Source organism: Aythya marila (genome assembly GCF_965140915.1).
Source record: "Aythya marila genome assembly, chromosome: 3".
Classification (NCBI taxonomy): Eukaryota; Metazoa; Chordata; class Aves; order Anseriformes; family Anatidae; genus Aythya; species Aythya marila.
The window spans coordinates 55089878-55209272 of record NC_139044.1 but is presented as its reverse complement, the minus strand read 5'-3'; the positions used below and the strand labels follow the sequence as shown (position 1 = coordinate 55209272).

The following is a 119395-nucleotide window of genomic DNA, read 5'->3' as shown; positions in this document are numbered from 1 at the left end:
TGATGGTTCCCCACCTATAATTTACATCAGAAGAGAACTAGAATAAGGATTAGGTCCCTCCATTCTTTGCTGAGTTCTTCAAGCTGTATTGATTTGGGGAACTAAAAGACAAACAGAAGCTCAGATTTGTAAGTTCTGCAGAGATGCTCTTTCATCCATTATTTTGAATATTAGACAGTAATTTACTTACCAAGAACTAACATACCCACTCTTTAGATTTAAACAAGTAAGTCTCTGCAGTACCACGTTGGTCATCTTCCTTGTAACATATGCTGCACGTAGGTCTTTGGTTTATGAGACCCGTTTGCTTCTTGTAGGATCGTTCGTTAAAACTGCAAAACAGCTAATCTTCCATTTAGAAAACTACTTTCAGTGAATCCAGTAACCACTCTATGTAGAAACACATCCGCCTCTATCATCATTTAACATGAACAGATGAAAAACTGATAATGGATGCACTGATATACAAAAATACAATAATAGTTTGACATATATTACTTTACTGGCGAACTGATATGAACATAAAACTCCCTCTTAAAATAGAAATGTCTTTGAGAAATCACACAACTAAAGAACCTTTAAAAACATTTCATAAAACACTGTTTCATTCTACATATATTATATAAACACCTAGAAGGAAAAACTTATCTAAAAAACAACAAATCAGAATAAACAATTTTTGCCAGATAAATTAACCGGTTCCTACACATTGAAAGATTTTAGATTTTTCAGAAAAATACTTTTTTTTTTTTTGAAAATATCAACTTTAACTGTAAGTATACACTTCCAATTCAGTCTACTTTTGTAATTCAGATGAATATTACAACTATTTAATATTAGGGCACTAATCGACAAAGGAAAACAAAACAACAGAAAAATCCCTGTGCAATATTGACTAGGATTATCATTTTGAATCCATATTGTGAATGTTTTTTAATCATAGCTCAAAAAATAAAACATTTTAAAATAAAATCTGTCCAGTAGGTGATGAATGGTTACTCCGCTGACTCATTCCAGATGTATGCACAAGGTCCAAGCATGGGAGCTTCCACGACTGATGCCTGCTGAGCTGGAGGTGAGGGGAATGGCCCAAAGATCCTTTTGGAGGCAACTCTTCAGTTAACCTGCTGCTAAATCACTGCGTGCTGTCAGTCCAAGATTGCAAGTACCACACCATGTTGTTAATAGACTTAATTCCAAAATCTTCCAGCAGATGTCCTCACAAGGCAGTTGTGGCAGAGAGGTTAGAGATGTCACCATTTAAAAAACACTGAGATGAGAAGGTAAATAGACTTACAGTAAGGGCAATACACATATGTAGACAGACAAAAGTATTTAATTGATTCTGAAGTGCCAAACTTTAAAAAAAAAAAAAAGGCAGCATGTTAAAAAACATAAGGCTATCATCTTAAAAGCTAAAAAGTCACGTGAACAAATATGTAACTAGCACATCTGTTTTCAGTAGCACATCTGTTTCAGTTTTGTTAGGTAGTTCTTATATCTTAATTATAAACAAAGCAGAAGACTGAAAAAATGATGGTAAAAAGCATGATCACAAGTTGCACATAAAAAGCAGTATAAGGACACTAATCCTGTCTTTCTCCCTCTTGTCTCATGTTAAAACAGACACTAATTTTATCATGTACTCAGAGCTGATGTGCAGCTTTCTGCACTACTCCCTGGTGGCAATGACACACAAGCGTTGTCACAAAGCTCATATTCTTGGAAGCATAAAATCCCTCAGGGATTTTAAGGGAAACTTTAAAAAGGAACAATTCTGCTAGAAACAGTGATCCTTAGCATTACTATTATGAGTGGGAAGTTAGAATAGCACATTAAAAATATTTGACTTGTCCTTCTACATTGTGGGCAATGCATCCATAGGTAAGCAGCCACAGGCACTGAGATGACTCAGTCAAGTACTGGTCAACAAACTCAAAGCAGGTATTCTTTAGCCAGGCCTATCAGACCAGTATCTCCAACACTCAATCCATTACCTGCTTTAATGCAGATGTTCATGGCATCATAAATGAAAAAAATCAGGGAAAGATGAAATCAAGGTGATGAGCATCAATGACTCATCTACAATAGCATATACAGAAATAAAAAAATTATACTTGAGGCTTATTGGGAGACCAGTCAGCAGGGACATGTCAGTTACTACAGGTAAGGGGCAGGTGGAAAGAAGTTGAGACTGTCCCAGCTTCAGAAATGTGCACAGAGGGTGGCTAAAATAGCTGTGACTGATTTCTCTGCCATAGCTTCTTTGGTGGACCCATTACTGCAAATGCAATCAGAAAGCATTGCTACAATTCCACACTGAATAAGGTGAAAGCTGGCATTATCAATTATAGAAACAGATTGCCTGTGAAATCTTAGAGGGATAGGGGTTTTCACAATATCTTGTCTGATACTTCAATAGCATGCATGGCTGACTCTGTAGGCTGATTGTCCTCATTGTCAATAATGGAAATAAAACCAGATATTTAGGTTGGTGTCAGTGAATGGCCATCACTGAACAATAAAGAACTGTCACATTTCTGATCTGGACAACACTTTTACACTACAGAAGCATCAGATAAAGTTCATTCTGCAATAGGCTTGTCCTGAGGAAAGAAGAATGCAGGTCCCACATCCTGAAAAGCATAGCAAATACAGCATTAAAGCTATTAAGCTCTCCCAGCTTAACTAAGCTTCTCTTCGTTTATCATCAAAACAAATAATCTCCTTAACCTTTCCATTGTGCATTACTTAAAACAAACAAAGAAACAAACAAACAACAACAACAAACTACAGGAGAATGATCTAAAATCAATATTTGCATTTGAAATACAAGAGGACAAATACAAGTGAAGCATGATGACCAGAAGGCAGCTATGGCATATTGTTGACCATTTAAGTGTACTTCATGACACTGCCTCTGTCTTGAATCACAAGCTCCTCACCTTCAGCCACATAAGGAACATAGTGTCTGCTTGGACTTTAATTCTTACTCTACTGTTTCCCAATACAGACTTGTCATGGGTACAAATACACATCTCAAACAAAGATATAAGAGATTGTGAAGCAAAACTCATCATAACCAGCTTTTCCTCCGAAGTTTGGTTTCATTAAGTAAACATATCCCAGTAAAACCCTTTACAAGCTATGTCAACAATAATCATGATCTCCCCCTCTTTCCCCAGAAAAACTGGAAGGATAACTGTACACATGTCCAAGAAATAGAGGATGTCATTTTATTGGAGGTCCACAGGTAATTGTATCACATTAGGGAGTGGAAGAATCTTATGGTATGGCACAACACAATACCTCACTCTAAACACTTAAACAGAAGGTTAAATGATATGCAACATGATCAAATCAGTAACTCTCCATCTTCTAGGCACCACTGATAAATTTAAAATAAACTTTAATAAATTGAAAAAATAATATAGTCCATTAATTTGTTTGTTGCACTGTCTTTAAATGAAACAGCACTTTGAAAGTCACAAATAAAAAAGCAGCACTTTCTCTTAATACCAACACCACCGTAACACATACTGTAGCGTGGCATGCAAATCCATATCTGCAGTCTTTTTTTTTTTATTTTTAATTTTGTATTAACAAATGGAATGGTAATTTTCTACCTCAAATATTAGTAGCATAACATGTAAGTGCAGATCATTCTGGCCACAAGTGTGGTAAGCCTTAACAAGTGTGTATTACAAGAGCATAGAACACAGAGCATGACACTTACACCCAAGAATCTCTCTTTTGTACTGTACATGGTCTTTGCTACAGGCTGAATTCCAACTTGCTGTACCCAAACTGCAGGAAACAAGATAATTGACCATTTCTGGTTCTGCTTAAAAATAAGATACAGTCACCATCAAAGCATAGCTATTAACAACCTGGTCAAAAAAATGCCATAGCTCCAATGGAAAAAATAACTTGTCTTTTTAGTAGGCTCCATTATGTGATAAAGTTTCCACTATAGCCATGTTATGAAGTCTTACAGTGGTACTGCAGTGTCATTCCTGTTAAAGGTTTGTGTAGACACCAAGAAGTGGTGCGATGTTCATAAAAGCTGTTCAAACTGAGCTAAGCTTCACGAGACCACGTACTGAGTCTTCATGCAATGAATCCTGGCTGGCTAGACTCAGGACGTGCATTGTATGGCTGTGTGTAATAGGACTTCCACTTGGCAGCATCCCAGGGGGTGACGGAGCTTCTTCAGGAGTAAGAAACTGATGGCCTTCGTGTTCCTCTTTTAAAGGTATCATGTCTGTCAAACCTGTATCTGATGTGAGATTTGGCATGGAAGATGGTGGTGTTGGTTGCCCTAGAGTTAGAGTTGCACAAGGCCCACTGAGAGAAGTCTTTCCAGGTAAAGGTAGCTCTTCACTAGTTATGCTGGGCTCACTCTGTAGAAGAGGGGTGGCAGCAGCCTGCAAAACGAATTTAGTGCTCTGAATGCACTGGTCTTGGTCACACTGTAGAATGGAAGGGTGTCAAAATTATAAGGCAAAGAAAACAGGGTAAAAAAAAAAAAGTAGGAGAATGGATAAAAGACATGGAAAAGAATGGGATGTGAAGAGAAAAAGAGAGAGCCATTAGTATCATTCCATGGTTAGCCACCCAAAAATCTCATTGCATGCTACCCAGGAAAAAAAACCATGCATAACTAAGCTGGTGCTTTGGATTGTTATCAAAAATAAATTATAATAAACGTTTACAGTGTTCACATAAGAGATTTTGGTTACCTCCAAAATCCTTACTTTTATAAGTTCTGTAATTCGAATATTTTGCTTAGTCTTGTCCAAAGCAATCTGGAAAGCCTAGCTGAACAGTCAGCATGTAACTCACTGCGTGGGGCACCTCGAAACCTCCCCGGCTCTAGCTGAGGGAAGCAGGCAGGTGAATCACTTCTGCTCTACTCATTTTTATCCTTGAGTAGCTGGCAGTTCAAAGAGGCCCAAAGGCAAAATTCAAGCATCACTCCAGGGTCAAAAATACGAGGCATGTGTCTTGTTTTACTTGTTTTCACATGCAGGAATTAAGGTGCTACGGATGTTTTCCAGAACAAGAATTCCTTTGATGCAGATGGTTTTATACAGATATAGTGTCAACACAGCCTCTGTGATCACAATTTTTATTTTCCAATCTAATACATTATATTCTTATTCTGGAAGACGTGTAGAAATAAGACAGTACTGCATATTTATTAGTTTGATAGGAAAACAGCTTTCATAATTTTTAGGCTGTTTCTTTACTAATTTAATCTTGACAATATAAAGAGTCAAGCTACTGAACAAAAGTTTTCTGGCAAGCGCTTTCACAGTAGCAAGCCAAATTCAGCATTATATAAATCCAATTAAGCTCAGTGAGTACTACCAGGAATGCTTTTGGCTCTGCATCATTCCTAAGCACCGTTTATACAAAGTTGTCATTCATTCCTTGAGATGACAAGACAGGCGGGTGTTTCAGCTGGCTAGGTGGCTATTAGGTTTTACTATTGCCTGATTCAGTTTAAGTTCTTCTTTCTAACTGGCATGGTTTTTGAGAGCTTCCAGACAATATATATTTAATATATTTATATTTAATATATATTTAATTCACAGCCTGATCATTTGTAACATCTGCAGATTTTTAAAATGCTGTTTGATTCATTTGCCACACTACTGTTCTGCTGTGCAAGAGAAACACTACAGTGATTGAATACAACTATAAATCCAATGCAGCAAAGAAAATTTGGAAGCAAACAGTAAAAATAAGCATACCCTGAGGTAGGACATGCCTATTTACTATTATTTCAAAGATTCCATTAAAGATACTCTACTTTACAACTGATTTCTTCAATCTATATTGTATTCCTAAAAGACTTTACAAATCCAACATCTATTCGAGATACTACCAATCATCAGTAACCACTGCTACTGACACTGCAGCAATTCCCTATAGTGCCCGTTATTTAATAAGCCACTGTGATATACACTATGCAAACTCATAGAAGACTTCTGCTTTCTCTTGTATATGATGAAAACCATCACTGTGAAAGGTTCCCCTGGTATTTTCAGGTCCTCTGATTCTACAAGTTAATTCCATAGGTTAATGGTGGATGCACACACAATATATTCAGACAGTGCAAGCTGACTGCTTGGTTACAGTAGACAGGTAGTATTTTAAACACATCTGAGTGGTTTAGGACCCTGAGATCAACTATTTTCTGACAGGTAGAAGTCTGATCCTTACTCATTTATGTATTTTCCAACACTTATGCTTTCAGAAAGACAAATGCACTCTGTTACATATATTAAGTTTATACAAGTTTCAGGGAATTTTTTGCCCCCACAAAATTATGAACAGCCTCAGCCAAACAATTTAAGTAGTCCATATAACTTCATAGAATCACAGAATGGCTTGGGTTGGAAGGGACCTTAAAGACCATCGAGATCCAACCCCCCTGCCATGGGCAAAGATGCCACCCACTAGATCAGCTTGTGCAGAGCTCCATCAAACCTGGCCTTGAACACTTCCAGGGATGGGGTAAATTTCAGAGGGATTACTCAGAGGCTTAAAGCCAAAACCTTGCATAAGCACCTAAGGAAGAAAAATGTTCAGGAGTCTTTAAAGTCATGCTTTCAATTAGTAATTCACCGTGAATAACTCACTCTTGATTAATAATACTGTTATTCATCCCTGCTCATTTAAATTAAACCATACCCCTTGAACTAACCTTACTGTGCGGATTTTAAAAATCTGTTAACTGACTTTTCAAACTTCAAAAAGACAAAATCCATCTGCTCTAAAAAGCAGTAGCTAAAGTGCATGTTAAATAACAAAGGACTGCCCATAACCACTAGGGTTCCTTGAAAAAAAACCACACCAATTCTAGCAGCTGACTTAGTGCTTTAGTGAAGCTTCGGCACTGATCTTCAAAAGCAAATCATTACTTAATGTGTTCAGGCATACAAATACATAACTTTAAAATAGCTGGAGGTAATTTACTTGAATTCTTTGTATAGTCTGAATTAATTTTATTATTACTGAACTCTACTGCATTTCAACTGAATCAACATCGAAAAGATAAAGCAGCCTTATAAAGCTCCACTAAACAGAATGTTACAAAACTTTTTCAGGTACTATCTCTCTTCATTTTGTGACTTCCCTAAAGCCTCTGCTCTTATTCAGATACACAATTTCAATTTTTCTTTTTTCTTCCTATTTTTTATTTAATGAACAGTGATCATCATGAAATATCTTATATAAACAGAAAAGGCTGTAATCAGCTTTCAAAGGTGATTAGAGTTGGGGCTTATACTAGAAAAGGTAGACGCGTTAAACGAAGCTCTCAAAAACATACAATAAAAAGAGCACATACGCTACAAGCAGACTATTCTGCAGCCTAAACAGCTAACAGAAAACTAAAGGAAGAAACCAGATTTGTTTATAGGGCTGGCATGGTGGTTTTTCCTGGATTCCATATTTGGTTTTGAACTAAATGAAATCTACGAGCAGAAATTTGTCAACAAGACGATCTTGTTAACAAGAAAAAGGAAGCCAAGCTCTGAAAACTAAATAGTTAAAAATCTACTGTAAAAATTATTCCACCAGTACCTTCTTATTTCAGATCTACTGATTTTATTTTCCACTTGCAATTTTCACTGTTTCAGAGGAACAGCAGATTCCAAAGGTAAGACAAGTTTAATAAATTCTACAAGTACAGAAATTCAATTATATATATACGCATAGAAAATTTCAGCCATCTCTATTTTGCATTAAAAGGCACAAACCAAAGCAAATTAGACAGAGCCTAAAATTCTGAGTTTATTTCACAAATAAATACAAACGATTCTGCCTGAAACAATACTTTTAATTTTGTTTTTCTCAAGTCAGCTTTTTTCCTAAGCTACAAAAAACATACACATTAACAAAGCTCTTGAACATGGCAATATTTTTTTTTCACATTTCTAATGCTAAACCAGAGGTTGTTTACTTTGAATTTAAAATTAACTTTGTTAAAATTTTTCTAACACTGGTAACATTAAAGAATTTTCACAGTTCTCAAAGATAGAGAAAAAAAAGAAAAAGTTGAATTACCTCAGCATCTCTGAATAAAGTACAAACACCAAAAAGATCAGAGGAGATCTCACAGCACTGACTGGCAGTGCTGAGCAGTAACAGAAAGGATGCTGAAATAACATACTAGTTGGATACTATAGATGGGTAAAGAGTGGAGGAATGGAGCTGCATAACTGTTCACAAGGGCTGTAGGATTCCACACCCAGAATCAGGTACTGTGCAAAAAACAAGCCACAAGCCCAGCAGGCCAGTGGCTTCACTAGCAAGAAGTACAGTGCAGTAAGAGTGGAACTATGAAGAGAAACAGCTCTGATGCAAAGATGAAATCACTTCTCTTTCAGGGATTTTACTTCAGACTAGCTACAGGTTGCTTTTATGGACTGAGAGCCCATGCATGGTTAGAACACTCTGGGGGCATTCCAGGAGCACATCTTCTGCAAGTAGCCTAGTCCATGTGCTCTGATCTTGCTCTGTGTTGGGAAAAAAAATGCAGCTAATATGCATGATCAAAAGAATTGCTTCTTCGCAATTCAAAGGAAAATATTGAAGACAATTAACTGCATGTGCCTTTAGCCAGTTTTAACTATGAAATAAAATGCTTTAATGAAAAACCTCTATCAACCTTGGCTATAGTAATGCTGACTTGGTAAAGTCCCTAAATTCTGTCTGGGGCAGTAAAAAAGCATATTTGTCAAGTACAACAGTAAATATTGAAGGAAACACCTGTAAAACTCTCAGCAAAGTGGGGCTCCAATCCTTGCTGATCTCTGTATTATCATAGTAGCACACTGGGATTGTCAGCTAATGTTCCCTGCATCAGCTGGATTCTTTTTTCCAGATCGCTTCTAGAAATACTGATATGAACATTTGGGAGAGGACTTGCTGCATGTCTTACTGGTAAGAAACAGCTGCACATGTACTATAATGGCTCCTATGATTCACAGTGGTATGCGTAAGAAAGAAAACAAACTCTCTAACTAAAGAACTTGCATACAGGAAAGGGAGAAGTGGATATAAGGGAATTTGGCACACAAGCAGCTACCTAAACACTAAGAAGATAACTAGAACACAGGAGTACAAGTAAATTTCTTTGAAACAAAGAAATTAACCTGTCCTGATATAAAGGCAGTTGGAAGTAAAATCTAGCACTTAAGGCGTTAGAGAACTTCTAGAGACATCATAGTAAAAATAAACCAAACCAATTCCTCTTTAAAACAAACAAACAAACAAACAAACAAAAAACTACTCAGAATGAGATGGATTCTGTGTTTCTTCATAGCATTACTAAAGAAAAGACCCTGTGTATTAAAACCCAAGAATCAACTCAGGCTTTTAAGATAAAGCTAAGTACTAGAAAAGTCAGATTCAGGTAACAGTAGCTGATGAGTTTATGCTGAAATAAGAACCTTTCCATAATACAAAGAAAATTAAACCTTTAAATGAAAAAGGAAAGAAGGAATTCAACATAATTAGAAAACTATGATAATGGTTGAGATACTGCCTGTCATGCAAAAACAGAACAAAACAAAACAGAAACCCAGCAAACAACTCTTTAGAACAAGAGGAGAGATGCTCAGGCAATTAATCTAATGAAGAGCTTGCAATAAAAATGCTATAGGGAAATACTTTGGAAACATCAGATCTACAGATTATTAGCTCTAAGTCACCATGCTTGTCACTTAGATAAGGATATTAAGAAGGTAGCTAATTAATTTACTGGATTAATTTAAAATTATGTTGGGAAAAAGATCAAAAACACTGGAAATATACCAAGAAAAAAAAATTATATGTTGTACCAGCCTTCAAAAAAGTAAATAGAGCTTCATCTCTTAGTAGAATAAGGTAGATACTAAGAAGATACCAGGAGAAAAAGCTCTTTTTTTTTTTTTTTTTTTTTTAATGAGATCTAAAAAAAATTACAAAATGGGTCTGTGAAGCCCTGATGATAAGAAAATCCCTGACTTTTGAGATTGTGGCAGAGTTAATAGCAAGAATAGAGTAGTGTCTATATGAAATATTTGAAGTTTTAAAGGCAAAATTATCATAAAAGCTTTTAAATATAATAATAATGCCTCACAGATGGTATGCTGAATAAGAGAATTTATTGCACTGAAAACAAGTGTCTGGCAACTTTAAACGTAGACTGATATTTGTTTTGAAATTAAATGCAAAAATGATGATCTGCTAGGAGATATATTAAAATAAATGAGAACAGAATATAATACTAAGTAACCTCCAGAGACTTAAGAATTGACCAGAGGCTGGTTGGATGAGGCACAAGAATTCTAGTTAGAAAGATACCATTCAGTGGGTAAAAGACATGAGGGAAGCGATGGAAAGAGGGAAGGAAAGGAACAACAGAACACAAGTGAGAGAGCAAATGCTCATTAAAACCTTTAATATCAAAGAGCAAGAGACATTTTAGCGCACTATATGGATTTAGTATAACGGCTAGAAATTAAGAGTCAATATAGACATAAGATGTAATGCATTCTGGAATAAAATCCTAGGAGACGTGCCATAAAGGTGTACTGGAACACACTTCAGATTTCTGATAAATGACTTCCTGGACTCAGAAGTAAATTGCTAAAATAACATTATCATCTCTGGTGATGTATAAATGGCTAAACCTCTGCCCATTTAAACAGTATTTATGGACTAAGACTCTGACCTACATATGATCTTAATTTAAGGAATTTAACTTTCTTTGTCCTTTTCTGAACCCACACTAATACGAGCTGCAGTTTTTTCAGACTCAGCTCCTTCAACCAGCCAGTTCTTTGGGGCCTACCTGTCTCAGCTCCAAGAACACATTTTTCAGTTTAGGCTTCTGTCTTTATTTCCAAGAGGTATGCAACCTTCCAGAAGGGAAGATGGAATCTTATTCCGTGTATTGCATAACCTTTGTCAGCGAGGACAGCTGGTAAAAAGGAAAACTCTTCTTCCACAAAGACATTGCCTCTACCATTCTCCATCCACTACAGTCTTGGGCTTGAGCCAGTCAATGCTTTAAACTTTCAATCACCAAAGGAAATTTTGATGTTCACTTCTGAACTCCCAGCAAAAAGAATTCTAGAGAAGCTTGCAGAGGTTCTTTCTCTAAAATAAATGGGATGTTGTGTGCCTTTTTTTTCCTGTGCCTTAAAGTGTACTCCACTGTCTTTCATTCAAGAAACTCCAGCAGACTTTTTTTTTTTTTTTTTTTTTTCAGAGGAGAGCAAGTGAATGGCTGGTGTTCCTAGTACCACTGCTCCCAAACTCCTGAAGAAGAGTATAAGATGGTGTACTGGGAAGAAAGATGAGAGAGACTGGTAACATAAAGCTTGGAAAAGCAATAGAGGTCACTTTATAGGAAAAAGTTTTAAACAGAATGACGAAGTTTTACTTGATTAATTCTGTCTAAATTTAAATTGGAACAGGAAATCTGGTAACCAAGCAGAATGGATGAAAGCTAAGCTAGCAGTAAGGTGAATTAATTTTGTTTACACACCCAAAAAAGTCCCATTATGTGGATGAGATCGAGATCTTAACTGCGGATTAGGGAAATCAGTTTTGTTGTTTGCTGCTTTATGAGACAGGAAAGAGAAGAACAAAGATAGGTACAAGGTCCACTGAGAAGAGCAAAAATATCCACCTTAGAAAAAAAAGAAAAAGGGAAATGTGAAACAAGAACAAATAAAAGGCAAAGTTATGTTCCACTGCACTGCTGCCAGCAGGAAACACATTTATAATTTCTTATGCTTCAAACAATTCAGGAAAGAATGTAAGATTTTAAATAGGGAAGAGAAAACAGTGCTAGAGATATTAAGCAGGTCTTTAACAGTTTGCAACACAACAAAAGAGAAATTTTAACACTAATATGCAGCTGCTACTAGAATCTGACTGGTCTTCCATAGAGACCAGGAATAACACCCTGGGGTGAAATGGTATCACTGTCTCAAAGAGTTCCTCCATACAAGACATGGCCTGTTACATTTCTAAAACTTCTTTTGTGAGATCATTTTCAGGAATGAAAGCCACACATTTCAAAGCATCTCTAATAACTGTTAAAGAACCTAAACCTTTCTTGGCGTAAGTACCAATATAAGAATATAAGAAGTTAAAATCCCTGAAGAAATGCATTTGCGTATTTACAGGTACTACCCTCGAAAATCATAACAGCTGCCTGTTTGACGAAGTAATACCATAAAAGATTTCTCAGTTTCTAGAGACAAATTTAGACAATCTTCTATCTAACTGAAAAAAAGATTTGCTCATTAACATCTCATAATGATAGTATCTTCTTACAATGTGAGTTTAATTGCTATAATGTTAAGATAATTTAATGCTAAGAACTTACTGAGGGCTTATGATCATAAATAATTAGTCTTGACAAAGTCAGGAAGTTTGGGTAAACCCTGGAAGACCTCAGGCTATTTTTAAGTTTTGCTTTCTTTTCCTTCTTTTAACTTCCCCTTCTCTTTTCAGGGTTACTTTTTTGAGAAAAATTTGCACAAAGCATTACCTTGTTCTACACAAATGCATCTCACTGAAGATTCAGACTTAATGTGTCCCTAATACATTTTCTCATTAAGGAGACTAACTAATCTTCCATTTAATTCTCAAAATAATAAGCAGAAACAGGTTAGCAACTAGAGTAAAATTTTTATACCAGTTTATCAGCAACACTAAAACTATCTGTCTGGGAAGATGTTAGAAGGCTTTGTGGCCTCCTCCTTGTGGCAGAGGAAGGGGGTACATAACTCATGGCTTCTTGGACAAAATCTTAGAACCCATGATAACGTAAAGATATGTGGAAAACAATTCAGAAGTAGGCACATATGTAAGATTCTTGCCTTTGGAAAAAGATCTCTTTCAGTTATTCTCCTTGGCACTGGAAATCCTAGCCTCCATTATAATAGCCATTGCTACCAGCAAAACAAATCCAAAAACTAGCAGTAAAAACTATTGGCACGGTTTCAGAAATGTTTAAAAGTTTTGTTGTTACAACACAGTTGCCATGTTTTGTTCATTGGAAGTTCAGTGTTCTCCTGCTCTTTATTCAATACACTTCTCTTCCTTTTTGTTCATCTTTGCTTTTTAGAGCACGTTAGTCTACACACACCTGCAGCGTACAAGTGAAGGAGGAAACACAGTACGAGAAAAGTGCTGCATCAAATAACAATCAGTTGGAAAGTGATGAACCAGAGCAAGTCCATAATACTTGAATAATCCAGTTCAAAACAGCACATGTCAACAGTACAAGTCAAAATGCCAGTATATTCAATAAATCAGCAGTGTAGAAAAGCTTTTTTTAAGAATCCATGAGCATTAACTATTACACTTTGTGAAACACATTTAAAAAAGCCTTGTTTTTCTTTCTTTACTGTTAATAAACAAGTCATTCTACCCAGTGTCAGCTGTATCCAGTTAGTTATTACTTGATTAGTTCACATGAAAGTGGAGAAGGAAAACATTCACAGGGATCTTGATGAACACTATGGGATGATTCCTACCATGTTGCTCTGAGATTGTGTAGCCCCATACATAGTGATGCCATTTGATGGTCCTGCTAATTGGGGTGTATCTGGTTGTATAAATCCTCTTCTGTCAATTAAACTATGGAATAATCAAAATAAAGAAAAAAAGAATTAGAAATATTTCAGATCAATAACTCTGCAATTAAAGAAAAAAATAATAGCACACAACAAACCTTAACACACTACCAATAACTTCCAATGTCCCTTTTAATCAACTGAAGAAGTGTAAGACTTCATTTCTACTCAACATCAAGGTTAGTACTTCCCTGCAATATTACTCTCCATATAGTTATAATGTGCTGCTACTCCTCTGGAGGTTTATCAGGGACAAAAAAATTTAAAAGCTGACCAGCAGGTACTATGAAAACATGCATTTTAAACCACAGGTGTGAAAACAAATTACAAATTACAAATCTCATTACTGCATTTTGATTCAGAATCTACTTTAAAGTTTGTTTTTTTTTTTAAAAAAAATTATTATTCTGTTCCTAAACCTCAAAATTAAAGCTCAAGTACAAAAATACTGATTTCTTAACAGCTAATTAACCACAACATTTAGAAAGAAAGAAAGAGGAACTTTTGTTCAGACAACTTACTTGCCAGGTGCTTCATGACAGCTATCTAACACTGCTCATAGTGCTCCACTATTCTTATCAAAGTGATGTACTCATAAGAAATTTGAAGAAAACGAAGAGGGTTTGTGGAGAAATTAATAGAAAGAAGTAAGAATCTACGTAAGATTATAAAAAAAACAATGAATGGAATCACCTGATGTAGCTAAAATTCCACATACAATTTTTCCCTCAGTTTGAAAACTGTAAGAGTTACTATGGTTTTGACATTTAATAATTATATAAAAAGCTGAATGTTCAGACACTAGTACTGTGTTCTACGTGTGGATTAGCTCATATCACTTCTACTCAAAACAAAAACTTTTCAGAACTTTTTTTTGTTTATGCTTCAATTCAAAGATGTTTTAATTAAATATAATTTCAATTATAGTTCCATACATTTTTAACTCATAAATGACAATGTTATTTTCCTGTGTCATGAACAGTGTTGCTTTCCATCTGGAAAACTGCAAGCTTCAGAAATCAAGAATGCTGTAAAATTTTAACACACACACGCCAAGAAAAAGAAAAAAGGAATATCCCTTTTTAACCCAGGATAACAAATTTTAACTGGAGGTTTAATCCTTCCTGTTACTAAAACATAAGGTGTGTTTTAAGACATTCCTGTTGTAAGAGCTAAAGTCAGCATAGAATTGGTTTTATTTGCTGATTTATGGAACCTCTAAATCCCCTCTAGGTCAAGATAGCCTCAATTTTAAAAGATAAGAACAGGACGTACAGAAAAATCTAAGGCGTTTCTCCTCTCCAAAGCCAATGATGTATCCACCACTCAAAAAACAATTTAAGCTCTTGTCATGAAGCTCTGCAGAACACGTTTTTAATGTACACTCAAAACACTTAGAAATCCATCTGAAATTAAAATCTGTCTTGTGGAAAGCACTCCTTCCAAAATCAGATGCTTGAAAAAAGTGTGTTATTATATTAGATCACTAGTTAGACCTATGTTGACAGCTATGAATCAAATTAAGATTTCAAAGTTACTGTTGAGAACTTGTAAAACGCACTCTGAATTTGCTAGCATGCGTTTCTATTGAGAAACATGATATTTAAAGGAAGTGAGGGAATTTTAAACCATTATCTCAATTTGCAATCCATTTTCAAAGGTACTTGAACCTTTTGCATTTTAAGCTGCAATCACTAATAAGCTATCTTACAGTTATTTAAGAAAAAAAAAAAAAAAAAAAACTTGAATATGTAGTGATTTAGTGATTTGGCATGCACCTGAGATTAAATACTTCAGAGTGATCTCGTACACAAGTGGAAGATTAGGTTCTTTGCTAGATTTCAAATCAGGAAGGAGCAAGAGCCAAGAAAAAAGTAAGGCTATAACTTTTGTTTTGAAGTAAAAAAAAATTTATAGTCACAAAATATCTCCCTGCAGAAACTCTATGTTTACTTTATCATCTAAAAGAAATTATATTAGTATATGAAATTTAGGAAAAAAATGCACAACCTCTGTAAAAACACAGGAGCCAGTGCCACTCTGGTTTATTGTGTGTGGTAATTGTATCAGTCAAAGCAGTTATTTCAAGCAGTAAGAAACATTATATACTTTTAATAACTATCTCCATGTGAAGTTAAAAGGATTTGAAGCAAGGCCTTGAGTTTTTATGTCACATAATTCTATGAAAAGCAAAAAAGCAGGAATAAAGGGTTGGCTTCTGACACCATCCCCAGAGGCAGGAAGCAGAGGCAGGGTTACTCTTTACAGGGATTACTGCGTTAACACAGTACGAGGAAATCATATCTCAGGTATCTATCTCCTTAGGAAAAGATGCCAGCCTCTCCTGCTGACCTCCTGCTGCTCTGTGGAAGAATCTCTGGTATTCACAAGAGCAAAGACAGAAATCCCACTTCCAGTGAAGCACCTTTGCCTCTGCCATTTCCTCTTTCTTTCTCAATAGTACAGACTCATACCTACATTATTCCAGACAAAGCAAACCAGCTTCAACAGACGAGTACTATCACTATAAAATGAAAGCCATTTTCTACAGAGGAACTAGGCCTCTGCTGTACACTTATTAGATGAGCTATCTAATCACTGGGCACTGAAGTAAGAAGAAAAAGTTGTGTCTTTCCTGATGCCAGTGTTTTTTTCCTCTAGTGTTAACTGTCTTATATTTAATTCAAGATGAAAAAAAAAAAACACATAAAAACATATGCAACCTTGACTGTACAAATGTTTTGGATCTGTAAAGTGAAAAATATATGCAGCAGAAAAGAACCGGTAAGCTTTCTGTGGAATTTCTGTGGAATTTGGTTTAAGAGAACCAAAATCATCTTGGTGTATAAATGTTAAGAGTAGTACTAATAAAAAAAATTGTACATTTAAATAAAGGAGTTCTGAGTGAAAAGGCAATAAGAACAATTATCAAACTAGTTGTAGAATCAAGGTTCCAATGTATCGCTCTGTTAGATCCATGTCACATTTGTTAGATATATACAAGTCTAATTAACTTTCAATAGCCCATCATGCAACATCTAATTATTACATTTTTTTTTTTTTATTGCCAGCAGTTACTAACTGCAGTGGCAAAGGTTCAAAGAAGAAGTTTATTTTAATTTCAGACATCAACCTTAAATCCACATATTTTACAGGATCTGATCACTAACTTAGTCTAACCACAGTTTACTGTCTCTTTAATACTGAAGAACAGATTTACTTTACACTTCTAACCGACAGTAAAACAAAACATTATTTTAGTTGAGTAAAGTCAAGAAGTCTGAAAGAATATTTTTGTATTGATCATCATGTCTTCATTTACACTAACAATATTTTTGATACTCTTACCTTGGAGAGAGGGGCCCACAGAGTGCAGCACAGCAATTAGTAAAGATGTTGCCATAACTGTATGGATTATAGTTTTCTTTACCTCTTTTATTTGACCATGATCCTTTAATCTGAAGAGATATGAACAAGACGCATCACATGTAATACAATATGGAAAATGACAGAGGCAATTTAAGGGTTACCAAAGCAGCAGCATGCTGCTTACATCAGAGGCAGACCAGAGAAAACCCATGATTACACTTTCCTAACAGCTTTGGACTGTTATGAAAGCTGAAACCTAAAATCTTACAAGCAAGCACAGGCTTTACCTCAATAGATTTAGACAGCCCAAAATCTCAAAGGACCAATATACTCACAGCAGGAATTTCAGCATCTGAACATGTTTTGCATAATGGTCTAAGCTTAATTTTACAAATATTACAGCCTGTTCTACAGAAGAGGTTTGACTGCAACATACCATTATAGCCAGCAATAGAGCACTTGTTTCCCATACCCTTGGGTAACTTCTCAAGCTGTCCAATACCACACAACATCATTTGCTCCTACAGCCCACAAATGGTTCTAAAATATTATGGAGTAATTGCAGTCATTACTGCCTTTTAGTCCATACTATGCCTTCTTTTAGACAATCTTACTTTTCTGTTTGTGAGGTGCTTGAGAGCCTGGGTAATATACCTTACGGTATTCAGCTGGAAATGTGTGCCTTAAATGAAGTTACAGAGGAGTTTACTTGAAATTCAGACATGTTACACTGCTACAGTTCCCTACTCTGACTTTCAACAGTCCATAAGAAATTTGAGAGCTCCTTGGTTGGATACCTGATACAGAGGTACAATTCATTCCTTGCCTGCTTGCTAAGTTTTTCCTGGTTGACTGGTATTTTTTTCTAGTTTATAATTGTAACTGTGAACTTAAAATAATAAAAAACCACAGATTTGACAGTCCCAAAGATGCTACTTCTACATTCAAAAAATACCTATGAGAAAAGTACAACAAATTACACTAATTTTAAATTTACAGTAATTTGTTAGATTATTTGCTCAGTTCCAACATGCTTTCTAACATTAGCTAACTAGCTTTATTTCCTTCTTTCATCCATTTCCTATCTCACCTGTTAGTAAAGGAAAGACATATCAAGCCTCCACACATAGTTAAATATAATTTCACACTAAAACAACAGAAACCTATGTGCAAAATAGGACAACTGTAGAAATGAGAAAGTTGACCTTTGAATTAATTACATACTCCTTACTAGAGGTTTTAGATCTTAGAGTGACAAAGAATTTCAAACGAAAAATATGATAAAAGATGAAATTTTAGAAAATGTTGAATTCTCAAAATTAAAGTAAGTGATTTTTGAGTCAAATGGTATTTAGGACTCCAGGTAAAGAAAAATGCTGAAAATTTAGTAGTTTTCTACTGAACTGAAGCATATGAAATATACTCATTTCTTTATCTTCTCTTTTCTGTACTACATTTCCTATTTCAAGGTACAGGTCCTGGGGGTGTACATCATAATGGACACACTGTGTAACCACTACGTCTTCAAGCCACAACTACAGAACATAAGAGCTCTTCTCATATTTTGAATCAAGCATGACCAGGTTACTTCCTTCTTTACTAGTCAGTCATTCTCAAAACTATGCACCTATGAGTGGAGCGCTCTAAGAATTATGGAGAAAAACTGCATATGATTAAAATTAGAGATCTTCTCATCACTACAATATAGAAACATGTATGTAGAAATATACTATGAACTTACATCTTCATTTGTTGTTTGATTGGAGCTGATCAAATACGTGTGAAAACCTGAGAGGCCTACAATGGACCATACAGAGAAAAAACACACCACTGCTTCCAACACAGTAATTGAAAGTCAAGGAAATATATGCAAATGCAAAAAAAAAAAAAAAAAAGATATTATATCCAATAACAAGCAGTTACAATCACAAAGTTCAGGGTAGTCAACTTCTAGTCCCCAGCTGTTTTCGAGATCTTTAGGGCACTTCAAAGGGGTCAGCAAAAGCCAGACTCAGAAAAGCAAACCTATTGTCAGTGCTTCAGTGCACAGACCACTGTGCACCACTGACAGCAGCAAATGTTTAAGGATCTGCACACTGAAAAAGGACAAACTACTGAGTGGCTCTGATCTCAACTGCTGAAATTCAAACTTACACATTCATTCTGTAAATGTCATCACACTTCTTTTAAGATAGGTACATATGGGTACGTATGTTCTCATAAAATACGAAGTCAGAAAACTGCGTCCCAGTTTTATTTATCTAACTGTCCTGTCTTTCTTCTGTTACTGTGATTAAGATGCAAAACATGATGCTAACACTAGCATCAAAGTGCATTAGTCCAACTAAAATACAAAATTCACTTGCTCTCTCAACCCCCCCTGGATGTATAACAACTGAATACAATCTACTCTATAACTGTGGGGGTGTCCAAATGGCCCAGCCTTGGCAAATAGCCAGGACAACTGTTAAGCTTGTGAGCATAAACAAAATCACAGAATGGTTTGGGTTGGAAGGGACCTTAAAGACCATTTAATTATAACCCCCTGCCGTGGGCAGGGATACCTCCCACCAGCCCAGGTTGCCCAAAGCCTCATCCAGCCTGGCCTTGAACACCTCCAGGCATGGGGCATCCACAGCTTCTCTGGGCAGCCTGTGCCAGGGCCTCACCACCCTCTGAGTGAAGAATTTCTTCCTTGTATCTACTCTCAACCTACCCTCCCCTTCAGTCTAAAATATCTACCCCCTGTCCTACTACTACAGGCCCTAGTAAAAAGTCTGACATTCTTGTAGGCCCCAATTTAACTTTTGAAAGGCTGGAATAAGGTCTCTCAGAGCCCTTCCTTCTTTAGGATGAACAACTCCAACTCTCTCAGCCTTAGTTAGGTTAGGCTTAAATACTTGAGGTAGGCTTGAATACTCAGAACTGTACAGTATTTGTCCAGAACTGATAGACTGGGAACCCGACTATTGATCACTGGCTAATTATATGCCATCAGTGAATCACTAAGCTGCTTCAACCCTGGTTTGGTTTAAACTCCATGAACTGAACGTTTTTTCAATGCAAGAGTAACCTTTACCTTTCCTAATTTCTCCCAGTGGGAACAATGCAAATGAAAAGCACAGAATTACCTTCCTAAATTTAGTATAAAAGTTAAAAAGAAAAAACAAGCCATGCTATTAGATTGTCTGTTTTTCATCTTGCATCTGTTACTCCTTTTATTTGCTTTTAAACTGCTTCTGTTTTCACTCCTTATAAACTGCATAACCTGAATGCCACAAAGAAGTAACTACATTTTAATAGATTGTTATACTAAGAAAGTCAGTCAGCACCCAGTGTTGCATACTTACTACAGTTTATATAATTCCTTTAACTCTAAAGGAGTCATCATCTTAACAGTAAGATAACAAAGTAGCTTCTAAACTTCATATACTCAGGCAAAAAGAGCAAATTTCTATGGAAGGTTTTATAGACTGTTTCCTTCTTGCTTTTTTTTTATCATTATTATTTTTTATTTTTATTTAGTTTCATTTACCTACAATAGACATGAACACAGAATACATTTGCTTCTAGAATGCTATTTTCTGCAACCCTTAAATAGTGAACTTTTTTAGGGAGCATGAATCAAAAGCAGAAAAGGTTTTGGTTGCTAGAAAAATTGATAGAATAAATCAGTTAGAACAAGACAATGGGAAAAGAATGAGATAAAAATAATCTGTACACTAACTGTATGCTAACCTTTAAAGAAGCCAGTTTCCAAGACAACAGTAATTCAAAATATTCCAGAACAAGGACACAGCCTTAAAAGATACAAATAACATTCTTACCACTGAAGCTATCAACAGAAGAGAAATATGACAGATCCTCACCATTATACAGAGACACAGGATGGAAAATACATGGATGGACATAATTGCAATAAAATATCCTAATACTAGTTAACAGTGAAGAGTCTTGTACTGAATGTCTGCTCTGACCTAATGAATTGGGAAACACATGAATTGCCTGTATAATTTTAAAGTGGTTTAAAAAACAGAAAAGAGCTGTTTGCTTTATGACCCAATCTGTTTCAACAGCAGCCAAATGACCAAAGTGCACTGCTGAGCAGCATGTTCTGACTACTCTGTCATCTCCTCCTCAAACCATGTGGAGAGTCAAACCAACACAAGCTAGCAAATTACTCTCAGTTGGCTGTGCAACTGCCATAGCTTAAAGCAAGGAGAATAGCTGAGAAAGGCTAAGGAAGCAGATTGCTGTTAGCAGGCAGTTCAGAAAATGTAAAAAAGCCCCCCAAAATTGGACACAATACAAGTCCAACTAATTGGGCTTCGAGAGGGTAGAAATTGTAAGGACTGCTCAGCAGAATCTACACACCAAGACCAAGAGGATGAATCACTTGGTCAGAAGAGGAAGCTGAGAGGGAGAGATGCTCTCTGCAGCCTCATCAGAAGAATGAGCACACCAGTAACAACATATTTTGTGCCAGGATTACACTCCAGAGGGTCAAATTACAAAAGTTAGTCTCCTACTGACAGAGAAGGGAATTTATCAGACTTCTTTTTGGATCTCAGTTTGAGGAACTGGAAGATGCACTTAGTCACATTGTCTAAACTTTTGGGCAGACCTGTGCGGTGCCAGGAGTTGGACTTGGTGATCCTTATGGGTCCCTTCCAACTCGGGATATTCTATGATTCTATGATCACTAGAGCGGGTGGTTTTATGTTAGCTTAGCATGACTAAGTCTGTTAAATTAAAAAGCAATACAAAAAAAAACCAACAATATTCTCAATATAAAGCATAATATGGTATCTTGCACAGGCTTTTTAGCAATACAGACATGCAATGTTCTCCGTGTCTGAATGAACTGATGCAACATTCCCAATACCATTCAGACAATTTAATTTTTTACTGCTCTGAATTGTAACCAAACTATTAAATTGTCCAACGTGTCACTATCAAACCAGGCCATTTCAACAAGATTCACTACAGAGCCTGTCAAATTGGCACATCCCAATGCAAATTATGAACAAGCAGCCTATTGTTCCTGTACAAGGGTTCTCAAATGCGTAGTCAATTACCTTTTGATTTAAGGACAATTGAAAGCTATTCTTGTTTGAACAACATCTGAAAGAATAATCTTTTGTAAGAAGTAATTGTAACAGTTTTATTTGGAAGCTACTGTTGTACTACTTAGAATGGTTTGTTTGTGGTTTGTAAAATTATTTGCACACTAAGAAAATTTAAACACTGGTTTAGCTAAAAAGGAAGTTCGCAGCTCATTGGCTCTACCTAACAAACACACATTAAAGAAAATCGTATCTATAGAATTTGTAGAATTTGACACTTGGAAAATCTACCTGGAAAGAGTGGTTCACCTTTATATACTGCTAGAAATGACTGAATAAACAGGAAGGGAGTTTCTTTCCACCTACTGTCAAAAAGAGAAAAGTTTATGATGCGCAGAGTCCAGAAGATGTTTTCTTGGCAGAAGTACAGAAAAGAATTATTTTTATAATAGCTTTGTGAGAGGTGCAAACTGCCTATTCTGACATAAACCATTCAAAACATATCCGTAAGTGTGAAGGTTACAGTCTGTACAGAAATGTAAGGAAGAAATTAAGGAGAATTTGTCAGCTTCCCATTTTTCTGTTATATTAGCTGCTTTCAGGTAGGGTGGTCAGGAAGATCCTTTTCCATTCTCACTCAGTGGAAAATATACAAAAAGCTCCCGTGAAATGATAAATAGAACACTGGGCATTTAGAGAATAGTAGTGCCCCAGTACGCTTGTGCTTACTTCTATGTAACTTAACAGAAGTTAACACTTGAAAGTGACTTCCCTAAAAACAGTAAATCAATGTAAAAATACTTCTAGTAACTGAACTCTTCAGACACAGTTATTTCACAATCTACTTTTTCTATTCTGATAAGAATCAGCCATCTCAGATATTTTTTATTGTAAGAGCAGAAGAATCTTTTAATAATTCAAATGAAACCATAGAATGGACATAATGTGAAATATATTAATGAATTCCACCACAAATACTGGAACGTATTTCCCTCACACACGAAAACTACAGACCTTTGTTATGGGTACTGCTTACAAAAGACGATGAATAAGAAAAACCCAGACTAGTCGCTTTCCTACTTCTAACATGTGGTGAGAAATCCTGTTGTGCGAGAAGTGATGAAATCATTAATTGATAAAATCCCAAATGTACATATCCAACAGCAACAACAAAACAAAAACACATCTCAGATATTACATTACAATAAGATCTAAAAGGTGTTTCAATGAAAGGATATCTTGCAGGACTGTCCTTGAGGGCATTGAGGAACCCTGTTTGTTGAGAACCTGTAGGAACAGAACCCAAATTACCAACTCAGTAAGAAATTGGACTACAGGCTGTTTTCACCATAGTGCATACACAGTATTTGAAGAGCAACTGAATAATCGTAGTATAGAGTTTACTAATGTGAATCTGAGATTATGTTATTCAGCAGCAACAAATCAGAAAAAAAAAAACAACTTGTGCATGTTATCAGGTCTAACACCTGCAGAATATTTTCTCAGTAGTACCAATTTGATGCACACATACTTTCCTTTGAACAAGACTTCTGATTATCCTTGATCTTTTTAGACTTAATATTGAAACAAAAAAATGTAAGCTATTTCTTTTATTTTGGAATATCAGTTTTCAAAAGCAGCCTCTTGACTTGGAAAATTTGCACCAAAAACCCAGATTCTCAGTTTTTGCTCCTTTATTCTGGGAACAGCACAAATTCTCCAGACTATAATTCTGCTCCCACTACACCTGTGTAGAAGTTTCTTTTATTTCCTCCCCTCCGTTAGTAGCTGCTAATTGCCTCTGGAAAATAAAAGATATCTAGCAGCTGAAAAGAACTCCAGAAGAGCATGCTCCAATGATCTGGAGATGGAGAGTTCAGTTCCACAACCATGAGATATTTATCAAAAAGGGCAATTTGACTGCTGGCTGATATATATATGCGGCAAGTGAATTTGTAGAAATTGACTCAGTGTCACATAAGACTCATACTTGTTGCATTTTACTATGCAATTAAAATTATATAAATGCATCAAGTTGAAACCATTTCCCCTTAGCTAAATCCATCTGAAGGTTTGTCTGGGGAGAGAAGAATCCTGATTAATCAAGATGCCTTTCAAACAAAAGAGAAAAGTGTGTATATCCTGATATCTGACCTGTGCAGTCAATTTTACTATTTATCATTAAAAAGGGAACGTTACTTACCTTGTATTTTGAGTCTTTTCAGACTCTCATAACTTGGTCTTAGCCTCATGGCACAAGATTAGTGGAACTTTCCCCTACCTTCTTACTATTTTCAGGATCCTTAATGGCAATGGCAGCAGGTAATTGTGATCTCTATTCCCTACTGCTGGTCACACTCTTACAAGCAGTTCCCAGTGTATCAGAAGGGGAAGTTCCCTCACCCCAGCATAGAGCTGAAGTACTGATACCTCAAACAAAGATGAAAAACTGAAGACATACTAGCATTGAAAATGTTTTAAGCTTGGGGAGATGGAAGAAAATCTCTTGCAAGTAAATACCTTTCAATTAGCTGACTTACAAAGTCTATTTATTATCTTTAATAACACTATGTGCAAAGATTGTTAATCCTGGAAAGGGCAAATATCCAAGGGATGTCTTGAAAATAAGGCCACAGAAAATAATAAGTTTGCTGCATCTCATATCTCATTACCACATGGGTTTACCAAAAAAAATTATTAAAGTGGCAGCATGGAAGACTTATAAAAAAATTAAACAGATTTCAACAACTTGTCTATATCAAGAGATATTTAAAATAAAATAGGTTTCCTATGTAATCAACAAGGTCAGAGAAGGAACTTCTCTATTAGGATGAACTATAAAAGATTAAAAAAAAAAACAACACACACACAAATGCCTTCAAGTTGCTTGGAAACATCCCTCAGTCCCTTCTCAAAAGGATATTCTCCAAAGGCATTCTGCCCAATACGTGCTGAATACTTTTTTGACACAGTCAAGAATATATTAGATAAATTTGAATGCTGAACTTGAAGCTCAGCTGTAGTAAACATCAAGAAACTACTCACAGTTTATACCTGCTCCCATTGCCTTTGAGGACCATACAGTCTTTAGAATTAGGGCCTTTTTTCTGTCTCATCCAAGGTAGATAAACCTCCATAGTACGAATGTTTTACAACTGATAGACATGTTTGCATTTAACATTTACTGTATGTTACCTCTAACAACTATACAAAGCTAAAGTTCTTCTCAGCCACAGAGGCAAAATTAATCTCTCTGATCTTTGTCTAATTCACACTTAAAATTAGATATGGATGCTGTGAAGTAAAAATCCACTAGATAAATCAACATGACATACAAAATATGAGATATTGGCATAATATTGCTAATTCTTATGCTGAAAACTGCAAAAAAAAAATTGTAGTTTTTGTGAAATGAAGGTAGGTTAGCTTCAAAAGTAGCTTTATATCGTCAGACCAATTGTTTTCAACTGGTGAATTTTAGCAAAGTAAGGTGATAAAAAACATGCTGATGCCTTAACTGTAAAAGGTATGCAAACACATGTATGCCCAAATAAATTTTGATTATTAACGGAAAGTGTTCTCTTTCCAGTAGTTACTTTTCCCTTTTAAACAATAGGGTAGTTTTTTGTCTTCTCTTTAAACTAACATTAGAAAGGCCTTATCTGGCAGTGAGAACAACTTGCTGATCCAGACTCCCCAAAATCACTGCCCCTAGCTCTAGTGCTACATTTCTGAACTGTGTGACAGCCACTTTTTGTGTACTTTTGTCCTTCTTTTGTGAGGCACAAACAAGAGTAGTAGTTGTGTTTTTCAAATATAAACTTTCATCCCTTCACAGCATAAGTTATTTAGGACATTACACATAATCTGGCATATTTTTCAGTATTCTCTAAATATTCAGCATTCTCTAAATATTGCCATTATCAAGTTAGCTCTATAAATGTGTTATAAACTAGAATTATTATTTGTATCAGGTTTCCATTGTAACAAAGAATAGAAAGAAATGAAAAGATCACATTTCCAAAATGACTGAAGAAATACTGTTCAAGGCAGTATCCTATATAATTAGTGAAATATTTTGATGTGTCCTAATAAAAATGGATTAAAACCCCCTACTATATACAAAAGGACTTCTTTTTATGACCATTCATAACCTATTACCACAAATCAGATCGTCATCATACAGGAGCTAACACAATTTGTTACGTGTTAAAACAACAAAAAACAAAATAACAAAAATGAACACCCAAAAGTCTGGGAAATATCTTCTTTAAACCAAATTCAGAATACAAATAAAGATCAATCTCAAACTCATGAATATTAATCTACCTATAGCTTATCTGATTCACTCCATTATAAATTGGTCATTCTCAGAATGTCATGCAAATGAAAGTAACATGTTAAAAATAGGGTAGAGAAAGATGTAAAACTGAACAGTGAACAAAAAAGTATAAAATAGGTCAAAACTAGTTTCTTATAGTTTATCTTTTTGTTTGGATGACAACTGATCTATACTTAATCTTAAAAAAAAAAGTTCCTTGGGAAAATGATGCTAACTGTATACTTAGACATGCAGTATATGTGCTGCTTTTCCAATAAACTGCCTATAAAAGGACAAAAAAGATCAAAAAATTAACACTCTATTAAGGTAAAGTCAATGCTAGATCAATGACTACCATGACCAGGGTCTGCTACAGACCAGAGTGGGAGTCACTGGGGGTTGTGAAGCTTCAGAGAAAAGGCAAATAAATAAATAAATAAACAAACCCTGAATGATCAAAAGATTAACTTAAAAGTAAAAAACTCAAGTAAATGGCTACATACGTAATCTGATTTCACCAGCATACTTACGAAGGATGACGTGGGTGATAACGAATGCAAATATAAAGACTGTCAGAAAGGACAGAGATAAAATAAACATATAAAAAAATCTGTAGTTTCTTTTCCCCACACAGTTGCCTACCCAGGGACAGTGGTGATCAAACCGTTCTGAAATGAGAGGCAGAAGAAAAAAATGGAAAACAATTAATAAAATGCTGTTTACTTGGAAAAAAGCTCTCTGAATACTTTATTAAAACTCACGATTTAATTGGCATTTGCAGCTAGCCCCAGAGAAATTCTTATTTAGAAGGGAAAAAGAAAAGAAAAAGGAATATTGTAATGAAACCTTAAAGCTCTTAAATAAATTAAAGTATGAGGTGAGCTCCCATTGAACTTGCAGCATTATTATGATAAATTGTGCAGTCAGACCAAAAAGCTTATATTTATCCACTGTTACACAGAACAGTACCAACTCAACTGCATTTTTTTCAAAGCAAGGATATTTTCTTCCAGTGACTCTCCTACTCAGAATTAGTTTTCGTATTTATATCTGTCACGATGACACCTGACTTTAGTGCCCACTACCATCCCCTATCCATTAATTATGGCGCATGAAATATTCACACCTCCCACTTTTATTTTTACCGTTTTACTCCAAGTATTTTCCATTCCAGACCACTTATTTTTCAACTCAGAGTTGACACTGCCTTATAGCAGTTTAGAACAGTAAAACCATTCACACAAACCATTTTTCAAGCATTAAGATTTAGGCAGCCTTCTAAAATTTGCTTATACTTTTCTTTACTAAGCCAAACCCTTTCCCTTTATTTCACTGAGAGGTTAATGAGGACAGGAGTTCAGCATCGAGCGTCCCAAACACCAGTGCTGGAAAACAGCAGCGGGACCAGTGAGCCCTGCAGCTCCAGGCAGCCGGGAACCTCCTCGTCCCAAAACTCTGGGTAATGAAAATGGAGCGATTGTCAGGAAACAAAAGGGCTTTTCGTAACTGGAGAGATTACACTGCCATAATGTCAGAATTTTAAATTTCTAATCAAATCCAAGATCATAACACATGACAGATGCTCTCATGCTGACTGACTCTCACCCTCTGATCCTCATCCAAGCCCTGTTTTGTTTTCTATGACTTTTATGCTTCCATTGACGTACAATATCAAACTATTTGTAATTGCACAGGAAAGGCAAGCTCTAAATTTGAAGTCCTTAAGCTCTATGTTAAAAAGGCACATCTGTTCAAACACACCAGTTTATTTTAACTATGGCTTTATGTTAAAGACCTACATGGGAGGTTTTCCTTGAAGGATGTATTTAGGATTATCTCCATTTAGAAAAAAAAAAGAAATGAAAACAACAGGCACAACAGATTTCTGAGTTCACCAGACTTTCGGGTTTTTTAATGGTTTTGTGTAACAGATGTTTGGACCACATGTTTCTGCCATAAATCTGTTTCAAATTCCAGTGGGGCTATTCAAGGTGAAGTTGCTGAACTTACTTAGTATAAGGCTTCAGAAACACTTTGATTTAGAGAGACTTATAAGAATACCAAGAATTAAATACCTCCAATATCTAAATGAGTTGGCAATTTATTCAGTGGAATACACTGGTATTTCCAAAATAAGTAGCCACTGTATTTCAATAGTGCTGATTTTTACATTTTGCTTCTGAATGAGTCCTTATTGTCTGATAAACACTTTACTTCATTTAATGGGTACCTACTATAAAACATGAGCAAGTAATACCATAAAGAAAAATACAGTTACAGAGCCTTCTATAAAGTATAATCCCAGGGTACTTTTGCACCCTAATGCTTCAGGAAAAATAAAATAAAAAAATAAATCATGACATGTCTTTGGAAAATGAATTCCATACATACACATTAATTCTCTTCTATGCTCACACAGTAGGAATCAACAAATTCTACTGACAGAAAGCTCAGTTTCTAGCTGTGAAATAATATTTAAATATATGTATATGTTTGATGGATGCAGATAAATGCACACATACAAACACACACATGCAAATACACACACTCATATGCAGGTGCATACACATAAACATATACTTCTTAATAGAGACTGTATTTTAACTTACTCGCCTCTCCTCTCTATTTCTGTCTTCAGATGTTTTTGGTAGGCTGAAAGCTCTGATTGCTCAGTAAATACCTTGTTCAAATTGTGGAGCCAAGTAACTACCAAATAACTACCTAGTATATTTATAAAGCAGAAGTGGACAGAAAAGGCTAGCTGAGAAAAACATCACTATAGTGCTAAATGTGAAACAAGTCTAACAAAGCAAGAGAAGTACTAGAGGATTTATGTGAGTTCTGAATAAACCAGGCCTCATTTTTCCCAGACAGTCATAAAACACAAAGGGATGTGACATTTATGGTATAATGCCACAAAATAGTATCTTAAATAGCAAGGGATTAGAAAACAGCCAATCCTGGCAAAATGAGCAGACACATACTAAGCAGAAACTCCTACCACTGTTGAGAAATATAAACTCTCTTAAGACTAGAGCTCTTTCTTCTTCCTTGCAAAAAGAACTAACTTAATAAGTATCAATGAAGAAATAAAGTATCATCAAGTTCCCTTCCAGAAGCCTGCAAACTGAACAAACAACAATTTGGAAAAGGAAGCTTTTGCCTTTGGTCTGGACAATTCTGGTAACAAAAATTAAGATTCACCTTTATAGAGAAATGAGATAAACAACAATGCTGAGAGAAGCTGTGAATTCTGGCCCTTGTGAACCAAAAATGCAGGGCAAATAGAAATACAACTGATTCATATTATGAAGAATCATGGACTGTTTGGAGGTGATGGTTGTGGTTTTGGCTTGATTTTATAGGGTATCCTGGCATAGTTGCTGTATTTATATACTTATGCCAAACTTAATGTAAAAATGTTTGCAGCAAATGAAAAAAAAAATACAATTTTTTTCATTTACAAATGAAAAAAAATTACAAAATACTGCTAATACAAGCTCTTGTTAATAGAAAGTATATTAGAACTGTTAATGACGAAAGAAGGAAGCTATAAGGTCTGGAGTCTGTCTATCGAAGCATCTCAGGAACAAAGCAGCTTTGACAGATCATCGTCATGCACTCAATTTTAAGTGAATAAGCCAGGTATCTGCTTCAGGATGTGGTATGGTGTTACAGCCATAATAACCTAATAGAGAACTACTGAAAAAGACATTCTTGCTTCTCCTCTTCTGGAAATCCTGTGAACTACCTCTTGTCTGTGTGTTCGTGGTTCTCCTTCCACAGACCAAGGCTGGTGTATGTTTACCCTATTGGGGGCTGGTTCACAGCATTAGACTATATTAAAACTAGCATTAATTTTCTGTCGCTTAGCTCCCCAAACCAGCTCATCACACAGTATCAAACACTGAAGCTGACACAAGTGAAGAAGAACGAAGACACTGTCAGGGAAGGGGTGACCCTTTCTGAAGCAGCTCAGTGTTAATTCAGCTCAGCTCTAACATCAACCTTACCACTGGTTAACACTTGCCAGGATTGCAGGAGAAATTCAGTTTTAATGAATTTTTCAGTGTCTGAGAACAAAAGTAGATATAAACAGAAGAGACTGAAAAAATATGTGAACAGTTTATAAGGTGTAAAAGGGAGGCAGGTAAATGGAGACTAGAAGTGCTGGTGTAAAGACCACAGAAAATGAAAGACGTAAGAAACCTCACGAGATGTCAGCAAACCTCCAACAGTGACTTTATTTTACCAGTTTGTCCCAAGTGATCTAACTCGGAATTTGGCTAACGACTTAGGCTAACCAGCACCTTTGTAACTAAAGCCCAAGTGTGAGGCCTCACAGGCTCACTGAGCCAACCTAAAAGCTCAGTAGCAGTGAAAGAGGTGGTCCCGTGCTGCCCTTCCCGTCACCTCATCCCACTTCCTTCTTTCATTGTCTAAGCTGCTGCTGAGTCAGCTCAGTTCACCCAACTGGCAGGAAAGAAAAAAAGGAAATTATTTTGTTGGTTGCTCAGTGAGTAAAGCTGGCTTACCAGTGGCTGTGTTACTAAGGGCTGTATGAATGAGCACAAAGGCCAGAATCACATGAGAAGGGGAAAAAAGGAGGAAGTTCAGATGATGTTGCCCTAGAAGTGGTGAGCTGCTGGTATGACCCAGTGGTCTCATTGAAACTCATCCAGTGATATATGGGATTTGGACCACGTAGAAGAACACACAACTTACATCCTGCTTTAGACATTTCTCTCGCTTTTTAACTTTTCTGAAATATTTAGATCTGATAACTTGCTTAAGAAACGTTAACTGCTGAATATCACAGATAAAACCAAAAATGAAAACATCTCCCATTTTAATAAGCAGTGGAGCACTTGGGCCTTATTGACACAGTGCATTTCCTTCAGAAGCCACATGGAAGCTTGTTCATTGATGCTCAGAAGCAAAGAGCCAAGCCTCTGCTTTTCCACAGCACAGCATGGAGACTCCTTAAGTCCTTAAATGCTCAGCTTCCACTTTTCAATCCCTGAGCTCCAGGAAACCATGTACAAAATGACTCTAAAGCTTTCTTCCTTCTTTCAAAGCACTCAATAAAAGCTTTCTAACTTACCAAGAACAAAAAAGGTGTTTTTACACAGAAATTTTACAAGCCAGCCTAGTCCTTCAGCTTACAGCTTTTGTTGTCTGGATGCATTGTGATTTCAGAAACATTTATTATTTATGAACTGCTTCCTTTTGCCTTTGCTCGACTGGATCCCTGCACACCAAAATATGTTTTCCAAAGCTTAATGTGAAGGCAGGTCTAAGGAAGACAAAAGGTCTACAGGTACAAAACCACCCAGGTCACATTAAATTGCAGATTCCAGTGAGCACAGGTCAGAATTCACTTGGCAATTCCCCCATCTCATTAAATTAAAGCATTGCATAGCAAAGACACAAACCTTAGTCATTCACTGAATGTTTACTGTGCTTTGTTTAGCACATGAAAACATGCACACTAGGATGGGGAAGGGTCAACAGCCTGCTATTCAAATTTTGTGACAGTCAAACTCACATTCCAACTCTAGTAACCAAGAGAGCTCTAATTGAAATTACTTTTGATAGTAGCAGGACAAGATAGGACCACAAGATCCTTTGTTCTGGATGCACACTGAGCAATTATACAGGGCTACCAACACATCTGCACATATTTATTATAATGACAATTACAGCTCTTTGTAGAACTGTGATGTCATGATATGACCACATCTATTTATGCTTCTTGACTTTGTATGACAAAGGCTATTTTCAGAATTTGGTTGCTCTTGAAATGCTAACGAACACAAATTAGTTTTGTTTTTTTTTTTAATTACAAAAAGTGTTTTTCCTTCTAAGATACAGTAATCCAATCCCAGCAGCCTGAATCATGTACACATGCACAAAAACAAATACAACCATGGCATTAAAGCCTTTACAGTCAGTTTAACATAGCTAATAAAAAGTCTTGTATCCATTCTTCATAGAATGGATACAAGATACATATATTCATAAAAACTATCCTTAGATCAGCTGTTTCGTTCCATTGACTTAAAAGTCCTTACTCATAAGAAAATTATTCTTATTAAAAAGACTGATGGGACCTACCATCAACTGGTAACAGCATTTTGCATCACTTAATATGTACAACATTCACCTGTGAGACCGTCATTCTCCTAACAATGCCTTTGCTGTTACTTCAACATAAATTTCTAATCCAATTTCAACTGAAGTGAATAACAGAAGACTGATTGCAAGTTACATTCATATGCACGCTGATGTTATTTTAGAACATCTGTTAGGGACAACGCACAATAGGTCCCTTAAACCACCAAGCTTTAGTACTTTTGTATTCTGATCCCCAATCAAAACACCCCAAGAAAGCAAAATGGAACAGAGGGAACCTCCAGGCCTCAAGTTTACACTAAGGAGATACACACCAAAGGTTTACTCCAGATTACCTTCTAGACACTAGACTGATCTCTACAAAGTGAAACAGCAACGTAACATTGTGGAAAATAGGCCTCCTTAATTAATTAAATAAATTAATAATGTGCATGGATATTTATACCAAAAAGTCATTCAGAAATGCAAATGCAAGGGATACTCAGCACATTTTACAACTGTGTAAGCACTACCCCAGAAATCTAAGCTATTTGGGTGGACATTTAAGAAAATCATTTGCAATGCCAAGTTTTTCCACTCTAATCAACTTCAATAGTGGCAGACTAATGTTACTCACAAAAAGAAAATAAACATGCTTAATTTTGTTAATAAAAAATAACGATTTATTAGGAAAACATCCAAACATTGCCTTAGCATGCTCATAGTAATTAAACTATACTGTCACATAGCTCACTTCACTGTTACCTCCAATAATCAATGTTGACTAATTAACAATAAATCCTGTTGACTGCAAGCACACTAATGGTGACATTTTCAAAGTCAGCAGCAGCAGTTCAGAATAAGAGTGCACAGCAAAGGACCTCGCTGCTTAACCATCTTCTCCTTGTATACATGCTTTTGTAAATATGCTAAGTTACACATAAATATAACAAATTAGGAGCCATAAAATTGCCAGACACACACAAATCATGAAGTAGGAGAGCTCAAAAAAAACCCAACTCATTCCTAAGGTAAGTGCGGTATCCATGCATCAACCTCTACAAAGTTCATGGCTTTATTCCTCTTTTATTCTACTGTAAAGCATTTTTTTTTAATTACACATTTCTACCATTGCCTTCTAATTCCTTAACCATCTTTTAACATGTTATTGCACCAATGTAAATATTGGTTATTTATTTCAGTTTTAATAATATTCTTTTGTATTTTCTCCTAGATCTCTCTCTCTCTCTCTTTTTTTTTTCCCCCCTCTCAGAAGTCTCTACTCTGACTTCTGAGATTTACAGCATCATTCACATACTCAGGGATTTTGATAATCTCTGCTCTTTTGTCCATATGCAGACTAACACCTTAGCTATAATATATTTCTCTAAAGTAACCTTAGACACCATCCCCTGGTTTTAAAGAGACTTTCTGCCCAGTGCTTTGGCCTAAACTTAAAATAAATAAAACAATCTCTTTGACACACATACCATGCTCCCTGAACTCGAAATTACATCTGGTATATAGATGGCACACTCATAAACAAATAATATACAATGTCTGGAAATGCTGCTGTGTGCTCCATCTGGCAGCCTCTTCGGTGCCCCAAAACGGTAGCACACCTTCAACAAAAAGAGACAAACTCAATTCTCACCTGTGAAAACTGGAGAGAAAACTAAAGAGAGGGAGAAAAAGGAAAAAAGGACATAGAAGCCTTGTAGTTTTAACAGCTGAGCTAAAGAGTCACTTTTCAAGACCTGGAGCTAAGGCTTAACGGATTCAAAAAATCAGGCCCCATAATGAAGTGAAAATTACACTCTTTTTCATAGCAGTACTTCATAGCTTTATCTAAACCCAGGAAATGTAAGAAAAGAAATAGGCAAAGGTCATGAAAAGGCTTTGACAGCAAAAGGAGAGATAATAAGGGAATGAAGGAAGAGTGCTACAGAATGGAATTAAACCCAAGCAAAATGAAGCCCTGACATCAAGTGAATGTACATTGGTTATAAAGGACCAGGAAAGCTTGGGCAAATTACTCACAGACACAGCGTCAGTGTTATAAAAAAACAAAACCTTACAATACTACCCCTCAGCCTGCTTTTGAAGAAACTAGTGTTTTCCAGGCATGGTGGTGTCTGGAACGATGTCTGGGAAGAGCTGCTCCCAGACCCCACTGGTAATTCTGTCTACATCTTGCATCACATGTTAGATGTTATGTACATTTTAATCAATAATTCCCCATCTTAAGAAAAAAAAAAAAATTACAACATTGATGCTTGACTATGGAAGCTATTTTTTAGAACAGTGATTTTTATCCAGAATCTGCTGTTTGGCATACTGCTCTGTACATGACACACAGTATTTTCAAAACAATACATCTATGTAATCCAGCCAGGATCAGAAACAAGATTATAGCTACAACTGCCTAGTCAAAATGCTTTAGGGAAGTGATGATTTAACCAGAAAGGGGGTGTCTATCTGCTTCTAATATAGCATGTTTTCATGTTTTGTTTTTTACACAGAAACCATTTGCTCTTGCTTATGTAATCCACTGCTTTGTCTTCCTCAACAGCTCATTGATTCTGATCAACAAAACCACTAAAATATCCTCAATGTCCTAGACCAACCTGTACTATATTTTACTAGTTTTTAATCAAATACTCCTTTGTATGTTTAAGGACCTTAGTAATACAACTCACTTTTAGCTTTCCAAGATTGGGTTAAAAAGGATAATTTACCATTGACGTATATCCTCATATATTCAAATATGGTTTTGATTATCAAAGGACCAGCAGTTTTATTATATTTTGACCTCCAGTAAAAAAAGTTTGACTTTGTTTCTCCCTTCTCCCAAGGATCTAGCTTCTTTTTTTTCCTGGCATGCTCCCCACTGTAATATCTAGCTTCTAAGAGAAACCCAAGCTAATAAAACAATATTTCCTTTTCATCAACACCCCCAGAAAGTAGCATACATAATTTTACAGTTGGATATAAAATAATTAATACTTTTTGCTAACTGTATAATATATGGTTAAAGGAATCAAAAAAGAAAAGAAACTAAGCTCAAAGACTTAGATTTTCTAGACTCACCTTTAAGTCTTTACATAACACCCAATTTCTTCAACTGTAAGAACATAAAAACTGGAAAAAACAACCCAGATCGCTGCCAGCCTAATAAAATCTTGACACTTGTTTTCATGTTTAGGATCTTTAGAAAAGCAACCAAACTTACAAGTGAGAAGAATCCTATTTCCTACAGAAAACAGAACCATTGATAGGATTTTTGAAGAGGGATACCTCAAATCCATCAAGAACTACGGAAAACAAAGTGTTAACCCTCAAATGCTCAAGAAAGCCTATTTTGAAAATTTCTGAAAGCGTGAGAATATTCTGCAGGAAGTATCACTGCATGCTTGCCCTCTTCTCTTCTTCCCTGGGGATCCACTCTGGCCATGGCAGGAAACAGGCTGCTGCACCAACTGAAACCTTTGGTCTAGCTTAGCATGCCATTCTCATGCTCATAATGGATCTCTGAAAAATCAAACTGATTTCTTAGTAATCCTAAGGAAAACATTTCAAAGAGAGGCCATCTTCAAAACTTTGAGCTTTCAATCATTTCTGGAAAAAGTCACTTGCGTTGAAAGAAACACAGTGGAACCTGACAAGAGAAGCTATCTTTATCCATGAATCACACACAAATATATGATATACTTTTTTTTTTTTAAGGAATAAATAAATAAGGACAAATTCTCTTTTAGGAATATAAATGGTGGTCCTTGTCTTCTAACATACTGGATTTTTGCCTTGGTCTAAGCCAGTTACTTTGCTTGATAGGCAAAACTGTGGCATGTGAATACAAAGAAAGCTTTAGACATCTAGTTTTTGGACTAAGTTGATTTACTGCTTGGCTAATCATCAGGCACTGGTTTTGCTTAGTCATTCCATACTATACTTGGGGAAATAGTTTGGAAACAATCAACTGCCTCTTGTTCAGCTTTTATTATAAAAATAAAATTATAGAAAATTAATAATTAATAAAATTATTAATAATTAATAAAATTATAGAAAATTATCAAAAAAGAAAGTTGCTGTTGAAATGACCATAAATATAAAGAAAAAGTAATTTCAGAAGCAAACCTAACAATTAGCTTTTTAATAGCATCAGATAAAGCATCAACATTCAGTTGTCAAAACTCAGCAATAACTAGCCCAAGCTGAGAAGTTGAGATTATTCCTTTTTTTTTCTCCTTTAGCTCTTGTGCTTATACGTACATTATTTTAAATTTGCATATAATTTTTAAGCAATGTATTGTACACAGAAAGCCCTCAAGGGGCTAACTTCCAGCTGCCACTCATAATGGAAGTTAAAAAAAAAACTAGTCAGGAATACATCCATGATGTTTGTGTGAGGGAAACTGACCAAATTTTTGAAGGCATTACATACAAATGCAACAAACTGCATTTGTATGAAAATCCGTATTTTTCTGGATACTACTATGAAAACATGGTAAAGCTAAAGGAGTTTGAAATTGCTACTGTAAGTACAATGCTAATTAGGTAGTTTTTTCAAATCCATTATTTTTGTGTAAACAAACTACATGGTTACATATAAAAATGAGTGATAAAATGAAAATCAGAACCAGTGCCAAGAAGTAACGGATAGGCTTACTGGAAAGGTAGTACTACTAATAATGGGGGAAAAACATGAATTAGTTTCTGCAGGTACTGACATGTTAAAAACACTTCTAAGGATTCTTTAAAGGAAAAAAGCATCAACAGAAAACACTGAATGAAAGAACCTTTCTGTCATACTGCATTAAATTGTCCAGTATCATAAAACACCTTTAGGGAAAGGTAGTAAGTTATTTTTTTATAGTGTAATCAGTGCTGGTTTGAAGAAAGACTCCATTCCTTTATCACACACTCTCTGTAGTTAATTATTATGCAGCAAAAGCGTCAGGAACTAACAAGAAGGTAAAAATGAATGCGTAAGCATATTGGTAGTGGGTTGCAAACATAAGTTACTCAAGTATCCGTAGATGTGTGAAGCAGGAGTATTTTTGCACTAGTTTAATTAAGGAATGAGCAAATTATAGTGACACAAGAACACTCAAACATATTGTAAGATAGGTTAAACTAAAATTAAATAAAAGCATTATCATATAGACAATGCTGACTCTTAAGAATGGAAGCAAACCTCATAACATATATTCTGAGTAACTGTACACTCTTGCATAGTTAAGTCTTTCAAAGTATGTGAGTAATCCAATTCTGTTGACATCCATTTTTCATATAAAATTGGTTACAAATACTTATAGATTTCACTTATTACATTAAATCCACGTGAACACTTGTATGACAAATGCCTTCACGTAGACAGGAAATGAGTACTATGTAATATACCCTGAAAAGTCACAGTTTATCATAATTCTCATTATAAAAGCTGATGAGAAAAAACACAGGAAATTCATTCAAATAAATGAATTATTAAAAAAAAAAAAAAAAAGAAAAAAGCTTTAAATCAAATGTTTTTTAAATCAAAAAAGCTTTAAATCTTGTGTAAGAACAAATTGCAATCATCTCACCTATTTTATGAGTAGAAAAATCTAATCCTGTTGGATACAGTTATCACTTATATGAGTCACTTGGCTCAGCCTCTTTTCTTATATATATATTCATACAAATTCACAGCTGTTGCTTCAATACAGATAAAATCAGAAGATAGAAACTGTCTTAAGCTGGTTTCCCCCCCTCCATCACCAATTATTTCTTAGACTACAAAATTTAATATCAAAAGGACAGATTGCACATAACCTGTAGAGAAAGTCGTTGTTTGTTTATTAAGATAGCCAAAACGTTATCTTAAAATAGGTATGCATGGGAGGGTTGCTCTTATTTATGATGGATTCTCTTGATGAGGACAATAGTATTTATTTACTGCACTGGCCAACAGCTGCATTTTCATGTTGTCAGTTTTTTTGAGCAATACCACCCCACTATAATATCCAGGTTACAAATTTGATACGATACTTTCCTGAAGAGTTGTCAACTGCAATTCATAAACATTCCTCCTTGCCACGTCCAACAGCTTTTACAACACTTAGAAAACTCTAACAGCAGCAACACTTATTTACTGAGGGAACCATCTACAGATACCAACTGATGGCACAAGGCCAAAAGGCTACACATCTCGCTCTCATGTAAGCGTACTCACTCCATGATTATCATCTACATATGAAACTGTGATTCTTCCAGTGACTGCTTTATATCTAAAAATATCACTGCTGAATGCTGCAATTACATCTCTCAGCTGGAGACATCTTGCTACATTATTTTCTTGAATGCATAAGATCCAGGCTCAACGGCGTGCTAATCAGCTGCCCTAAACTCTAAATGGGATCTAATTAACTAGAAAACTACTCAGATTTGATTGGTGGTTCTTCTTTTTTTTTTTTTTTTTTTTTTTTTTTTTTTTAAGTTTGCTTTTAAATCCAAGCATATCTTAATCACCTTGCGTGCCCTCCAAAGCAACAGTCATGAAAAAGACGAGATGTTCAGAAGGAGAAAAAGCCCCTATCATTACAAAATATCCTTAGGTCCTGACATCATCTATTTAGCTTCTAAATAGCATGCTCATCCAGTAATTTCATACGGATTCTGACTTTAAAATTCCTAGTCTTAAAACATTTCAAAGGTATGAATTACCTATGGTGTGTGTTCTGGTCAGAGTGTAACCCTAGCCATTTGAACTATGCCTTGCAGAATTGGTCGTAAATTATAGGGAGAAGTATCTCCTTGTCTGCAATTTAGTTTGGGGAAGGAAACAATCCTGAGACACATGCAAAACTCAAATCCCCCTGCACTGGAAAGTTCTCCTCCTCCTCTGCCTCCTCTCAAGCTCTTAACGTTTAACAGAGTTTGTAGGAAAAAGGCTGAACACAGCAAGTGACCTCATGAGTAATTTTGTCACTAACGCTTCTTTTGTCTCTAATATTGAAAGTATTCAAAACATATAAGCAACTAAATCGAACATATGCCATAGCTTTTTTTTTTTTTTTTTTTTTTTTTTTTTTTACTCACCTACGCAGTTATCACAAAGGCTGCAATGTGAGGCACGAGGTGGGCGGAAAATCTTGCAAGTAAAACAGTATTTTAGTTTCACTGTCTGTCCATTGATGATCACTTCTTTTGTTCTGGGAGGGGGGCGGTATCCTCCTGAACTGGAGCCATTTGCAATATCTAAACATGGAAATGCAACACATTAAGTTTTGCACACAAATTATGCTGTATACACATAATCAGCCTTGATGGCAATCTGTAGCAAGTCTCAAATTTATATGAACTCCATATTAATAGACTTAAACTACATTTTTTTTCCTTCTCATTCTCCTAAAATAAGAACTTGTACAGAGAGCAAAGAGATGATCACAAGCAGCATCCATAACCAACTAATTTGAATTAAAGAGAAAAAAAGAAACACTCAAATCCAAGTCTCAAAAGCTGAAAGCTACCTAGATCACCAAATTTCTATGCTGTCATATCCCCTAGTAGTTCATGAAGAATACATTACAGACAACTATGGCTATTGGTACAGGATGGTTGAAAACAGATGTTTTTCCAAAATACTTTATTTAGTTTGACCTTGAAAGATAAGTTTGCTCCAAGGAAGATACTCATCTCTGAAAATGAGAGTGGACTGACCAGCAAGAAAGGAAAACATTTCAGATGGCAATTTCAAGAACCTCCTCTGGACAAGTTCTCTCATTAAATTCCTTAATTTTGGGGGGAACTTGGTAATTAGTCTTTTCTTGACAGGTGCTGTTCTTCAAAATAAGAAAAGCTACCTTTTAAACAGGAATTTACTTTAAATAATCATAAAAAACCCTAACTTTTTAATCCTGAAAGAGGAAATAACAGAGGTTGTAGGCCCAACCTGGTACAGCATCTATGCATTTACTTAAGCATTAGCAGCACTGTCACCAGATCTAGGCATATGGTATAAGTAAGACCAACCAATCATCATTTTAACGTCTCAAACACTGGTACAATGGAGCACATCTACAGATCTTGCTTTTCTGACATTAAAAATCTACCCCCCCAATTTTACTTTTATAAAATTTGAAGTTTTTTTTTTTTTTCTCCCTTCCCTCCTCCCCCAAAATAATTTCCAACCAGCTCATGGGGTAAAAGTGGTGGGGTTTCGGCTTTCTTTTTGATTTTAGAGCTTCAGCATTTGTTTTTCCAGTAACTAAAGGACTGATTAGACTACTTCAAAGTTCAGTTCTGTCCTTTAAATGCTCCCAAGCTGATCTATGTACTGTGACAAGTGAACATGTACAAACAGTACTTTTCTCTTCACACACCCGTTCTCATACAATCACAATCAAATAAGACCACAGAACCGACAAAACAATTTTTACTTTCTGACAGGAAGATCAGTAAAGCCAATAGGAAAACAAAGATAATTATTTTCCAGTATGTGACTGAAACTGCATTGCAAAGTCAGGGTCACCTGCACAGTTGCTTTAACGTGTCCCAGCCTGCTCACCCACTCACTAAGCATGCATCAGTAGGAGTATCTGTGGGATGCCACTGTGAATTTGACCACTGAAACAACTGCACTTCAGAAAACTTTCTTGGAGAAGGTGGATGGAAGGAAGCAATAGCTGCACATATGGGAACCAAGATATGAAGCATTCCTGAGGGGAAAGAAGTGGTGGGTACGGAAGAAACAGCTGCTGAGACCCTCCTGAGGTGTGCGGATCCTGTTGGATCTGCCCCACTCCCTGCTCTGTTGCTGGGATGCTGAGCCGGGCCCTATGATCTGCACGTGGAAGCAGAGGTTGCTGTGTGGCTCCCCCAGCAATCGATAATACTGATTTTGACCTCAAGGCCAGTACTACTTGCCATAGTATTTATGATTTAATAAGTATTGCACTGTAAGCTACTAGTGTGGCTGTATGTCGAAGCATATTTCTACAATAAAAGTTGTTCGATGTGCAATATGGACATTATCTTAAGTTTCCTAGTTTTTTCATGCTTCTGCTGCTTAAAAGAAACTTAGTCAAATGACTGATTTTAAAGCACTCTAAGCAGATACATGAATTTGATGAGGTCAGTAGGATTAATTTAATTTCTTCAGGTTACACCGAGAACCATTTTTTGCGTGCATATTGTTGCCCTTATTACACATTGGTTTGAATCAAGTAACTTTTTGTTTTTGTTTTCTTATTCAAAACTAAGCTGAAAAGACATTCTTCTGAGGGTGTAGCATAAGTGCACTTATACTGTATAAAGCTTTGCAGAGACACAGGGAAAACAGGGAAGAATTTCTTATAATTGTGGAGTTATGTTTAAAGAAAATCTTTCATATTTACAGAGAACACTTTTTCTCTGTAGAACAAGTTATATGCTTTGTGAAATGGGGAAATAACTTGTAGGAGGAGTAGTAGTCCACATGAGACAATATCATGCGTTTTAGGGGAGAAACTGTCAAAAGTCATGGTTATGAAAATCCTCTATTGCTGATGTTAGTTGCTATCACTGTAAATGATAAATATGCTTCCATGTGCCATACCTTCAGTGATATCATCATACGGAGGCTTGTAATACCCTTAGTCTTTATATAAATCCATGGACCTTATAAAGCACAGGGTTATGTTCATTTCTGACAATAAGGGTCAAGACAGACTACTAAGATGTGAACACAAATGTAGGTCATTAGCCCTAGTTTAGTTTTCATCCAAACATGTTCATGACTACTAGTTCATTGATAAAGCAATGTTTTCCATTTGATACTTTGAGAGTCAAACTGAGGTATACAATTGCAGCTTTCAATAGTGTTTAGAAATCCTAATGCACTGAATTTTGTGAAATAACACTAACTGTTTTTTTTTTCTCTCAGAGAATGTTACTTGGAAATGACTTTCAAATCACAGTCTAGGTGAATTCGCTGTTTCCCCCTCATGAATCATTTATTCATAAAAAATCCACAGCAACTAAAAAAACAAACAAACAAACAAACAAAAAACTTTCAGAAGTTCAGAAAGTCCCCTGTATTTACTTTATTTTAAAATGTGCTCTGGCAGAATCTCAAAGGCAACTTTCCTTTCCTCTGGTGCAAAAGGGAGACTACTGGCCAGTCTGTTACACTTACAATGCTGGTTTTCTAAGAGGATTTCCTTCCTAACCTGTGCCATGAAGTTCAAGTTCACAGAGACAGCCAATCCCAGCTCTCTAACTGAGGCAAATTAATCTGAAAATCCAAGTGCAAAAGCTGATGCAAATTAAATTAATGAAAACAGTCTTGCTGATTTTCCATGGAGTCAGAATTTTCCCCACGATCCTAAATTGCACAATCAAACCTGAAAGACTCAGTCATTCTGTTTATTAACTTTTTTTTTTTTTTTTTTCTGGAAACAACAACCGGGCAAAGTCAAATGTGTTTGGATTTAATCAGATTTATCTACCTTGCGTGTGCAAAACATGCCTTGTCCTCGTCTCACAATGATTTTCAGACTGTAATTAATCTTCAGTTGGACTGCTCATACTTGTGTTCTAACACAGGCAAATCTTTTAATATACGTGGTCCCTTTAATGTATAATGAGATTAACCTTCACAGAATCACCTTCCCCAAATAAACCTCCGTTTGACCACTGCTTTTTACATTTTTCTCTTCCAATCCACTACTGATGCAGTTAGGCAAGCTATTTTACAAGAAGGGTAAAATTCTCCCACTAATGGAATTGCCTTCCATCCTCCATGGTACTTTGCTGTGATAAATTTTATAAAACTTATCTAGCAGCATTAAATGTTGATGCACTAGATGGGGCTCCATCGTTTTTATTTTAGGGAAAAAACAAACAAACAAACAAAAAAAAACAACACACACACACACAAAGGACACGATCCATATCCTTGTAGGACCAAGGTACCTGAAGTGCTGCAAGAAACTTGCTTCATGTATTTAATGGAGACAGCAGTCCCAAAACCTTCTAATATATAACATACTCCACATACTTCTCTCAAACTGTAAGACTAATTACTAATGTGAGGTGCTGTTTAGATGAGAGACAGAAGCTGGAATTTTGTATACATACAGGACCCTTCCACTCAAACATTTGCTATTTTGGTCAATTTTCCTAAGATCTTAGGAACATACACTCACGCTCTAAAAGGTCTCTCCACATTTTCTTGATACAAACATACCAATGCAAGGTTTACTGTTAACTGTAAAGTGGCAATTTCAATCTTTTATCATTAGAAAAATTAGTACCTATGAATATTTGTAATGTTTCCTACTGAGGAAAACAGAAGGCAATGAGAAACCTTTGTGTATGACCTACAACATCTGAAGAACAACAACAAATCAAAAATCTGCAAAAATATAAAATTCCTCTAAGAAATGTCTTCTCTGTGTTGAACCATGTTGAACATTCTCTGTTGAATTTAAGCTACGTATTCAACAATTGGAGGTTCAAGAGGAAGAGTCATTTTACAAAGTGAAAAGAACTGAAATAACATTTGTCTGTTTCCAGACAGTAATCTCAGGGACAAACAATACTGGGAACCTGGCTTAGACAGCCACTAGCAGCTGCTAACTGCATTCTTCACATAATTCTTCATCTGATAGGCAACAAGAAATACTGACCAAGTACTGCTCCCGACTTTAGATAAAAGACTTACTGCCTTGACTTTGGAAAACGCTACATGTTATTTTCTGAAGAGCTGTACTGCATCACCTTCTTTAGGTCTAAAATTATGTGAAATGTATTCTCACTCCCAGAAGTAAATGTAATCTTCAGTGATTTGCTGAGGGAAAGAAGCATTGAGTCCAAGAGCGTTCTGAAAGACTTGCTTAATGTACAGTGCAGTTTTATTAGATTTATTTTATGAATGTTGTTTAAAGCATGCAATATCAGGCATGACAGTTAAGCTGGTATCCCATCTTGGGAGAAAGGGGAAAACATAAGCAAGTCGCACTCATAAGCAGTATTTCTTTAGGCTATTGTGCAATTCTCTGAAATGCCTATGTTGTGGTGGCCACACAGATTTAATTTTACAAGGCTCTAAGGAAATCAGACTGTGCATTTCAAAACAAATGAAAGACAGGAGAGGGAACTGCGGAGAAGTCTCAAATGCAGTCTTAAGCATCAATGAAAACGAGAGAGACAAAACAAAAGGAACCCTCAGAGATGGCATGCTGATGTAGCTAACATATTGAGTTTGGGGCTTTTGGAAGGACAAGAAAGAAAGTGAGCAGAAACCAAACTGCTTCTACAGAATAAATTGCGAGGATACACATAAGTTAAAGACAGTTACCCTGAAGAAAATTCCCAAGTATTTCTCATTATATATGGGCTTTTTTAAGGAAAGAAAGGAAGGAAAAATCAAAGTGGCCATCTTTTTATTTATCTGCACCACTCATCTGATGCAAATAAATACAAATATTGTAGAAGAATTGTTAAATCTTACATGCATCAAGTGTACAAATGATTTCCCATCTGTAAAACCCATTCCGATGGGTTTGGTTATTCTTTCACACCTTCATATTTAGAAGTATATATCTTAGAAACATTTTTTTTTTCAATTTTTGAAGACCACTCCACACTAAATGAATCACAAATGACAAAAATTATGACTGCAAAGAGGTTATGAAATTCCAAGTGATAAAGATTTGTGAAATTCAGTGTTGATAATGCAATGTAATGCACACAGGACTAAACAAATCTATTTATTACGCTATAAAAATGTATCTTGGAACTACTGTGGCCATTACAAAAGAAAAGCTGCTCAATACTCAAGTGTGGTTAAAAAGCAATGAACGGTAGAAAATATGATGGGCTGGTGTTATACTAATGCACAATGCTTTTTTATACTGAAGACTTACAGAATCCTGCTTCCTGCATCTTAAGTGATATAGAAGCAATAAAAAAGAAATAAAACAGAAAAATTGGAAAAGATCAAATGTGTGGAACAGCTTTCGTACCAGAGAAGATTACACAAATAATGCATTCTCAGGCTTGAGAAGAGATGACTGATTGAAGATGTAAAATAGAAAAAGAAAAAGCACAGGAGCAACTGTTCAACGTCAGGAAAAGAATTACTTGGTGTCAAATGAAATAATCAGGCAGCACTTAAAAAGAAGCAGCAGTACTTCTTGTCTAACTTGCAAACTCAAAATCTAAATAGCATTCCAAGTTTCATCAACTTCAGAAAAAAAAAAAAGACAAATTAATAAAGAACAAAACCCTATTAAAAAAATAAATATATATATACAACCCTTAACTCCAGAAGTCCCTAATCTGTAGGTTATGGGGAGCAATGAGGGTACAGCAGGGCTCCTCAATTCGTTCAGTTCACGTCACTTGTCACTATCACAGATCACACATCAGGCGAGATGGACTACTGATCTGGTCATGTAGGGCTGCTCCTGGTTTCATGTTCCCATAGATACAACAGCCCTTCTCAATACAGTATGTTATGGGATCACAGAACCCACGCTTATAAACACCGTGAAAAAAATACAATTGTTTTCTTTTCCAAGGCAACACCATAAAAGTTTTTTTCATGAAAATTATAATTAAGTAAAAATACTATGTAAACAAGTTTAGTTTCTCATTTGGAAAAAAAAAATATTAATAGGTCCTGCTGCATTTGACTAAGATTATGGCACTTTAATAGTAAATAACTACATTATCTCCACTGATTTTGCATTATACGAATCTCATGCACCTAGTTGCTTCTGTTCTATATTATGAGAAAAATATACACTGTTTTAAGACCTATGCTTCTTTCCACTCCTAGGCCAAACAAATACAAACATATTCTTAAATATTTCCTCACAGGTCATGTTTTCTTTGTTTCTCTTTCTTGCTGTCTTCCTCTTGAGCATCTACACATCAGGTAAAAAAAATGGACAGTGAACTGAGCCTTCATTATGACTAAGTAGTGCAGAATGGTACCTCTCCTGGTTTATATATGATTATTCTTCTCATGCATCACCAAACAATTTTCCCTTTTTATCATGGAATCACAATCTGATTGTGGATAAAACTCACGTCCCCTTTTACTCTACCATTCACTAGCTAGAATCCTTTTTGTATTTGATTTGCATTTCTAATCATACATTCTTTACTTGTTCGTTACATTTGCTAAGACTATTTAGAGTATAAAAAAATCAATCAATCACTTACAAATCCCCCCAGCCCAGCATCATCTTCAGAGTCAAGCATATTCCCTTTTTCTTGAGCCCATAATCAGTCTCTGCAACATCATACTTTATCACTTACTGTTTGCCACTGAGAGTATATTTTTGGAAAGGTGCTCACTGACTTTGTTGTAACTTCATCTAGACCTTATTTCCAAAATCTGCATAGAAAAAATCCTATGCAGGACCATATCAAGAGCTCTGTTACAGTCAAAATCTAGCTTATCTGCTTCTTCTTTTCCACTAAGACAGTTACTCCCTCAACGAAGGGCATTGTTTCAGTTACAATTGACTTTTCTTGAAATACTATGCTGCTCATTTCAAGCCTTAAATGGCCACAACCCCACTGCAGCCCCAATTCTTAGAGCTTTATCATTTCAGTTTACCCTGTCTTTCCAGAGATTAAACAGTTTCCAGAAATATAATAGATACCCATATAGTACAATATCTAATAGACAGATATACATACAGCATAGTAGATAATTTGTTTTGCCTTTTTTTTTTTTTTTAACCCTCTTAACTACTATTTTCCTCACTGACCTGCATTTCCTATCAGCAGGCTGTGCAGTTTCTCTCCTGAGATCAAAGCAGTGTTGAATACTTCAGATTCCCCTCTGGTAATCTCTCATTTCCAAATTATCTAGCATGCATTCAGCTTCTTTCTTCCTCTAACGGAGGCCATCCTGTCATCTCCTAATGTTCCTAGCTAGTTTTAACAAACATTTCTTTCCCTACTTTTGACTTTCTGACACTTTTACTACAGGCTCGTGCCTGTAGTAAAATTTTGACTCATCTTTGAAATTGTCTCCATTTCTGATATAAGTACTTTTTGTACTATTTTGGCCATCTTTTTATTTATCTGCATTACTCATCCAATGCAAATAAATACAAATATTGTAGAAGATAACAGTAGTACAGCCAGAATGGCCTCTGACTACTCTTCCCAACCCATCTCTCTATATGAGCATAGCTTGCTGGTTTGCATTTAAAATAATATATCAATATAATAGTTATGAAAATATTTTTCAATAACAGAGCTCTCTTTCACTTTGGGGATATTCTTAATTTTATGCAATTCCTTTTGCAGAAGGATTCATTAAAATTATCAAACTTATTATTCTCCATAAGATTTGCCATAAGCCCTCATGTTTGGGAACTTGAGCCCCAGACTCCACACTTGCTGTCAGTATAGTTCCTCATTTCAAGACTCTGTTGGCCCTTTTTGGAAGACCACCAGTTTTGCTGCTAAAGAAAAGACCATGTTTTTGATCAGCTCAGTGGTCTGTGCCTGTGAAGCAAGTTTTGTGCTACCATATTTTTTTAAAGCAAATTTAAAAGCAAGTTCTGAAACACCCCCACACGGAAACATCTTGAGTCCCCTAATCAACTTTTTAATATTATCCTGGATGCTAGAAAAAAAAAAAATCACCAAATTTATACTTTTCATTTTGCTATCTAAATCTCTGTATCTGACAGTCACTTTCTGTGAGGCAGAAATTATTATTGTCAGCCGCTTATTTGAAATGATCTGTTTCCTGACATAGATGAATGTGTCTTTGAACACAGGGGAAATAAACAATTATCTGAACAGGAACTGCTGCCTGTATTTTGGATTAAAGCTGGGACCTTATTCTAGGAAAAAGATTCCATGAGAGAGCTTAAATGAAACTAGACAGCAACACTGATTAGGAAAAACTATCAAATGAATACTTCATTATATTTTTTTCTGTATTTTTAAACATTTAACATCAACAACAAAAGACTTGGTAAGTTTTTGTACTCTAAGGTATGGTTTTTATTGTGAAGTTTGCAGATGCTTGAGTTAGATGATTCAACTACTTCAGAAACTCAGATGAACAGCAAACACGTTAATACCGCTGTCATAGAGACTTTTAAGAAAGGAGCTGAAACATGGCACAGGCTGAAGCCTTTGAGCTTGGCACACAACTTTTTCTGTACAAATCTTGGCAGACAGGGCACAAGGAGGGTCATAATTCATATATCTGCAGCAGCAGCTTGTTACAAGCTACAGAGTTAACTTTCATATTTCTTTACTGTAGAGCACAGAAGTACTCCACCACTCCAGAGAAGCCAAGGATGCCACATTCGATGAGAAGTGGGTTCACTGGAGACTGCTGCCAGTGAGCACTTGGGGCAAGGAACCTGGCTCTGCTTCCCACTACCTCAACACAAAAGAGGAGGTGAGTCATAGAAGCAGGGCTGAGCAGAAATAGAAGAAAGAGAGCAGATCTCAGGGTGGATGTGCCTAACAGATGCAACAGGAATAAGAGGCAGAAGAGAGCTACAAAAAGGGCTCAGCACCAGAAAGCATGGGATGCTCCACAAACAGGAACCAAAACCCACTGGTAAAGCATGCCCTCAGCCTACCCTACTGTCAAGGCATAGATCGTGCCATGAAGGAATCGCTTATCAGTTATTTTAATAGCCCTGTGGACTGAAGGAAATTACAGAAAGAAATAAAAATTATTAATAAACATTGTTTATAAATCAAGTAGTCCCCAAATGATATTAAGGTAAGTGGGCTAGAGATCATCTGTCCAACCTGAATTTGAACCCATCAAGAATATCTTTTGTAAATATAATAATTAATTCCGTGACATTGTTTTGGATCTCTATTTTTACTAAAGCCTGTTAGAACCAGCCACCACTGCTCTCCAACATACATGTCTAATCCAGCCCGGAAAAATTCACTTTTCGCTTTTCATTTTGACAAGCACATACATAAAACCCACAAAAACACTGTGCTGAGACAGACGAGCAAGTTGCTGCAGGTCGCAAGCTTCCCCAGTTCAGCCCCATAGTCCCTACCAGTCTGTGCAGGTGTTCTCTGCCAACACTGGGAATGAGCACAGCTCCCCCCACCCAGCAGCTGACACCTGATGGTGGATGCCAGGAGCAAAGGTCTGGAAGTAAAAGGCCCTCACAGACATACTACAGACCTTTTCCAAACAACCATGAAATACACGTATGTGTATGATGGTTTTTTTTTTAGGTTCAAGCAAGTTAAAACAGTCTTTAAAAGTTTTAAACTTTTACATGTTAAATGTACTGTTGTGACTGGAGGCAGCTAGTGTGCCTTACTGTAGTGTTGCACCCATATTAAGTTCACACAGAAGCTTTTTCAATGAGTAACAGGAATCAACATTTTTATAGCGAATTTCTGAAACCGTTAAAGTTGTCAGCAGCACAGGAAACAATTTAGGATGGGAAGGTGCCAGCCCTCTAAACTAGAGGAATGCTAAGAAGCTCCTTCCCTCACTGCCCTCCAGAATAAAAGAAAGTAATAAATTAAACTTTTATAATTATCTGGGAAACAATCCCAGCCCTGTGTCTGGGGGAACTCCGTAAACAGAGACCAGTGAAAGTATGTGAATAAAGCCCAAAGGAAACAAAAGCTATCAATAGCTAGGAATGCTGTTGTAAGGAACCAAATTTAAATCAAACCCTGAAGCAATGGAGATCTCCAGGAATCTTCCGAGTTTGAATAACGCCCGGAGCACTAGCAACTAGCTGCTTTATTTGCCTGTGTGATAGAAAAGCTAGGGTTTTGTTTGCACAGTATCTGAATAAAAAATCCTGGGTGCGGTCACCGCTTTCCTTCATCTGGAGCAGAGGGACACCAACCAACTCTCCCAGCCAGCCAAAGCACTTCTTGGAACAACCTGTGGTAACTTGTTTCTGTGTCAAGGCCCTCATAACAAGAAGCACATTGTTACAGTGCTGCCTTCTGCCTTATCTCTCCAGGGTTTTACTATTCAAAGAACATGTATCTCCTCCTTTTGGATTCTTTTTTGCATCTTTATAACCAGTGGATTAAGAAAATGCATCTAAGACACTTTCTGTGCCAACTAGCAAGCATTCAAAATACCTGATCCTTCAAACGGGGACAAGAACACACCCAGTTGGTATTCATAAGCTTGTTTATATTCCTGCTGCTCTATAAAAACAGAGAATTAAATTGAACATCATAAAAACCCTAAAGTGACTATTACACCACAGCCGTTTCAAAACCATAGATTCAATTAAGTATTACATATATGAATACTGGATATAAAACCTGAAGAATTCATTTGCTGTGCTTCAATTGGGGCAATCCCTTAATAAAAGCATATTTAAAACATGAGCTCCAGAATGCCCCTGCATTTCACCAAGTAGCTGGGTATAGTAGTGAAAAAAATACCTGTCACAGCAAGATAGCTAAATGCTAATAGCTACACTTCAACAGCTTGCTTGCAATCTCTTTTAACAGACCACTATCATTATTACCTTTATATGTAGTTACAGAAAAGGTGCATTTCCATGAGAAAGCCTGGCTGCTTTACATAAAATGAACAGGCTATACAAGTTTTTGTTCAGAACAATTTTTTTTCCCTCATCTGCACCATCATTATTATTGCAGGTAGATAATCAGAGAGTAAATTTCAGTAGCACCTTCATTAATGGATTTTAATTTCATTTTCCTTAACCGTTTCAAGAAATTCAAAGAAAGACACAGAAAAGCAAAAGCACCTTAGGAAGTGACAGTGCCTAAATGGATACCACTGTTCTTCCCAGCTTTTCTTACTCTCCTCTCTATTCCTCTTAAATGAAGGTGTAAAAACCTGTTGTCTGGGAGAATTTTATTTCATTAGTTTTGAAACAGTTTAAAGAATTACAGCTATGATTTTCTATAGCTGAACTCTCAGTCATCAGTGTAGGTGGCTCAATTCAAAGCACCAAACCTGCCTTTCTCTTCTAAACTGAGGACCATTTTATTTTACACAGCACACTCTTCTCAGAAGGGTAAGCAACAGAAGGGTTATTCTTACTTTAACCAGAGTTAAGATAACTTTCCTCACCAAATACCAAATTCTTCACACACAGCTACATTCTGACTTTTCCTTACAATGACCTCACATTAGAGTAGGCACAAATTCTTCTCCATCTGGCTAGATGTCACCTTCTTCCTGTCATGGCAACGTCAGCTGGCTCTGGGTTCTGCACAATTACTTCAAGCAATGAATAAAAACAATACAGATTGTCTTACTGAAATATGAATGCCAACAGAACACTCTGTTTTTAAAAAGCTATACTGGATCTAAAAAAATTGGTGAACTGCACATCAGACTTCACAAACCCATAGGGGAAACATTTCTTCTCACGAAGTTCAACCCCCCAAAAGCCTCAAACCTACCCATAGAATACAAGGAGCAAGTAAAAAATAGCTGCTGTACCTAGTATGTTGCAAAAGCATTGGCTTCACTTCATTGAAGTACACAAAATGCTGTTTATTATACAAACCCCTTTCTATCCTATGGCTTAGCAGACTGTAGCAGCTGAGTTCAGCACCTTCCAAATCCGGTGAAAGAAAATGATCTCACTGTAGCGACCACCAATAAATTCATCACTTTATTTTGAAATTCTACTTCTTAAAATAATCCATAGCAAAGGTAAAATTCTTAAGTGCAATGCATAGCTTCAGGATGCCTACATCATGCCTGCACTCTTATCAGCTGAGTCTAAGGAAACTAATGCCATACTGATGTGAACATTTGCTGTGTTGACATGAGTTCCCTTGTCATTCCTCACTTACCAGCATGGTTCAGTGTTGATTTTGGTGTGTACAAACCATGTTTGATTTCTGAAGAAACAAAACCAGAACTTCTGCTACACATATGCACCAGATGAGCTCTATGCCAAATCATGGTACAAGTCCAAACCAATGACTTTGCCCCTCACACATTTTCACCAGTGTGTTGTGGAGGACAATTAGTCTAGAGAATGAGACAAAAACTTGTCTGAAAGCAAACCGTTCAAATTCACACACTATAGATGCAACAGACTTAGTCCACTCTTTTGCTTTACCTGCCTTCAGTTATTTGTCATGGTATACAAAGTCTAAGATTGCACTAAATACTGTATCAGGGACCCCACAGGTGGTACTCCTGTGCTTGCATACACCTGTTACCTGTCTTTTCAATTATGAGTAAGAGTTCCTCTGAAATGACTTCAGATTGTATGATTTCCAATGGCTACCATTTCAAAGGAGATATAGTAGCCATTAGTAACCTTTAGTAGTCTACTACAAAAATAAGCAAACTGTTCTATGAAGCAGCTCTGCAAACTTACCCTGTGTTTTCTTATCTAGGTAGCATATTCATGCTATTTAGTGTACCTGTAGGAATTCCACAACTAGAATTTAGTTGTCAATTCTCTTGATAAATGAGGCTGATCAAAATCTAGTTCACTGTCCTTTAATTGTGCAGGCTTTACACAGATACTGAAGTACAACCTTCCCAAGATTACATCAACTTATAACACTGTATATTAATACAGAGACTTATCTGACCCTTTCACAATATAAATAATTAAATTCTGTTAAACTCTGATGGTACATTACTTTAAAAGATGCACAACTTCACAACCTTTGCAATATCAGCTGGCTTGCCAAAAACACTTTAAAAAGTATTCACTTGTGCATTACAGGGAAACTTCCACCATACCTGCTGAAAAGTATTTACAGTAAGAACTATCACTCTCCAGGTTCAGTATTTTGTTTACTGCCTTTCTTAGTTAAGAGCTGATCAACCATCTTTCCACAGGAATCACTGCAGTGTCATCAGACATGGCAACTCCAGGATAATTACTGTGGCAAGATAGGAGTAACTCTTCCCAGGAGGAGAGCAGCACGCTACCTTCACACAGCACATACACCCTCGGGAGGAAAGCGAAGAGACAACAGACCTTCATTGTTACCTATTTGTCTCTCTAGATCTGCTGCTTCATCTGGTGTTGCGCGTGGGAGGACACCAGGATCACTGAAACTAGTACGCAGCAGGGTCCCCATCACGAAAAAGAAAAGAATCCCACCAATTGCAGGTATAGCAGGTGTAATCTTCTCTGATAAATACGGACAACTGGAAAAAGAAAAAAGATTAAACAATCAATAACAAATAATGCAACTTGTTCTCAACAACTGTTTACCATCATAAATGCATATCAAGAATTCACTTTCTCACACAGATATATTGCTTTCTTTGGAACATTTAAGAAAGCTGACATTTCTCTTTCTGTTCTTGACACTTCTGAAAGTTCTCATAATCTGTTCAGTATAATACAGGTTGAAACAGCATAGCAATAATCTTCCTAATATGCAATACATGCATTTACATAAGAAAATGTTTTTATTACAGGATATTATGAGCTAATATATTTACTGCCAACTTGCATGAATTCAATATGCAAAGAGAGGGAGGGGAAGAAGGGACAGGAAGTAGACTGAAAATATTCAGCCATGAAGAGTAAAGCAGATAACATGATGAAATAATACAAACTAAAAATGTAATTAAATCTAGTTCATCAAAAAGAAGGTGTTCAAGATCTTAACACCTGTGGCACATTCCTATAACAGTCTTGTTATGTATCAATATTATAACACCAGGGTGGTGTCCCAAAGCCTGCTAATTCTCTTAATCCATTTCTTGCAGCTTAATAAGCTTGTTTACTCATTTGCAAAGTAAGGTAAATGTAATGAGAGTGCACTGCAACACACCTGGAAACAAATAATCCAGCTGGTCTAGGGCAGCATCCACAGCCCTTTACCAGCACAGGCTCTATAGTTACCAGATTTGCAATATAATTACAGGTTTTAAAATTATATAACAGTTTTATCAATTTTCCTCTGTATTTCACATGTAGTAAAAACAGAGCAGACAGCAACATCAGAATCTATGCAATGTATAAATATAAACATCTCTTTATGGTTGTGCAAAAGGAATGTGGGCATATGAAAACTTAGATATTACACAGTACACCACCAGTTACACTGGGTCATACAATAAGCACTGTAGGATCATCTCAGAAAATGCAGAATGAACACTCTCTTCTTAGCGCCTCTGTTAAGCAGAAGGGACACAACACACAGATTGCTTCATGTATTTCTGATGTCTGCATGAGGAGTCATAACATAAGCCTAAAAATGACACAAGCCTAACACCAACAAGCTCTGGGCCTGAGGGCTTTGTCTCCAGTTTCCAGGTATCAATCAAGTTTAATTATCATCGTCTTCCCTCTTTCTGTTTGCCGCCTTAAACGATGATTCAGACGTGCCAGCTTCTGCACTGCATGTTATCCTCAGTGGGATGTTAACTCTGAGCAAGTGATGACAATGTCAACTTCACTGCCCATCACTTCAGCTGATAGGAAAAGCGCTTCCTTTCCCTCCCCATCCCATCAGCTACCACGTACCAAGCATTTATCTTACTGCACCATCCCATTAAATGCGCTTGGATGCTTCATAGTACATTGGGTTTAATGGATACAAGCCCAAATACATTACATGGCACATCATGTGGTCCACCCTGTGGTGGACCACCCTTTCACCCTACATGAATGTAATATTACTGGCAACAAAATATTAAACAGACAACTGGGCATTAAAATTAAGAAGGGGGATGGGGGGAATTCATAGACAGGATAGATTGTTTAGATACTTGGGAACACACTTGAAAATGCACACTTCTCAGAAATCTGTTTCCAAGAGCCAGATCCACGAAACCAGTGCTAAGGGAAGCAGCAGCAAGACAGCTGCTAGATGTAGGCCTTGTTCCCTTACCCTCAGAGAAGCCAGTCAGAATGAACAACCAAAAGGAAGCTTTCACAGCACACAAACACCCTACTGCTCATTTCGTTTCTTGCCACAAAGGATCATTGAAATCAAAACTACTGTAATACGCTCAGACAAGAGTACAAATATGCTGCAAGAACGTATTTTTAAAAGGATTAGGGGGAGCATGTACATTAATGAATGCTAAATATAGCACAGTGCTCTTATTCTTCTACTGCATTATTCATTACACATACCAAAGAAACTGCAACTGTGCTGAAGTTTGTTGACCAAACAAGAGCTGTATGTGTGTGAAAGGCACCCGGGAGGTAATCTGAGGGTAGCATGGTAGGTGCAATACGGTTTAGACACCAGTGCAAAAATAGCAGCATTGTCAACCTACACAGCTTACATCTCAACTTCTCAGCGATACGCACAGAGCAGAAACTGAAGGGCCATCTGAATAGTAAGGTGTTTTGTTTTAACAGTAACTTCATATGGAATTGGTAGAAAGAACCAATTCCTATACTGAAATACTGTGAAAACCTTGCATTGCTGGAAAATGATGCTTTCACTACAGGAAAAAATAGATGAAAACGTCTGTGCCTTGCTGAATCACAGTCCATCTCCAAAGAGAAAACATTCACAAAGCTCTGCACACTCTTCACCATATGCAACTGTAAAGTAATCTGCTTCTCCTAAAAGTGTTTCCAGGGTATAAAACCTTGAAATTTATTAACTTCAGCTTGGAATTGTTTCTGTACTTCATGCCCGCTAAAAAGGATTGAAGATGTGATCTTTGGCAGTAATAACCAAACAATGCTCCATGAGTTCAGAAATTAATTCAAACTGAAAAAACAGCCTGTACAGAGATTCGGATAGGAAGCCCAGACAGGAGCATTCAGTCTAGTCTGACCTAAATAGCAACAGGCCCTATAATATTACATGGGCCTGCAGACAATGACATCTACCTTTTAGAAAGGCCCAATTAATTTTCCCAATTCAGGTAAATTCAAAGAAACAGAAAGAGTATACATCATTCGCTTTCTGCATTTGACAGCACCCTGTGTAGCCCTTTTTTCTGTGAATGAATATGAAGACAGATAATAAGAGATCACAGACATCTCTGGGAAGACAAGTTCATATGGACTTTCTGCCCCAGACTTTGGAGGGTGAGAAAAGTACAGCTAAGTACGTTCCCTTTGACTAAGCATTTTTTCTTTTTTTTTTTTTCTTTTTTTTTTTGGGGGGGGGGGAGGCTATTAAAAAGTAAATCCATTAAAACAGCTACAAATTAAAAATTTGGATTTTAGCTCAAAACTATCAATACATCTGTAGAAATGCACTTGCATGTATAGAACTTGTATTTGCATATTCATATAACAAATGCATTTGTACTGGTACATTAAGTTCAATGTTATTTTAAGCAATTTATTTAAGCTATTTAAATTATCTATCATTCTACTTTCAGAACGGCCAAACACTATACACAAAAAAAAAGCATCATTTTGAGTATTTGCTCAAATTCCTTAATTAATTTGCTTCAGTTGAGTTTGTATCCCATTAGGGATTAAAGCTTTCCTCATATATTATTGAAAATTTCTTTCTGGACGGTGTTTTCAGATATGTTTTTTCCAAGTAAATATTAGCAGATATTTCCTGACAGCAAATTTCAGAATTTCCAAACACCGTCGGTCCCCTGCTGGCAGCACCATCAGTGACAAAGCAGCATGAAAACAAATCCCTGTCCCCCACATCAGCACAGCAAGTACAGACAAATCTTTTAACCTCATCTCTTGGTAACCACTAGACATGAACTAACATCCTCACTTTATATCTTAGACTCAGGAAAACAATTAGCCTTAATCAGTATTTGTAGTGATAGCACAGAACAAGTACAGATAGGGGCCATCCCAGAAAATACATTTTTAGGACATATTTTGTGGCCAGAGATCCCACTACAAATGGTATTGTAGAAATGACTTCCTCAGAGAACCATGCTTGGTTTGCACATAGCAACGAGTAATACATCCTAAAGTTTCAATTTATTTAATAAGGTTTTTAATTAATTAAGGCTTTGTACAGATCATCCCTGGGTTTTGCCTGGCTTCTCAGCTCCTTTTTTGAAGCATCATGTGAAAGTTTGCATGAGTGTAGGAGGGAAATAAAATCTGCTGGAAGACTAGTCTGTCACAGCTAGATAAAAATAAAAACACGCTGGCATTTAAGAGATAATTATCAAGTATCGTGCCCGCGAATGAAGGATGCAGAAGAACAACAAAAGTAATTCTTATCACCCAGCAACCCTCTTAACTGCATAAGCACGCTCCCTGTGGCTACCAAGATGAGCAGAAAAATACACGTAGTAACTGTATTGAAGTGTGCGCACACTGGGAATCCTACAATTTTTGAGCTCTTTCACTAGAAAATGGAAAAACAAAAGAAACCTGCTTCAGACCTGTCCTGGAAAGATAAAGGCTTTTCTGAACAGTTCACTGACAGTCATTGTTATTCACTGATGGGGAGATATAATAAATGACAACTCTATCCAGTACAAATAATGGATACTTAGGCTGTCTAACTTGGAGAGAAACTCCATAGTTACAAAAAAAAAAAATAATAATAATAAAAAAAAATATATATATATATAGCCACTCCTACAGAATAGAAAGAGACAAGGCTCTATACCCCTGAGAAACTTGCTGACCTGAGATCTTATTTATTATTTACCAAGTTGGCAGACAAAAAACAATGAAAACATAGATTTTATGTAAAGATGTACCATCACAATTATACTAGTTTAAAAAATAGAGAGAGATCTATAAGCTTGTTTGGTGAGACCAATAATAGGGTACTATATGTCAAGCTTTTCACAGACAAAAAACTCTTTGCAGCAGACATTAAAAAATATGTGCTCCACAGGAAAAGCATAATATAGTAAGTATAGTAGGACCATGTACCATCAAGCAAAAAATTACCAACTGCTCATTTTCCTCCATCAGCAATTGAATTTCTGTTTTGACAGGTATTGCCTACTTACTTTACTAATAAATATTGATGTGTGGGTGCTGTCCAATGCCAAGAAAAAAAACTTGCACTAAGTTCAGTTCCACATGTTAAAAGCTAACTTCTAAATGAGACCCTGTTGCTTTCCTTAAATTAACCCAAGGGGTTTGCTTGCCCTCCCACTCTTATTTATGGCTTCTCTCAACTTCCCCTTCCTTTCACCTCCACTGCATCACTGCTCCAAGTCACTCAGTCCAGTGCTTCTGACCTGATGTCAACATAAATCTTTGTCATGTTCTTTTGTGAGCCAAGTCAGTTTACTAAAATGTAAGAAAACTGTTCCATTTTGTTGATGTCTGTCTGACAAATCACATATGCTCTTGGAAAAGTCTCCAGAGCACCAATGTTAGCATAAGGCAGGAGAAACAGAAGTACATACCAAAACTAGGAGACAGAAGCTTGGATTGAGAAAGAAGACCTTAATTTCAGCAGCAGCCAGTAAGCTTTTCATTCTGACTGCTGCCTTTTTTGAAACATTCATCTCTTTCAATTTACAGATGGCAACAGAGTGCCTATATAGATAGATCAAAGACAAATCCAGACTCTGGACTAGAACAGCAGAAACGCCTTATAATCTAGTTTTCTAATGACAAGTTACCAGTTCAAAGACAGCAGCCAAAGACGTGCATGTAGACCACAGCACAGGGAGACAGGGAAAGATGTGAGGATGGGTGAAACACGAGGGTACAGCAAGAACCTTGAAGGCTGTCCCCCCAACAAAGGATGACAAATGGGACAGAGGGAATTATCAGAGTGAAGTAATTTCACTGTTCTAGGGTTGTAGGCTTCTGTCTTTTTAATTGTTTTCCACCAGGGTTTGGATCAGGCCCAGTGGTTTTCAGGCAGGACCACAGTGATGAAGTTGGGCCGAAATGAAGCCAGCCAGTCAGTTTGTGGGCTGAGGTCTGGATCAGGCGGCTCCACGGCCAGCAAAAGCATGGCTGTGGTTGAGCCAGACTCTGCAACAGCTCAACAGGGACTTAAGGCCCTAAGGCTGAACTTCAGTAGACCTCCTGAGCCCATGGGGGTGGAGGAGAGACCCCAGGTGACGCTGGTCAGGACCATTAGGGCCTGTTGGTGCACTCAGGGTCCTGACAGAACCCATGAACCCAGCTGTAGAGGGACACTCCCTGTGAGATGGCTGGATGATGTTACACACCTGTGCTATGAAGGCTGCATTTGTGCTGACAAACTAGCTAATAGGTGTTGGGAAGCCCATCTTTCCTCTCTCTCCTCTCTGTCCTCTCAGTTTACTCTATGCAACGAGAACAGCACATTTCTATATGAAAAATCATTTTTGTACGGACAGTGTTGTTCGTGGTCAAGACGGTAAGAAGTAAAATCAAACGCAGACATAAGAAGATTGCCAAATTAATTTACTACAGAAAATACCAAAACAATCTTAAAGACTGCCGCATCTAAAGCAGAGTTAATTTTATTGCATCTCTGCACTGTAACTTCTAAAAGTGAGGAAAAACATGAACATTTTTGTAAATTTAAGATTTATCAAAACATTTCATGGTAGCAGCTCCTCAGTCAGTATTTTTTGGGATGCTCATGTTTTCACCCTCAACCCAGAAATTCCAGAATCCTACAACTACCTCTTTGAAAGGACCTTATTTTAAAGTTAAGGTGAAAAAACTCTTCAGAAACATCTGACAAGAAAAAAAAAATACAGTTAGAAACAACATGCTGTGCATTAACCAGCTTATGGTTGATTCCTCATAAGTATGCTCTTGGTACACAGAAAATGTAATGCAATTTGAGTACAGATTAGTCTAACTAATGTTACATGAAGTGCCTAACAAGATTAGCTAGAGAAGTTCTGCATTAGTTTCTTCCATCTGCCTGATACTTTTATACAGCCTTTAAAATTCCTATCTGAATTTTTGAAAGATTAAGGAAGAGACAGACTATATTCAATGGGATTTGAAATGTGCTTAGAAATTTGATTTATTTCATTCTTCTTTGTGCTTTGAACTATTTGGAATATCACAGAATCACAGATTGGTTGAGGTTGGGAGGTACCTCTGGAGGCCATCTGGTCCAGCCCCCTGCTCAGGCAGGGCCACCTAGAGCAGGTTGCTCAGGATCACGTCCAAGCAGCTTTCGAAGATCTCCAAGGAGGGTGACTCTACAACTTTTCTGGGCAATCTATCATACCCTTCTTGACTTCAGAATGGTTAATAAAATTCAAAAACTTGTTTGATAAAATAGCACAACAAATATCACTCCTCTAATACTTGCATAATTCCAAAGCCAGGAAATTTGGTATCAGCATTCCAAACATGTAAGGACTATGGAAAAAAACAATAGCTAACAAAAGACTGAATGACAGCAGGAAAGAAAGGAATAGAGAGAATTTTATCTCCTGTAAAATCCCCAAAATATTATACCGTAATCATAAAATTGTATGTTTTATTGAATAGTTTCAGACAAAAGCATTTAGCCTTGCTTGAATGCTTTACCACTTATTCTATACTTTAAGATAACAGACGGACCTTAGTTTTTCTGTATTTGTTATAATGCTTGGGGGCAACTCCACTTAATTTTAATTCTAATTAACAATCATTTTTTAAGTGGGCATACATACAGAGTATCCGTAATTATATGGTGCATACAAGCATCCCAGACTTTACCAGCACTTAGAAGTTACTACTTTAAAAAAAGATCAATATGATGAAATTGTGCAGATTACAGAACAGCATGATCTTTAAGCCTAATAAATTAGATACTTTAGAAGTTCTCTCAAAACCAGTGAAAAATAAAGTTAGCTAAATGCTATCCTGAACTGCAAAAACTCAACAACCAGTCTTGAAAGTTCATGTGAAAACCTGACACAGTTTGGTCTTTAACACTGATGTCAAAACACCTGAGCAATTTCCTAAGGTAAAAGATGTACAGAAACCTCTCTCTCCCTTGCTCAAACCAGCAAGTGTTCAATGGAACTGTTAGCCTCACTCATTCCATTTAGTGCATTACCATTGGAAACAGATCTACACTGGCTGAATTTTGATGGAGAGGTTTAGATGAAGCTAAGCAAGCACTGTAGTTTATGACATTGTGTAAGATAAACCACAAGCTCCCTCTACAAGTAAAGGTCTTAGCAATCTATTGTAGCAGATATGCAACAATCAAAGTAATACCCTTGTGTGATCTCCCAATTTTCATTGCTACATGAATCAACTCTAATGAACCACTGTCAAACTTCAAAGCTGGGACAGAAAATGCATAACGCAAAAAGAGGCTTCTACAAAACAGATGTGGTTATTGAAGCTCCTACAAGGGCAATTAAATTTTATTTTGTTATTTAGAGAAGGAGCTTTGTTTGTACTAAACAATTTTAAGATACTGATTGCATCAGCTGTTGGACAGAAATTTCAAAGCAAGGTAGTAAGAAAACGGGAAATATCTAACTAACTACATCAAGAGCCTAAGTCTTACCAGCTTCTTTATGGAAAGCCAATGCATATATGACATATCCTTGAAAGACAAACTTAGAAAAAGCAAGTCTTCCAACCACGCAGCAAACAGAGGCTTTCTTTTTTTCGATTTCTGCTCACTGACTAATTACTTGAGAAGCTAGAAATGTATCTGTACTTTAATTCTGTTTTTGCATGCTGCTAAAGGTCTGGTTTCCATAGTAAAAAACTACCAATTAATAAATTCTATTAGGGGTACAAGATCTCAATTTGTTTTAAACAGCTCATGTAGAACACTTGTTTTTCCTGTTATGCTTCATATTACTTCCTTATTATTTCTTATTATTTCCTGTTATGTGATTTTCTAATTAAACCATCAGTTTAATCCTAAGTACTTATGAACACAAATGAAAACCGGGCCAAAACAAAGGGAAATGTCTCGTGTGTGATAACCACAAGTTCCTGAAGAACAAACTTTCAGGTGATTTTCCACTGGATTCTCTGGATATCAAAACCTATGCAAGTAAACTGCTCCCAGACAGCAGGCACTGAGCTTCCAACAAGAAACATTTTGTGTTCGCCCTGCTAAATGACCAAATGTAAAGCCTAACTCTTGCTAAAATGCAAAAAACAAACAAACAAACAAAAAACTCACACATTTGTTTCCTGCTATTTTTCAATGTCACAGCACGATGATGAAATGAGTGCCAGTCATCCAGGAAGGATGGATGAGTTGAATTGCCATTTTCAGAGGCACTCAAGCACTATGTGAGTGAGCTTAGCTATAAAATGAAATCCTAGATAAAGTCATAAGGGCCTAAGGATACCATATCCAGTGTCCTAGAAGGATTTTATTTTCTTACTCTCGTTTCCCCCCCTGCGCTTCTGCATAATTGCCAGTCTTTTGCACAGAATACACAAAATAAAGTTTTAATACTTTTCCCCTGTATTTTAGATTAAAGATAACTACTCAGTGGAATGCACTAAACCAGAAGCCTTTGCATTTTGTTGAAAAACAGAGCTAAGCTTCACAGACACAGCACTTCCTGAGGCTCCTTTACTTATCAAAAAATAAAAGAAAGAAAGAGAGAGGACTGAAGATCCTGCCCACACTACATATCAGAAGTGTACAACACATTGTTATAAATAAAGCAACTAGGAGCATAAGACAAGGAGAAGCACAACAACAACAAAAAGAGTTTAAACCTTATCTTTCACAAAAGAAGCAAGGTTAAGTAGCAGCAATTCAGTGAACTGGTCATCCTTCCAACAGTCTTAAGAGGCACGTTTACACTAACCTCACAGGCTTGGGTTTTGCTAAGTGCTGACAGAGTTGTACCTGAAATGGCATCCTCTTTTCCTGCACTGCCTCCTCACAGCATCACCAGAGCTCTCTTATCCCAGCCTAAGCACTCGCTGGACAAGCAGACTGGCATCCTACAGGCTACTTCAGATTTAAAAAAACAAAACCCAAAACCTAATTGGCACGCATCATGCCAAAGCAATGCCAGCTCTTTATATCTAAATCCATATCTAAAATGAGTCAATTTAAATATAAATAAATTGCAAGACTGGTTTGAGGCAAATCTGTTCTTTCATGGAAAAAATAATGCACCCAAAGCTTCACCGACACACAAAGTTCTACCACTACAAATATTTTGGTTAGCAAGATGTAATTTAAACAACTAGTAATAGCCTTTTATTATTTTGCATTACAACTGAGGTTTGTATGCAAGTCACATGAGTCCAGGCATTAAAACTTTAAGAAATACTATACCCTGCAAGATTGCTTCTAAATCAGAGTTAGCAATGTCATAGCATTTCATTATCTCCAGGGATGTGAGGAGAAAAGGAATATTGCTCCGAGTGCAGAAATATTTGTATCTGATTTTTTTCATTTTTTTAAAGGATGAGATAAAATGCTCTGTAGAGACTTTTATGTTAAATATTCAGTTACCAAACCTAAATAACCATGTTCACATTTAAAATCAGTAGCTTTAGCACATCATGTTTTTCTCTGAAGTTCCAAAAATACACTAAGAACAGGTCCTTTCTTCTTGACAAAGACCACTGACTGAAATTTTTCATTCCCTATAGTATAATTCACCAAATGTTACTTCTACCACAAACCAAATCTGATTTATATAACCCATTTAAATAAAGGAAATATTTTCCAGCATATTTTCTCTTAAGCCAACTAAATCAAGAAATAAATAAAAAGGAAAAATAGACCTAAAGTTATAACAGGTTTTATTTTTAAAGTTATAAATGGAATGAAAATCGTTCATATTAATGGTTAAAAGTTGAGAGTATCACAGAAGATTCTGTAACAAGCCAAACAGCAAAAAAAAAAAAAAAAAAATCCACATTTAATAGAATGACTTTCATAGAAATGTCAGTCACTGAGGAACCATAGGTACTTTACAGCTAGGTGCTGCACATTAACTAAATATTTTGACTGCTAATGCATATAAAAAGACCTGAATGGAAGATGGACAATAAAGAAATGCCCAGATTTTACACTGTTTCTCAAAAACATTACACTTAAAATTCCCCCTCGGATAAGTATTTAAATTATGTCCTATGGATTTTTTGCTTTCTAGTATTTCATTAAAACTTTCCTAATTGAGTTGTTATTGCAATTTTGTTCAGTAATTACCACCAAACCCAAATTTTAATGTAAATTGAACCACAGCATCACAGGTAGCAGAGAATAACAAACTGCCACCCTTCCTCAGAGGTGTAATTTACTTCTTCAATTTAATGTCTGCTTATTTTTGTCAGACTGCCAAAAAATGTGTCACAAGAAGGTGAAGCAAGCAATGAAGGTCTTTATTATACCCATTGTAACTGTAAATTTCTACCTTTTTCTTTCAGCACGTTAATTACATAACCTGTTACTGCCTATACAACACAATCCCAAGGCCCACAGAAAGACCGCTGCTTCTGCCACTATTTATACTGAAATTTTAGTAGATGATTTTGCAAGTGGAATAATGTGATCGCTACCCCTAAGGCTAGCCAGCCACGAAAAAAACAGAGCAAAGCTCAGTTACTTTATTGTTCCCAGAATAATCCCTAGGGAGTTGCAACACAAGACTTGCTCTCTGGCTCGCCACTGTCCAGCGCGCTCCGTTGTCCGCCCAGCCTCAGATGATGCTGGCAAACCAGGCAAACACCTCTGCAGCTCTTGGGCTGCACTTCGGCATATTCATGAAGACAGGAAAGCAGTTTGATAGAAATGGAGATCTTTTGACTACATAAAACTGAGTCTTCCAAGTGCTGGCTTCACGAGCCCCATCTTCTGCCAGTGGTTTGTCTTCAGCCAGGTTTGCCTTCCTTTCTCCAGCCTCTCCCAAGCTCACAGCAACAGACCCTAAACAGGAGGAAGTTCCACAGTTTGGTAATTTTCTGCAGTTGTTTTCTTCTAGCCTGTCCTCTGATTAAGTCTATTCTCCACAGAAATGTTTGCCTTTGGGGTCTGCAAAACAAAATGCTGCATTCAAAGAGACGACCTACCTCTAAGAATAAGAAATGTGCTGGTTATTTCAATAAAAATTATCCATAATCATTAACAACTAATGATTAATAATTACTTAAACACATAATTGATACCAAATTTATTATTTTGTCAATTTGTTTACTCCAACTTGAGATAGTTGGCCTAAATGAAATGGTAACGCCCTGCATGTTCTTCCTCCTTCCTCTCTGTGCCCATCCAAACGTGAGTCAAACTTCAGGTGAGGTCTGGAGCTGCCCTTCGTTTTTCAGTAGCTTTCCTGGGTTAAGGTACAATGTAATGGGGATTTACAGCATATTCTGTCTGTGCGTTCAGAAAGGAGAGACCTTGGTGCATCATGCTCCTGGTTATAGGGAGTCTCAGCATAAGAAGGAAAGCTTCACACAGACACAAGCTGACAGCGTGTATACACTCTTCAAAGAAGAACAGATGAGATTTCACACCTGACAAGATACTTGGAGTCTATATGTCAAATACTATGAAAGGGTGGGGTTTTTTTGTTTGTTTCTAAGGAACACTTGGAACTCCAAAGAAATATTTAAATCTTAGGACAACTTCATACTTACTTCCAAATATTACTTACTACAACTTAGGAAACTTTTGTTTTGATTGTTTTCATTTATAGGAACCTGCAAAGTAGTTTTCAAGGTTATAATTTGAAAGAAAAACCTGAAGAAACATCTTAATTGAGGTCACCAATGGAAAAATAAAAGTGTTGTAAAAACATAGCGTAGGTAAAGTACAAAAAATGATAGTATTTTAGTGTGTATAAGCGTTATGCAAATGCTCACAATGAGCATGCGATAACGCAAATTGTATGAAAGATGTGTGAAAGACACATACAACAGGGCAGCAGCAGCAGAAGTAATTTCTGTTTACAAATGAAAAGACCAGGAGAACAACATTCTATTTCTTCTCAAGTATAGAAAAACCCTTTTCCAGCCAAAGCACAGGTAAGTATTCTGCTTTGCAAATGAAGTAAAGCATTCTTTATTCCAAGACTTTGCTTTGTCTGCAGAGGAAAAAAAAGAACAGAAATAGAAGAACAAGGACGAATGGACTATCATGCAAGCAACCTTAAATCAAAACACAGCTGTAAATCTAATTTTAGGTCTATTGAACTTGACATTACAAGCTTAAATAATATTACGTGCACTTATTCCTCCAAGAGCAATTATTCTGCCCTCTTATACTTGAAAACAAAACTTTCCTTTTCACATCGATTAAACAATAATGTTACCTAGTGTCTCATTATCCTGAAAAGTATCAAACCCTCAAAGGATTCACAGGTATGAAGCACACATCACATAATCCATCATATCACCGTGGACACATTCACAAATCAAAACCCAGAAGCCACACGAGGCAACTGTACTACTTATTTGATGAACTGAGTACTGAATTTGTGCTTGTTTATTTTTTTAAAGCTCTTCTTAAAGTAATAAACCAAATTATTCTCACTACTGGACCACTTCCATACTTTTCTCCTGCTTGACACTGTCAGATACCTTTCCTTTCTCTCTGTAGAAAGAAAGCTTCTTACTAGCAGACAAAAGCTTCTTTTTTAATCCTTTCAGCAAAATCTTGTTAGGACTGAAGACTACACAGCTTACAGACAGCAGACATGATCCTAAACTACACACTATAATCTAGTGAGAAATTCACATTTCAAATGTATACTAATTAAAATTCTAAACATTGCATTTTGCCCTGGATTGCAAAACAACTTCGCTATCATCTCTGTCCCAAATACATACTAAACATCTATTAACTTGTTTAAAACATGCAGAAAACAGGAGATGGAGGGGGGATTGAAGTAAATATGCAAGAGCAGAGTGCAGTTTTCTATTCAGAAAAGCTAGAAATCTCAAGAGTGCCGAAGGCCAAGCTGTTGGTATAACTGCATCCATGCCCAACAAAAAAAATTAATGTAACCATCTCGGAACTGAAATTAAACAGAATCACAGAACGGTTTGGGGTCATAGCCATTAATTCATATGAGGCCCATTATTGGTGTCCAGGTCCAGACAAGCACCAAGATAAGACCTCTGTGCATTTTTATTCCATCTGTTAGAACAGTGAATAGCCATTAAAATGAAATAAATATTCTGTATCTGCTAAGCTTGAGTTCCAGGCTTGTGTTTCGGGCTCATGTACTGCACAGAAGGGTAAAATGAGCTCCCTGTGAACGTCCCCAGGTCAGCACAAATCTCACCCTTTGCACTCAACGCATTATGTTGTTTCTCCACAGCAGTAATAATTATTCACAATGTCTTTATTTGGTTCAGTAACCTAGAAAATGTAAACACTTATTCTACAAGCCTGTTCTAAACCAGGATAAGGTCCCAGTTTCAAAAAGCAGCATCTAGGTACATGATTGCTACCGACTGCAATTGGACCTAGATGCCAACATAAATCTAATCTGTGAATCTGATCTAATCCATCCTCTACGAACCCCTTCTCCTCCTTTTCTGGCAATATACATACACACATCATCATACTAATTGGAATAAAATTGTGTCCGCAACTTGATGTTCCCAAACTTAGCACCTAGCTAGATATTAAGACCAACAAAATGGAATGAAATGGAATGTCCTCTGAGACTGAGGTCCATAAACTCAATGACCTGCGTTTCTGCTGCGCATAAAGAATAATCATCACAAAATTTTCACAGTAATTACAGCTACATTAAAAACTGCAATAAAACCATAAATGAAACAACCTTTAAAATAGAAGAGACAAAAATGACCCCAAAAATTATTTATTTATTTTTTAAGAAAGATGAATAAAAGCAAATACTTTTATATAGATTCTTTTATTGGTTTAAATGCTACTTCTTCACCAAAACACACTCTCTAAAGCAAAGGACTTGTGCTCTTTCCTTCATTTTCCTGTACCGTTCTTGAAAAGCTGGGGACATTGCTCTTGTTAAACTCTTCCCACCTATCGCTGAAGATAAAAGAAGTTAAACCTTAAAACTGTAATAAAATAAAATTTGTAATTCTGAAGGATTATTTCTATGTCACTTAAGACTAAAATAAAAAATAAAAATAAAAATCTCCATGCTAAGCAAATCCAACAAGTGTAAGTGAAGTGTAGACCAAGGCCCTGGAAACATGGCTGGCCAAAGGTGATGTGCTGCAGTCAAACTGGTATAAGAAAAAGCCTAGATTAGGGAAGCAAACTTTAAAAAGTATTGAAAATATATGGCTTAAACACCAGTTGTTAGTGCATTCCTGTGAATATCCTGCATTGCAATCAGCTCTATTTTGTATATGACATTATACTACTCATGCTAAAATTAGCTAAGACTATATATTCTTTCAAAAAACAAAGCAGCATTCCTTATTTTTTGATCTATTCTGCGCTCAGATGCTTGTAGCTTAGCCAACCCTCTACAGCTGCCTCGACACCATGCCAGTGAGTCCACTTCCTCAGCCGTTCTGTGCTTAGGAAAGAATCCCTGGAGACCCCAGGAGCATTGCGCAAACAATGCCGCGGCCTCTAACTGCTCCTAAATGCAATATCCATCTTTGCTTCTTTTGTCTCTCTTGAAGGGCGGAGAATGTAGGCTTTGGACTTCGTTTTTGGTTGATGAAATGATGTTTTGTTTTCTCTCAAAAGGGTGATGGATTAACCTAAGAAAGACCATTCAAGACAGGTCAGCAGCAGTTCGGTGGATAGGACAGGACCAGGAATCAAATCCTTTTCCCGGATCCGCCAGGAATCTGTTGTGTGACCTTGAGCAAAGCCAACTCACCTAATATCCCTTCGTTTTTTTGGAATATACACCTATCCAGGACACAAGCAAGACAGGATTAAGTATGTGCCAAATTCCGTATGACTATAAAAATACACACGCGCACCAGTTATTTATTTTCAGTGGTTTTTTGCTTCTTTTTTTTTTTCTGTTTTGTTTTTGTATTTACTGCCAATGAATCCTGATCATGGTCTTGGACTCTACTGTACAAAAACACTGTCCAAGCAACAAGCAGATCAGCTGGAATCTCTAGGCAATACTGAATTACAAATAATTGTTAACAGGATACACAGCTTGGCTTATACAATACAATAGGAACAAAAAGGGAGGAGGACTTAAAATAGAAACTCCATATGTTACTGTGCTGATTATTAGTTGTCTCAGGAAAAACCTACTGGGGTTACAAAAAAATAAGAAAATACATGGAACAAGAAGCATTTCAGCCTCTCATAAAGAGACAGGGTGTAAACCTTTATAAGTTTAAATCATATTTTCTAAAATGATACTGAATCAGACTCAGGCTTAGAACTTAACTGGTTTGCAAAAACATTCACTTAATAGGAACCTGATGTTGACAGATATGTTAGCAATAGTTTCTTTCCAAATATAGCCAGTGCATGTCTGTCAAATATTTTAGACAATAGTTCTGCGGAAATTACTTTAAAATTCTGGGGGGGGGGGGGGGGGGGGGGAAGTTTCTTGAGATAATTTAATTCTCTCTTTTTTTTTTTTTTTTAATGTGAAATGAGTGATCTTGAGAAACATACATGTTCCAAGAAAGTATCTTCATAAAAAAGCCCTAAACTTTCTGGATTATAATACCTGGGCCATGAAATAATCAAATATTAAGTATTTACCACTGCGAAGAGTAGCAGTAGTCTCTACAGACCACAGTGATTTCCTCCCCCGGCATGCTGACAGAGACTAACTCTGTTGACAGTGCCAGCTTAAGCTCCTTTTCCTCTCGCCCAGCCCAGCCATTTCCACCCCTGCCTTGTGCTGACACAAATGTTTTTGCAGCTACACGGTGAATAGGAAACGGTCCCGACTGACACCCTCCCCAGGAAAAAAGGAAGAGCAGGAAGTGTGCTAGGGCAACTGGTTACATGGATGGTGAAAACTTTTTGGTTCTCATTGTTTTAGTTTTGTCTCTCAAATTTCAGATTGTTAATAAATAGTTCATCAACAGCCTTCAAAGATCTGAAATCACCTTCAGGCAAATTGTAAATATACCCATAGCAAAGAAAAACAGCAAAACGCTCATTGGCAAAATGAGATCTCTCCATCTGATTGAAACATGCCATAGGACCGAGTACAGCCTGACAGTGTACTAAGTACTGTGCAGTAACATTACAAGGTACAGCCGTAATCCCTGAAGTATTCTACATACACACTGCACCTGCAAGAATCGAATAATCTAACAAAAATCTTTAAAGGGAAGCGGCAGATATTAATAAAGCCTAATCAATTATTTACCAAGCAGTACTTGCTGCGTGCCATAATTTAGATGATTAAAGAAACAACTCACATCCTTACATCCCAGTCTTTTCCACAAACTGGACTTCACTGTCTGTGGAGTGAAGAGACCAACCCCACTGCTAGGGTTCAAGAGTCCCAAGCGTTGTCCTTCAACCCTCCCCTGTGCACATCAGCCTTTAGAAAGAGTGCCTTGTTCATGTTGAAATGGATCCTTCAGAAGGTAACAACAATACAGCTGCCTGGGGAAGCATCCTGATGATCAGTTCTCACAAATAAAAATGAAACTTCTTTTCATAGTTAGCCTGCAAGCCTACCTCGGCACCTGACAAATACTTCGGTGCTCCAGCTGTGCAGTCTCCAACCAGGGGACCATTCCCTCTGCTCAGCAGGGAAACAACTACAGAGATGACTACACCTCAGAGGCTCTTTAGACGTGAGGATGTCATAACTCCACAATTTTAATGATCCCAATCTGGCAGGAAAGAACAATATCCAAGTGTTATAGACCTATAATGAAGAGAGAAAAATCTTTTTTTTTTTTTTTTTTTAAGGCATTTTCAATGCGGCACTGAAAGCTTCATTTTTGTTCCTTTCAGCACTGTTTCTTTCTCCAACAAAAGCAAATTTTGAGCGACAGAAAAGTACATTTCCCTCTCTGCCCTGCAGCTCACTCCGTGAGTGTGCAATCAATGACAAAGTCTTAAATGGGAAAGAGAAAGAGAAAAAACGACATTGCAGTGAATGATGAATGCCATACAAAAATATATGTCCTTGTATAGCCTCGAGCTTCAAAACAAGGCAAGTAAGATCCCTGAACAAATGCAAACATTCAAGAGACAGATAATCCTTTGTTACCAAAATTCGCTTTTCTTTGAGTATCTCTGGCAACTACATGCATACCACCACTGCTGTTTTATTAAGTGACATGATATTAAGTTAATTAGGTCAGCACAATTGAATATGACCGGCAAGCACTGTCCTGTTATAAAGTGTACAAAAATATGCTTCATAAAAAGACCGATTCAGATTATGAATTTTATATGTTATGCAGTTATATGCTTATATGTTATCAGGTGAGCTTTGTAAATTCTTTCAACTTCTATTACAATTTTTCTGGCACCTGTTTTTTGTTTGGTCTGACAATGGAGAATGGAAACTATCAATTGCACTTTGGGCTTTAACAAGGTCTCATCTGCACTCCTCAGTTGCATCATCTTAATTAAAGGCAGGATTTAAAGCAAGTTGAAGCAGCTTTATACCCTATAGGCAAATCACCAATCCACTTCAAGCTAATTTATGTGCAATTCAGTAGACCAAAGCAAAAATGTCTACAACAGCCATTATGTAAAAGGTATGGAAACTCCCCCCTGCATGTACAGGCTGAAACTTAAATGAACTTTTCATGTAAAGTTAGCATCATGGCAGGTTTGGGGATTATATGAGCCCCAAAGGGTTTTTTTGTTTTCACACCCAAGCAAGTCAGGAAGACAACTGAGGGCTGAGGAATTCTCCAGCTACAAGGAGAGCACAGGAAGAGGTCCTCGTATCAGTGGGAGCTGTAGTCATAGCTGCAGTTCGTGAAGAAACTGAACCTGAACCTGCTCTTTCAGGAGAGGTTAGAGAGCAATGATGGACATTTGCACTTGAATGTAAGAACCCAGGAAGACACAATGCAAAAAGTTAGAAGTACTGGTTCAGGATATCAAATTCACACCCTGAAGAAACTACAGAAAAAGGTACTAGGATGTCAATGTGAAAGCTGAAGGGTGTATGGTATTCAGGAAAGTCAGACACTGAAGCGACTAGCAATGTGTTTCCAACTAGAAAAAAGGGTTCCTTGCATAAAGCACAATTAGCTTTGGTCAGAATCACTTAGGGAAATGACTGTTTAAAAAGGTTACTTTCAGTACTGGCTGCTCTTGGCTTGGACTGGCGCACGCTTCGTTGGGTTAGAAACTGGCTGGATAGCCGGGCCCAAAGAGTCGTGGTGAATGGAGCCAAGTCCAGTTGGAGGCCAGTCACTAGTGGCGTCCCCCAGGGCTCGGTGCTGGGGCCGGTCCTCTTTAATATCTTCATTGATGATCTGGACGAGGGCATCGAGTGCACCCTCAGTAAGTTCGCAGATGACACCAAGTTAGGTGCGTGTGTCGATCTGCTGGAGGGTAGGAAAGCTCTGCAGGAGGATCTGGATAGGCTGCACCGATGGGCTGAGGTCAACTGCATGAAGTTCAACAAGGCCAAGTGCCGGGTCCTGCACCTGGGGCGCAATAACCCCAAGCAGAGCTACAGGCTGGGAGAGGAATGGTTGGAAAGCTGCCAGGCAGAGAAGGACCTGGGAGTGATGGTGGACAGTCGGCTGAATATGAGCCAGCAGTGTGCTCAGGTGGCCAAGAAGGCCAACGGCATCCTGGCTTGTATTAGGAACAGCGTGACCAGCAGGGCTAGGGAGGTGATTGTCCCCCTGTACTCAGCTCTGGTGAGGCCGCACCTCGAGTACTGTGTTCAGTTTTGGGCCCCTCGCTACAAGAAGGACATCGAGGTGCTTGAGCGGGTGCAGAGAAGGGCGACGAAGCTGGTGAGGGGCCTGGAGAAAAAGTCCTACGAGGAGCGGCTGAGGGAGCTGGGCTTGTTCAGCCTGGAGAAGAGGAGGCTCAGGGGCGACCTTATCGCTCTTTATAGGTACCTCAAGGGAGGCTGTAGCGAGGTGGGGGTTGGCCTGTTCTCCCACGTGCCTGGTGACAGGACGAGGGGGAATGGGTTTAAGTTGAGCCAGGGGAGTTTTAGGCTAGATGTTAGGAAGAACTTCTTCACTGAAAGGGTTGTGAGGCACTGGAACAGGCTGCCCAGGGAAGTGGTGGAGTCACCATCCCTGGAAGTCTTCAAAAGACGTTTAGATGTAGAGCTTAGGGATATGGTTTAGTGGGGACTGTTAGCGTTAGGTTGGAGGTTGGACTCGATGACCTTGAGGTCTCTTCCAACCTAGAAAATTCTGTGATTCTGTAATGGGTCACAGCAATTGGGCTGGGAGATGAACAGAGGTTAAAAGAAAAAAAATCTCATTTTCACAAATAGACCAAAAAACAACCAGTATCAACAGTAGTGTTCCTGATAGGCAAAGGCTTCTTCAATGAAAAAGCACTGCTCTAACTAAGAACCAATGTTAATTACAATATGGTTTTAGATTGCAGGAAGGACTTTACAGAGGAACAGGTCATAGAAAATAAATTGGTATTAAAGTGACTCATTTTTTAACCACTGAAATTAAATGAACAGATAAAACCATCTGATTTGAGATTGTGCCATGCTCTACTGTGGGGCTGATAATCCAGAAAACTGAAAAAGCAGTGTATTAAAGCAGAAACTGCATAGGAAGATTTCATAACAAAACGATGAAATTAGTTATGTTATCATATGACTAGCAAGTAGCAAAAAAATGGATTTATGAAAACAATTCAGGCAAACCTATAACTCTAAATTTGCCCTAAATACCACTAAAAAGCTTTGGAATGTGTTTTGAAAGAAAGAACTGCAGAAACAGAAAGTACACAGAGATATACTACAAGGTGGCTCAATATCTGCCTTTGATGAGATTAAAAAAATATCTAGACGAAGCAGATGCAATCCCACCTACTCTATCTAAACTTAAGTAAAAAAGAGTATGATATAATCCCACCTGAAGGAGAATGATGACTGTACAACAGTGGTAAGCAGGTACAAGACTTGGTAGAGAGAGAATGATGATGGTGATACCATAAGGTGAACTACCAGGATTGAATAAGGGTACTCACAGAGCTCTTCAAGTGTCAGCAGCAGTTTTACTGACACAATAAAATTGGAGCATGCGTGCAAAATGTTTTTAGTGCACAGAACACTCCAGAGGACTGAATATTAAACACAGGGAAATTAATCACTATAGCACAAAGACTGGGGCAATTCTCACAGAGAGCAACAGAAGACATTTCTGCCGTGCTGTGGTGACTCATGTCCTAGACATGACAGGAAGAGTGATAGAGGGAACAGGGAGCCTCTGGGCCACCGACGAGGATGTGGCCATTAAGGCACCAAACGTGATGACAGACAAGAGCAAGGAAATGACACAAAAAGTTATGCACAGCAGTGGTGACACTGGACTACTGTATTTCAGTGTGTCCTGTCTCTGTTTGTTTTCAGGTGTGTGTTTGCCCGTGTAACTGCTTACATTCCTGAGCACCCGGGCTGGCATAACACCATGGTCATATGCTGCTCTGGAAAGAGTGCTGGTATTGTCATTCACTGCTTGAAAGAAAAGAGACTTGCTATTCGCATATTTTACATTGCTGAGAGTTCATCAAGTGCAACCACAGATACAGAGATATAAAAGTGCAGACGGTGTATTTGAGGACACAGGAAGGAGGAATACATCCCTTATTTCAAATAACTCGAACAGCAAACACAGGGCTTTCCTTCCTTTTTCGCTGAGATACAGGCAGGCCATTCAGCAGACTCCTAACAAAAGGAACTACTCATCTTTGAGAGAACCTCTCATTTAAGCTTTACAGCATTTAGGATAAACAGACACCAACCAAACCACTGAAGTAACTTAGTTTTAATACTCCTACACAGAACACAAAGACAGGCCTATAAACCCAAAACTCTAGAAATCGAAAATGCAAGGCTACAAACCAAGAGGCTCTTGTTTTACTTCTATCCACAAGACTTCAAATATTCAGATGCTTGCTGGTGGATACAGAACAAGGACAACAGAGCTGAAATAAAGACTGCCAGATACTCAAAATGGCACTAACCACTGTGTAACACGCCCAAAATAGAAATGGGACAACCAAAGTCCCATCTCACACCACTATTCTTCCTGCATTTACTTCTCAGCTGAGGTGAACAAATGATAATTAAGTCAATGTGTAAAATCAGTTATACTCCAGTGACACACATTAACTTGGATTTCTTCACTATTAAAACTACCGAAGATACTCCTACTCTTTGTCCTATCCAGATCTACGTTCACACTGTCTAAATCCAAATCGTACCCCATTTTGCAAGGACCTACACAGTATCCCAAAACTTCATGCTGCTCAGACTTGCCAAAAATCTCTATCTCACCTAAATCATAAGCGATGCTCGCATCAGGAGAATGATTCATTAAAATTAAGACACTGTCAGGAGCTTACCTATTGGAGGAATCTAGGAGAGTGAGAAATTTCTGAAGAGCATCATCCATTATTTTTACTTACACAACCACATTTTAACTATAGCTGGTTTTGCAATTTCAATTTTCCATGCATAAGTCATCAAAACATCAGTGTGAAGTACTGAGTGTGTATCTGACAGCCTGCTTCAATGACTTTGTGTCAAATTAGTACAATTTTTAAAGCAGATTACTGATCCTAGATTACTGCTACACTAAAGAACCCTAATTTATTAAAAGGACTGTTATGAAGAAAAGTTGATTTAAATAGACACAGAAATCAGCATCACCAGAAACAGCTGTTTACATCCAATTTTATGCAGAAGAAAAAATACAGGAAGATAAAAATATTTTCTCAGATTACTAAGTGATTACATATACACAATAATATGCAAGTGATGCATATACATAATATAAAACAAGCCATTGCCTACAGAAAATTATGTATTCTGTAAAGTACCCCAAAAACTGGCAATTAAAAAGTCAGTATTTCTGACTTATAGTAAATAAAGTGAGTTAGGGAAAGGTACAAGTTGATTACACTTATTCAGATTAGCATTTTGTGATAAGAGATAAAAGTATGTTATTGGCAATTGTTTGAAAACCCGCAAAAAAACTACTATTAAATAGCAGTATTTTAGATAATGATTAAGTTGTATAAAAATAGTAAAACGTTGCCTCTAAGAAATATTCAGGGATAATGGTAAAGCTGCACGTTTACATACCTTTTGCATAACCGAAGGAACTATTCTCATCTAGGGTGGCCCACAAAGATGACCAAAGGACTGCAGAACCTGCCCTGTGGGGAAAGGCTGAAGAAGTTTGGTCTTTTCACTCTGGAGAATAAAAGGCTCAGGAGGGACCTCAGCACAGTATTCCAGTACTTAAAGGATGGCTACAAAAAGGAGAGAGGCTCTCTCTTCACAAGGAGCAAGAGGTATAAGCTGCACTGGGAGAGGTTTTATTCTGATATAAGAATTTATATATTTCTTGCTGGGAAAGCAGCTCAGCAGGCTGCAAGCAATCCAGGAGACTTGTGGACTGAGTGTGTTGAGGATAGCTTCCTGACAATTGACAAATTGACAAACCAACCAGAGGAGAAGTGTCACTGGACTCGGTGCTCATGAATACAGATCAACTCATGAAAGAGGCTGAGATTGGAGGCTGCCTGGGCTACAGCAGCCATGCCCTGGTTGAGTTCATGACCTCAAGGAACATGGGCCTGGCAAAGTTCAAAGACAGGGCCCTGAACTTCTGAAAAGTGAGCTTCCAGCTGCTTTAAGAATTAGTGGATGAGATCCCTTGGGACAGTGTCCTTACAGACAGGGGAACAGATCAGAGCTGGCAGCTCTTTAAGGACACTTTTCTTAGAGTGCAAGAGCTCTCCATCTCCAGGTGTAAGAAATCAAGCAGGGAAGGAGGAAGCCACATGGCTGAGCAAGGACCTGCTGGGCAAATTGAGGTGTGAGAAGGAAACGCGTGGACAGTGGAAGCAGGGACACATGGCCTGGAAAAGTACAGGGATACATACTGTCTGCATGTGTAGGGGTTCTCTGTCTTCACTGGCAGTGAAACTTCCCCTGTCTCTCAAGGCCCTGGAACTAGGCGATCTTTAAGGTCCCTCCCAGCCCAAACCTTTCTGTGATATTCTCTCACTGAGCATGAAATTCATCCCTAGCAGACAACCAACACACAACAAATAATGCATTTAAAGTCTTTTTTCAAGTACTGCATTTGCTTGATGCTCACTCCTAAGTGAAGAAATCTAGCTGTAAGAGCAGCCACCATTTTAAAGCAATAAGCCATTAAGTAAGCATTTCTCCTCGATATTTTATTTTGCTTCCTCAAAACCACTTCAAACTGTTATTTTTACTCCTGATATTGCTGGACACAGCTAAGAGCTTAGAAGAACACGTTACTTATAAATAACACTTTCACTCTCAACATATTACATCACACTAAAACCAAAACAATCAGAAAAGCTGACAACCACACACCAGATACAATCAGTGTACACCAAATACGGCACAACATAATACGCTAAACTAAATATCCAATCTCGAGGAACTTCTCATCTACAGAAGACTGGTCTTTTACTAAAGCTTCCAGACGTGACGGCCAAGGTTACAGAAGTTTCAGCTCCTGCCAAGCATCTTCACTGATCTCCATAATAGGCTGGATGCCTTGGCAAAATGGGGAATGAAAACACGCCTTTTGCACCAGGAATTATTCTGTTGTGCAAAGCATGAATTAAAATCACCTCTGAATTCTTCTGCAATAGTTGTATGTGTAGATCTCGACCCCAAGGAGTTCACTAAACTTCTTCATGCACTCATGGGTCTCATAGAAAACACGCTTTTCAGGATCATATATACATACACAGATTTACAGGAGTTGTACATTCTGTACAGAATTACTTATATGCATATATGCTTCTGTACATGCAAATGTACACACGTATGCATGTATATTCTCACAGCCTCAGGAAAGTTAAAAACTATTTCCATGGCAACTACATCTAACTATGGAATAAGCTGAAAGTTAATTCAAAGTTTTATGTCTGAAAACCAGTGAAGACAGATTACACCAGCATTTGCTACTCCAGAAGAACTAGAGAAACTGGAGGAAGACAAGGAATCAAAGTAGAGATTTGGCACCGGCAGTTCCATTGTCAAGCATATTTTATTTATTTATTTATTTTTTTACCAACAATATAAAGCTGACCTAACCCTCTACAAGAGGGAAGTTGACAAAAATGTACTAAAAATAATATTTGAGAAGTGGTTATCAAAAAACTTGCAGCTTCTGACCTTTATTAAGCTGTGTGTCTGAGCATCAGTGGGAGTCCTTACTGATTGATTGAGGGCTACGCATTCCTAAATTCATACTATGGTGCTACTAATAATAATCAGAAAGGACATTCTGAGTAAGAAAAATATATTTGTCCTGAGCATAGCAGAGCTGGAATTCTCTTCTCTTCCAGGCCATCTGATTGAGAATAGTCACTAGAAACATTTCTGAAACTGTTGGTTCACCAGAACTAACTATTCCAAAGTGCAATCGGTTTAAAAACCTCAAGTTTGCTGCACAATGGCATTGATACAAGTCAAAGGAAGTAAAATTGATAGCATGACCCCACAAGTACATAAGTCATATTCTTCTTTGGCTATAGAAAGTCCATTAAAAAAGTTGTATCTTAAAGTCTATCTTCAAAATAAGAAAATATAATTGGATTATTAAAAAGGTCAAATGTAAAAAAAAAATAATAAATCTGATTAGTGAACGTAAATGCCTTTTTACTTTGGAATACGAGTGATATATTCCAGAACAAATATTTTCATTTCTTTCACTATCACAGCTTTCCAAAATACCACCAGGTTGTGATTTTTGTGTGTGTGTGTGGCTAAAAATAAATGTACTGTGAATCATCAAGCCATTACACAGCACTTCCTGGGCTCTACTAATTCAGCCAAAGAATTGCCATTTTCATCCTTTCTAGAGCCACTTTCTGTAGAGTGCAGGCATTTCAAAGCATCAATTAAAGCTGCAATCTCTGTGAACTTATCCAGCATTAACATATGGCTGTAAATTTACAACTCCTGTACAAAGCAATTCTCCAGATAAGGCTTTGCTAAATTTGTGCCTATGTTTTACTACAAAGTATCCAATATCAGAAATAATGCACTGTACAGGAAGAACAAAATTGCCAGGCTGCAGTCTGTATTATGAAAACAAGGGGAAAAATGGCACAGAGCACCACATAGACGATGAAATTGGATACAGAAAAGGTTGCCAAAGCAGGCATAATATAAAACACTAATGTAATACTGTGTGTTATTAGAAACAAACAAACCCTTCACATTTTAACCCATACAGAAAGATGGAATTTTTCTTTACTGTTATCTTCATTTTCCACTTGCTTCACTGAAAGCCCTTGGGATATTTTGGTGGAATGTCCTCTTACAGGTTTTAAATTTTAAACTAAAATTTTAACTCTTAAAACCACTGCCTTTTCGTAAAGCTTTATATTTTTTGCATATACTATATAACAATTTCCAATTGTGGACAAGACAATACTTTTAAACCCTTGTTATATGCTGGTCTTCCTCCAGTGAAAACTGTAAGGAAAGACCTTAAGATGTTCCTGAATTAACTCTGCTCTCTGCCCACCTTGTTACATCAGCCGTCAATGGGGTCTTACCCAAAAAAGCTAATTAAAAAACCTGGCAGGAAGAGACCTATACAATGCTGATCTGGAACTTGTTAAGAGGATTTATTTACAGCAGTGCTGCCTATTGGAGTTAAATCCTTCCCCAAAAGATGTATATTGACCTACAAATTATGTAGCAAAGGTTCCTTTATCTTAACACTGCAGACACATTACCCTACAGACTTGTATGAAACAGCCATAAAAAAGGAAGGGGGGAAAAATATAGGCAAATTGAAAGCAGCTTCTTTTCTGTACATTAAATCCTGTATGCAGACTTCAGCTTGAAATCAGTTTGCCCCAATTATGCTGTATCTTTTCCTATACTAAAAGGCCACATATTTTGTTTTTAAAGAAAAAAAAAATAAATTATTTCTGTTACTATTATTTTAGAAATAATATTTTTATTTTTTGCTATCACCTGCATTAACACTGATCACAAAGATTAGTTCAGCTGTTGGGGGAATGAAGAAAAGACTGAAAAAAAAAAAAAACAGAACTAATATTGATTCCTCATTCTAATCTCTTTGAAAGTTGGATTTTTCAAGTGAAGTTTACAAATAAATTTATGAGTAGCTTGCATCTTGATATACTTAATCCAGGGAATACTGTTTGCCCAGAGAGGCTGTGAAGTCTCCTTCTCTGAAGATATTCAAGATCCACCTGGAAGCCATCCTGCGCAATGTGCTCTAGGTGATCCTGCTCGGCAGTGGGGTTGGACCAGATGATCTCCAGAGGTCCCTTTCAACCTCAACCATTCTGTGATTCTGTGAAAAAATCTCCGGAATCTACTCCATTTTCCTATCTTTGATCACAGAATAGTAATAGTTTAAGAGAAGAAACATGATAAAAGATAGCAGGAAAACAACTTTGACACAGACCATGTGTTCAGAAGTGAGGACAATTGGGAGCCATGAGAAAACTGAACAGAGGAAGGAAATATTTGGAGCAACAAATGCGAATTCTTTTATAACGTGTCTGCCTATTGAAAGGGAAAAATATTAATAAAAAGGCTACCGAATATCTATATTTTCTGATGTTTTAGACATGGAGAGCCTTGACAGAGAGCACAGCAGGTTACAGTAGGATGCTCTACGCGAGAGCTCCATTTTCCATCTTCCCAACTAAAAATGCTCCTGCTGGGAAAAATTTCTCACAACTTAATTAACAGCAAGTTTAATATAGAGCCTCTGAAGTACACTGGTGGTTTGCATAGAGAGTAGAATCATCAAAACAAGGAGGATATAAGCAGCAGAGGGCACGAATGCTGCTCGGCACACACAAAATACGGGTGCACTGCCGGCTGGAAGGGAGGGGATGTGACCTCACGGCTCGGCTGGGTGCAACCTCCACCGCTCAGAGCTGGCCCACCCAGCCGCAGGATGGTATCAGATGGACGACGGGTTCTTTCCTAAACATTCAAGCTACTTTCTGGATGCCGACGGAGTTATTTCTGGAATTATGAAAATTTTTACAAATCTCTTCCCATGACCTTCCTGACATTCAAACTCCGATGAATAGCTCCCACACTGGAGTGCTCATTCTGAGAAGGAAATTTCATGTTCCTTTTCCTTACTGGCAGATAAGTTATGGATTGTCCGCAGCAATGATTTACCACAATGTACAAACACAGTGGCATATCAGCCATTTGTTCTCAATTCAAAAATGCCTGGCCCTTTTTTTCTGGCATGACCCTTTTTTTTCCAACCCAACATCAGACCTTGTCAAAATAAACTCTGAAATCCTGATCTGTACCATATCTCACGAATGTCATAGGTTCTGTAGGCTATTCCTGGAGTTATACAATTGCAAATGAAAAACATTAAGTTGCAAAACCAAGCTCTCCAAAGTCAACAAATAACAAAGGCATTGCCAGAAACAACACGCAAAATGCTTGGGATCCTTAATTTGCCCTGTGTGTATACATTACAATTTAAGTTTTTAATTATACGATCACGTCCTATCTCCCCTACAAGACTGCTCCTTGATTCAGTTGAAAAATAAATAAAAACACAAACAAGAAACACCAAACAACAACAAAAATCCTCAATAATTTTACCAAGCAACTACTCAATATTTTATTTTCTTCTGACATTCAAAACGTAGCCCAAGACCTTACACACTGAGCGCTATTCAGGTATTTCTATGAAGGTGAAATCCTCAGCTTCCTGGTGTGATATTCCACAACACTCATTGTTATAGCAACTCAACATCTTGTAAAACACTGTCCTTGAAATACATCTATGAAATCTACAGAGCATTACCCCATTATTTGAGATGGGACAATTCAAGCACAAAAAAAAACAAGGCATATTTTCCAGACCAGGAAGCCTTGCGTAGTATTTTCACTATAGAAGCATAGAAAGGTTTGGGTTGGAAGGAACCTTAAAGATAAGCTAGTCCAACCCCCTATAAAAGTTGTACTTTATGCTTAGTCAGCACAAAATCACCATTAATTCAATTGCAGCTGAGACCACACAGCATGCAAATTTATGTTCCAGGTTCTTCAGCTAAACCAAAGGAAAAATGCAAGTAGTGACCACCTACAGAAATTCTGGTTTTAAGTGATTCCTCATAAGAACACTGGAGAAGGTAGGAATGAGTCCAGCTTTCAGCACTGCACTGAGCTGTACTCTGCAATTCAATTCTAAAGTCAAGTTGATGATATGGCTGGTAGTCCCAGGCTCCTCAAATACATACTTGGACAAAAAAAAAATGTAGGTCACCACACTAAAAATAAGAGGATCACATAAGAAAGGCTGAAATTTTGTAATGGGTGGGGCGGGAACCAACACACAGAAAACTAGAGTTAGTTTTGGTTTAGAGTACCAAAACCTACACCCTGAAAGCAACCTGCACCTCAATGCAACCGTATGCCAAACAGAAAAATCCTCCATATTTGATACCATATTACTACCAAGCAGGGCACATTTCAGCAACTCAAAAATGGACTGACAGGAGCACTCTCATAACAAAGCAGCGAGGCATGCCAGCCAATGCAACGCTTTTTTCAGTACACGTCCAGTGTGGGAAATGCCAAGCACCACAGTCACACACAGCTGACATGCAACAACCTAATGCAGATTAAAAAAAAACAGCAAAACAAAACAAAACTTTTGGAGAACATCATGAAAAACTTAAGCTAGAGAGGTTCTAGATGCTCTTGGGACAGCACATGTTAAAATAACAATACCATTTGAAAACTATTAACACCTGATAGCTAAGGTTTGTGTTAAGCAGTAGCAGGACCGGGTAACAGAAGCTCTGTACTGGGACTAGTTTCAAAGAGAAGGGCATTCAAGAGGAAGCTCTGAACGAATCATGTTGTTATTATTTCATAAATCTCCATAATTTTATAAAAAGCTTGTACTAGATGGAACTACAACAAATCCTTTTAACTTCAGTCAGTTTGTGACTTTTGTACTATATCTACACATCCCATGTAAATGCCAAAGGGAATAACAGAACTCCCGAGAACCAAAACACATTACATGGAATTAAAACTAAGAACATGCAGCTGTTTTTAGTCATACACATTTTTATAATAAAGACAGAGCTGTAAAAACTGTTATTAGCCCAAGAAGATCAATTTTAAATCACTGTTATAATAAAGAAATACATTTAAATCTTTTGCTTGCCTGTTTTTAAAGGAGCTCAAGTAATTATCAGAATAAAACTAGCACAAAATTAGTGTCACCTTCATCCCTTGATGTCTTTAAATGGAGGATGAACATCTTTAGCTAAGCACAAACTGCATTTTGGTCAGTTAAGTCAAAAGGCTCATTAGGACAACTGGATGAAACGAAGACGTGTAGTATGTAAAGATGGGCAGACCAGATGATTTAATATTCTCTTCTGCACATAAAACAGTATCAAGAACTGTCCCAAAGGAAACCATACAATAAACACATCATTACGATCAATTAAACCACGCTCACATTCATTAATCTAAGTGTTCCTCACTGTCCTCATTGCTCCTCTCTAGAGGTGTTATCACAAGGCAGAATAGCCAGATGAATGGCCTATATCTTCCTCCTTTATTCCTCATCTTCAATGCAATCTGCTGCATACTTGAACTTACCCCTTCTCTGTATCTTGCTTACACACACTGCTCTTTAAAAAACAAGTGTTAATGATAAGTAAGCAGTGTTTGTTTTGTTTTGTTCTTTTCATTACTTTTCCCAATTAGACTGTTTTATGTCAACAGGCAGCAGCAGCCTTACTTGTGGACATGGCACTTAGGAACATGGTTTATTGGTAGACTTGGTAGTGTTTGGCTGATGGCTGTAATTGATGATTTAGGGGTCTTTTCAAACCTGAATGATTCTGAATCTACTGCAATACACAAACCATGTCTTCTCATCAAAACAGTATCTGTCTCTCTCAGCTCCTAACGCAAAGTCAGGTTACTCTCAGAGAACAGAGCAGCACCTGTGCTGTTAGCAAGCAAAAAAACTGCATTCAAAGCTAGATAATCATTTTGAAATACATTTATTCTTCGTGGTATTCTCTGTGAAACATAATATTGTATCCATGTCTCTTGCTGAAGAATCTCAAGCGATCACACTTCTAATGCAAAGTGATCGTTAGGCCTAAAAAGTATTTAAAGTACTTGTGACCAGCTTCAGAAGGGTGTTTAAGGCATCCCTGATTCCAGCACAATGCCAGGTGTCTACATATCTCTATGGATCAGAGTCTACCTGTAGACAAAGACATAAGTTTATTTTGTCGTTCTGTAGAAATAAACAACAGTAGCATGATATAAGAGATTCTTTATTTCAAATAGAAATCTCATTAATACGTCACAAGCAGCAGCTTCAAAATCTGAAGTTACCAGAAGGACAGGGAATTATGCTAAAATAAAGGGTGTAAGATCCCTGTTCAGGCCAAGTGGATGATACACACTTGCTGAAAACAAACTTGCCAATTGCTCTGTCCTCTACAGAACTCAATACCACTAAATCCAAGCAGTGGAGAAAAAGTGATGAAAATCTATATGTCACTACTCAGGTTCATGTTAAAATTTTATTTAACTGGTAAGTTCAGAGCACTCTTGAGGTCCCCTGTTAAACCAAAAATGTGGCAGTTGGGAGATTAAATGCTTCAGTCAAACACACATCAAAGCATAAACTGCAAAGGGACGCCTGTCTCTGCACAACTCTTATAAAAAAGAAAAGAAAAAAGCAGGTAACTAAATTAAAAAAAAAAAAAAAAAAACAACAAAACAAACACCCTATGTCAGTCATCTACAGTAGTTTCTGTCTCAGGTCACCAATCCAATCTTTGCAACAGTCACAGAATTCCTTGGCTGGGAAGGATGTGCAATTACTGAGTTCTCATGCATACATTTTAGATTAATTTAGACCATATACAAAGCAACATCCAAAAGCATACATAAATTTTTCTGAGAAGGAGGCAGACTGACTATTACATGTGGCCTAAAGCTGAGATTTTAATCTGCCACCTCAAAGCATCTCAGTAATTATTTTGCTACTGAAACAAAATACATGATTTAGGGAACAAAGACACAAAGAAGAACCCCAAACCATTGTATTTAGTGGATCGTTTTCACAAGGAAAAAAAAAAAACCACACTATTGAAACCAGTATCAATCTTTCACATTATATTTCTTTGTTTATGGTGTGTGGATCTGCTACTTAGCACATATCCTCTTTCCACTCAGGCTGGCACAACAGTCATAAATGTAGGAGTATGATATTTGGGCTTTCTGTTTTTCAAAAATTCTTTTTAAAGCTTCCAGCTAATTATCTGCCTCCATTTAAAAGGAAAATCTGTAACAGCGCATTAGTTTTGCAGTAAATTTTACTTGTGTATTTTCACCTCACCTGGAAACATCTGGTACAATATGTGCATCTATACAAAATTAATTCAAAATCCTCTGGTGGCTGTTTCCACCACATAAGGAAGGCGAGGAAGAACTGAAACAAAATTAAACTATTTTCATCTCAGCTTTTCTAAGGACCATGGTGTCCATGGTCCTTTCTCTTCCAGCTTCTTTCTATAACTTCCAAAAGACCTGGACAAACCTGCCATCTGATTTTGACAATGTATAAAGGAGTGAAGGATATCTAAAAGCTTGTTTGCTCTAATCAAAAATAAAAGATAGAGAAGACAAACAAATTAGCAGTCCACCAAAACAGCAGCTGCTGCCTGGTTATCTTTTGTACAGGAGATACTGTGGGAACAAGGATACAAGGCCACTTGTGGAAGGTATCATATCTGAGGGTTCTCTAGAGGAACAAGGGCATGGCATTTTCATGGAGAGAAGGGTAAGCTGTTCTGAAAGGATTTGTAGATGATGAGGGGAAGAAAAAAAAAAAAAAAAAAAAAAAAAAAAAAAAAAAGCACCAACACTTCACTATTTCCCCCACATGAAAATCCACTTGTCCTAGAAAAATGACTCAAAATGCTCCAAGAAATGTTTTCTCTTCCAGCCAGAAACTAACTTGGGAACTGTAGCAAAGTTAAGTCCAATTTGTTGCACTACCTTCTTGACAGACTAACTGTTTCCCATAAACAAATGCTGGTTTTCAAAAATTTCTTTCCCCTACAACACAAGAGCACCGAAGGGTTAGAAATGTAACTTGTTCAAACAACACGTTTAGGTCTTTAATAGTCAATCCGAATTTTGCAATGCTGTTTTCTATAAGCATTGAGGAAAACACAGCCAAAGTCACAACTGTACTGTAATTCTCAATAATAATCACGTCTCCATCCATACACTTTAATACTAAAAAGCAGAAGATCTTATTAGAGGATTATTCATTTCTGGTTTCATTTCTGGTATCTGTATCATTCCTTTGGAAATTTCCTTGGGGGAAGCACATGCCTGGTTATGGCACTGCCATCACACTGAAAACACTGCTTTCACACTTAAGCTAAAAGGCACAAATACTAATTACAAAAGCAAGTTAGGTTTGTTGGTGCAGGTCACAGTAAAGTATTATACAATCACAGACTGTATAAAGTATTATACAATCACAGACACGTCTATGTCACTAAATGTAGACATACCTATTAGACAAAGGGTACAGACTATGAAAAAATAAAAAACAGGTCCTGGTTTGTCTACATGTTTTGTTTTAATCTCAAAAGGGAGAAAGCAGGAAATGCTGTCAATTGCTATAAAAAAATCCTTCAATCTTTAAATCTCTAGCAATATCATCAAAATACATCTATGATTTTTCTCTGGCTACTGCAAGACTTTCAAGTACTGTTTGGTTTATCCTGCCATGCCCCTTTCTTGTTAACAAAACTGAAAGAAAAACGTAACTTAGAGAATAGCTTGCTATCTGAGCAATCAACACTGCTTTCACAGAAATCCTGTTAAATTGCATCTCCAGTCAGCTGTCAATAAAAACGACAAGACACAAAATCTTATCCCAAAGTGGTATGAATATTTAAGTCTGAGTTTAAACTACATCTTACTTCCCATTTAAGTTGCACATTTACAAAAAATGAAAGGGCACCATTGCATTTCTTTTAGTATTACCACTCTAGACATGATATTTATGAAAAAGGAAACTCCCATGTAAGCAAACATCTGTTTGTATGGTGAAACGTTTCCAGTATTTGTATTAAATGAACTCTGGAAGCTATTATAATCCACGTAGACCATTCCCTAGTAAGACTTTATCTAATCTCTTCTACAAATAACTCCTTTTATATTGCTGTTAATATTCCACTTAGTGTATATATGTTACATAATTAGCATTATTCCTTCCAATAGGCCAAAGATAAAAGTTATCACCTAAGAAACAAAACTTACTAGAGTAAGTATTTATTGGAGCATATGTTTTAAGAGTAATGAAAGTCCTATTAATAGGTAATAAAAAAGTTGATTAAACATATAAAAACCTAATGTGATTCTGATTATTGTGAAACTTTGGAAATAGGATTATATATTTGGCTGTCTTTCCATGAAGTTTAATTTAAGGTAACATCTTGCACTGCAAGAAGTGAGGAACCAATTTTGTTGACAAGGCTAGATTTCTGAAATAAAAGACTGTGCCAAAGCAGGCCACTCGTCTCTTACTCTCTAGAAATGACTGACACATCCCCCAAAATAAATTGGAGTAATTTCTCCTTTGGCAGGAGTTATTCACATCTCTGCTGACTATAACAAAGCAAAGTGTTTGCTTTTTCACATAAGCAACCATCCAAGAGCAGATTTTGATAATTACAGTACTCAGAAGAACCCACGGGTCAGGACTCTTCACACTTAGGCTCTCCGAAAAGCAGTGCTGAAAAGCACCGTTTATAAAAATAAATAAATAAATAAATAAATACAACTGCTCCACAAGATTGCTTTATCCACTTCATGGTCTTGCTGTCATGTCCTTCAGTTCTGACCACACAGTACAGATTAACTGCGGACGGGACTGCTCAAGAATCCGCAACTAGAGGTCAGGTTCTGCAGATGGCAGTCAAATAAAATAGCCAAAAAATGAGTTTTCTTTCACATCCAAATGTAGACTTTATATCCATACAGCCAAACTCAAAGAAGCACTATCACCTATAAACATTTCTACAAATGTATAGCATGTCTTCTGTGAAGATATTTCCTGTACACCTTCCCATGAGTTAGCAGCAGGCATTTTACACACCCTTCTTCATCTATAGATGACTAAGTCCCAGCAGGCTTCTGGCAGGCCACCAAAAGCAAACTGCTGTGCAAATAGCAGGGCAGCTAGGGGCTACGTGAACAAAGCGCTCAAGCAGTGTGCTTCTCTCTGCCTATACGCACGACCAAACCCTCCTGCTGTTACTGCCATCACACATGAGGAAATGCAAATTGGAGAGCTGCATTTGTGGCATCCGATTTACAGTGACCATTGCTCAATGCCAACAAACCAGAAATCCGTAGGAAGTAGGTTTACTGCTCCTAGTGATCAAAGGGGAAGTGGGGAAAGGAGATAAATGGTGCTTTCTCTGAGTCATGCAACGCCTGAGTTGACGGTTGGATATCCAGAAGAAAATCTCAGAGAACGAGGCTGAGACATCAGGTTAGGTGCCAGAAGTGTCTAACCAGCCATCTGCACAGGCAGATGTATCTGAATTATTGTCACCACAAGGACAGCAGTGGGCTTTGTTATTCTGCCTTCCATGACCATTTACGTCTAGTTCTGACTGTAACATACCTTGGTTGTTCTGTCGAGGTTTTGAAGGGAATTGTTCGTGTACTGTTTATTTTTTTTTCCCCTCTGTATTTTATCTTTGGGTTATCTCATCCACAAATAAAAATTGAAAACAGCATGGATTGTGACTTCAAAAGCTGCTGACAGGACAAGGCAAACAATGCAGCTGTGAAAATTGTTCTTTTGTTTCAGTGGCCTCTTCTTGGAAGTCTTGTACAAGAGACATGCTAGAAACAGAAGAATAATTCCATGCATGCTACTTATATCCCAAATAGCTGTCATCCAAAAATGAATAAAATTAATCACGAGAAGCCAACTGGTGAGGATGTAAGACACTAGGACATGTGCAAAAGAGATTTTGGAGCTTATTTGATATGTTCCTCATTATCCGCTATAAAGGAAGACCCAGATCTATATAAACAACATCTTCGCTCAACCAGACAAGATACAAAGTATGAGACCTTTGCGCCAGGGGAGTTTTAGGTTAGATGTTAGGAAGAACTTCTTTACTGAAAGGGTTGTTAGGCATTGGAACAAGCTGCCCACGGAAGTGGTGGAGTCACCATCCCTGGAAGTCTTCAAAAGAGGTTTAGATGTAGAGCTTAGGGAAATGGTTTAGTGGGGACTGTTAGTGTTAGGTCAGAGGTTGGACTCGATGATCTTGAGGTCTCTTCCAACCTAGAAATTCTGTGATTCTGTGACCTCCTCAAAGACCAACCACAAAGTAATGATAGAATCATTTAGGTGGATCTAAGATCATCTGGTCCAACCTTTAACCTAGCACTGCCATGTCCACGATTACACCATGTCTCTAAGCACTACGAAGACCTCCAGGGATGGTGACCCAACCACTTCCCTGGGCAGCCTGCTCCATTGCTTCACAGACTTTTCAGTGAAGAAGTTTTTCCTAAAATCCATCCTAAATCTCCCCTGGTGCAACTTGAGGCCATTTCCTCTTGTCTTATCACTTAGTGCTAGGGGGAAGAGCCCAATCCCCACCTCGCTACAGCCTCCTTTAAGGTAATTGTAGAGCATAACATCTCCCCTGAGCCTCCTTTTCTCCAGGCTAAACAACCCCAGCTCCCTCAGATACAGATATTCAGAGAGGACTATATCACAAATGAATATCAGAAAGGTCTTTTACATCAAAAGAAAAATCCTTGGCAACATACAAAAAGCTGTATAATGCAAAGCCATTAAAGTTAGAAAGGATCCTTGCAGGATTTCAAAAGAAGGCAAGAACAGACAGCGTGAACTTCCTCATCAAAAGGTCCGTGCAACTGCCTTGAACATGACAGCAATTGTAAACCTAACCAACAACTTGATATTTAAATATTAGTTTATAAAAAAAAAATAACCACCACATTGTTGGTTTCATAACATTCTGTCCTAGAACAAAGGAGTTAATCTCTCTCTTTTTTTGCAAAAATCTACAATATTTGAGCAAGTATTTTGCATCTTTCAATGCGAATGAAACTGGCAAATGCTCGAGAGATGCTATACTTTCTCTTTTACAAGCATACAGCAATGACACAGACTTATTTTTTATTATTATTTTTTACTGTTTTAGAAAACACTTAATGACAATCAAAGGAGATTTGGAAACTAACTGTGCTGGTTTCCAAAATAGCCTAGAGCTACTCACCCTCCAGAATCAAACTACGTACGGTTGGTAAATCTCACACATAAAACCCAAGGGCTGTCAAACGAGGAAGATAAAATAATCACTCTGGTGACTACATTTCTGATCTAAAATAATGAAGACATAATTCTGTCACTATGAAATGACACAGACGATTTTCCAAAGAATTTTACTAAGCACATTATAAATTCCTAGAACATGGACTAGAGTTAAAATAAGGCAGTGTGAAAACACAGCTAATAGAGCAGACTTGAAGTGTACCATAATAACTGCTCTAAATCACATGCCAGTCAGATTCATTATGGTTATTTAAATATTCTATCAACAAAAAACAGAATATATAATGAAATAGGTTTTTATAAACTACTGCCTACTGGTTTATACTGGTTTAAAGGTGCTGAGAGATCAAGATATTTTTAATGTATACAGCTTTCATAGAATCATAAAGGTTGGAAAAGACACTCTAAGATCATCTGGCCAACCATCAGCTCATCTGAAGTTATATACTTCAGAATATTTCCATACAATAAATTACTACATAATTTTCTTTCAATTAAAATGAAGTATTTATGATAATATATTTAAATCCACTTCAGAGGTCTTTTTAAGTACACTTAATATCCACAAACACTTAAATTTTTTGAAATCTAAATATCCTGATAGTCAGTGGTTTTTTTTTAACTGTAAATTTGAAATACTGAATGCAAACACTTAATTACACAGGAAAAAAATGAGATCCCAAAGATGTACAGAACAAGAGATCCAGAGGTGGCTGCTTAAATGTCCAAATTAATTATTAGACTACAAAAATTATGTATAAGAATTACAGCCATACCACTCAATCCAAAAGTGTCTTCTTGCTCCCAAATTGCCCCAACAGCAATTTAAGAGGTTATTTCCCGTAAAAACCCTGACAAGTTGTCCCCAAAATACTTCAAGAGTTTAAGAGAGAAGCAAGCTCCCTTATGCTTGCCATTGTGGATCACTCTACTGTCCTCCCAGTCAATTCGGGACTGTTCTGGCTTTTAATTGCCAGTACTTTCATCGTTCATCTTCCTCTAACTCAAAGTTGCCTTATTCAATTGAGGTTTCCATTATTCGTTCTCATTCCATTGTTAACATTAGATAGGTAAGCCTGCTTAGACATGTTAAAAAAAAAAAACAAAACACAAACAAACAAAAAACTAAGTAATCGTTCATTTCAATTCATATGCTCAGTACTGTGAACAGTAATCAGAATGGATTCCATGACTACTTTATGTAGGTCAAAACAAGAATTCATGGTTTCACACTCTTCATTTTTAAACTCCCTCTCACAAGCACTACTGAAACTCGCTGGATAATACATATTTTACTTTTAAAAATCACATATTTAAAGCTCAGTGTACCACATGAGCCACATAACTGCTTTGCAAGTTTTTCAGGTTTCATGTCCCATCTTTTATTTCAGTTCAATATATTTAAGATGCCAGATCACACCATTTCTAATAAGGCGACTGTGGCAGAAGAATCCCTTTTCAGGCCATTAGGACAAGACGGAGTGGCCTCATGTTGCAATAGAAGGGAAGAGGTTCAGGTTGGAAATGAGGAGTCATTTCTTCTCAGAAAGAGCAGTCAGGCACTGGAACTGGTTGCCCAGGGAGGTGGTGAAGTCACCATCCCTGGAGATGTTCAGGGAAAGGTTGGACTTGGTGCTTAAGGACATGGTTTAGTGGGTGACATTGGTGGAAGAGGATGGTTGGACCAGCTGATTTTGGAGGTGTTTTCCAACCTTAATGATTCTATGATTTTAAAATGGCTGCAGGTAACAGCCTTTTCCCTGCTGTGTGTCAAGAAAGCTGGTAAGCAGACAGACAGCAACTCCAGGGTTCACTAGAAACTATGCCTGAGCTATCTGAGAAATCAGGTAGGCAGGAACTAAACACTACTCTGATTACTTGGTCCAATCTACCCCTAGTGGAGCATGATTTTTCCAACTAATAAAAAAATATTTAACTGGTTGATCAATATGAAAACAGAAGAGTACGTGCTTTATAATAAAGTCAGATTTTTCTATTGTATGCAGCAGGACTGGAAAACACCATCTGGTCAGTTTGGTAACCTACTAAATTTTTCATGTCATTCTCCACTAATTACCTTTCCTAAGACACCAGTGAATATTTATAGATTGATTTATTCCCACACTAATAGTTGATGACAACTCCAAACTCTAGATTTTAGGTTCATTTTATAACTATTTTATGAGTCACCAATAGTCCTCCCCCTTCCTGGAGAAGTTAACAAGTTCTTTTTAAGGTTGCCTGTGCATGGTGACGGTTACAACATATGAAGTCTGAACCCGTGAATTGACAAATTACATTCTACTCAATACAAAGTACAGATGTTTTCCTCTCCCCACCCCTAAAACCGGTGCATTATTAATAAAGTCATGAAAAGGAACAGCTTCAGCTAATATCCTTCTGATGTTTTATGGATATATTCCTGAGTAATAGCAATGCAGTGACCTTTGGAAGCTACCCTTCTCCAGGGAAAGATCAGCTGTATGGGAACAACCTCAGATAAAGCTTCAACTAGCCTGCTTTGTGAAAACTTCTAATGGTGACAATTCCACAATCTGCCTAGGAAATTTATTTCAGTCCTTATCCATCCTTACACTTGGAAAGGGTTTTTTCCCCCTAACATCTGCTAACCTCTAACCTGAATATTTCCTGCTGCAACTCCAAGTCAGAGCTCCCTGCCACATCCCGAGCAACGTGTTGAAGTTTTTATCATCATCCTTCTGCATATCCAAAGGCAATCCCCATAACTCTCTCAGCACAGTCCTCTCTAAAAGAAAACCTCAAAAGACATGACTTTTTGAGGTACATGGGGTGTGGGAGGAGTGAAGGGGACGAGAAAGAAGAAATTCTCATGACAAAGAAGCTGCCAGTTTGTTTCTTTAGAGAACCTGGTAGGTTCTCTAATTCTAAGAAAAATAGAAGGGAAGAGGTTCAGAAAATTGCAATTAAAAAATTCAAGGCATTTCTCAGCTTAACAAACTGATTTATCATCTATTGAAGAGAAGCAGTACCCAAGGGAAGGCTTTATTACCTTCCCTTGGTTCCCTTCATTACCTTACCTGCATTACCTGGCAGCTGTACATCACCCCAAGCACAAGGACTACAAGGGATGAGACAATTCTCCTGTAAAAGCAACAGGAACAAGCACGTGTTCATGTAATTAAGTACATGCCAGTTCTAATCTACAGTAATAGTTTGCACTGATGCTAACAGCATTTAACTCTTTTTGTACACATTGTAAGCATTGCCTGTGAATTGTTTAAAATATGTTGAGATTTCAGTTCAGTAGTTTAAGAGAACTGCACTCCAGTCTGAAAAGGATAACTCGACATAAGCTGGTCTCTGCATGGGTTCCTATTGCCATATCAGTCATAGTTCAGCAACCCTGAAAGAGATGGCCACTTGTCTCCAACAGATTTCTCTTTAGACCACTTCTTTTTTATTGTTTTGGACAAAGCAGAGCACAGATAATTTGTTGAACTGCTATCCTGAATCTAACCAAGCAATGCTGCAAGGAGAAATTTACTATTTTGGGGAGTTTCATTTGACTAGGCTGGCCCAGCTAGCAGAGTACAAACTGAAAACAGAGTTTCTGAAGAACAATTTAAAGCTTGAGCATGTGAAAAGAGCCTGAAGAAACAAAAAATTGGGAAGATAACATCTTCAAACACAGTGCATTCCAAAAGATATTTTTGGCTGCAATAAACAAGACCTTGAAGTTGGCCTTCAATTTGTAGCATGAATTGTGCTACAAAACCACATTTCCAGAACGCTGCATTTCAGACACTTCTCAGGAAAGGATGCACTATGTTCTTCCCCAGCCAAAAGGAATATATATAGAGAGATATATAACTGGGGCTGCATTTCCAGTGGTCCTTTTCTTCTTTGGGAAGATTCAACCTTGTGTCAAACTCCAGTCTACAGGTGCACCTTTATTAACGTGGTGACATAGTTCTAGTCACAAACATAACATGACATCTAAAGATATGCAGGTGATTGGATGCAAGCTTTCCCAGAAGCTAGCTTCCATTTCAAATTAAGTCACAAACAGTGCTTAAATTTCATTGATATTGCACCCTAAGAACAAGACAGTCCCTTTAAAATTCCGTTTTCAAATAGAGAAAAAAGTTTGCTTCTGGGTAATATTTTTGCTTAAAGAAAAATTCCAGTGGAACCTGCCAGCACAAGCGAAGGCTGCATTCAGCTTCCTTAGGGTATGCTCCTCTTTCATTTTTTACAGCTGCTGAAACCTCCTCAGTGTCCTGAGGGTCCTTGCTTTAAGTGAGGGCAGGCAGTGGCACAATATTGGACACGAAAGGTCGGTAGTTCTGAAACACATTCACTCCCCCTGGTCAGAAAGAAGCCTGGACATCGTGACCTTCAGAGCAAGGTTCATCGTTTTTCCCAGGCTTTGTGCAAGAAAAATAAACCCCAGATGGCAGAGAGCCTTGATAACTAGCTAAGGAAGCAGCCAGTGCCAATCCTATTGCAAAAACAAAACATAACACCAAACCATAGTGCAATAATGTAATAATAACAACAAACAGCAAAGCAAAAGTCACTTTGCTACTCACTCCTGCCAGCTGCTTAGTATAAACTAGTTGTTGTACCTTTTGGTTAACACAGCTGAGGAAAATCTCACACATGCTAGGCCAGTGCTGTCACTGGAGAACAAGGCTGACCTCCTCCGCTTCCTACGCTGGCAAATGAACTTTGCTCCATTTCAGCCAACAGCGCTATCAGAAGGTGGAGTCGTCTTACAAACTGAAAACAAATTTAGGACCATTACGTATGGCAGCAGCAAGGTGCCTTCAAAAGTGTGCATCAGAATAAAACACAAGAGAGACCCCTCTGTCATCTGCCAATAAACGCCCTAGAGTTCATTATTTCATTCATAAAAATGACAACCATTTAGGCTGATTTTTTCATCCTCCGTGTCATGGCTTTGCACCTTGGTTTCAGCCACACCTTTAATAACTTTACTAACCTAATAGTGGGTTTTCCAACAGAAAATGCCAGGTAGCTTGAAATCAAACTTGCCTATTGTTCCAAACACATAACTGTACCGTGTTTGCTCTGCACTGTGCAAACTGCAAGAAATCAGCCGAATTACACAAAACATACTTATTTTGCATTTATGCTTTTATACTACCTCGAGAAGGAGCACAGTCGCATTCCAGCTTGCAAGGTGCGCAGAAGGCACACGCACTGCTCTGCCTTGGGGAGCACAAGGTCAGAAAAAGCATTCTGAATTAACAGCGAAAGACAAAGTTTTGCAGACTCCTGCCTACATATAACAAAGACGCAGAATAATCCACTGTCTCATCTGTAATGCAACCTACAAGCCTGCCCTCTAGGTCTGTCCCTCGTGAGGACATCTTTGGCCAGAGCCACAGAGCTTCACTGTCAGAAGAGATTAGCACAAGAGAAATGAGGAGCGGTAAGAAAAGTATTTCAGGACTGAAAAACACCCACAAAAGATTTTGAAACTCTACAGCACCACTGGTATTATTGTCCTTAACAGCTGCCTTTTCTGACCTACTCTTGATATATATATATATAAATATATATAAATATATATATATGCTCACATATACATAAATAACCAAACTCCAAAACCAGTAAAACATTGAAGATATACATATCATACCGTCACTTCCAGACTTTTCAATTCTGTGCTGATGAACCAGGACTGCCAGTGCATCTCCATAAGCCATTTCAGCACTCATATCTAATACACATAACCCATAGCAAACATGACTTAGAAGCACCTGTTTAACCTTTTCTTGGCAGGATCCCCATCAAACATGCTCATCTCCCCATCCAGATGGTTAGCAGTACTGGAAAACAATCATACAAGTTCTAAATTTTTAGGCTGTGTCTATTTTAATCAACTCCTCATGTTTCAGCTTAGGAACAATGAAAACACTTCAGCCTCACTCTCAACTTCCATGTGCTAAAACAATCCTACAGGGCTTGGACTGCAAAGAAGCCTTACACACGAAAACTGCTTTCTGCACACAGAGCACACGTTTGGAGGCCAAGTACAATCTGGCATTTCTGCCTTGCAATAATTCTCTCTTTCCCTTTCCGTAACCTCATGCCTTGAGAATGTCCCCCTTTTCACAATTCAGAGATCTGATAACAGGACAAGCTTACTATTCACATTTATTACATCCTTTTATTTGGCTGGGATTTTCCCTCAAACAGTTATTGCACCATTCACTTTAATATGTAATGTATCTTCTGTATACAGCATGTATTACATGGTTTACTTTAACACAATTTTTACAACTGGGAAGTATTTGCATTTTGCTCATTAAGAAATATCAGTAAGAACGCTTTGGGACTGTACCTGAACTGCAAGGAAAAATCTTTCACTTAATCTGATGAACTGTCAGCCTGTACTCCTTTACTGCTGAATTTTAATACTGTCCTACACTGCAACAAGAATTTACTGGGGAAGTCATATTCAGGCTTTCTTTTAGAAGCATTTTGTTTTCCCATACAATATATTTCCCATTAATACACTAGATTTTGATTTATGCCTCAGTTATATCTCATGGTAACACCTTCCCTTCTATTTACAAGTCTATTATCGCCGTGTTTATTTTTCATTTTTAGCCTCTACCAAGAGATATGTTGGTAGGACGGAATACACATACATTAGCATTTCAGGTGCAACGTAGTTTACGTATGTTGCTGTGTAGTTTAAAACACAACATGCTGGACACATAACCAATAACTTAAAAATCCACTATGAGTATCAAAAGTTATGGCTAGCTTATTTATAGGTACTAACCAAATGTGGACATGCAACTCTCCCTGAAGTAAGTGAAATTATTTTTCAAAACCAAATACTAGAGCAGATGTGCCAGCTCCACCCCACTACTTATTTTTTTCCTTCAAACCATTCTACAGGCATTGTAAAATCTTCTGAAATTGTCAGCGTCACCCTTTTCATCTTTCGGAATATGAAGGCAAGAGGAGCTGGCTTAGAGACGCACTCATTCTGGAAGCACAGCACAGCTCTTATCTGGCAAGATCGACTTCAGTGGCAAGTTTCCATGCTCCTTAAGTCTTTGACCTTTATTTTGCAGTCAAAAAATACTTGCAATAAAGCTGAAATTAAAAGCTTATTTCAACAGTGAGTTACCTTTGCAACAGATGTTGCCTCAATCAATCTCTTTGTATAGAGCTGAGAAGTTACAAACCCTATGTTCTCCCTCCACAGACGACATTTCTTTGCTGTAACAACGTCTAGCACCAACAATTGCTTAAAAAAGTTTCAGAAGAGAAAATAAACATACTTTTGCCAAGAACAATCCAGTATTAGGTAATATCACACCTCCAGACTATCATTTAGCAACCTGAGCTGTTGGTTAAAGTTTTCTAGGCTGCAATAACAGAAAGGTATGCGCATGGGGAGGGGCATGTTTATCTTCCCATCAAGCTGGATGTTGGCGCACTACAGCCTCACTTACTGGGATCCAAGCATGTCAGCTGCCTTCCTCGTATCAGGCTGCTTTGGTTTTCCTCGTTCACAGCCAAATGCCTGTTTCCCAGACTCCTCAAGTGCGAGCTGAGAAAAAAAAGCAAAATATTTTATCCCGCCCCATTTGTATACACTTTCCTCTGAAATGCCTTTCCACTCCCAGGACACACTGTCTGATGCACTCAAGTATTGGAAGAGAGCTTCCAGCAACTGGCATTAGAAACCAGCACACAGGGCAGACTGTTCTTAAAAGGGTCCGGGGTTCCTTACATCAGAGCAAAAACATCTTTTACTTTAAAGGCAAACACTCACAGCAGTGGTTGAAACTCTTCTTAGCCTCCCCAGCCCAGGCTAAAGAAAAGAGCCTTCTAAGCCTCGTGCCTTGTAAAAGAAGAGTGATTATCCTCTCAAGGTCTTATATTGAATTAGATTCATCTCTGTCAGATTTCAGTCCACAGCTTTTTGCCCGTCTCCTGCTCTATAGACGATTCCTTCTGCTCTGATTAGTTTTAGGTGTCTTATTTAACAAAACCATTTTAAAGGCCAATTCTTTTATTGCACTGTGAATAGAGACATCCACTCCAACTGTCTCTCGCATGCAGACCGTTCAATTCTCCATTAACTGCTTTACGATTCTTCCTCCATCCTCCTAAGGTTAAACTTTCAACATTAACAATACCAATCAAACCAAGAAAACAAAAAACACCCAACTACACAGCTGAATGAAACAGGCAATTTCCCCAGGTCATTTGCTGTCTTATCTGAAGCGTGGCAAAAACGGCAAGGATTATGAAAATACTCCTTTCCTGGTTCAGCTTAGCATATATTTTGAGCTAACTCAGCTGTTTTCACACAAAAGCAGGTGAAGAAGTGCTCGTGCAGCCTTTTCCATGGGCTTTCTTATTGAAGCCATGCAATACATTGGCCGCACAGTCTGGCTGCGGGGAACTGAGAGACTAAATGGGCAGGGATGCTGGAAGAATTGCATCAGATATTGCCTCTGTGTTTTGTTACAGAATTGGGTATAGTGTTTTTAACAAACAAACAAACAAAATAATAAAATACAAAGAGCAAGACATGAACAACTAAAAAGCACTTGATGTGTTATTTAAAAGATGCTACAATTCATTTTCCTTCAGAAATGGAATACAGTGAAGTAGTCAAACTTCAGTCAAACAAGCAGACAATTTTAATCTGTGTGGGCAGAAGGGGCAGATTGGCTTTCTGCAGGAAGGGAACTTCCTGAACTGGTTCACCATTGGGTGGGGTAAGAGCAGAGCCAGGCAAGAGAAGTAACATCTAAGGCCTGGAAAAGTGGAAGAGGTGGCTCCATCCTTCTCAGCAGCCCATGGCCATTAGATTGGTCTTGCTGCAACTGAATCTGCTAAACAGAGAGGTTGTTTCTATGAACTGCTCCAAAACTTTGCTTTAATTCATGAACAGTAAGAATGGGGTCCCTGTCCCCATTAGAAAATAGAAAAAAAAAAAAAAAAAAAAAAGGGCAGAAGGTCTACAGGTATGAAGACCACCCTGAAAAACAGTGCTTTAAGTATGTGGTACAGAGAGTTGTGGAGAGATGTGCCTTTGGCTTGCACCAGCCCCAGAGAAACTTAACAGTGCTGTCACAGCATGTAGAAGTTCAGTGTATTTCACACAAATAAAATACATTCTGCTTCCCTTATACTTTCTCTGCTTTTAATTTTATTTGTAATAGTTTTTAATACAGAACTGGACACCTTAGTAGAATTATTTACTTTTTTAAGCAAATCAATGTTTTAAAGAAGTTTGGATTAATCTGACATCCCATGTGGTACCCTGCCCCAAAGATAACAAATTCAGCCCTAGCAGCTTTTCAGACAAACCATTTCATCATTTACGTCTGAGAGCCCAGAAGCTGAATGTGCGATCGATTAAGGTGCAGGGCTCAGTCTGAAGCTAGAGATGTCCAAGAGCAGGCTGGAGAAGGATGCTGAACCTGCAGAATGTGAACAACTGTTTGCGCTGGCTCAAGCACTGAGAGAAAGACCCCCTGATTTTACACAGCTGCACAATGATAGAGGCAAATGCAACATAAATCACAAATACTCATGGGAAAAAGCATGTGTTCATTCCCTTCCACATGACAAAGGGAAAAAAAAAAATAAGTATTTTGCCTTCAGCTTTACTCCCTCCCTACCTCTTCCACAACAACAGCACTATTGGGCTATTAAAAGCAAACAAGTGGCTACGGAAGTTAGATGGGAGGAAAGAAAAGTTTACAAAGTTTAAGTGAGATACAGACAAACTGATGAACACAACGTACCATTGCAACAATTGCATTCAGGGACGCTCTTCAAGAGTGAAATTGATTTTATTTAAAATTGCTGCTGCTGTTTATTTGGTAAAACACCAATACAATTCAGCATAAACCAGATGGATAGCAGAAGACAAAACTTGATGGGGTAAGTCAAAGAGGTAAGTAGGTAAGTCAAAGAAAGCAGGAAAAAAAACCACACCAGAATTCTTGGAAAATGTGCTTTGAACTGAGAAAGCTTTATTCTTTTTTTTTTTTTTTTTTTTTTTAAAGGGGGTAGAAAGAAGAACTATGACATTTCACTTCTAAAGTTTTAAGTTTTATAGGACTGAGGCTAAAATTCAAATCCTACGACTAGATTATGCTGAACTAAGTTCTCATGAAATATGCATGTAGTAATCGGGTTCTTAGTTCTTAGGAACTAAAACAAGATTAACATTATCTCCCTACATACATCTTTTTCTGTCTTACAGGGAGAAGTTCTCAGAATTACCATGGATAATACAGAATGGCTGAGGCAGGAAGGGACCTCTGGCTATCACTTACTCCAACCCCTCCGCTGAAAGCAGGAGCAGCTAGATGAGACTGCTCAGCTCTGTAGCTGGTCACATTTCAGCATCTCCACAGCCTCTCTAGGCAACCTGTGCTCTCTGGGCAAACAAAAACAAACAAACAACAAAACACCTGTTTCTCATGTTTAAATGTTACTTCATTTTGCGTTCATTGCCTCTTGTCTTGTCACCGCTGAGTGGTGTTACATTTTGTTTTGTTTTTGTCATTTTAACTTCCCCTCCTGCAGTCAGGTACTTACATACACTTTAATAATATCCCTCCAAGTCTTCTCTTCCCCAGGGTAATCCAGCGAGGCAAACCAGAAGTGAATATGCTTTTTACACAGCATACTCCAATCTTTATAGCATACCATACAACACGTTTTATGCATCAGTCTACTCAGAGCAATGATCCAAGTTTACTTTGTTTCCCCACCCAGTGCTTGCCCAGCCCTGGAGAGAGCTCTGTCCAATGCTAAAAGTATCTTAAAAGTTGTATTTTGTCACCATATAGAAGCATTATGAGTGGCAGCCCTGAATAAACCATGTACACATGACAAAAGTTTATTGTAGAATAGAAATACTGATGCAAGAGAAATCAATACCAGCTTTTACTCTTCTTCTACTTGCTTTTAGCTGTTTTGCATAGCTCCACCTGAGGAAAAAAAAAATAATTCCTCCACGTTCCATTACAACACTAAGAAGCCCTTTTTACCAAATAAGACAGTGGAACATCTGCATAGATAGCTATGCCATGAAAACCCACACCATGAATGCAAACAAGCACACCAGTGAAATTTAAGTATGGGCTGCTCTTACACTTGTTTTTTCCCCCCTCAAACATAGCATTGATAACCAGTGGGGTATCTGACAAGTGTACTGGACATACACAAGCAGGACTGCTGTTCCCTGACATCCAGACATCTCAATGGGGAGGGTACACGAAATGTAGTGCTATCAGTAACAAAAGTTTTGTATAGGGTCGGTCTCATTTCTATTCCTTTTTCAATGGGAAAACAAAAACTTCAGCCCCTTGCCAATGGCATTTAACCTACATCCATAACTCCTAGTAATATACTGAGTGATTATACCACAATAATAAATTCTAGCATATCTGTTCCATACTCTTAATTTCTTAGCAACCAAGATGTATTGATACGTATAACAAGCATATAATAAAAATACAGTGATTTCATACATTCACTCAATACAAACAATGTAACAGTTATCTTGCATTTAAACTCTAACATGAAATTCCCAAACTGCAGATTTTGCACGTGTTAACTTCCAAGTTCAGAGTCTCAGTTTTCAGTTTAATTCTCCACGTTGTACTGAATCTCCTGCAAGTGTTTTCATTAAAAGAGCAGAGCTACCGCACGTTCACCACAATAAATGCATTCTGCCAGTATTCACTGCAGTAACCACCTTCAGGGGAGGGCAGGAGTGGAAAAACAAAACAAAAACAGCTGTGATCTCATTAGCCAAGCTCATTAGGTAAGACCTCATTAGCCACCATCCCACAATAATGTGCATAAACCCTGCAGACACTAATGAAAAGGAAGCAATCACGGACCAAAAGCCAAATAATCATATAGCGCTGCAGCCCACTGTCAACCAAGCAGTTAAAGTGCTGGAATGAAATTGGGCACGATGCTCAGCGAGGCACAGCTGAAATCCCACGGTCAGGCTTCTCAGGCACAGAGCATCCCTCGCCTCACACCAGCAGCACAAACAGGAGCTCTGGGTGCTTCAAAGCCTCTTCCAGGACGAGGATGTACAACTGAGTAAGCAAGAGCGTGTCTAAAACAAAGCTGAAACTCCAAAACGCTTCAGCTTTCCTTCTGATAATTTGGCCTAAGAGGTCCTTAAGTAAATTTTCAATATGAGTAACTTTTAATATGTCCACAGCATGAGAAAAACAAAAATTTATTTTTGGCTATTACACATTGACTTTATCTTGATTTTGGTCTGTTTCTTCGGTTTGTAAACAGTTTAACCGCTGTACAGTTTTTGTATTAAGTTCTAAAAAAACATACTATAATTATACAGAGTTTAATAAATTCTGCTATTCCCAGCTGACTTCAGCGAATTTTTCCCTGTTTTCACCAAAAGAAAGATGAGCAGTGGCGTCATCCACAAACCTTTGTCAGGAGCCTGGAACTTTAGTGATCATCAGCTTCACTTCACTATGAGAATCACCAGTCAGGCTAACAAAAATTTCCTAGATAGTGTTGATATAACAGTTTAAGCATTTTAAAATTATCATTATTATCATTAATGTCCCAGTATTTCAAGACAATTTTTCTTTTAAACCAGGCTATTTTGAAACAACCACACAGCTTAGGAAGTTAAAAATACTCTCACAGCTTTCTCTTCTTCTGCAGTCATCTTCAATTTCTCATTACTTCGTTCACATTTTAATGTTCAGACAAGCAGTTTAAATCTGCACTAGCACAGAGCCCCTTTCAAGCAGAAAGACAGTATAAAAGGCTTTGTTTTGATGTTGTTTTAAGTACCTAAGAGGTATAACTTATCTGTTAAAAAGGAATTTATGTTTTGAAATGTCCAGTTCAAATTTCAGCGTATCAGTTCCTACTGAATCTATAAATGAGTCTAGACATTTTTTAACAAAATATTTTTTCTGCCCAAAAAAGGAGTGAAAAGACTACTTTTGTTCAAGTCCTACAAAGACTAATAATTTATCTTTTCACTCTAAAAGGATGACAACTCCTCAGCCATCCAAAGGCCAGCTCATCGTCTGTATACTTTATATTTTGTATGAAATGCCGTTTACAAAACAGTAATGCAACACAGCTATTACAAAAAATAAATCATGTAACAACACAGGTATTTTATCCACTATGAACCCAAATTTTAAAATGAGTAAAAGGAACACTTTACAGGAAGCTAAAAATGTAATATGGTCCCTGAGAAACTGACTTTAAAAAAATGGAAAAAAAATAAACAACAAATTTCCTTCAAACAAAGTATGAAAACTACTGAGGGGTGGACTTTAGAAGTCCCAGATCACGTCACACGGGAATGCTAGCCTTCTAAGAAACAGTAATAGAACTTTTTTTTTTTCCAGTAACGTAAATCTAACGTGATTGTCCCCATACTAGTCTGTAGAAGACACATTCACTACCCACTTGTTAACATAAAGGAGCAGCAGATTTGGATTTCTCTACTCAGAGAAATCCAAACCAAAACAGACACACTATACAGATTACGTGGATATAAACATCCAGCTTCTGAGTGATGAATTGAAATAGATTTTTAATCAAACAACTTCCACAAATTTATAAGTCTAATCTCACAGTTTGGAGGCTGAAGATGTACAGAAGTATTATGCATGAGCAATGGATACTTGAAGATATAAGGGTAAGAAAGCAACCAAACTTCTGAAATGACCTGTTTCTCACTCTGCAATGGATATCAAGAATCGAAGCTGAGAATTTACACCTACCTACAGCAACCACGCTGAGCGACAACAAAAGCAGCAAACTGTCCCCCGTCAGACTGCTGTGGCATTTTCACTCTTCCTTTAGGAGAAAGGGACATCAAGCAAAGAGGACCACAGACCTTCACATTTCGCTCCACAGATGCACATGCATCAATGATCAAAAGCCATACAGTAAGTTCCTCGAGGTCCTGAGAGGACACGGTATCTGAGGAGCCAACATTACTTCCCACACACAGCTATATTCTCTATTTTCATGTCCCTCCACCCCCACAAAGAAAAGGGAGAAAAAAAAGTGGAGAAGCTGAAGCTGAAATGTAAGTAGAACACCAAGTGAGAAAGGAGTAAATTAAAAGATCAAAAATCATGTTTAAAATCATGTTTAAAAGATGATTTCTCTATGGAGCAATATAAGGCCATCAAAAAAATGTAATAATAAAAAGCTGCTTATCATTTCACCATCTTTTGGAAAAGGAGTTAAAATGTTACAAAACCATAAAATGCCTCTGCAGTTTCAGAGGAACTAGAGAATGCATGACTTCCAAAAATAGGAGAGGTTATCCTTCTGTTATGCTCATAGAATTTTACTCTGGGAAAAAAAATGAAGAATTTAATAATTACCCATTTCCAGATAAAAAGACCTAGCCTTGAAACACAGAAGTGCATGGCCTAATATCACATGCTACTGGTATATTTCCAGGTTAAAAGGATTTCATTTTGTATCATATAATTCATTCAAAGCAGGTTTAAAAGCTTAAACAAGCTTACCTGCTCAGTGAAGTGCTACATTGAAACAGGCTAAACCAAAACTGCTCTCTTTTGACCAGAGAGAAACTATAGGTGAAATACTCCCACAGAACCCTGAAAAACTAAGAATATATGAAGCAAGCAAGCTTTTTGCAATTAAGGAAAGGAAAAATCAGCTGTCAAGGAAAACAGCATTAAATAGACTTTGCCCCTGAAAGATATTTGATTCTGACAGTTAATATTTTCAGGGTAAATTAAGTGCAAAGAATAAACAACACCTGGTCAGAATGCATTAGCAATTTGCCATATCATTTGGTAGATCTATATAAACTACGTACAAAAAGTAAACCCGAAGGATTAGGCTTATTGCATTCCATGTCTTTTTCACTAACGTGGCAAAACGAGAAATGGAAATATTGCTCTGTTTTCATTTTAATTACATTTTTTTTGAACAACAAACACTGGGGGGAAAAAATGCCTATTCATCATTGCTTTTGCCTACGCCGTTAAGCACTACTGAGCGGCCTTCCATATAGGAAGGGATGCAGTTCTCCATTGAGCAATCACTTTAGTTTCTAGGTCGTAATTTTCACTTTAAAGGCCATCTTGACATCTTCAGCAGGAAGTGTCCTGCAAGCTTACAGTAGCCGCTAACAGCTGAAGTCAGAACTGGTAGCGCTTCCTTCTAAGCAATGCGCCGTGTACTTACATCCTACAATGACCACGTCCTTCACCTACACATCATAAAAGCAGCCAAAGAAAGAAGAAGGAGGTTACTAGATGGAGCACGTGCCACCTACTTGGAATTCAGCCTCACACTGAGAATCCGCATCTTGTAAGAGCAAGAAGCACAAGCCATGAGACGACGATGCCTGTTGATGCCACGGAGAAAACACTCAGCTTGCTGACATGGGTGTTTACACACGGAGGCTCGTCACAGCGAGCAGCACCACTTCACCGCCGCGTGTGCTGGAGGAGCTCAATATTGAACCACCTACACCGCATCAGAAAGGGTGACTCACGAACGTCCTCCAGTCACACTGGTTTTCAAAGCAGGAGGGCTGGAAGAGGTTGCCAGCAGCCATAAGAGCAGATAGGAAGCAATGATTTGTACACACACATGCGCATGCACAATCTCAGTTTAAACGATTTTCCAACATCCACCTTTGGGAAAAGGGTGCAATTAGACAAATGCCCACCAAAATCACACTTTAACTAGCTCAGAAAAAACTCTCTAGTTGGTTGAATCAGTGCAAGCGTCAAATTATATCAGGAGTGATAGTGCTGTGACTCACAGTTACAGAGAAAAGAGCTGCACTGCTTCAGCCCTGACGGCACCCAGCCATCTGCTCCAACCTTCTCCGAGTTACTGACCCTGCAACAGAGCTGACAGAAGAAAACCTGACTGTGCCCGAGCCAGTTCTGTTCCATCAGCATCCCCGCTCACATCTACCTTTCATCGGAAGCCTGAACCGAAACAGGTCCAGTGCAGACACGTTCCCTCTGTGCCTGCTCCAAGGAGGAGCTGTGCTGGCAGCCAGGGGCAGCTCACAGCAGCAGAGCTCACAGCCCATCCATCACAGCTCCGAACTAGCGAGGCTTCTGCATCCATATGAGACTTGCCATTTAACAAGATGCCTGTTTTACACATCCTCCTGCGTTAAATATGCCATCCAGCCTCCTCGTTGCTTTTCTGTAACCTACAGTAGCCCAAATGACCCTAAGCATGAAGGACTCTCCTCTCTTTCGAGGATGCATACCTAGCTGAATAAAAGAAGTAAGTATGAAGTGCCTTAATTTTGCCTGTCTTTATTGCACCAATAAAGGGCTTTACATATATGCAAATACAGTGGTTGAATGGACTAGGCACAGCAGCAATACCTGCCCTTCAGTTACTGATGCCATCTTTGCTCTGGGGAAAGGAATTTGTTTTCCAAACTTGTCATGCAGATACTTAAACATGAGCACTGAATAATTATTTTTTTTTAAAAAAAACTGTGTCTCTGTGTAAGGGGGCAAGGCAAAGCAAAGTCCATCATTGAGCCAAATTTGCAAGAAAAAAAAAAAAAAGAAAATCATTGTAAGGTTAGTCAGGAACTGCATTTCCAAGACAAAGTAACATACCCAAATTTTAAAGACAGATTGAAGTAAATTGTGGTGCTTAATCCTGAGCATTTTCAAATAGACGGAATTTTTAAGAGTACCTCAAGCACAACATCTCTGCTGGGTCCCCAAAGTACTTGCAACACATCACGTTATATTTAATAGACAGGTTACAGAAATAAAACTGCTTATTTGCATTTCCTTCCTTCAGAAGCAAGGGAAGATGCAGCAATTAGATTGCAACTGCTTGGAAGCTTAAGGTGTTGTTTTGTGTTTGTTTTTTGTTGGTGGTGGTGGTTGGTTTTTAAAGCAAAATTTCTTTTACCTCTTTGCAAATGAAAAATAATAGTGAAATGACAAAAGGAAGAAGTAGTGATGCACCTGGAATACTGGGGAGAAAAACACCAACAGAGAGAAAGGAATAAAAACAGCAGAAAGCAGGAAGTGGAAAAAAAAAGTAGGCAGGAAAAAGCACAGAAGCATAAATATGAAAAAATGTGAAGATTACAAAGGCACGATTCAAAGTCAAAAGCTACGCAGGTCAAGATGTGTTTGCTTTTGGAGAGCTACAATTTGTTGATTCAGTAAAATGCATTTCTACCCTGGAGATGAGTCGAAAGCACATGAAATAGCTCTGGATGAATGGGTATCAGAGCAAAATATGAGGTACAGGAAGAGATGACGTTAGAGGAACAAAAGAAGCCAGAAGGACACAGAACAAGTGTTTGTTAGCACGACTCTCTCAGAGATCAGCTGCCAGGTTCACCTCTTTCCCAGTCCCCCTCTTCACTGCCTGCAACTGGGGAATGACTTGGGATGTCAGTACCCATTTTCCAGTTTCCAAAATCCAAGTGCACAAAGTCCTTCCTTCCAACTGTAGCAAAGAACAATTTGAAGAACACACACAGTATCTTCCTCTTCACTGAGAGCTTCACCTTACAGTTCAGACACACAAGGCATATACCCATTTAAAAATCACTTGGGCCCACGTGTACAGAAAGGACTGAAGCACTTTGCTCTCACATTCTGGAAGTGGCTGGTTGAGGAGCAGCTTCCTTACAAAATCAGTTAAATAACAGAAGTGACATTCAAACAACTGGAGACCTTCTCAGCTGATCAATAAGTAGCAACTTCAGACCACTAACAAGAGATACAATGAGAAACTGCTTCAGAATAACACTTTTTAAGCAAGGAAAGTCCCCTTTTTCCTTTATAACCTTACCAAGCATTTGTAGTTCAAACACTGCAAATATGCTGAGCACCATTCCCAGTCTCAGAGTTTGAGGGATTTGGTGGTGTTGTTTTTTTTTTGTTTTATTTTGTCTTCAGAGGATGCACAGTAATTCCAGCATAAGTGCTTTTTAAACACCAAACCTACCTTATCATTATTGTACAAATTAAATACCATTGCTGCCCTCTATTTTTAATTTCCTTGAAAGAAGAGTGCGAGTGATACAAGAATGACTCAAGAGCAGTACACATGCTTTTGCTCATACAGTTACGTAAAGCCAGAGATTTCTCCTTGCTTCAGACTTCTGGTTAGAAAAAGCACCAGTTTGGTATCAAAATGCTGTACCTTGACTCCAAACATGGTCCATCACATACAGTTACACTGCAGATAAGCTCAAAGCCACAACACCAGTTGGAGCATTCGAGTCTCACAGAGCACATAACTCACAGAGGTAATGAAATCAGGTGACAGAGAGCTAGCGGCTCACCCTGCCCTAGCAGTTCTGAATCACGCAACTACAGAGAATATTTCTCTCTGAAGGATCGAATTGTTAAAACACATAAATAAGCCGTACATGGTGGTTTGGCAAATAGATTTTACAACCATGACTATAAAACATTACACTTCCAACCCTACGTTTACATTCTGGTGCTTATGGGAAGTCCAGCACTTGCCTTTGGAGGCTCTAGTGAAGGTGATGAGACCACACACAGATACAAGTGTCAGCCCACACGGAAAACCTTTCCAAAATTAGGCCTAATCATGCCAACCAGAACAGAGTAGCAGCCAGTCCTGATGCAATACTACCAGCAGACACCTTTGAAACCCGTTTAAAAACAGGAAAGTAAGTGCACGTGCAGTAAATGGATACCATCATCCACTGTGCCATTGCAATTACTCGAAGGATGCTCAAGAAGTTTCATAATGCCTGCAGGAGATGTACAATGAATCACTCCTCTAGCATCACCAGGAGCCCATTGAAGACAGTTCACCTGAGGAATTCACAGACACCTTTTCCGGTCACACGGCTTTAGACTCTGATCACCTGCCGAGCATTTCTACCTTCTTAAATGCTACCAGTATGTAACAGTTGTCTTCTACATCTAACTGGCACAAGTCAGAGTTTGCTAACGTTGCTATCTCTCTCTTTAAAGGCAACAAGCAGTAATCTATGTTCAACTGTATCTTTATTTTCCTGCCACAAACCACAAATCAAGCTAGGATAGTTTTAAAACAGATGAAGCAGGATGATATCTTTAAAAAGAAGTCAGTAGTTCCTATAGCAAGTATTTTGCAGTCTGAGCACCGTTGTAACTCAGTGTTTTAAATAACTAAATAAAAGGTGAACTGCATTTTACATACCAAGTACCTAATTCTTTATTAGCATGCATACTTAATTTAGCTGCTCCATATAAATTTAGCTGCTGCATATAATTGCGAAAAATCAGTACGTTAGATTTGCTGGCACTGTGTCTTCACTTGATGGAGATGAAAAAGATTCCTGAAAACTCACAGCAACAGAGAAAAAGGCCCTAGGAGGATGCCAGAAACCTCCTTAAAAAATGAATCCAAAACTGTAAGGCAAACATTGCTTACAATAAGACCAACCTGACATACAACAAGTTACCATCACAAACAAAGTAATGCTGTTACCTAGTGGTGAAAAGCTAGGTACATACAAAATTGTATAGCTCTGCCTTTTCTTTATTTAACTAATCTGGAATTCTTGTCCACAAGCTATTAAATGACTTCGAGAAGGAAAAGACAGGAAAAAAAGCCTGATTTATGAACTAACAAAAAGCATTGCTTTCCTCGCACTCTGTGCGGTTCTGTGGCAAAAGGTCAGTATTTCTGCACCTGCCAGTTTTGATTCTAATCAGTTACCGACGGACAAGCAGCTACCTCATTTCCTGACCGTCCCAAACCTGTTGTTTTACGCTCCTCTTGCAGCAAGAGCTGCAAACCTGCAATATAAAAGCCGTACCACCTCCATCCGAGTTTTCCGCGGAGCTCAGTGAGGGAAGCAGGACCGTGTGCCCCTCAGCACCTCACCAGAGCACGCTCTCAGTTACATAAACTGACGGTAGCCGATTTCAGCCAGCACCCCCTGTGACATCTGGATAAGCGTGTTTATGTTGCTTTCGGTCAGCAAGTAAATAGCTACAGGAAGAGAGCGGGGACATGACAGGCGTGAACGTCACTTACTCAAACGCAAAGAAGAGTCCGCTGGTGACCAGGATGAGCACGAGAGTCAGGTAGAAGACTCCAGTCTGCCGAGCCATCATGATCCTCCCATTGCAGAAGAACTTGTTCCTTCCAGGGAAAACCTCCCATTTCCTCCTGGGAGCTGTTTTCTTTTTCTTGTGGGGAGACTCCATGGGAGACGAGGAGCTGTGCGTGCTGATCTGGCTGTACTCGCAGTCTTTCATGGGCCCGCTGCCACCTCCAGGAGTCATCAAGAGAAAGTAAGACGTGGGGCGAGCCCCACCGGAGAGGAGCTGCGGTGTCTGCAGGGCGGGCAGAGCCGCTCCCGGCCGAGGCAGCCCCGCTAGCAGGCGGGCAGGGGGTGCGGCGGGCAGACCCCGCCGGGCTCCTCGCAGCCCGCAGCCGTCATGCTGGCAGTGCCGGGCGGCAGGCAGCCGGCCTTCCCCCGCCCGCCGCCGGGCAGCACAAGCCTGGCTCGGAAGGGCGAGAGGAAAAAAAAAATAATAATAAAACAAGGTTTATGAAGCGGTGAGGGGCTGTCCGGGCTGATCGCGGAGCCGGAGGGCTGCTCCTTCCTGCCCGCACGCTGCCTGCGGGAGCGGCTCCGCCAGCACAGCCTCCTCGGGGACCGCTCCCCGGGGAGCCCCGCGGAGCCTCAGGGCCGGGGCTGGGGCTGGGGCCGGGGCTGAGGCTGGGGCTGGGGCCGGGCCGGGGCCCGGCAGGCGGCGGCTGCCCGCCGGCTCCTCATCCCCCCGCCCCGCCGCGTCCCCGCCTCACGCCCCGCGCCCCGGGCGGCGCCGGCTGCCCGAACCCCCGCCTCCCCCCGCGGCGCGGCTCCTCGCAGCGAGGGCGGAGCGGGCAAAGGGGCGGAGGGCGCCGCCGCCGCCGGGAGAGCTGCGCCGGGACCCCGCCGGCCCCTTACCATCCTCCCCGCCCTCTACCCGGGCTCATCCCCCGCCGCCAGCCGCCTCTTCATCCCGACCGCGGAGGGGAAGCGGAGCGGCGGGCAGAGTCCCCCCCCGTCCTGCTGCCCGACCGCCCGCCCGACTGCGCCGCCCTGGCCGCCCCCCCTCGCAACCGGCCGCCCCCGCGCGCGCGGTTGCCTCCCCTCGGCCCCAGCAAGGAGAGGTGTGCGGGGGGGAGCGCCGGGCCGCGCGGGACCACCCTCCCCCCGCCCGCTGGGAGTTGTAGTTTGGCTGCCCCCCTCCGCCCGGCGTCCCCCAAGGAGGGGAGGGCGGCGGCGGGGACTACAGCTCCCGGCGTGCCCCGCGAGCCCTGCGGGGGGCGGGGCGGAGCGGTGGGGGCGCTGAGGCGGCTCCGCCCGACCCCAAATCCCCCCGGGCCGGGGCAGCCCTGCCCTGCCCTGCCCTGCCCTGGGCACGGCCGCGGCAGCCCCAGCAGCCACAAGGCGTGCCCATCACGTTTCCAAATAAATTGGGCTCTGTTACAGCACAGCCCCACGTGGCTGAGGGCTGGCCCTAGGGGAGACACCGAAAAGCCAGCGGTGTGTGGGGGCAGCGGTTTCTTAATTCCACGTCTAATGTTGCAGATATTTATCCCTTTAATTCAATAAACTAATTATTTATCCGTAAAGAATGACTGATGACAAAGGAACTTTGGCATCCCCTTCTTATTTATTTATTGTATTTATTTATTTACAGTAGGTGCTGCTGCACTGTTCCTTTCCATACCCTCCTCCTCCCCCCCACTTACTGCCAGCAGTTTGCCTGCTACCTCCTAACTTACACATACTGACAACTTTCATTCTTTGACATGTTCTTTATGAATAACTGGTGAGCTTTCTTCCTGTCTTCATGAATACAGCACCAATGCATGCCAGAAAGAAGGCTGCTGATAGAAACGTGATTCACTGACAAGCGTTTCAGTCTTCATCAGGTTTTTATTAGCGCGTTGCTGGAGATCTGTACTCTGACAATATTAATGATTGTATGATGTGAAACGGCTCTGTTCTCTCCTGAGGTTATGAAATATTTCAGGCATTCAGAAAACAGAGCAAACAGTTTATGTAAAAATGTCATTGTTGGCTTATCTTCATTGGTAGCACTCGGCTAATTTCAGAAACACTCTTCAGAAACAAAACATTTGCAAACAATACCAGCACCTCATTCAAGCTGCTATCTACTCCATGGTATTTCACTTGGGTTTTGTTGAAGACACTGTGGTTGTGAAGCTAATTGAGAGAAATACGTAAAAGAATCTGAGGAGTGCCCGAACAGATAATTTGAAAAGTAAAACTCAAGAGTGGAAGTCCAACTTCTACTACTTTCAATAGGCAATGTATTTTGGCTCTTAGTGCTACCCGTGGTACTTTTCACACAGAAAGCCTGTACCAGTCCCTAATCAGTACCAGTCCTGCCTTGGAATTCAGAGTATGATCCTTTTGCAAATAATGTTAAGACAGCATCAACACCTTTTTAAAATTGCTTTTAATATCACTTGAAATCTCCTGTACAAAGGTATTTTATACAACTAATAGTTACCATTTGATGGTATTTTTCAAAGCATTTCTTATAGTTCATTCGTAATATTAATGAAACTCGTTTTGAGGCACCAAATAGATTAAATCATAAACACAGTAGGTAGAACGAATAGGTTCCCTATTCATAAAACTTTGTAGGCTCACGTGTTCTGGTATGTACTTTTCAATTTCTTATCTGTGACGGAGGTTGATCTCATGCAATGGAAGAATATGGTGCAGCAACAGATACTTAGTGAAGAGAAAAAAAAATATCTTTTTGTTGAGAAAATGACAATGAAAGAGTTGTTACCACTGAAACTTCCTCTCTCTTACCCTGTCTTCTGTGTGGAGGTGTCACAAGGGCAAGTCTTAAAACATCAGCTAATTTGCTGAGAAAAATCATCCTTATGTGTACAGAATGTTGCCATGCTTCATGACAGAATTAGCTTGACAATGGTGTAAACATAATCAGAACAGGTATTTAAATGATTAAATAATCACAAAATTAAAAATTTTAGAATTTTGAACATAAGATGTCTGTACTCCACACATCCTACATTGCCAAACCAATACTTCTAATGAAAAAAGAGGAGGAAAAAGCAGGTATTGAACTGAAAGATCCAATATTCTCACAGGTGGAAAGACATCAAGGCACTGCCACAGACATGGTTTCTAGGGACATTTTTCAAATCTTTCACAATTAGTTTTTGGAAATACTAAGAGTTTTCTTCTTTTTCCCCTCAACAAACATTTTTCTAATTTTTCACTGATGTTTTTCAAAAGTAACTCTCTACCACTGCTTGGCCAACAAGCCAAGCAATTTTAGCTTCTTACCAATACCAACCATTCCTTTTGTGAAAGTACTTCATTTCCTTAAAAATATTTGGGGTAAGACTGGAAATATTACTAAATTTCATAAAAGTTGCCAAACAGCTTTGGAGGAAAAGTTATTTTGTTTTTGTTTTCCCATTACTCCTCTGAGAAGCTAAATAGATCAGTTTTCTACTTTTAATATTATCTATTTAAAAAAAAAAAATGCTTAGTTTTGTTAAAATCATTATATTTCTCTAAAAAATGTAAGCTAAATATTTTGCAAAATATAAAATAACTTTTTGTGTTTTTTTTTTTTTTTTTTTTTTCAAGAAAACTGAAAATGAAATTACGTACACAACTTCAGTACCAACAGCACTAACTTTCTTTGAAATGACAGATTTGTTTTTCAGATAGGCCACATTCCCAGAGAAAACTGTCCAACTCATGACCATTGAATTTAAAATTGTCAGTGCAGTAAGTCCTAAGAGACTAGATATTCGGCACGATGAACAGTAAAAAATAAAAATAAAAAATAAGAAGTGAGAGTGAGACACTGAACATCAGAATCACTATCTAAGGAATCAAAAAAGTAAACAGAGGTTGTTACTTCTATGACAAGATCAGCTTCAACAGGTTCAAAAAGCTTACAAGTGTCTCTTAAGTCTTGCTATTGAAAGAGCAATGTGTCAATTTCTCTTTTGAAGCACTGGAAAAAATACTTATTTATAACTTGAATGTCTGAAATGGCTTAATCATAGAGAATCTGGAATATTTCTACAGTTTTTCAACTTACAACTTTGGCTTCTTAGCATATGGCTTCACTGCTTTGGATAGAATTCAGAATCTATGGATATTTTCATTTATTCCAGCAGAAGATGATCATAATTCTCCTTAAAAATGCAATTAAAATCCAAAAGTTTTCAGAATTGGGCATGCTTCCACAATCAATAACTGCTTCCAAAGTTCAAGAGATACAGCCTCAAAATCTTACAATTCCAACTGAAAAAACAAACACAAGCGTTGTGTGTGGTCATTACCGTGGTATTTTAACCCGATTTAAGAGTCCTTCTTGCACTAATTTGAGCAAAAGAAAGACAAAAAATTTGTTCGTTTTGGGAAGTTCACATAACATGCAAGTAAAGAAAAAGAAAGGACCAAGAGAGTGAAGTTACAGGAGGAAAATCTATTTCCACTGTTATCAGTGTTGGAGAACATAAAGTGATGAGCCAGGAAAATAATTTTCCTACTTAAATCCTTAAATCTTAAATCCTGCATTAGTGTAGTGGAGTGAATTATATTTTGTTTGTAGTTTTGCTGCCATGTGAAGAGCCTTGCATTCGTCATTGCTTGAAGCAGAGCAGCTCCGTTTTATCGGTCGGTGCTATACAGAAATTTCTATACACTCCCCCAAAGGTCTGTAATAAGGATATTTTACTGATTCTCGAATAACGGGGTTTGTACAGCTCTATCCTAATCCCAGATCACCAAACCGTTACCTTTTGTACTGTAAACTTCCTCTTTAAAACCACGCTTTTTTTTTTTTTCTTTTTCACAATACGTACAGGAAATGAGCTTAGTTTTCAGAGAAGTCAGCATTTGATCATGGGTCATGCCCATCTGTATGCTCCTCACAGCACATATGCTTTCTGTTTTCTTGGTGACTCCTCCACGGACTGGAAATTCCTTGTCTTGGAGATAGGCCTCACTTCTGTGCAGCACATTCAATATTGAAACAAGTGCCTGTGGGAGGAACGGATGCAAGGAAGCTAGATTTCCTTTCCCATCACAATAACCTTGTGATGAGGAGAATAACACTCTCTGAAACTGACAGTGAAGGGTGGCAGTTGTCCTGTCCTCTTCTCTGACCCTTCCACCCACTCATGTATTTCCACCCTCTCGCTTGCAGTCTCTCCACTGCTTATCAGGCTTTTTGCTGAACTGTCTTGGCACAGAGGTATCAGCAGAAAAAATACCCCCTTTTTTTTTTTTTTCTCTCTTTTTCAATTCCCCTTAATTTTCTGCCACCTTATCATGTTGGAACTACTCATCAGAGGACATGACAAAGCATCCAGGACTGTCACAAGGGAGGGGCAGGAGGAACACATTGCCCTGCAAAAGGGAAGTGAAAGAGGAAAGAGGAGAACAAAGGGGCAGGGAGCAGGACTGCAGCCAGCAGTTGGATAGGGCTAGGCTGCCCCTGGACTTCAGGCTTAGCCAGACCTGCTCATAGGGGCATCCCCTAGGTCCTGGCAAAAAGTGAGAGGAGACAACACACAGCTTAAAAGCAGAAAAGGAAGGGAGAGCGTGATCTTCCCCTGCTGGGTGGTGGTGAACTGTTAGATAAGCTCAGGCTTATCATTAAGACTTGCTGAGGGTGGCAATATATAGTGACCAAGTTCTCCCCACAGCATTGGCATTAATTGTCTTTCTCTCTCTCATCGATTTTTAGGAAACTTTTAAAAATTTAATTATACCTGAAACTTCTACCCTTTTTCCTATTTACTTGAGCAAGTTACAGTGTCTTTAGAGAGAGTGGGGAAGTCTCACCAATGCTTTATACCGTTGTGTGAGTCCATTGAGAAAGGAAACCAACAAAAGCCACCACCACCACCACCAGTACACACCTGCAAATGCTCCTGTAATTAATGTGGTGCTGTCCACTACAATTGTTTTAAGTAACCAAAACAATAAAAATAGTAAAAATGTTTTGGGTTGGAGTTCTTTAAATAATATCTCTTGCTTAAAATAATATCCCTTTTACAGGTGGTGTGTTTTTGTTTTTTTTTTTTTTAACTCCTGTTTCCTACCGTGGGTTATAGAAGGGACGAGACTCTTGGTAGATCAAAGCATAACCACAAAGATGCTCAAGTTTATCTCATCTATGACCTTTTCTCCCCACCTCTGTGCATGTTTCCTGGCTGCTGCTTCCTTTCTCTTCTCTGCTGCCCCAGCGAAGAGCCTCTTGCATTGCTGTGGAAAGGCAGCTTGTGTTCTGCAGTGTAGAGCAGGAAAGCACTGTCACCCAGCTCCTGCCGGAGCATGACGCTCATTTAGAGAAAAGCCTCCGCTGTAATTGCAGTCGTGGGCTGCTTTGCTGTTTTGAACTCCACACTTCAAGCAGCCATGGCTGTCAGTGGAACACATCCGTAACGCGTTGATGCGGAGTAACACAGAGTGCATAACAGTTTTCCTTGGAGGAATTAGGCCATTAGAGACTTCTGAAAATCCCAGAGGGGGGCTATCTGCATCATTGAATGCTTAACTAGGCCATCTGAAAATGGAGCTAACTGCTTTTGAAAATCTCTTTAATGCTTCATTGTCACAATTCAATGTCATTAACTGGGAAGATTCTGCATTATATCATTGCTTTTCTCTCACTCCCTTCTTTTCTTTCCCGTATTCCTTTCCCTGCCTTCAACTTGGTTTTATGTCTCTTCTACACCTGCCTTCCCCCACCACATATACTTTCCTCCAGCAAACAGCAAGGTCTTGGGTTTTGTACCCATCTCTCTTCCCCACCTTCTGCCATAAAACAATGAGCAAAAATAAAAAGGGAGAACAGGTCATTTTACACCTCGGAAAGCTATTGTTTTCAGGACAATAAGCCGTGACAGACACAGGGGTGCAGTAAGGACCAAATTAATGTTGAATTTGGAAGGCCTACCTCCTTTCCCCCACCCCCCATGGAATAAGAAACTTATACTTTATACTCTCAAATATGAATATTCAATGAGCTCTGTCAACAAAGGGCTAGACATGACTCATGAATCATACGGCTGACAACACTGCAGTAGAGAAAGGAAGTCTGACAATTAACAGAAATGTGACACAGATGATATACAAGTGTGGTCAGAGACATAAAACAAACACATTTTCCCTGTGTCTTTGTTCATTTATTTACTACATTGTTCATTCACGTATTTCTGCGAACACATAAATGGATGGGCTTCGCTCTTCTCAGAAGCTTGTGACATCAGAAATTTAGCAATTACTTATACTAGTACTGAATGCAACTTTTTCAGATGGAAATGTCCTTTTCAATTCATAGAAGTTTATTTCATACCACAAAGAGTACAGTGGCTCACTTTTAAGTGTTCTCAGAAGCTTGCATTCTTCAGATATGCCCAAGTTGGCCTCATAAGACATATTTCTATTTTTTCCTGTAAGACTATTATCCATTAATTCTTTTTTCGAACTAAATGGAACGGAAAAGACATGGGATTACATATATGGTTAAGACAAAGTTTTGACCAAGATTTTGAGAATGATTTGTAAAGGCTTTAGAACATCTGCTTTTCACACCAAAATAGGAGAATGAGTTTATATTTTTTTGTGTAATTAGTTTATACTAATCTAGTAGCATTCATATAAATTAATTCTGATGAGCAAATGGCAGCCTGTAACATAATCACATCTTAAACCAATAAAACTGTAAGCATCAAATCCAAGAAATCCGTTCAGAATTCTAAAGAAAATTATTCATGCAATAAATAATATGCAAAGATTACACTTGAAAGCTTTATAATACTAACAGGAATAAAACAGAAATAAAACAAAACAAAATAAAAACAGAAACATTAGCTTCAGAAAAAAATAAAGCTGGGAGAACAATTTAAACTCAGATTTGATGTAAAGGCAATGAAGTTGCTTACCAGTAACCAGAGTCCCTCCCTCTGTGAAATCCACATATTCATTCGTAGCACAAGTGTTTGTAAGTAGAAACTGGAGAAATCTTTCTACTTTCTGTGAAGAACTTATAAAAGCCTTCTGGTAATTAAAGGCAGCTAACAAGAAAGATGAGGGGGGACTCTATGATAAAGTGTAGTGATAGGCCAAGAGTAATGGTTTTAATCTAAAAGAAGGTAGATTTAGATTAGATATAGGGAACAAATTCTTCATGATGAGGGCACTAGCACAGGCTGCCCAGAGAAACTGTGAATGCCCCATCCCTGGAGGTGCTCAAGGCCAGGCTGGATGGGGCTTTGGGCAACCTGTTCTGGTGGGAGGTGTCCCTGCCCATGGCAGGGGGGTGGAACTGGGTGGGCTTTAAGATCCCTTCCAACCCAAACCATTCTGTGATTCTGTGATTCTATGACTTCAGCTAAGCAGATTACACCCAGCCCTGCCTTCCCTTCAGCTCTGGGCAAATGAAGTGGAACATCCTACATCAGTTGTCTCTCAGC

General features: G+C 38.0%; 1 protein-coding gene across 4 annotated transcripts; it reads right to left on the bottom strand.

Annotated features, from left to right (window-relative positions):
* Positions 1 to 3213: 3213 nt before the first annotated feature.
* Positions 3214 to 112268, bottom strand: ZDHHC14 (zDHHC palmitoyltransferase 14). Of its 4 annotated transcripts, none has more exons than XM_082756596.1 (9): positions 110921 to 112268; positions 53480 to 53652; positions 39606 to 39764; positions 26942 to 27079; positions 23329 to 23377; positions 18766 to 18868; positions 17004 to 17113; positions 13557 to 13659; positions 3214 to 4472 (listed from the first exon to the last, which is right to left on the bottom strand). In XM_082756596.1, exons 1-9 carry the CDS (start codon positions 111169 to 111171, stop codon positions 4071 to 4073), a joined length of 1488 nt encoding a protein of 495 aa, XP_082612722.1. In that variant the 5' UTR covers positions 111172 to 112268; the 3' UTR covers positions 3214 to 4070. The 4 variants fall into 4 exon arrangements, with proteins under 4 accessions (XP_082612722.1, XP_082612724.1, XP_082612723.1 ...); XM_082756598.1 differs by having other exon boundaries at positions 3214 to 4427; positions 110921 to 112267; XM_082756597.1 differs by having other exon boundaries at positions 53492 to 53652; positions 110921 to 112264.
* Positions 112269 to 119395: the final 7127 nt, after the last annotated feature.

What these genes read in the sequence shown, in the direction of transcription:
- ZDHHC14 (XM_082756596.1), bottom strand. Translation starts at nt 111,171, where the DNA reads ATGACTCCTGGAGGTGGCAGCGGGCCCATGAAAGACTGCGAGTACAGC. An exon ending in GGACTCTTCTTTGCGTTTGA is followed by an intron (nt 53,653 to 110,920) that starts GTAAGTGACGTT and finishes TTCTTTTTCCAG; the next exon opens with TTGTCCGTATTTATCAGAGA. An exon ending in ACAAATAGGTAACAATGAAG is followed by an intron (nt 39,765 to 53,479) that starts GTCTGTTGTCTC and finishes TTCCATGTTTAG; the next exon opens with ATATTGCAAATGGCTCCAGT.